This window comes from Vigna umbellata, chromosome 3, assembly GCF_029865625.1.
Source record: "Vigna umbellata cultivar VRB3 chromosome 3, Vumbellata_1.0, whole genome shotgun sequence".
In the NCBI taxonomy this organism is placed as follows: Eukaryota; Viridiplantae; Streptophyta; class Magnoliopsida; order Fabales; family Fabaceae; genus Vigna; species Vigna umbellata.
In genome coordinates, this window is record NC_142167.1 from 53,330,661 (window position 1) to 53,474,839 (window position 144,179).

Consider the following 144,179-nt stretch of genomic DNA (forward strand, 5'->3'; position numbering starts at 1 on the left):
TTTATTAACTGTTTACCCTTTCAAATTTATCGCACTCTGTTAATATCTTTAGTAAAAATAATGATTTAAGGCATGTTATGTACATCAAAAGTACAATCTAAAAACATGAACACTAAATTTCAACTAAAAAATTATGAGATTAAAATGTCATAACGAGATGGAATGATATGTTTATATCTTTAAGAACTGTAAATAATTTTAATTATCCATAAGTATTTGTGTGTAGTCTTAAATTGTTTAATGCTATCTTTGTATTTTCTTTTTCAATTTATTCAATTGCTTTAAAATTATTGAAATGCTTTGCCAAGCATTACGCATGGTTAAAAGTTTTGTAACTATAGTAGAAATCTAATTGAAAGAAAAAACTTATTTTAGTGTTTATTCTAAAAGAACAACAGATAAATTTGATGCTTACTTATCTAGTCTAAGAGAATTAATTATTTTTACTTTTGTACAATTAAAAAAAAATCTTTTAAATTACTGAATAAATAAGGTACCTGTGTTTGCCAACATGAGTAGGTAAAAATCTATTATACATCAGGATTTAACACAAATGACAAGTTTTAAATCAACATTAACAATTTGTAGGTTGTGGCCTAGAAAACCATTATTGGATCTTGAACAAATGTCAAAATAGAGAGGTTATGAAAGTAAAGATAAGTATATCGATTGGAAAATAATCTAATTAAACGGAATAAAAAAAGCAAAGAAAATTTTAGAAGAAACTACTAAGAAAGACCTTGCTAAAAGTGGTTTTTTTTTTTGTGAAAAAATAGCTTTTCACAAAGTTTTGATAATAGTCAATTGATCCACAAAGCTGACCTCAACTAACAGGGAGAATTGGTCGTTGTATTTATAAGGCCTTCTGAATGCCATGGCAATGCAAACATAACAGTTGTCAGACAAAACATCCTAGTATCAGAAATCATTTGTTTTCTCAATCAGCACTTGTCACTATCGGTGCCTCTCCAAAATGAAAATAAAGGAATCTGTGTAAGCAAGGAGCCTATGAATCCAGAAGCAGATTGGTTTGGTTCATCCTTTCCAATATCAAAATCCCGCCAGAACTTGATGATATGGAGACTTTCTTCCTCTGTGGATCTTTGAACAACAATCTTTGAACTATATCCTTTCTTTCTCATTTGTTGGCATATCTCAGAAGGATTGTTTGCAGTGAGGGTCACCATGTATAGCCATCCCTTTTCTGACAAAAGGCGGTCTGCAACCGGCAAAATCTTATCGATAACACTTCGGCCGTTCTCCCCGCCGGCCCAAGATGAGGTAATACCTTCAACACCAACTTCGTCTTCAGGGGTAGGCACATAAGGAGGATTCACAACCATAACATCAACCAACCCTGCCAAACGCTCCTCTAGTCCAGCTGCAATATCTGTTACTACCAACTCAGCACCCACTCCATGTGCTTCCATAGTCTTTTGGGTCACCTCCACTGCATGAGGGTTGATATCGGTCGCAATATAGTTGACACCATAACCTTCCTGCCCCAGAATAAGAGCAAGGGAAGTGATGACATATCCACTTCCACAACCTATCTCCATGCACAATGATGGATGATTTTCCAGCAGGTTACAGCGATCAGCTAGAAGAGCATCAACCAGTGCAAAAGAATCATCACATGGCTCATAAACCTCCTGATGGGAACTTACAAGGCGAATTTGAGCAGTTCTTGGTAATTCTTTGTATGAAGCCTATCAATGAACAGATAACTATCAGTAAACCTGAAAGGTCAACCCAATTCACAGGTAAAAAGGGTCTGGGGAAGTAGCAGCAACAAAAGATTTGGCCCACCATACCATTTTACAGGTGTTCACTTTGGCATTGATAAACGGATGACCTTTATTGAATCCAGCTCTGACTGGCACTGCTCAATTTCAAGACAATTTACAATATCAATTTCTTCCTACTCCCTGAGCCAGAAACGGCAGAATAATTTAGTTGTTGATTTTAATATTAAAAAAAACAGTAACATGAAGCAGTAGAAAAAATAAACTAAAAAGTGAACAATGCAAGGAAGTAAACGTGAGTAGATACGTGTGAATCTTGTATGGAAGCATTATATGTGAACCCAAGAGGCAGAAATAGAGAGCGTCAGTAACTAGATTTGGACAAATGTTTTAAACAAATATTCTCTTTTTGTCTTGTTGATGCAGTATATTGATAAGATAAAATCATGCTTTCAAATGCAAGCATAATCGAATCCAATATACAAGAGCCAAGAGTTTTGGAGACGGATTCAGTGATTTTTTCCAAAAAAAAAAAAATAACCGTAAATTTAGTTAATTTTTGTGTGAATGACCGACTTCAATTTTCCAAAAAAACACTATAAAAGAAACCAATTAAAAATTAAGGAAAGTTAACTAAAGTTACTTCACTGAAACCGTCCCCAAGAGTTTTATATATAAGTATTCAGAATTTCTTTAAATTGACCTTTTCATCCAGTAGAGTCTAGAAGTAGAACTATCGCATGAAGTCATTTAAGGTAGGAGTCCAACACCCCAATTTTTGCTAGCATTCTCCAAAATCTACATGACATCATTCGAATTAATGTTCTAACTAATGATTACGATAGTTGGTTCTGGTTCTGTACCATACGATTGTTTCTTTGGCACGGAGAATCATAAAATTTAGTCTTGAACAATCTTATAATAGAAATCATATCACTAGATCAATCATTGATCAAGTTAAATATTTGAAACAATAACAGATCACAACCAAGCCATGAGTTGCATCCGAGAGTTGACCATCATATCGAGGAAACTTTAAGCAAGGACAATAACTGGGGGAAAACAAGTAAAAATAATATGATAATCCAACATATTAAAATCAATTTCCACAGTTTTTAATCTCCAAGACACAACAATGGAGCTTGGACATTTCACACTTTTCTTTTGTGATAGTGTCTTCATCAAAGTAGAATGCTGAATGAAAAGTACAAGAAAAGGGAACTCATGCAACTTCCAACAATGGGAGAGAGTGAAGTGAATCCAATGCATTCATAAACACATTCTTGTTTAGAAATGTGTAATATTTGACACAGTTTAGTACAAGGACTGGTGTCTTTAACATGATGCCATCAGATTGAATCAATTCTAATTGTTGAATATATAGTAAAAAATATATATGTAATTAATCTCCCTTGTATTGAATGTACAAATAAGATACTTTATTTATAATAAAAGAAATTTTTGGCAAAATTCAAAATACAAATAAAAGATAATAACAAACTAATTAAAGATAAAAGATAAAGATAAGATATCAATCTAAGATATCTAATAATCTACTATATTTAATATTCCTCTTTAGGTGCATACAAATCGTATGTACCAAACTTGTTACTAATATAATCAATAAAGACTTAACGGAAATATATGTTTCTACACTCTAGTGAAACCAAATTATTAATGATTTACAAAAACGACATAGAAGACAAAATACCTACCCAGGAGATTTTCTTGAGCAATAAATCTGAGAGGTTACTTCATATAAAATCTCTTCTTGCAAATCGCTATTGAAGAATGCATAATTGACATTTAGTGGATAAAGAAACCATTGTTAAAGAGCCACCATAGTTATAAATAAACTAACAAAAACTATCTTTGTCAAAGGAGAAAAACATACATGGACGGGTCAAACGCACTCGTAACAAAAGAGACAACATAAGATATCTAATAATCTAATATATCTAATACTAATTAAATCAATAAGTGAAGAGAATACAGTGAACATGTGGATGGTTAACAAAGAATATTTGATGATGTAGATAACAAGTCTTCAAGTTTTCCAATTATGACACTGAAGTAGAGCCACACACAATAGTCAAAAACCCATTCTGTAATATCACTCCATAATAAACTTACAAGTTATATAGAGAGGCATAAGAAGATTGAAAAACCCAGTGAAAAGACGCGTGACAGTGACAGGAGAAATATGTCTTCATATTATTTACATGTATTTTCTAAGGTGGGATACCCTTGATAAAACGAACAATAGGTACAAGCTATCTAGGGAAGAGTGTAACTAAATGGGCAAATCAAATAGAGAAAACAAACTGGCAAGTTAAGGAAAAAAAATTATCTTCATAAGCAGGAATGTCACATGTAAATACAAGACACTCCAGTTGCGTGGTGTGGTCAGTGAAACCAGAAATTCATAAATCTGTTCAGACTGTGGATGTAACACATTCTTCACCACAAACTCATGCCTAATGCTATTGATTTCGATTGAGCTGCAACCAGGAGTCTTTTGATGGCAAACAATGAATACTCAAATAGGGTAAGAAGAGAATAACATGGACATGTGGATAAAGTAGACGTAACAAACTCACCGGCGGTCGCCACCTTCGCACCCGCCTTCCTCGAGACTCTCTGCGATCGCAGCCCTCGTTGATGCCGGTGCTCTCCACCTCGCTGCCCTCGCTCGTCGCCCTTGCTGCTGCCTTTTTCCTTCCACTCCTTATTCTAGTCGTGTCTGTTTTTTATGTTTTACTATTGTGCTTTCTATCTAGGATATATTTAGAATTTGAAGAATCTATTTAGGGTTTATTTAGAATTTGAAAAAAAAAATGGGATGACCATTTTTTATAAATTTATTAGTTGTTTCATATATGAGTATTTTATGAATTATCATTTTTCTTTTACAATTGAATTATGAACCCATTTTATAAATCATATATAAGTTACTTTTTCAGAAAAAGACAGCATGAAGGGTGTCCAAAAAATTCAAAATCAAAAAAAGAAGAAATGAAAATACAAAGTATGTTGAATCTTTTGTTGCTGAAATCATCGAGTGAATAACTTTTCAAAAAAATGTTGTAAGTGTTTGACAAATGTGGAAGTTCTAAGTGTTTCCACAATTCAATGTTTTCATTGCATATAATGAGCATATGTCTCCTTTTGACATATCTCGTGTATCACCAAAATTTATCATCTTTTTGGATGAAAAATAAATTGTCCTAATAGACGTCAATCGTTGTCCAAGATGGTAAATGAGAATACTACAGTGGGATAGTTGGTTTTCAAAACAGTTCTCTTAGGTTGATGGAATGATCACGAACATCAAAAGGCAAAAAAAGTGAATGAAAAAAAAGAATGGTAAAAAAAAATGATAAAGAAAAAACATAAGAGCGGCATGGGTTGGATACCATCAATTTTTGTGTAGGAGTTAATCTTTATGAAAAATAAGGGAATCAGGATTCAAAATGATGTATGACCATCTTTTTTTCTAAATAATAATAATAATAATTTGAATTACCCATTGCACCTTCTTTAAGCTAAAAGCAATATTTCTTTCAAATTGTCCCCGCTCCAGGATTAACAACATGATATGTTCACCTCAAGTCATAATGATCTAAATGCAAAGAGAAGTCAATCGAAGATGAAAATGATTCAAGATTTCAAATCAAATTGGGTCAAGATCAAGGAGATGTAAGAAAAATGAAATGTGGAAAAGAATTATGAAGCGATAGCAATATGAAGGAAAAATTATGAAAAGTTGAAAAATGAGAAAAATGATCAAAGATTTCGAGGACAATCAAGACAACATCATACTAATAATCCTAATGTCAAAAGTAAACTCATCAACATTTCATTTGGGCCTTCATACCCTTTTTTTCAAAACCCTTTCGACCCTTGACCATGTTACAAGCCTAATAAAGTCCATATGCTGAAAGTTTTCTTAACTCTATTCAATATAAGTACAAACCTCATTTTAAGAAGAGCATATTAGCATATAAATAAGTAAAAACCTCAATTTATAAATTATTTTTATAATTTTAAATTAGATATAAAGTTCATTTCTTGATACATATAAACTAATCGAGTATTAAAGTAACATCAACAAATATATTATGTCTTTTAAAAAGAATGGTGAATCCACATTCCTACATCAAGTGATCCTAGTTGTGAATATGCAGCAAAGCATTTAACCATTGAATCCATATTAAATAGAGATGAGAAAATTTTCACTTAATGAATGCAAAATTCACCTTATAAGTCACTTAATTAAGCATAAAGTCCATTTCTTGATACATGTCAACTAAAGCAGTACTAAAGTAACATCAACAAAAATACTGTCTTTTAAAAAGAATGGTGAATCCACAATACTACATCCTACGTCAAGTGATCCTAGTTGTGAACATGCAGACAAGCATTTAACCTTAGTAACTTTGTCAAGTTTGATATTCTTAATTTGCATTTCATGGAACAGAGACTATGCCTAATTACTATTCTTAGCTTGGACAACCACTAATGATTGCATTCCAAGGCACAACACCCTTCTCTGGAATTTTATACAAAAGTTCCAGGGCGACATCCAAAAAACCAAATCTGGCATATCCCAAAACCATTGTAGTCCATTAAACAACGGTCTTATGTGCCATGTTATCAAATAGACTTCGTGCAGCCAAGTGGTCTCCACACTTGACATGCATCTCCATAAGTGAATTACTGAGTGGGATTGCCAATTGAAGGCCATGCACTTTATCATAAAGATGAAATTTTCAGCCAAGATTCAAATCCTGCAGTTGAGAACAAGAAGAAATTATCCCAATCATTCTAATCTCATTTGGTTTCACTTTATCTGCCACCATATTTCCCTGTAGAGATTTTTAGCCTTATTAGCCAGCCCTCTTCTAACAGATCTCGCAATCATATTCAATGTTACTAGAACACAACCATGATTGAACACATCATACGCTGCCTTCAACTCTCCATACGAGAGTAGCACAGTTATTGATGCATGGTGCACAAATATATCAAATTGAAAACCAAACCTCCACACATGCCCAAGTACAGTATAGCCAACAATTCATAGATGTGAAAGAAAAAGCCTTGATCAAGAGAGGATAAGCATGATTGTGGTTTTATAATACCACATTGAAACATTCTCTTGTGCACCAAACCAAAATAGGTCCTTCTAAGTCCCGCTTTACACAAATCCCCTAATTGTCACATTCCAAGAAAATACATTTGGTTTTCGGATCCAATACAGTACAATACTCAAGGGCCTGTAATTTACATAAAGCACAGAACGTAACAAGGCGACAGATCGTCAATCAAGCCTTTCCAAGGTCTGGATTTGCTTCAACTAGAGAAAGGATTGGCACCTTTCCAAGAGAGAAAGGAGAGGGTTGTTTTGAACGAAGCTGTGGAAGGTGTTCCAATCAAGGGTTTCCCACAAGGAGAGAAGGGAGGAGTGCAAAAAGAGCAAATGAGGCTTAAAAGTGGGATTTTGAAAGGGGTATATGAATCTGAGTTTGTTGACAAATAGGATAAACATGGCTTAACAATCTATGAAAGTAAGTTCCGGTGCTTGTTTTCTTACAGGAACCAGGTACTACTCTTTTTCGAGGCCAAAAAGTGGTGTTGCTGAGGGGTATCAGAATCTGAATTAGTAGACAAGCAGAATAAACATGGCTTCAAAATGATCCATGAAAGTAAGTTCGAGTGCTGGTTCACTCATATGAACATGGTACCATTCATTATGCAAAAGTAACATAAATTATCAACAATTGAATGCTTTTAATCTGAAGTTATTGAAAGGCAATAATATTCTGTGTCGTTTCTCCTAAGTCCTATATATACATACATACATACATATATATATATATATATATATATATACACACACATATAGAAACATATGGATGGATATAGAAATAACAAGTGCGAAGAAACAAAATTATATTTGTACATACAGAAGGATTGAGATGAGTTAGGGTGGATAAAGAGAGAGAAGAAGAAGAAGGGGCTTACCGTTACCGCTAGTGAAGAAGATGAAGTGTGGTTTTGGTTTGGGAAGGTTTGGAGTTTTCGCGTAATGGCAAGAATGGATTGGGGTGAAATTGTGTTGTCTGCTTTTGCAGGTTGGGTTTTCTTCTTTATCACAGCGAGTAAATAAAATATAACTTTTGTTTCTTTATGAACTAAAATAAACTTTTATAATCTTCAGAATTAATTTCGTGAATTGGATTAAAAAATTTGACTTTTGTAAATTTTAGTAAAAAACTCTAAAATTGCAAACTATATTATTGGTTAACGTATTAACTATCACATTAAAATATAAATGTAAGTTAAACTTAAATTAAAATTAAGTTTAATTAAATTTTAAATTCATAATAAGTTTGAATATTTTTTAATTTAATTTTTATTAATTTTTTCTGTATGAGATACTCGAAAATTTTATATTTTTTAATTAAGATTATTTTGTTTATTTTTTTCATTAATTAGATTATATGATTATTCTCTAACTTTATCATATCTTACTTATGTTAAAAGAAGTGAGAGTTTTAAATTAATATAAAAAATATTAAACAACAAAAGTCAAATCTATTTATATTAATCATAATATTATTTTATAATACTTAGAAAATTCTCACATTTTATTTTTTGATATGCATATATATAAAAATAAAATGACAATTAAATCATAAAAAATTAATTTAAAAATATAAAACTTATGAATATTCAAATAAATAGAAAATTTTAATTTGACTAAAAATATTAAAATTATTTTGACTTAAAGATAATTACTTTGATATAATTACATAAATTTTATAAAAGTTATAAAAATTATCAAAAAGATATGAGAGCTAACTAGAGGTGCAAGATGAGAATTGACAACTCAGCAATAGATGAAGAGATCGGTGTAATTGAATGCAACAATATGTGGGAGTGGTTTGATCTCAAAAAGAGTTAGTCTATTGATAGAAATCTAATGAGTAATAAGTCAACCAAAGAGAAGAACAAGTATATCATCAAGATTACAAAAAACAAGTCGCCTACTAAGAAAGCAAAGAAGAAGTTAACCACAATGAAAGCGAAGTACAAGTTGGACACGAACAAAGTGAAAGCAAAGTCAGTCATAAAGAAAGCAAAGAATCCAACTATTCATGAAAAGAACAAACACGATGTGAGAGGAATTACTACACATGAAAAAAAGCATGGTGTGAGAAGAATTATTGCACATAAGAAGTCAAGATGAAGAATGAAAGAATCGAGATGAAGAATAAAAAAAATATTTAAAGATTAATCATTAGAGACTTATGGATAGTTTGTCAATTGGTCTTTTATAGTCGTTTTTATCTATTTTTGAGTGCAATGGTCAAGAAATGTGACACTATAAAATATATTGTTCATTGTATAAAAACAACTACAAGAAGTAGTGAATGAATGTTTTTCACTAGTTTGTTCTACAATTCCAAGGGACCATTCGTTTAGCATAAAGATCTATGAAAAGAATCTTGAAATGCTTTCATAATTGGAGCTTTAATTTATGATTAATTTGGTGTTCTCTTAAGAAGACATAATTGATTTTATGTTTGATATACGATCAGTGAAATAGTCTTTAACACGTTGTTTTAGTAAACAATCAGTATTTTGAGATTATGACGACTTTTGTAATACATAGTTCTATGATTTCAAGGGACGGATTGTCACAAATCCTTTTATTTGATACGACAAAGCAAACACTATGCTTGATAGAACAGTTTGAGACCCCAGTGCTTGCAAATAATCTTCTCATTGAAGCATAGCCATGCATATTCTTTGTTTGCGATTTCGGAAGGGTGGTATTGATCAAAGAAAAGATGAGTGTTTCTGTTAGGACAAGGTACAGAGCTGGGTTGGCATTTGAGATCACCATAAATGGTATTGGGGCAACAAGGTTTCCATGTTTCCACTATCCCTGCAAATAAAAGTAATATTAGCTATTCAAGTGTGCTTATGAAGTTGACTTTAAGATTGAATATAAAACTAAATATTAATGGTTAATCGTAGAACAATATAAAATAACAAATTTTAATGAGATAGATTATTTTAATATTATGTTAAAAAATAGATTTTAAATCTAATTTAACCTTACACAATCAACTTGTAAAATGAAATTTACAGTTATATCGTAAATTAGTTTTATCTCTCGTTATCTGATTATTTCTAATTGAGTAGAGACTTCCAATATATTAAACTAGATCCTTCATATTAACTATTCACAAGTTAGTTTTAATATTTTTTTAAATTGTTTCTTTTAAAACTTTTGCATATTGAAAATGTTTGTAAAGATTTTCTCCAACAAACTTCTGTTGATGATGAATGCATTTTGGTTTCTTCTTACCATAATAACTTCCAATTTTCCGCATTTTCTTAAGGAACCCATAGAGATCTGCATGTATAAAGGTGAAGCCAGGAAGGTTTGATTGGAGCTCATGGAGTACTTCACGCAACTTCTTATTGTAAAAGGTGATCGCTTTGTTTATTTTCTCATCACATTTTCCCATTGGTCTTGTGTGGATAGCTTTTGATGGAAAGCAACCTGCTGGGGGAATGTTGTTCAAGATAAATTTTCTTGCTCCTAGGCCATACATTGTCTGCAAGAAAACAAAGACATGAAATATAAAGAAATAGTCGAAGATTGCATGCTTATTCAAATATGACTAAATCATAATATTTATTTCGATCTTATCTTATAAATGAATATTGTGAAATTGAGTTAGACATTAGGATCTCTCCAAATCAAGTTCATTGAGGCTATTATCTGTGTTCTCTTATCCCACTTAAAATCTAACGCTATATTCAACATGTTCATTCTTGCCGGAAAAGTTCTTATGAAAAAATGCAATCAGAAATATTTTTAGTAACTTTGTTGTCAATTCTGTCACATGAAATATTTACCTTGACGCGCAGGGTTATTTCACTAAGAAGGAAAAAAGCAAAGCTCTTGTTGCCGCGGAAGGTTCCGTTGTGGAAATAATCATTCACCCCAGTAGAGACGAAAAACAAGGATTCAGAAATATGCTTCTCTAATTCTTCATTCTCAGTGAACATCTTTGGCAAATTATGCGTAATAGTCCTATGGAAGAACTTAATTTGTTTGTCTAGTGTCAAAGACGTATCCTGCAACCAAAAGGGTACATCATGTTAAAGACAAAAAGTACCTGAGTACTGATGAACATCAAAAACAGGTGCGACATTAACTTACGTTGTTGGTATCTGGAAGAACACCAGACCCAGCAGATGCATAATTAATGCCTGTGCTTACTCTGTTCCTTTGATGATTCGAAAGACCCAAGTAGGGAGGGGTTAAGGGTAGTCCTAGATGTATAGCTGCATAAAGAGAAATGACTTAGAAATATTAAAATTGGTAAACGTAATAAATTCAGAAGCAAGTCCTCCTTTACTAATTCTTATAAAATTCAGTTTAAAAATAAGTTGAATTGAAAATCAAACAAGTGGTTCTTATTATGTTATCATACCTTCAGATATTCAAGTAATGTACTTAACTTTGTGGGAAATGAAAAGGTTGTAACAATGAAGAGCAATTTATGAAACAAAGATATATTAGTTGAATCATAAGTACCCAAATGGCAGAGTAATGTTACCAAGGAAATCAGCCACAGTTTTTCCATTTGTTGCTCGTCCGGTAGGCTTGCCGTGCATGAAGTCTATACCATAAGGAAGAAAAGAGGGTCCACCACTAGGAAGATGGTTGTTGTTTCCGCAATCAACAAGAGAGTCACCAAAAACATACAAAGCAGGAATGTGTTTTGTGGGATAGGCTGCTGCTGCTGATGATAAAGGTAAGACCAAAGCTAACACAAACCAAAGGGTGAGATAGCACGTATTCATCTTGAGGCTGTATTTGGTGTAAGTGAAGGCAGAGGTGCTGGAAATGTGGTAAACTCACGAGTTAACTCGTTAACTTCATGAGATCGGATGTGAAATCTGTGGAATCGCGAGTTTGAAAGAAGAAAATGTGAAGCCAAATGGAAGTCCTTTGGAGGGAAAACTCACCTAATTAGGACTCCAATCTTTTGATATTAGGCACCTTCTTCGTTCTCCTGAGCTACATCACCCTTTCGCCATCGCGTCATTCTCTCTGGCTATCGCGCTTGCCGTCGACCATAATCTCGTAGCCGTCCTTGGCCGCGTCACTCTTTGTGCGGAGCTCCCAAACGGAGCCAGCTTCTTCTCCTTTCCAGAAAGGTCGTCGCACCACCGTGAAGCTGTGTTTCCCACCCAACAGTGAGAAGGTGTGAGGAGGCGCAGGAAATGGGATGAAAAATACAGATATCTTTTTATTTGGTACAGAATGAATATTAAAAATATATATATTAACACACTTTTATATTTATTTAATACAAAACATAAGAATTTTTATATTTATTTAACACAATATAAGAGGAAAATATCATAAAAATATAAACTAAAAAAATATTAAAAATAAATAAATAATATTAAATAAAGGTAAAAGAATTAAGTTGGCAGTCTCGTAAAAAATTTGTTATTACAATAATAGTTTGTATACATAGGTTGAATCGTTAAATAATGTAATAATCCAAGAAAACTTTAAATAATTACATTAATTAAATTAATTAATATCCATGAATTAATATTAATGAACTTTTAATAAAGTCTGATAAAGAAAAGTAACGTGGGAAAAAAATTATGCAACGTCATTAATTACGGTGTAATTGTTTTATAAATATAAAAATGAATTTCGTATTCAAATAAGCAATCTAGAAATTGTTTATAATGTATAGTAATAAAAGTTAAATTCCTGGACTTACTTAGGTGTTAGTATGTAAGAAACGGAACTTGTTATTGTTTCAAGGTACAAATTCGATTTGCTGGAATCTGAATCATAAATCACATCCAAAATTTTGCTATGATTTTCTGATGTTTGCTATTTATATGCGGGTTATTTTTTTGTTTTACAAATAATTTTTTTAATTTAAATTTATTTATTTAATAAGTGAATATTTTCAATTATTCAAAAATATATATATAATATTTATTTATGGAAATTAACAATATTAAAATAATTTAAAAATTTTATGTTAATATAAAATTAATATAAGTATTTAATATATTTCAAGTTATATATAACGATTATGAAAATTTCATCTAAACTTTTTTAGTACTTAAATTTGTGTAATTTATAATTTTGAGTAATAATAATAAGTAGTAGTAATTTTAATATTTTTCTAATAAAAAATAATAATATAAATTAACATTGTAATTAATGTGAATATAAATTGATTTCAACATAAATATTAATATTAAATTAAAATGTAAGGAATTAATCATTTTATTAATAGTGTATATTAAAAATAATAATTTAATAATTCAATAATTGAAAATGTTTGTAAATGACAAATATTATTAACTTAAATTTACAATTTTTAATAAATTTGGTATTAACTAGGAGTGTATTATTAAAAATATATTACAAGTATAATCATTTATGATAAAAAAATTTAAATATTGGAATATAATGAGAAATATTACACTTCTTGTATATTTTTAAAAAAAATTGTGCATGGTTTTCCTGAAAATATATAGTATGTATTTTTTATTTAAAAAATTACCAAAATAGGTAAAAAAAAATTAAAAATATATATCAAAATGAATCAAATATGGTGGAAAACACAAGTATACATCTGAATACATTATTTCTTGAAATTTAGTGAAAAAGCCATATATGAAAACAGGAAATTTTTTATTTATTTTTTTAAATCATGCATGATTTCTCAGCGCTGATTCAACTAATAGTACCATAATTGCTCTGAATCTTATAAACTGTTCATATTTTTCTCTAGTTTTATTTATTTAGTTTTGGTTGTGTCTCTATTAAATTTCACGCAGAACAGTTTGAAAGTGTGATTTTTTTAACCATGAAGTTAAAACAAAGAAAATAAAAAGCAAAAGGAAAGATGTGAAAGTAAGCTTGAGTCCTATAAAAAATATTAAAAGACTAAGTCATACTACTGAGATGTGCAATTACGACTTTTTTATTAAATTTAAAAAGTAAATAATTGAAGCAAAACAGCTTGTCTATTTTAGTAATTTTAAAACAAATTACCGTTTTTATAAAAAGAACCTAAGGAATGAGCCAGTGATGGCTAACAATATTTGTGAATACAAGAAGATTATGTTTTCTCTTGGTTTTAATAACAAATATGCAATTTTGCTCTTAATACGACAACAAAAAGATTTAGAGATGTTGGCACTTAAGTAGCTTGATGAAACCACTCTGATAATGACTTTACTTAAGGGAATAATTAATTTTTCACGCCATATGCAAATTCTAGTGTATAGGCTTGTTGGACTTTTCAAAAATATGAGTACTGTACTTAGTTTTACGTGTTTATTGATTCATATCCATTTTGATGAATCTGATTACCCAGACAAAAACAATTACACTGTGTAGAATTCTTTTTCTATCATTAAATTTGTTTTCAAATGTTATTTGTGGCCGAAATGTAAATCATTAATATCATATTTAACCTAAAATTTGTGTTTCTTTTTTGGTTACGGTATAAGCAATTATCATGACAAACCATCAATTCAATTTTGTTATCACTTTTTCATTGAGAGGCAGTTCATTAGACACTTATTGAGAGATTATATATATATATATATATATATAACATTTAATCTTATTATATATTGACATATTTTTAATCTAAAATAGTAAGATATTAAGTTTATGAATTTTTATTTTATATGGTGTATAATTTTGTCATTATTATATGAGACTTAAATTTACATTTGGATTTTTTCCAACAACCTTGCTCCTTCTTATATCTCTCCTTCAAATTTCCAATGTCTCCAATCACTCAATTCATCTAGTTAATCCTTGGTTGAGAATAGACAATAAATGTTATAATGATTGGATCATATGTCATATCTAGTCAATAATCTCTATTTAAAACATTTACATGTATTTTTATTGTTCATAATTTTCGTAAGTGTGTATCCTGATTTAGAGTTTCCTAAGTAGCCATTTGTTACCTTAATCCTTTCTTAGTCATCATTGATCTGTTTTACTAGAACAATATTGCCTATGTGTGAATCCGATTTTATACTATATATCCTATGTTGATTTTAGAGTCGAAGTCATCTCGCGTCCTCGGTCTCCTGTACGTGACCAATATTAATCAGCATAAACTCTATTAATTAGTTTAGATATTTGGATGTTAGATGTCAAGGATAAATTCGTTCACTTTTTTTTTCTTTGTATTTTTTGTTCGTATTAATAAGTTTCACTCTCTTATTTTTTTTCATGTTTTATTCAAAATTTTGTATCTTTAACTAAATTTTAATTGTTTGAGAAATAAATTAAAATATAGGAAGTTTCAAATTTATGTTAACCTTTTAAAGTTTCTATTATAATATTAAATTTCTCATTTTAACATAAGGTACAAAAAGTATGTTAGAACCTAAGGGTAAAAGTACACGTTCTGAGTAAATGTTATGTGTAGAAGAGACAAAGTAAACGTTTAGGTGTAAATGATTTGTATAAATAAGTTAGAATAGACTATCTAAGTGGATTTCATTATTTTATTATTGAAACCCTTGAGTTATAAAAAGAAAAAAACAAGTGATCGAGCTCCATTTTACAAATATTACCTTTGTAAACATATTTATGTTTTCTTCTTCTCGATTCTCTCTAGATTTCTGACCAAGTTGTTCATTCATTTGAAAACCTGAGAGCATCATAGGAGTTTTGGTGTAGATGGCTATCATCCAAACCAATAAGAGACTAAATTAAAGTAAGTTTTTTGAATAATTCAATTCTGTTTAGAAATTGAATGAATGATAATTATTTGATAATTGATGAAAAAAATTAACTATTAATGAACTGGAGAATCAATATTCTTCTTTAATTCGTTTACTCTCATTCTTTGTAGCATTATGTACAACAACCCTCCTTTTAATTTACTAATTTTTTTAAGTTATGCTTCTGCACTCACCTTCCAAATCTGGTTTATTGAGATTGTAATTAAATTCGTTGTCAGACAACTTTGGATTGACTAACTTGTTGACATTGTCTGTCTTTTGAAACTCTATTATAAGGACTGACGAGGTTGTTCAAGATATTTGTGACCTTTGATGAGATGATTTTGGAACATCTTCTTGGAAGGTAACGAAGGAGGTAAGTATTATAGGTTGAGACTCTCTGCGCTATGTATAAATAACAATCTATTAATTTTCCCTTTGAATGAATTAGTTAGGTTCTGACATCATGTTATATTGATGAAACTAGTCTGTTTTAGTAATATAGAAGTCATATATAAAAAGATTTAGAGATAATGAAAATCAGACTAAAAACAATTAAAACAAGATCATTTTCATTTACTAATTGGTTCGATTCACTTACCAAACCAAACATGTAATGTACAACAACCAAGGCTTCAACACTCACTCTCATCATCACTCAAATTCAATGACAAGCAAGCAACCCTTTTCAATTTATTGACAATGGCAAAGATTGACTTCATCACTATGGAAAGAAGAGAAGGAAAACTGACCCCAAAACCCAAAGAAGAAAAAGAAAGGGACTGCAAAGCTTGCATTTTCTTGTTTTTTCTTGCTAGAGTATGCATGTATGGAAAACTGTTGATACAGAAAAGAAAGAGTACAAATTGTGCAAGTAAACTGCTGAATGTTACAAAGAGAAACACCAAAACACATTGTTTAACACACTCTTATAAATACATTCCTTATTATTGATAGGATTCTTTTGCAAAATCACAAAATTGTAAGTCTCACTTTATATATAACGAGTCTTGGAGATTTGTATTTTTGAGTAACATTTAACCAATAATAGAAAATGTTTTATAAAGAGTATGTTAAAAAGTGTGTTGTTAACACTCCTCGAATATGTTACAAATGTCTCCAAGGCCTTTGTGCAAGCCTTACACATTCACTGTGCCTATGACAATCCACAAGATGATCGATTGTCAATCCTGCAGCTTGCATAAAAGAATAAACAATCACAGGACCCAAAAATTGGAAGCCACGCTTTATTAAGTCCTTACTGATCGTATCTGCTTTTGAAGTCCTTAAAGGGACATCTCTTGGATATTTGAATCTGTTAATCACTGGTTTGTGGTTTACATAACCCCATATATAGCAGCTGAATGATCCACATTCCCTCACAATCTGTGGGGTAAAATATGATTAAGTCAAAAGTTTACATAGTCATGTTGATCAAGTCACAGAAAAAACCCAATCACAAAAAAATTTATCTACATCAGATTAGTGATTTTGCTCTTACCGTCATTATGCATTTCGCATTGTCTACTATGCACCTTACTCTGCAATCGGGTAACAGAATTTCTTTGTTTGATGCTATTGCCACGATTTCTTTCTCCTCCATTTTGGCCACAGTAGTAGGATCAAATCCAGCAAAAACTTGTCTGTGTCATCATGCATAACATTTTATAGATATATTAATGAATCACAGACCAAGCAACATGAATACAAATGGAAATTTTCCTCACACAATATTACCTAAGAATTTTCTTTCTTTTTAGAATTTCTGTCCAGTTGTAATCTATCAGCAATCCTGACAATGTAAGAAGCTCGAACAATTTTCTGTTTCATGAATCAAACCGGAGTTAGATCGTGCTTATGATCGTTGTTTCAATACTAGAGCTTATTTTAATGGTAAAGAAAACGATGTACACCGTACGGAAATGTTACTTACTTGTCATCATAGGCTGGGACCCCCCAACACTCATCGTGAAATTCTATGTAAGCCTTATCTGTGCAAGTATTATATATCAATTCTGAGTCTGATTTTTCTTAGTGAAAAATATTATCAAAAGTCAAACCGTATACTGCTGGAAATAGAAATGTGACACTTTTCTTTGGTTTTATATTGAATGTTTGTATGGAGTAACCTCTGTTTGCAATGCAAAAGAAATTGATCATACCACAGTTTTTTGTGATCCAATTGCATCTTCTCAATTGACCAGGTTCAGCAGCATGTGAACTTTGTTGTTGGTGAGGAGTATTAGTAACTGCTGGTTCTCTTCTTCGATCACGAGGTGAAATCAAATTCAATGCAAATTGAAAATTGTCATCTGCTAGATTCAAAGAATCCGATAGGGAAGAGTCATCTGAGTTTTGTGACAATGATGATGATAAGGAGGATATGGAAGAAGTTGAAGAGCTTCTCTGTAGTCTAATGGGGTAGACTTTGTTGAGTTGCTTGGGGAAAAAGATTTGGCTCAATTTTCGTGACTCTTGAGAACTAGTTTTTTTCTCCATAGCATGCCTTCTTACATAGGCATACTTACTGGGAAAGACGAGGAAAAGTCTATAGTTATAAATGGGAATGATGTCAAAACGGGTTGGTACTCATAATAACACTGAGAGATTCAAAAGGAGATGGATGGCAAGTAGGAACAATTCTTAAGTTGGTTGGTGAAATGTGAGTTTCAAGTTTTTGAAATGTTTGGGCTTCTTAGATTTTAAGAAATATCTAAGCCTGTAGCAAAACCCATGTATTAGGACTCCAAGTGTAAGTATAAGTCTCACCGTTGAGAAAATAAAACATCGTATAAGATTGAAGATCCAGTAATCCATTGTCTTGAGGTTTTAGTAAAGAGTAGTGTCAATTCTTTATATGATTAAACTTATTTCTTATTGTGTTTATATCTCTAAAGTGAATCTCCTCATTCTCCATAGACTCAATACCATGTAGCTTACTTCTCTTATGACAAATCTTGATACACATGTGATTAATTTATTGGCAAGTGTGATAAATAATATCACATATTATTGAATAACATCATAACCACTAACGCATTGTATCTCAAAGATATTAATATTTTCAAAAGGGTTTTCTTTGTTTACTCCAAATGATACCAAAGAGAGGTTAACTAGTTGAAAGGTAATGAGTCTCATAATCAAAAGACAGAGCAGTCACAGTAGTTGTGGAGTTTGTCTCAGAGCAATTCATTCTTAACTCTTACTCATAATAGGCCTTTTAAGTCTGATACATACTTGTTGCCAATAAAGACAGAGATATGTCATCCTTTTTCTAATTTTACTTAAAACAAATATAGGGTTCTTAAAACAAATTGGCGCAAGAGACGAAGCGACTGCGTTTGACATGTTGCTCGCTTGAATGGTTGGTAACCTTGGATCCTTGACCAGAATGTGTGTTGTACTAACTCGTTTTAGCAACATATCATTCACATTTTATCACGGCATTTTCAAGTAGTTTATATTTTGTCATTTGCGTGCCTTGAGTTATTTATGAATTAATTCAATATATTGTTAATACTTGAAGTTTCACATTCAGAATCTTGAGAATATACATTGCATATTATATATATATATATATATATATATATATATATATATATATATATATATATATAATTATAGTAAGTATTAAATAATTGTTTTATGTTAGTGGGTTTTCAAATTATCATTATTTATTTATTCAAATGAATTATGTTATATAATCAATGCATGTTTAGTTCTTAAATCACTTTATTTTTAATTAATATAATAAAACAAATTAAAACTGTATAACTAACATATTTTGATTTATTTATACTTTAGATTTAATTTATATTATTATTGTTATTATTATGAATAATATATGTAAAATATAGTTTTACAATAATATAAATAAAAATACTTATTATATAAATATTATACTGTGCAAATAAATATAAACTAAGTATTGATAGCGCACTTCTTTCTTGGTTCCTTATTTTTTTAAAATAATAATAATAGATGATAATAATAATAATAATTGTACTATTAGGCTGAGGAGGAAGATATCTCGATTTACATTTCAAAGACATCTTGGCTAACACTGTAGCATGAGATGAAATATTAAAAATGTTCACATAATCACATGATAAATCATAATAAAGTATGTTAAGAAACCCTTATGATAAACTTCTAAATTGTACGTCCAACAAAAAAGACTTACAAAGATTATATATAGTTATTTTATAGTTATTGTTTACTAGGTACGTAAGTGAAATCATTTATTATATTTTCATTAATAATACATCTCTAATATAAGCATCAAAGTGTCTTTGTAAGCTCTCTCACAGAGAACATCAAGATATATCGAAAAAAGACTTATCAACATAGTTGGTAGAAGATATCTCGACCAGAAGAATAAAGGCAAGTGTACACATGTGCTTCTAGGTATTTCGGTCTAGAAAGAACATTTGATACCCATCGTGAGACTGAGTTGTTTCTTTTAAACATTGTGTCCACTCGAAACAGGATGAATAACGGACATGAACTACCATGATGGCTTATCCTCCCTTAGCCATGTGCCTGGACTCTCTCTTTTTAAAAATATTATTTTTGGAATTTAAAAATACAGGAAAAAAATGCGAAAGATAAAAAAAAACTGAACATGCAATCCAATAAAACGGGACCACGACCCAATAATTGAGTTGAACTACCACTTGACAACAAAGTTGATCTTTTGTTGTCAAACTCTTTGTTGCCAATTGGAATTGAGAGTTGCTTCCTCCACCATGAAACAGAGCTTCCTACACCTCTCTAATTTTTTTATTCCAAAATTATCCTATTTACTTTTAACATTTATCCTTTTTTACTTTTATGTCAAAACCCTAATTACCTTACACTTCCCTCTCATTTTCACTAACAGACAATCGCAGCCCCACCCCGTCCACTCTCACTTTTTCTCTTTCTCTCCATATTTGTTTCTTCCCCTACCATTCTCCATTTTCCATTTCAAATTCCTTCCCTTTCTTCTCCATTTTGGTGCCTTGGTGGTGTGTTGGTGGTGCGGTATTCGTAGGGAGCGTCGTTCATGTTGTGGTGGTTCGCTCTTTTCGTTTGGTCTATGACAGGTTGGGTTTCTTTCCCATGCTTTGTATGAATGATAGATAGTTTCATTTTAATGTATTTGAATTTATATTTTGTGTGTTGTGGTATGTGATGTTTTGTGTCTGTGCTTGCGTTTTGTGTTTGTGCAAAGGAAGAAGATAATTGCGAACAACTCAACGGATATAGGACATACGTTTGGCCTTCAACAGATGTGGATATTCGTCGATCGATATTCATATTCGTTCAAGGCCAAATGGATGTGCCATATCCATTGAGCCGTTCACGATTTTTTCTATTTTTTTAGTTTATTAATTAATTTTTTAAAATTAATTTATAGATAGTATTTAAATTAAATGTTTTAATTGATTTAGTTCTGAATTGTTTTATTCTTAATTAATTGTGTAATTTGTAATTAATTATGTAATTACAGTTAATTAATTTTTTGTTTTATTTTAATTAATTGTGTAAATTTTTTTATTTAATTTATTTATAGTTATTGAATTATTATTTATTTGATTATTTAGTTGTGTTTTTATTTAATTTTTTAATAACAATAAACTAATATAATAAAACAAAAGTTAAAATATGGTAACCCTTCAATGGATGTGAAAATCCGTCAACGGATATCAACATCCATTGAAGGGAAAACGGATATCAACGTATGTTTCCCCTTCAACGGATGTTGATATCCGTTGAAGGATTTTCACATTCGTTGAAGAGTTACTCTCTTCTTTTCGCATCTGAAACGAACCTCCTTTACTGCTGATACCACCATCATTGCACCTTCAAGCACCATCACCAAAAACGAGTTCTGCTACCACTGGATTAGTTCCTTGCACCACCACTAATCTTTGCAACCTCCCACCAAACACAACAAACTTAGAGAGACACACTCACAATACCACCACACTCACGACACAACGAAACACGTAGAAGGTAAGAAGAAAATGAGAGCTGATTTTCGTATGGGAATGGTGACTGTGTGGAGGTGCATTCATATATGGAACCATTAATATTTTATTAATAAATCGGTGGATGTTGGTAAAAATTAATTCAAATAATTAAATATGACTGAAGGAGAAAAAAAATAAAAAAGCATAAGAAGTAGAATGTGGTGGTGTAAGGAGCAACTCGACGTCTGGGATAATAATCGGACTCTTGCCATGCTCACGTATTTTTTTTGGGTTTAATCCGACCAGTCTTTGAGCAATAAAAAAAAGATTCAATTTGTAAGAAATAAAATTGTATGTTGTGTTCGATGAAAACGAATTCCGTTTATTTGTACATTTCTTGTAGAATTCATGTGCACGGGACATGACTTCCGCTGGTGAAGTTGTGCTCTCATACAATACTTAGCTAAATTTCATAATAATTTTCAAATTTATTCAAAAGAAAATTCCCCTTGCATCAAATTATGCTCTCCAAGGATGAGTTCTAGGAGCCATTCATTTTATTAGTGTATGAAAATTCAGTTAAAAATAATTTAAAGGTAAAATATTTTATAAAAAATACATAGTAAAAAGGAAACAAAATTAAACTAGAATTTTTATATATAATACATAATAATTTCAAGCTATTATAACTTAAAGGATAAAATATTCTCAATAATATATTATTTAAATTTGATTCATAATTAATTTATAAGAATTTCCAAGATAAATATACTTTATGATATGAAATAAAAGTTGTGCTTGAAGAGACATGGGTCAAGTCAACAAGTGAATAAGAGGGGCTTGGCGTCCACATTAAAAAGAAAGACCACTAATAGATTTTTCCTGAATTATTTAGAAGTAGGTGAAGTAAAAAAGCTTTATCCCCCGTTACTCTTCTTCCACACATCTTCTCCTTCCAGTCTTGAAATCTAAGATCATGTCGAAACCTCACATCCTTGTATTTCCATACCCAGCGCAGGGTCATATTCTTGCACTCCTCGACCTCACTCATCACCTGGCCCTCGCAGGCATAACAATCACCATCGTTATCACTCCCAAAAACCTTCCCATTCTCAACCCTCTCCTATCTTCCCATCCAAACAACATCCAAACCCTCGTCCTCCCATTCCCGCCGCACCCCGAAATCCCCGCCGGTGCAGAACACATTCGTGAGGTTGGCAACACCGGAAACTACCCCTTCATCAATGCCCTCTCCAAACTCCAACCCCAAATAATCCACTGGTTCACCACACACCCAAAGCCCCCTGCTGCCCTCATCCACGATTTCTTCCTCGGCTGGACTCACCAACTCGCCGCCCAACTCAACATCCCCAGGATCGCGTTTTACGGCGTCGCTGCCTTCTTCACCACCGTCTTCAGGCGCTGCTGGCACAATCCAAACATACTGACTAATAATAGCGACATTCTCTTTCATGGAATTCCCGGACAGCCGTCGTTTAAGCGGGGCCACCTTCCTTCAGTGTTCCTCCGCTACAGGGAATCAGAGCCGGACTCTGAGTTCGTTAAGGAGAGTTTTCTTTCCAACGATGGTGCATGGGCCTGCGTCTTCAACACGTTCCGCAGGCTGGAGAGTCCCTATTTGGACCACATCCGGGCCGAGCTCGGCCATTCGCGGGTCTACGCGGTTGGGCCCCTGGGCTCTAACCGGTCCGAAAATTCAAGCACGGGATCCGAGGTTCTAAATTGGCTCGATGCGTTTGAGGAAGAGGGTTCGGTGCTGTACGTGTGTTTCGGGAGTCAGAAGTTGTTAAAGAAGAAACAAATGGAAGCGTTAGCGATGGGGTTGGAGAGATCCCAAACGCGATTCGTTTGGGTTGCACCGACGCCAAACAAGGAACAACTGGAACAGGGTTACGGGTTGGTTCCGGATGGATTTGTCGATCGGGTTTCGGGTCGAGGAATGGTGGTTACGGGTTGGGCCCCACAGGTGGCGATACTGAGGCACCGGGTTGTGGGGGGATTTGTGAGCCACTGCGGGTGGAACTCGGTAATGGAGGCGATGGTGAGTGGGGTTGTTATTATGGGGTGGCCGATGGAGGCGGATCAGTTTTTGAACGCGGGGCTGTTGGTGGAGGAAATAGGGGTGGCGGTTCGAGTGTGTGAGGGGGCGGATTCTGTGCCCGATCCAAATGAGTTGGGTCGGGTTGTGAAGAGGGTTATGAGTGGGGAGAGTCCTGAAAAGCGAAGAGCGAAGTTAATGAGAGAGGAAAGTGTTAGGGCTGTGAGTGAAGGTGGGGATTCTTCCATGGAAGTGGATCAGCTCGTTCAAGCGCTGCTACAGCTTGGGGAAAACAAATTGTAATGTGTTACACGAGTGACTGAAAACATTTAAACAGCTTTTGTAGTTTAAGAAATTGAATAAGAAGAATGCATATGCCGTGCTTTAATTTTGGAGTTCAATTATCCAGCAATTTAATATTCTAGCTTCTTCTCGTTACCAGTTCAAGTTTTATAAAATTGTTTTGAAGAATAATATTGTTTAAAACAGATGAATTACATAATTTGTTCTTACTGGGCTTGCTTTTGCATATGCTCGTGCCAAGTTTCTATTCCTATAATAGTTTTGTTGGTCATATTGGATATGACAAGAAAAATCTATCTTCAGAAAATTTCCTGAAGTTTAAAAATTTATGTATGTATAAAAAAGTACGAGAATAGGAATTTGTGTATTAATAAGAGAGTAACATAGTTAAAACTAGATAAATATTTCTTGGAATATATTTTTTATTGTAGAAAATTTTCTGATTTGTTTACGTATAAGAGAGTAGAAGATACTTAAAAAGTGAGTAGATACTTTTTAGAATACATATTTTATTGTAGAAAATATTATGATATCCAAGTAGAAATGTACCAATGTATAAGAGAGCATGAGATAGTTAAGAAGTGAATAAATGTTTCTTTGAATACATCTTTTATAGTCATAATATATGACTGTTGTACCAAATTGTTATGAAGTAATGATAAATATACTAATACAAAAATGATTTTTGATGTTCGTTACTTTTGAATTTTGATTTAAGTGAAATCTTTGATTTACGAAAACTTGTATAGGGAGTTACAACATGAGCCATGACTAAGAGAATGGAGGAAGAAGAAAGACTTCAAAGAACTCTTCTTTCCTCGAAGATAGTGTATTAATTTGTCTTTTCATTTTCTTAGCATTTTAAAAATGTAAATAAGTCTTTTCTTTAGGCCTTATATTTGGGTTAAGCTTACATTTTATTTAGGAGTGTATTTTGTCTATTTTTATTGAAAAGTCTCTGATTTAATCAATTATGTAAATCACTTAATGGATTAAAACAAACAACATCCTACGAAGAGTGTAGTTTTCTAATTTAATTGATTATGCAAGTGCCATAATCGATTAAAATAGACAACTTTCTGCAGAAATTGCAGTTTTGACTTTCCAATGTAACTCTTGAGTGATTAGGGAAGCTAAGTGATTTTTTGGACTACCTTAGGCCTCAAGTAATATTAAAACATTGCTTGTGGGTCTAGGCATCTTCTAAAGGTGTATGCATTTGAAACTAACTAAGAACATTTTTTATTTAATTATTTAGTTTCAAAGGTACATGTAATAGTCACTCTTAAGGAAAGATCTAGAGCTTTTCTATTTTAGATTCATTATCTCTTTCTTTCTTCTTTCTTAAGAGTTGGGTCCACTCTCCCCGTCTATAAATAGGAGAGCTTAAGCATTATAAATTCAACTTGGAAATAATAGAGAAATTATGCCAAGTTTGCATTTCTCTCTTTTTGTAAGTTCACTAGGATAATCGTCTTATCGACTTTTGCCAAACATTTTCCTTGAGGATTGACCTAATCTTCTTCAAGACACACATTTAAACCACTCTCCAAACACATTCTCATTCATTATTTCAAGCTTCTTGATGGGAGGTCACACCCCATACAAATTTGATGTGCAATAAAAATGCAGTATAGATTAGGAAGTGAGTCCTAGGTCGTCTCTCGAGGACCAAATGTGGTTCGAGACTTAGGTCAAACATGCAGTGGGGGGGGGGGGGTTGAAAGTGTTTTTGAATGCAATTGGACTTGAACTTAAAGCATGAAATTAAATATAACTAAACAGAATTGAAAGCATTAAATTAAATTTGGAAAACATGAAGACCGTACGGTTCTTCACAAGGCCGAACAGTTCTATTAACAAGGCTGATCGGCTCTAACAACAAGCGTGTTGGAGACCGATCGGTATTAAAGCAGTAAAATGGAAATGCAGACTAAAGTCGAATGGTAAAAGTAAAATTGAACAACACAAATAAAACCCGAACAGTCATAAAGATGGACCGAACGGTAAACATAAGCAAGGACGAAAGAGTCGTTCGGTCATGACAGACCTAATGGTAGCAATGAAAAACCGAACAATATGCAGTAAAGGCAGAAATAGTAAATGTGCAGAATTGAAATGTGAACATAATTAAATGCAACTGAATTGGAAAACGAGCATAAAAGCAACATAACATCCAGAAACGAAAATCACACCAGAACATAAACCAAAAGAGGAAAATGGAACGAGAACATTAAACAGAAACGTGAATGTAAGTGCTGAAACGAAAAAGGAATAGTAAAAACTGGATTGCAGTAGTGAACAACAAAGAGGATGAAGATGAACAGTAAAATGCAGAAAATGTAGCACAACTATTGAAAACGAGAATGGACCGTAAAATTAAACGAACTGCAACGATTTCAATTCTTAAATTGCAAAGTAAACAAGATTCAATACATGAGAATGGAAATGAAAGCAAAACCTAACCTCCCCAAAGGGGTGGAAGAAGAAGACGCTCCCCAAGAATAGAAATTAAGTGGCGGCTGGGAGCTTAATGAAATATGCTTTTAGGGTTTTATACAACCCAAAAGACCAAAAGGCCCTTCTAATGGGCTTGTCCTACAAAATAACCTACAATTGGGCCCAAAGTCCTAAGGTTTGACCCAATGACTTTCTAAAATGAAATTAACTACACTATTGATGTAGGCATCCTCTTGAAGTCCTAGAATGTGCTTCCAACACTACTTTCTCAGGTTACTGCATCTGACCGTTCGGTCATTAAGGGCTCAGGCTGTTTGGTGCAAGGATTAACAGATATTGTTTGGTTCAACAGTTGAGCTCGGCTTACACCGACCATTCGTATATGCTTCCACAGATCGTTCAGTGTAGGCGTTTACAGGCCGCTCAACATATGCATTCTCATGCAATGAACGTTTTGCCGCTCGGTGAAACAGTGCTCCGCAGGTTAGCTCACTGGTGTGCGGTGCAGACTTCAACAAACCGTTTGGTTCAGGGAAACTCATGCACTAAGGCTATGTCGTACGGTTCAATCAGTTGAGCTCGGGTTCCACAGACCGTTCGACCAATCCTTCAGCAGACCGTTCGGTACAAGTATTCTCATGCACTAAGTCTTTGTCGTTCGGTTCTGTGATGCTTGGTCATTTGGTGCAGGCTCTAGCTGACCGTTCGGTAGTGACATGGGCAGACCGTTCAATTTTGTAGTGCTCGGCCATTCAATGGAGCTTCTTAGCAGTTGTTTGGTCAATCTTTGACAGGCCGTTCGGTTAGGCCTTTGATAGACCGTTCGGTCAAGAGCAATACGTTCAAACCTTTTTTCAACCTTTCAAACAATGAGTTTCCTGCAAATAGTAATTGAAATAATTAAGCCCAAATAATTCAAATTAATGAAAATAAGAATTATTCTTGAAATTAAGCCCAAATAGTAAAAATGAGACAATAATGGAGAATTAAGCACAATTCATTAATACAATTGGGTGAAAAAAGCTAAGTGAATAGTAGAAAATAATGACTCATCACTCCTACATCCAAATGCATCATATCCATGGAGTCTCCTTCAACTTTGTGAAGTGAGTTTCCATCATTTGGCACCAAAGCTTGTTCCTTCATATGGGTCTTGTACCATCTTTTGGGTCATGTTCCATCATTGGTGTCAATTTTGTAGTTCAGTGACGAGTTTCGTGGTCCATTTCCATCATTTGGTTTTTGAGCAAGCTATTTTCCCTCATTTGGTATCAGTAGCAAATGTTGCATCCTTTGTGGATCAAGAACATGACTTTCATTCATGGTTCAAGATATAAGTGTCCTTTATCTAAGTCTGTTTTGTTTCATGATTTCCTTACATGTCCATACGTGTTTGTGTTGAGTAATATATGTGTTTCATTTTGTCCTTAAAATAATGAGAATGAAATTGGAAATAAAATTAATTGGGCTTAAAAAGGAAATAATGGAGTTACAAGAGTAATTGAATTAATAAATGATTTGGCTTTTGTCTTGATGTTGAGTGATATATTTTGTGACATATTGTTTGAGTGGAATTCATAAGGGGTCCATATTAGACTCACATGGGATATGGATGAAACTTTATATGTTAAATGATGAAAAAAGGGTGTAGATAGTATTTAGTTTTCCTACAGATTGTTGTTTGGTTGACTTTATATGAATGTGAAACTTAAAACCAATAGGTGAAGATGCATAGATAAGTTACGAATTTTAATACCTTAAGGGTGAAGTTGAGGTCTTGTTAATGGTATACACTTGAAGAGAAGGACGTGCATATCCTATAACTATAAATCTTGAGTTTGGACTATCTATCGTGTGATACAAGATAAGAGTTCTCTTTGGCCTTGTGTGCTAAAAGAGAGTGATGTTCGAGTGTTGTACCTTCTTTGTATGCGAGGAAAGATATTTTGCCTAATCTCCGACTCGTTGTTAAGTATAGTACTCGGTGCACGATGTGTCGACATTTTTACTCGTAAGTCCTTGCGGAACAAGGAAACAAGTCCTTTGGCCATGAGGACGGGACGACTCGAACGAACCTGTATGGAAAAGCTATAGGTGGTATGGTACAAGCCTGTATGGGGAAGCTACAAGTGATATGGTTCGATTCTGTGTGGGGAGGCTACAAATGTTATGTTAGGTACAGGAGATAGACCAAGGTCCTTCATGATGAGGTTTGGGATTCGTGATGATGATGTGTTTGGAGACGGTGTTGATAAGGATAACATTGATAGTATCGTTATGATATGATTGATAAGGATGTTGGCAATGATCATGGTTTATAAATGTTTATGTTAGTAAAGATAACACTTAAATGACGATTTGTTATTAAGTTGTGCTTACTTGCTGTGTATATATTATGGTTATTGGTTATGTTAATGGTAGTTTACCCATATTTTTTTGTGTTTGTCTTGCGATGATCGTATGACATTGGTTATACGGGAGCAGGGGATGTTGCAAATGCTCCAGATGCATGATAGAGACGTGAGAGTAGACAACATTCATGGTTTATCTAAAGTTTTGTGCTTTAAATTTTAGAAAAATTGTAACTAGGTTTACTTTATTTCGTGGTTTATTTTATTAATTCAATATTATATAACTGGATTTTCACAATAATATTATGATTTTAAGAATTTTAAATTTTACTCTAAAATTATTCGAGTTAATATTAGGCCAATATTTTAAAAGAAGAGTTGAATAAATTTTAGTAACAAACATGAATTATTATTTCTAAGTTTAAATAAATTACATCCTCTTAAAAGTCATCAAATAACTTAATAACCTTAAGAGATGGTAAAACTTCCTATGTTTGAATTTTACAAGAAGAAATAATATAAGGAATTCTTGACACAAGTAAGAGATATTTCTAAAATCAGTTTAATATTAAACCAATATTTTAAAAGAAGCGTTAAATAAATTTTAGTGACAAACATGAATTAATATTTTATAAGTTTGAATAAATTATACTTTTTTTTAACATTGAGATATGATTCACTTATTTGTTTTACTTTATTAAGACATAAAAAATTCACTCATGATTGATGACAAGAAAAAAATACAATTTTGTTTATTGATATACAAATAAATTAACTTACATGTTTATACAATCAAATCCATTCCAACCAAACAATTTAGTATGTTTCTAGATGCATAGAAAACTTAAGGCAACAAATACACACATATCTTTAGACACAAAGAGCATACAACTCATAAGAAGCATTAAACACAAGCTCTTAAAACCATATGAGTCTCAAGAAGCTCAAAATGTTAGTGTCAAGACTAGGGCAACCATGTAGTTAGAAGATGCATTCAAAAGCTATACACATTACTGGTTAGGATTATAGGGTTGGGAGTTACTCCTTCACACTTTATGTTATCTTACTATGTTCTAATGGTAGCTCTTCTTGCAATGTTTTTTCTATTCTTTGCATTTTCAAAGTCCAAACTGAGCGGATGTGTATCTGTCAAAGGTACTCTGACACTCAAGTTAGTTAATTACATCATTCGATTATTACAGTTAAATCTTAAATGTCTAATAAATGCAATCACCTACGTTCTTACCTTTCTTTTGTATTTATAGGTTTTAAAATGAGCTTTTGATTAGAATTGACTCAATTGCGACCCAATGACTCATAAATATGCTTTATTTTGTTAATCATATTGAGCTTGTGTTTCTACCTGTAATCAGTTTATGACCGAACGGTCGTCTGTAGGAATGAGACTAAACGATCAACATTGCTTTTAAGGTTCCAAAAAAACATTTTGTTGAGGGTTGACTGACCGATCATGTGCCGAGCATGTTGACCGGACGATTTATATGATAAAATTACAATATTTTTTTCTTAGTCAGCACTAAACTTGTCCCTGAGTATATAATTGTTGCTTAAACGTAAAAAAAGGCAATATTATAGGTCACGATTAATAAAGCGTTAATGTTTAGGTCTCGTTTTTTTTAAGTGTTGCTTTAAAAATATGAGTAAACTATCTAAAATAAGTGTTGTCAAAATTAAAACAATGTGGGCTAAATGAATAACTTCAAATTAAGTAGTGAAAGCACCAAATGGATGGGTTACATAGCATAAACATAATATGAGGATTGTTTCACCCTACATCTCCAAATATTTCATCCTATATTTTTTTATCGGATTTCGAAATTCGATAAATGATTTTTTCTTTATTGGATTTTAAAATCCGATGAAGAATTTTTCTTTCATCATATTTTGAAATCTGATAAAGAAAATGAAAAATCCTACATAAAATTTCGAAATTCGATAAAGAAAAAAATTCTTTATAAAATTTTGAAATTCGATAAAGTATAAAAAGTGGGGTATATGATTTTTTGAATTGCAAAAGATAATTTGGAATTTTCAAAAATTTTGGAGATGTAATGATAAATTATTAGACATGCGGAATGAAATAGCCTAATATGAGATCTCATATGTGGATCTCTTGGAAAAAACTAATGCATGGGGAAATAAAGGACTATTGAACTTCAAGGGCTTGATCATTGCTCTTTGAGTGTTACTTCCTGCACCTCCCCACTTTTCTTTCTACACCCTCACATTCTAAAAATATCCTTCTTTAACAAATTTCGAAATTCGTTGAAGCATTCAAAAAATTCTTCAACAAATATCGAAATTTGTTTTAAAAAAAAATTTTAACGGATGTCAAAATTCGTTGAAAAAAAAATTCTTCAACAGATTTTGAAATTCGTTGAAGAATTTTCCGAAAACTTCAACAGACTTTGAAATTCGTTGAAGGCTTAGAAAATCCTTCAACGAATCTCAAAATTTTTTGAAAGAATTTATTTTTAATGAATTTTGAAATTTGTTGAAGAAAAAAAAAGGAGGTGTAAGTTTTTTTAAAATATAGGAACAATTTTGAAATTTTAAAAAAATGTGGGATATGTCGAATGATCTCTTGAGCTTGATCAAATAAGGGGCTTCAATTCTTTTTCTAATAAGATTTCAAAAGGGTAAAGAGTATTTTAAAAGTTAAGGGTCCAGGAAGACAAAATGGGTGCAGGAAAGTATTAAATTTTAAGTATTTAAAAAATAAACTTATAAAAAAAAATTCGATGAGTCTAAATAAATAAAATGTATGTATAATTAAATTTTAAATGATGTTCAAATAATTACTATTTATGTCAAATTCAATAATTTTGGATTGAATACTATAATGTCCATATCCTTTCAATATTCCCTATTAAAATATTTGTATTAATGACGTCAAGGTATCGATTAAAATATCATTAGGGATTTTTATTTCCCACGTATATGTGGGTACAGAAATTTTTTGTCATACATGGTTATTGGCAAGTTAGTGAGATTGATGCTGAATCAGAATCACTGAACCAGTGACACGCTAATAGCGTACAAATGACAGTCCATCCAAACCCTGAAGCTTCCACATAAAACCAGATTTCACACGCCATTTGAACTTTCACTATGACATGTAACTTGATTATAGTTCTACGTCTAATGAAGGAGATGACCAATTGTTAAATTCCTTTGCAATATACAAGGTGGAAACTCCATCTTAAATATTATCATGTACAATGAAGCATCATAAGAAAAGGACAAGAAATCGAGTTAACACTGACTTGCATAAATAAAAGACCAAGACCAACAAAGAACAAATATTCAACATTTGGAGTTCGCCTTGTCGTTTTGGATCGTGCTGTCTGACTCCAAAAATTTGCTCCAGATGGGGTGTTTCTGCCAAATCGTACTCATTTCCTCGAGTGGGATACCCTTTGTCTCTGGAAATAACTTGTAGATGAATATGGTCATGATCACCACAAAGAACCCGAAGAAGATGAACAAACCGAATTTCATGTGACACAGCATTAATGTGAAGAATTGGGCTATGAAGAAAGTGCTAATCATGTTGACAGCAACTGTGATGCTCTGTGCAGCAGGTCTAATTTCAAGAGGAAAGATTTCACTTGGTACCAACCAGCCTAGAGGACCCCATGACCAAGCATAACCTGAAACATAGACGCATATGATCCCCACAACCACAATTGCATACCACTTTGGCAATGTTCCTGGGTTTCCATGTGTTCCAAATGCAACCGCAATTGCAATTGTCATGACGATCTGTGGTCAAAACATACTAATTAAAAACTAACCAAATCAATGAAATGAAAAATGTTTAGTTTGGGTGAGTGTTTAACAGATACATTTTTAATGAAATTGATAATTTCTAAGTGAAAAGATTTATGTTTTGATGTTTTTCTTCTAAAATCAAGTTAGTAAAAAAAGTTATTCAAGACAAACTATTAAAATTGCTATAACTCAAAATTAATCAACCTTAGATCAAACATGCGAACATATATCTTAAATTAGGTTAAGCTAGCATCCTAGTTGAGTTTGAAACATGTAATGTAAATCCAAAATTTCACTTTGAGTTTGAAACAGGTACCTGGCAAAGCAACATTTGAACACCACCTTCAAGGAAAAGGGTGCGTCTTCCAAATTTGTCTACCACAAGAATTGAAACCAAAGTTGAAACAGGTTTAAAGCTACCAATGATCACTGCAGACATAAGAGAAGCAGTGCTTCCAAAACCAATTGTTCTGAACAAAATAGGAGCATAGAATGTGATCACATTCAGGCCGGTGAACTGTTGGAAGAAGGGAATGCATATGGCAAACACAAGCTGTGGTCTATACTTTCTCTCCATCAAGGTTCTCCAAGGATGTTTCACACTTTGTGAGGCTTCACTAGCAGCAAGTATGTCCTTGAATTCTGCATCAATTTCTGTTGTACCGCGAATTTTCACAAGCTCCCTTTTGGCCTCTTCAAGACAGCCACGTTCCACAAGGGAGTTTGGTGAATCAGGAAGGCAAAATGAGCCTATAACAAAAATGATAGCTGGAACTGCACCAAGCCCTAAGCTTAGGCGCCATCCCTGACCATTCATTATCTTAGCAAAGTAGTAGTTGAACAAATTTGCCACAAATATGCCTATAGTGATTGACAACTGGAAGCACATATTTAGAGCTCCACGGTACTTAAAAGGGGCCATCTCTGATACATAGATTGGAACTGACTGAAAATACAAATGATTATTGGTTAGCAAGAAAGAAGTATAATCAAAGCCAATAAGAAAACATACATCAAGAGTAATTAGAAAACATACAGCAAGAGTCTTTTGTAAACCAATAAGAAATTATTATTTTATGATAATTTTATAATAAGCATCTTAAAAGTCATCAATTGGCAGTGACAGAGCAAACCAACCCAGTATTATTTCCAATTGATGGATTACTGTACTTTCATGTGTAAAGGGATTTTGGGTTTTTACTCTCAACCAATCAAATTTTAACATAATTGTCTTAAAATTTACTCCTAGCATGATCTCCTGTGAAATCATTTTACAAGCATAAAATTAAATTTGAAAGAAAAGGGTATACCTGATTGGCACATCCAATGCCAAAACCAAGCAGCAACCTGCCAAAAATAAGCATCCAAATGTTCACAGCAAATCCATTAAGTAATGCACCTGCCACGAAGAATATTCCACCCGTAATCATAGTTGAACGCCTACCGAACATTCTGGTTATGAAGGATGCCCCAAGACCCGCTATAAGGGCACTCACATAAAGGGAAGATGTGAACAGTGTCAGTATCTGACTGTTGAACTTGCAGTACTGATTTGAAGAAGGCTTCAGATTCGACTCTTTTTCATATACAGATGGGAAGAATTTCATCAGGAAAGAATCCATGGAGGTCACTCCACCTTTGAAACAAACACAACAAAAATCCCACATCACGAATTTTATCAATCACAAAATATGCATCAGCTATGTTGTTTTCAATATTGAAACAGAACACGACGGTTAATACTCTTCAATAGTAAATATCATCAACATTAAGTTAAAAACTCTCTCGATCACACACCAATCTCAGGATAATAATGCATTGAAATCCCAGATATGAAACCTCATTTCAGATTGAAACAGGGACAAAATGGGTAATCAAAATTTGCATCAAAGGAAGAATTTTTAAACGAATGTGAAGTACAGGATTTACCTGAAACGCCATGGTCATAACCAAAAATCAAGCCACCAGTAGCCGCCATGATGCAAGTGAGAACCACCCTAAGGGTGAGCTTGCCTGGATATTTGATTGGAACATCCATGATATTTTGCTGAGTAACTTCGTTAGCTATAAGTTTGGGAGAAGTGAAGAATACATTAGCATTACAGAGAGGAGATCAAAGTAGAGAACAAAAACTATTCATATAATTTTGTTTGAGTTTTCTCTCCCTCCAGTGATTCTACCACTATAAATGGAAAGTAGACACAGCAAGCAGTTGTAAGGTAAAATCATCACTCATATTCACTCGCACCAGAGAACAACAGAAAATTATTCAATACCAACATTTATCAATTCTTTGGATAAAGGTGCAGGTTAAAAAGAGGAAATTACAAACATATTTTAATTTAATTTTAATAAAATTAGGTATGAATTAAAATTCAAAGATTAATTAATCAATTCACAAAATTAAAAACAATATTGAAATTCATTTATTAATAACATTCCATAAAAGTGCATAGATTTAAAAAATTATTAAATGTCATATATAATTTTATATTTTTATATAACTTTAATTTACCTTTTTAATATTTATTTATAAGAAAGAAAAACATTATTAATATAAAACTACATCAATAATATAAACATTAACGTTTTTTTTTATATATATATAATTACAAATACTAAAATGTTTTTATCAGAACTATTTTTCATAATAATTTTATGATTTTTCTTCTGTTTAGATTAATAAAATATTGAAGTGGACTTTTATCAAGAAGGATGGTGTTAGAAAGGTATAATCCATTAAGACTTTAGGCATATACATAATTAATTATACACCTCATTTTGTATTTACCTAATGTACGTTTTTATGGAGTACAATAAATTATGGAATCTAATAAATTTTCAATAATAACAGTCACATCAAAACTTTCAAATTTCAAATTAAATTCAAATATATTCACATTAAATTAGCAATAAAAAATGATTCATAGTTGCAACAGACAGGAAATGAAAATAATTCAAAAATAAAAAAGAGTCGTTATCATAATTTATGTAGAAAAATCAATGAAACATGTTCTAATAGATAATGTTTATCATAGGACAACACAAAACATCTTGTAGATAAAAAGAAGCTGACCTGTGGTTTTGTAATTCTCTCTTCTTTCTCTTAATTCTTGTTCTTTTTTCTCTGTCATTTCTTTCTTCTGCTTCTCCCTTTTATACACAAGAGAAGAAACTACTACAATAGAGATTAACTGTGCATAGGTGGATTTGTTACAACAGGAAAGTGACAAGATCTTACCAGCCAAAAAAATTAGGAAGAATTAGGGAAGAGTGGGTAGTTTATTTATCTGGAAAAGGTTAAAGTTAAATAAATAGTTATGGACAAATCGATAATACAATTATTTTACTTTAAAAATAGTAAAATTTAAGTAAACTATTATAGGATAAAATAATTATTTTAGTTTTAAAAAATTATTTAAAGAATAAATCTTAAAAACATAGACACATTAATACAGATAAATCTAGTATAGATTTATAGAACAAAATAAATTAAAAAAAATTATTTAACATTTCTTAAAATAAAATACATTTTTATATGAAAAAGATTCTTTTTTTAATATTTAAATATAATTTAAATTTTACTAATTTGACTGGGAAGTTGTTTTTAATGATGTTGTAATTTGACTGTGTTGACGATGTGTCGTTGATGAGCATAATTTAAAAGTCTTTTATGATTTTGACAATTTTAATTAATATAATTGTTGTTTAATCACGTACAGTAGACCTTCTTGTTTTTTCTGTGTGTTGGATTATATTGAGTGTCTAACATTCTAAATTCAGTATCCGTGAACCATCTTCTTAACGAAATTAAAACTTTTACATAAAAACAAGTAGAGTAACAAAAACCTAAAACACAGAAACAAGAAATTAAAAAAGTAAATTGAAAACAAGTGGTGTTATGGATGAAATGGACATACTTGGGACATGGAACATGAAACATCAAAGAGATTCTACTTTATACGCTACGTACTAATCCTATAGTCTCCTAAAAATATATTAAACATACTTTTAGTCTCTAATCTTAATATAAAATTAGAATTTATCATTAATTTAAAATTTTGATATATTTTAATTTTTAAATTGAAATAAACATAATTTCTTAATTCATACTTTCTACTTGTTAAATACTGTTTGAAATTTATGTTTAAGTTAAAATATGTTAATGATATAAAGAGTTTAAACCTTAATTTAAAACATCAATCAAAACGTTAAAAAGTTTTATAAAATTAAATTAAATATTTATTTTTATAATTTAAGAATCATTGTATCAAATTTTCATACAGAATTTCAATTTTATATTCAAATAATTTGAGACTCAAAATATATTCAATTAAAAATATAATTGTAAGTTCTGTATATTTTTCTCTTTAGTCTGAAATATAACATTTTTCTTTTTTAAAGAGGGTTAAAACATTTTCTGCATAAAACATTATCAAAACCACTCAAAAGACTAAAAGTAATACATTTTAAAATTAGAGAAACTATAAAACAGACAAAAAAATATATAGAAAACTAAAATTGAACTTGGAAAAATTCAAAGGGTATAAAGAAATTACCGTGGATAATCACAAAATCTACAAAAAATTATCTTTCAGAAATTGTAGTATTGTGGTAATCGGAAACTCTAGATAGACACCAATTAAAATATAAAGAATGAAACAAGTGTTGGAATGTTGGAGTGCGATTGTGTGAAGTGTGAACAGATGACTAAATTGGTGACCGCTTCAATGTCAGAAAGGGATGCTTGTGCTGTGTAATCAATCTCTTTCTTGCTTCTTTCATTGGGTATTGGAAGCAATTTAAAGCTTATGGCCAAATCCAAAATCATTATACTATGAATAAATTGTAGAGGGTTATGGAAATCATTATCATAAAATCATGGTGGTTTGAAATGAATGAAAGAAAGAAAAGATAAGTGTTTTTTTCTTTTCCAATGTAGTTGATGTAATTTGTTAGCAATAATATATAATACTTTGAAATAGTTTTAGTTTTTAACATTCAATTCATTTAACACACGTTAAGAAACTTATTTTTATTGAATTTTTAGATTATCGAAATATATAATTTAAAATTAAAAAATATCTTTTAACACACTTAAATTTTTTATATTTATTTAATATTTTTTTTTAGAAATACAAAAATGTATACTTTTATAATTATTTTATTCTTATACTTTGTGTGAAATAAATATAAAATTATGGTATAGTATTATTAGTTTATACAATTTTAAAATTTGATAATATCATATGCATCAAATGAATGTATTTATGTGTTTAAGGTACCGCTACTTGTGAATAATACCAGGTTCTTCTATCTAACTTTCTCTCTCCCTGTATATATTTAATAGAAAAACTTTATGTGATTTTTTTAATAGAAAGAGAATTTTTGAACCTACTTGAACTTTATTAGGTCAATTTGATAAGAAGAGAATTGCATTTCTAACACTAATAGATTGCTTAATAATTAGTCAAATAAGCACCGAGTTTCGTAAGTCACGGGCGAGGATTGGGTATATATATTCACCTATATTTGACTTTTCTTACATGATTATATTCACGGGTTATATATTTATAATAATTTTTTTAACAACCCACTTTGGCTAATCTTAACATTATACTAGCATTAGAAAATTACTTCAAATTGATTTTTATTTTGTAATTCATTTTTCATGAAAAATTTGTTTTATAGCTAAAAGCTTTAGCTAATGTGAAAAGAAACTCTTTTTTCAACCATAAAATTGAAATAGGAACACGACCGCAAAAGTTCAGCTTTTAATGAGTGTGTTTAGTGTGATGTTTAGTTTTATATTCACATTTTGGTGTGAAAAATAGAAAGTGTTCTAAAAGGACTTTAGTTTGACGTAAATTAAAACTACGTTTAGTTTTATTTGACTCAACAGTAAACATGACACTAAAATAAATTTAATTAAATTCTTTTAATTATTTGTTCAAGTATTTATACCTTTCCCACTTATAATAAATTAATAACGAAGATGATAGATTATTACAATATATATTATTACAAACTTAAAAAGTATTCTATAAAGATTTCAATTCCTCAAATGTCTTCAATATTCGTTCTTCAAAAAGTGCTTGTCTGTCACAAGGTGAATGAAGGTTATGTTTACAGAAGATATTCTAATGCTCAATTTAGCTTCAACATCAATAGAGTATTAATTGTAATTAATGAGAATGTAATTTATTTATCATCAATTTTCTTCTTCAATTCTTAGGAATTAGCTCACTGTTAAGATTATCACACTTTCTTCCATCAACTTGTCTTTTAAAGTTCTTCACATCTTCTTTTGTGGAAAACAATAATTTCAACCTAGAAATTATAGGCAAATACCACATTATCTTAGCAGGTGGACCATCATTGTCTTCATCATCATTATTTCCATCAACATTCTTTTTAAACCACAATAAACCACCTGTTGGACACACTTTCAGTGAAGCATACTCGACACAATCATTAGGGCATGCATGTATCTTTAGGTATTCCAAACCCACTCAATATAAAATTTTCTTCGTCTCGTAATTACAGATAGGTACTGTGTTATTTTTAGAAAGTATCTCCTTCAACAATTCACAGAATTCTATGCAACTTTTATCAGTCCATCCATTATTTGCTTTTAAACAATTTCAATGTTATTGATAGTCATGCAAATTTGGAGCATCCTGGATACTACTCTTCCTCTGAATCGTTCTTAAGAGAATCATATAAATGAACTCTTCTAAAATTTGCTTCACCAACATCACATACCATGTTCTCTAAATGATCATTCATCCATTCATTCACATAATATATTCCTCATGACGTTGTAGGATTGTCTAGTACTTCTCCATGCCAAGAATAGATTATGTAATTTCTCATTATACCATAGATGAATAGATGATCACACATGTTGCACAAGTCCTAACATATTTGATTAAGACAACGAATATAAGGACAAAAATATAGAGTTTGTGTGTTCTTCAACATATTGCAAGAACTTATAAACTCCCTTTTCATACTCTTCACTGACGTGACATTCATTCATTTAGCTTTGATCCATACTATGTCCGTAACAAACTCCATTTGTTTGAAATTCTTAATTCTCACAAGGTTAGGCCTCTACCTATTCAAAAAATATTTTTCATAATTACTAACACATACAAAGAAGTTATAACATGATAAATTTGATAAAATTTTGACAGCATTTTGCATTGGCCTTTGAAATATACGAACTGAAAGTGATCACGGATTACCACAATCAAATATGCCTTTAAAGAACAATACAAATTGATCTCAAAACGATTTTTTTATCAAATTTATCCACGAACTCCAACGTACATGTTATAGCAAATTATGAAAAATATTTTTTTTTCAAACTATCTGATAGATAATTTGAGATTTAATACAAACAAATAAAAGTTTAATAATTCGTGTTAAATTTTAAACAGAAACTAAGTTTCACCCAATATTTAATTAAAATTTATAAAATCACACTAGACAAAATATAACCAATGCCAGATACAACAAACAAGTTTCCCATGGGCAATATATATCAAAAGAACGAAAGTGCAACAACCAATTTATAAACAAATCGTTAAGACTGATCTATACCGACTAAATTTTATCGACAGATATATATCTATCGGTAAATTTTCATTATCGACGGATTTATCGACGAATTTTGAGGTTTTTTTTAATGACGGAAAAATTTGTCAATAATGCATAGTTAGTTACCAGCGAAAACATCTGTCAGTAATGCGTAAGTCAGTTATCAACGAAAAAATTCATCAATAAATCCATTAGTGTATGTCACTTATCGACGAAACAATCCATCGATAAAATTCGTTAGTAATGAAATGACAAAATAGCAGAAATTTTCCTGCTCATTTTTTATTTATCGACGACATTTTTGGATGGAAGAATCCGTCGATAAGTGAAATATGCGTTACCGATAGAAGGATCTGTTAGTAAAATCCGTTAGTAATGCCTACTTCACTTATCGACGAAAAATTTGTCGATAAAAAGAGTGGAAATTTTCCTGTCCATTTTTTCCCTCTGTCCACAAGAAGCATTATTTATTTCGCCCTCTTTCTTGCAAGTTTCATTTTCGCTGCATGTCCTCAGGTCATGGTAGCTTTGACGTACTTCCATCTTCGTTTAGCCAAGTCGTCGTCTCCATCCTCACCGACGTCATTGAGGTCTTTGACTTCATCTTTTTCTTCTCTACAACCACTCCCAACACCGTCCAATGCCTTTTTTCTTCTCCTTTCACACTTCAGTCGCTGCTGCCACTGTGCAACGCTGCTTTTGTTCTTCCCTTTTCACTCTTCAAGCACTGCCACCACCGTGCAACACCACTTTTATCCATGTAACGATTCTTGAAAAAAAGGCTTCAAGATGAAAGAAAGAAGAAGAAGGATTGGTAAAAATGCTTTTGTCCACTATAATGACCAAAGCCAACGTTTTTCCTCACCGTGTAAAGATTCTAGATTGGTAAATGTGAAAGAAAAAAGGAGAGGGAGAGGGAAAGCGGAGAAGAAGATGAACTAAATCGGGATATTTATTGACGAATTTTTTTTCGTCGATAATTACCGACAAATTTTTTCTTCGATAATTACCGACGAAATAAAGAATTCGTCATAAAATTTACCGACAGATTTTTTACTGTCGGTAAGTCGTTGATAATTTTGTTTTATCGGTGAATTTTATGCATTATCGATAGATTTTTACCATCGGTAATATCAATTTTTCACGTAGTATGGTTTAATTAAAATGCCAAAAGTCACACTAGACAAAATATAACCAATGCAAAATACAACATACAAGTTTCCTAAGGGTAATATATATATATATATAATATCGAAAGTGCAACAGCCAATTTGTTAACAAAGTTCATTGTACACATCAAAAATAAAAACAAAATTAACCTTCAAGGTGGCTGCCAGAATAAAGTGTTGTCGCTAGTGAGGGAAAAAGAAAAACACGTCAATGCTTCAAAGATGGTCTATGCACGGAACTAATCAGTCAAAACTAATAAAAGTTATATCTAAATTCTTCAATAAACGTGTATTTGTGTTAAATGAAAAAATATTTCCTTTTGTTTTGGGCAATTGTTCATCACATATATATAACTTATGGTTTTTTCGCATCATTTCTTAGACTATGAATCTAAATTTGTCTCTTCTCATAAACATTAAACTAGAGAACGTTGTTTTTCAAAAAAGTTCTTCAATATTTCTATACACACAGATTAACGTACTTATATCTAACGTATCCTCGCGTACTATTCAAATAATTATAGAAGCACAAAAAAAATTGCAGAAAATAAATTAAAATAATCTTTTATAACGAAAAGTTGTAAAAATAAATTTAAAAGTTACTTTTCAATTTCCTTTTTACTTTTACCTTTCATTTTTTTCTTTATTTCATATTCTAAAATCTAAAATCATACTATTTAAAAGATTATAATTTACTAGTAATTCTGAAGTTTAAAACTTAAACAATTGTCAAAAACTAGCATTTAATGTTAGATTATTATTTTTTGACTATAATTTTAAATATTTTTATTACTTTAGTCTCATCAAAACTAAATTTACATGTATTTTCACAATCTCTTATTAAAAAATTTAATAAAATATATCATATTTCCATAGACAACTATATAACCTTAACAACAAAATTCTACTTTAAAGGAGAATGATATATATATCTGAGTTATTCGTCAATACTTCTTTAACTTAACTGGTTCATCATGTTTGTTTACAGTACATTGAGACCATAAGCAATTCTATAAGTTCATATATGTAGTAATTAAATTAAGAAATACCAAAGGATGATATATATAAAGAAATTAAAAAACAGCCAAATATCTTCCATTAAGAGGATGAACTTAAGAGTTCATTTGTTATTCTTAGGTGGATGGTGTGCTGGTCGATGATAATCAGCAGTAAAAGCCAAGGGACCTCCATTAACCTCATAAGGCAAACGTCTTCTACCATTTCTTTTTGCACATGCTTTGCTCAACTTCCCTTCATCAATTGTCGCGAAGCTTTTCACTGTAGTACTTTTCGTAACCCTAGTTGCAACACTTGCCTGTTAAATTCCAAATATATGGTACAAAATAAAGCTTTTTAGTCTGTGAAATGCTAAGTTATCCTTTATGAAATGGTTTTGCATTCCTAGACTAAACATTCATTTACTGCAGTTCCACTGCATGAGCCACATTTTCTTTTATAATTTAATAACATGTGACAAATATACTATCATATATAGACTTAAATAGTTTGGTTCAAATGCTGTCAAACATTCCCTTGTAATATATCATCCCATATTTCAAATGTTCATTCATTTACCTTTATATCCGGAATTTCATCAACTGCAGCACCTGCATTTTCCACCATGTTTTTGGTCAATACAATTCTGCCAACGATGTTAATTTTATCATCTATAGAAAGTAATTAAGGACTTGGTGGAAGGAGCTTCTCAATAAGAATTTTTATAATAAGAAGAATTTACTTTGGCATACATTAAAATTAATTTGTGTAAATTAAAAATAAAAAATTGAAGAAGTTAAATGCGAATTAAAGGCTTTTTTTATGAACTTCTAAGTGTTTTTTTAATAAAAGATTGATTTAGTACAATAAACATATTTCACTTTTAATATACTAAGAAAAAATATTACAATCTTACTACTAAATCTGTAGTTTTATCAATTTTATACGAATTAATTAATGATCAAGTTAATAGAACATAATTCAGTTTTTAGTAATTATCATGCGTGTAAATTGAAATAAACTAATCATTCTATATCAAATGAAGTTAAAACAAAACTACCATTTAAAATTATTGTATAAAAGTTGTAGTTTGCTTTTATTGTAGTGAAAACTAAATATATCCCAATACTTGTAAGACTATATATCCTAAAACGTTTTATTAAAAGAACATAAAAATAATAAAAAGAAATTTAACTTATTTATAAATAAATTAATCATAACTCAAGAAATTAATTTTACTTTCCTTTACTTCACTACAATTTTTTTCACTAAACTAAAAATGGAATATATTATGCCAATATTTACTATACGATTATTTGTCTTAACATATTTTATTAGCAAAATATAAAATAAAATAAAACTAAATTGACTTATTTATAAATACATTAATCATATCAAGAAATCAATTTCATTTTCCTTTTAGAAATCATTGTGAAGAAATTTGTGCCATAAATAACAAATAGAAACATATACATACACCAAATGAAAGAAATACCTTTAGGGTTCATCCGTGCAGTGGAGAACCAGGCAGCACAAAGAAACACAAACACAACACAAGCTGCAGTGTTCTTGATTAGCACCATCACAGTCTCTGATATAACTTGTATGAGTAGTCTTATTCCTTTGGGAAGGTAAAGTTTTACCTTAAAATGAAATTGCCTAAAAGAGAAATCAGTTCCAAAGGGTAAGTTTTCATTTATAGGAAGTGAAGGAAAACCCAAGTCAAAATTAACCAACAATTCCGTAATCCAATCAAATTTAAATTATTCATATACCTATAAAATCTGAGGGCAACTTTTAGAAGCTATCGTTGCAAAAACTAGTCCTTGAACGTTCAAACACTAGCTGTAATGTATATAGTATTTCAAATGCTTGGGAACTAAAACTATTTCTCAATCCCAACAATTACAACTTCAATGAATCCCCATTACAAGTATCGATCGATGTATATTTTTGTAGTCTTTATATTTGTTCTTTCTGTTGGTCTAGCAATAAAGAAATCATTAAATTTCGTTCTATCATTTCTAAAATTTATTTTTGTCATTATTTAATATTGATTTATGAGCATCTTGAAAATTAATGGAATATTTTTTGGGTGCCTAAATTGAAAAACTAATACCATATTTATAAAAATGGAAACACATTTAAGTATAAAAGGTTTGAGAATTTCTACGTGAATCTGTGGTCCAAAGAATGTAAAGAACAGTGGCATTAGAGTTTCAGACGTAGTGCCACCATTCTTGGGATAGGAGAGAGTTCACAAAGGGTTGACAACAAAGATGGTGTTACTCGTGATAACGTGGAATTGAAGCTTTCTGTGTTTTGCGTCTGTCTACCACCATGCATTCAACGAGAAAAGACTATGTGCTTTTAATTTCCCGAGGCAGGCACACTACGTTAAACAATGTGATTCACGAATATTAAAATTAAGTTACTAGATTTCCCATGTAATAGAACATGACCATTTTGCAGTTCAAGGTTATTGTGGACAAAACAAGTTATTTAGTACTAACTACCCCCATGTTTTATAAAAAGAAAATATAAATGAGAGCGAAAGAAGTCATTTTAAGAGTATTTATATTTCATAAAATTAAAATGGCTTGAAATCATTGCAATGTTTTTTAAAATTTTAGATACATTTATATTGTTAACATTTGAAAAGTAATTCGTAGGTATATAATCAGAAACAGTAAGAAAAGTATATAGACATTTGGTTATTACCAGATATTATTTTTATTTGTGCGCATTATAGTTTGTAATTTGTATTATATGATTATACGGTTAATTAAAATCATATGTTCTTCTATGTAAGAATTCGGTTAGTTGGGAAGCATGAACCAACCAAGAGGTCTCACCAGTCAGATCTTAAACATGATTTAGAATTAAAGATGATTATATTAAACCAAATCATGATTATTACATGTTGAGTCGTAATTAGGTGGGTGTTAATTCGAAATCCACTCCAAAATTTGTAAAAACAAGTTTAAGGTATTGTTGTAGGTTTACATAAGTTTAAGATATTGTTGTAGGTTTACATAAGTTTAAGGTATTGTTATAGGTTTACATAAGTTTAAGGTATTGTTGTAGGTTTACATTTAATACATATCTATTGCGAACTGTCGAATGTATATTGATTTTGACTAGAGTACCTTCTGTAGGTAGTCTTCAAGTTTTGTTAAACAACAAAAGTGAAGTGAATGACGAACGATGACTTATACAAAAATGTCATACGAGCGAAATAAGGAGAACAATTGACCTCAACCTCACAAATCGAAACATAAATCATTCTTGAAACGTAAAATAGATAACTATAACTATTCACGATTATCCTTTCAAAACCTGTAAAATAGATTTTATATATACAACAAAAATATGTTTACTTATTGTTACTTTTTAGAGATAAGATTAAAGAGTTATTCAAATATAATTATCTTATCGACACTTTGTAAAATTTCTTACATATATATAAAATAGAAAGTATTTTTAAAATTGTGAATATTGTGAAGTCTTACAAAATTTATATAATTGATTAAAAATGAAAACAAGTTTTATAAAAGGCACTCAATATTTTTCTTATTATTAAAAATTCAAAACTATAAATAGAACTTCTTTAAAATGAATTTAATTTTATAAAAAAGTTTACCTTTCTAGAAACCTATTTTTTTTGCGGGTAACAGGTACCCGCGGGTCAAGTAGTATATTAACCGTACTTGACCTGTTTAGAACCGGGTATTAAAATACTTGTTACCCGTTACTCGCGGGTAGTAAATACCCGCGGATAGTAACTACCGCCGCAGATTTTTTGTCATCCCTAGATGAAGTGTTTTGGATTCTTTAAGAGAGGTTGGACTAAGTCTTGGAGGAAGGTGTAGAGGAGACCACTTAGATTGCTCTAGCCCAGGGTGACCTTAGAAGAGGTTGTGTGCACAAAATGACAACATAACTTTACTCTATTTCCAAAGGTGATTACATGATGGAGAGACATCTTTATTTATAGGCTAAGGTGTCTCAAAATTGACACAAACTTAGATCTAAAAGAGCCACCTTGGTTGACTTGGAGAGCAAGGACAAATCCTCTCCAATAGGAAGGAAACAAGAGACAAAAATTCTCTCAAATGAGAGTGACATGTGACCATTATCTATGGAAAAACTATTCTACATGACCACTAACTAGGAGAAAATGTTCCCTTGTTCTCCAAGCTTAGCCAAAATGTTGACCCATTACTCAACCCCCCAATTTAGACGTCCAAACATGGTCAAGATTGGGCTTTGGCCCTTTGTTGACTTGGTTGGTTAAAATCATATTTTACTTGACCCAAAATACAAAGCACAAATTGAAATCCTACACTACTAGGCTCATAACGAGGTTTCACCATGCACCTTCAAATTCCAGATTTGCCCTCTAATTAATGAGGTTTTGTAAATATTATCATAGTTATTATTGATTATCATTATTACTCATGTACCACCTTATTATCATATATAAAGTTAGCATTTGTGTTGTATTTATTATTTTGATTTGTATTATAAAATTAAAAAATTTAATCACAAATGAAACTAATAAAACGTGTGTTTAATGTTCATAAATGAAAGACATAATTATCAAAAACATTGTATCGGACATGAAAATCCAAAAAGAAAAACAAATTATATTTCGAGATCTTATGTTTTTCCTTTCGAATTTTCATATTCGATACAATGTTTTTGATAGTTTTTCTTTAATTATATTATTTGTAAATATTTATTAGATTATTTTAAATTTTTTTATTATATTATTTCTAAATGTTTAATTAGGTAATTTGTATGAATTTGAATTAATTTCATTTATGAAAAAAAATAAATTTATTTAAAATTGATAAAATTTATTTAAAAGTGATATGAAAAATTTAAAATATTTTTTAGTAGTGTTAAGTATTATTAATTCATTAAAATATTTTAAAATAAATATGAAATATTTATAAAAAAAATTATTTAGTTCATAATTAATTTATTAATGCAAGTATTTATATATTTATTAAATCTTATTCTTTTATTAAAAAATAATTATATATCTTAAATTATAAAACCAAGATATTTTAATGGAGATTGAGAATCTGAGTCAAAGAATCTAGTCAAAAGTTTCTTTTGCTTTTATTAAAAATTAATAACATCTTAATAAAGGACATTGCAGGTATTTCAGAAAATTTTGAAGGTTTAGGATGAAACCTTTGGAAGTGCAGGATGAAACACCTCTCAAATAAAATCTAGACTATTTGGCTCATAATACAAAACTTAAATAAAATCTAGATTATTCGACTCAAAATATAATATCCAAAATTATTCTTATTTTGTTACATCTATATAATATTATATCTTTATGATAGTTTAAAATGGTTCAAGAGAAAGAGTATAGGCTGATCTTTCATTAATCACTTTAACTCTTCATTAGTATACATCTGACTTCATTCATTTGATTTCTTTTATATTTCTTTATAACTTTTCAAATGAATATCATTATTATTAGGCCAGCATGAATGACTTGTGCAAGGTCCTCTGTACGCAAAAAGACCTCTAAATTGTGAGGATTTTCAGATTTTTAAAGGTCCATAAATATACATTATTCTTTTCATGTTTTTATTTTTATATTAATGGTCGAGGAGTCGAATTTTGATGATAAGAGTAGAATCTCCAAAGGCATTCCTGATCACTGTCCAGTCACCACAAATACACGACGCAACGACTTTGATTAGTATGATTTGGTTTCTTTAGCAAGAAAATTTTTGTCTCCCTTGTTAGAAAAGGAATAGTATAATCACCTGCTCTGTAGAAAACATCCGTATAGCTTTCATTTCTATTGGTTGAACCCGTGTTGCCGTTGCACATATATTACTTTCAGTAAGTATTTCTTAATTAACTACATTGAAAAGTCAATTAGCTTAACCTGCTTATTTTGTTGTCTTTATCGATATCAAGAATTATTTACCTAGATAATTATATAGCACCTTTTAGATAAAAGAATTAATAATATTCTACTTTCAGGTTTCAAATAATTTTCAATTTTTAGTCACGAATACAACGTTCAAATAAAATAAAATATTATATATAAATTAAATTGAAGAGGGTAGAGTGTTAATATGATAAGCTCGAAACCCTTTTTACAACTTAAGTTAAACAATCGAAGGAAGAGGTGTAGTTGAGAATTCTATCTACTGGGTTCCTCTCCCATAATTGGAAATCGTCGATACTAAAAGATGAAAGAAAATGAATTTCCTAATAACTTTTCTCAGCAGTTGTTATTCAACTACATGAAGTAAATGATTAACTCATAGAAAACTTAGCAGATGCGAATGTAGATTTGAATCGTGATAAAAATATAAAAAGAGAGTATGCATGTACTCGTATAAACGAATTTTGTATACAAACAAACACACATCGACATAAAATTTTATGACTATAGCACTTAAAATTAGCACTATATTCCAGTCTGCAACATTACACGGAGTAATCTCAAACTAGGAAATCATTTTGAAGAAAGGGTCCTCTAGCAGGATCTCTGGCCAAATGGTGCAATTGTCGTCCACATTAGTCAATGAAACCTCTGACGTGACCGGTGGAACAACATGGGCAGAAGGAGAAGAAGGGGTAGTGCTTGAACACGAGAAAAGCCACGGAGAACAAGAAGATGGTGTTTTCAATTCAGGCATGTGAGAGAAAGGGGTGGAATCATTAGCCAATTGGACAGTGCCAATTCCATTAGATGGTGACACACTGGTATCATTTGAAACATTGACGATGTCGTTGTTCATCATGAAGGTACTGTTTGTCATACTACTAACTGTGTTAAGATCTGCCTCAGTGAATTGTGGCTGCACGAGGTGTTGTTGTAAGCTTTGGAGGTTGGTCAATTGGATGGCCTCTTCTTGAAGCCTTGCAAGGCTTTGTTCCCATGATTGATGGTGCTGATCCAAAAGTTCTTTCAGGTTAGCCAGTACTATGAGATGAGACAAGCCTGTGAGAATATCATCAGTTCGAGGCTGGTGTGTCATTGGATCATAACCCATTTGAATCAGCTTCTTCTTCAGATGAGTGTTCCAAAAATTCTTGATTTCATTATCTGTCCTACCAGGTATGTGACTTGCTATTGCGGACCATCTAGTGTGGAATGGAGAAAAAAAAATTGAATTACAAAATCAAGAATTGTGAATATAAATGCCATAAGAGTTATGAATATAATTACTTGTTTCCAAGGATGGCATGGAGATCAAGAATTGTTTGTTCTTCTTCTTTGGAAAATTTTCCTCTTTTAATGTTAGGTCTCAAGTAGTTAGTCCACCTTAACCTGCAACTTTTGCCACACCTGTTGAGTCCTGTTACCAGATAGAAATGATCACCTCTCATTAACTATGTTAGAGAACTTGAAAAAGAGAAAGTATTCATCATGAGTCTCATGACACTGTGATCAATGCATTCAAAATCATTATAGTATTATTAATTACCTGCAAGTTTTGGAAGTGCCCTCCAGCTTGCATGACCATATTTTTGAATGTGGTTAACAAGCTTCTGATCTTCCTCAGGTGTCCAAGGACCCTTCTTCAAACCACTTTCATCACAGCATGGAGATCTTCCCATGTCTATTATTTTATGGTATGTCTCTCTTCTTTGTCCTATCCTTCCAATAAGGGAAACTTAGTCACTTCTTTCAAATTCTAATGTGGGATATGGGGTAGATGCTTCCTATTTATAGGGCGAATATATGGCGTGTTTGTGACCCACAAGGTTGTTTGAAACTCATCATTTACCTAAAACAACTGTTCATTTTCTTAGCTAAAATTACATATAAAACCTTCGTCAACCCATTAGTGGTTGGATACTGCAGAAGTAAACTACTTTTAAACCAACATGTAACATTATTAGTTTGAATTGATCTTTTTGAAACCTTAAAGATTTTTCTTAGTTACTACCTCCAAAGTTTAAAACAACCATTGTATACGTGCAGTTTCTGTGGCTTCATCACAATGCGTCAGCAACAAAACGAATCCAGTGATGTCATGTACGAAAATCTTGATGATTTTGCTATAAGAAAAGAAAAGAAAAAGAGGGATTATAGCCTTCAGTGGATCTAGTTAGACGAGAAGTTGGTGCGGCAATCTCTCTAATTTTCTTACCCTCTCTATAACTCACTTTGGTTTCATATACTTTATAGGCCATTAATGGGTTCTTTAATGCATTTTTTGGTCGTTTCTTCTCTGTCTCTGTCTTGTATTTTTACCAGTAAGAGCTATAACTTCATCGTTTCTTCCTATGAAACTGAAAGATAGCGTGTTTTCTTTGTTGGTTGCGATAATAACTTACACACGAATCCGCGTAAAAGGACTAGTTACGTAACTTTTCTACAATAAATGCTATGTGGTGCAAAATCTGGAATGGTGTTGTTTTTCACTAAGATTATAAATTTTGAAAAACACATGACAATAAAAACTCTCTTTAGCATTCCCATAAAACCGACGAAAATAAAGAAAAGTTAATGGTAATCCTTGAGTAGTGTCCTCCTTAAATAGGCCAAAAAATTCACAATCCCACCGTAAGAAAACGGAATATTACTAAGCGATATAATTCGTCAATAATAAAAAAAATATGTCAGTAATTTAAATCAAAAAATTATTAACGTTAAAAATTTGTTTTTAAAGTGTTCATCGATCAATTTTACCAATGTAACATGAAATTCATCAATATTTTTTAGATTTCGGTGTAGCAATTGCAATTGGGTTCTTATCTCTCTTTTTTTTGTTCTTTTTTCTATTTTTCTTCTTATTCTTTCTCCTTTTATTTTTCATTTTTATCGGCGTCTTCCTCACTACTATCACGATTATCGTCATCAATCCTTTTCTTCTCTTTCTTCTCCTTTTCCTCTTCCTACCCTCCTTTTCCTCTTCTCGCCCTCCTTAAACTCTGGTTAGCATTGTTATTGCGTCTTCGCGTCATTGTCACTACCACTCGCTTCAAATTCTCCTCCTTCTCCTTGTCATTCATTTCTTCGTCTCTTATTTTTCTCACACATCTTCTCTTAACATATAAAACATATCATCAGATTGGCAGAAAACTTGCCATTTAATTTATCGATAAGATAGTTTGTCAGTAATATAATGAGTTTATGACTCACCATGAAGCCACAGAGAACGTTTCAAGGAGAGTGACTAGAAGCATGACTAGAAGGAGACCTCAAACCCAACTTCTTTGTCTTTATTTTTCAATTCCTTATGTTTACTTTTCCTAAGTTGATTTTTGTTGACTTGACTTTGGTTGTCTTGTTTATCAAAGTTGACTTAACTTAAGTTGGAATGTTGACTCTTTTATTTATTTATTTTATAGGGTAAAATTATGTTAAATGAGAGGAAGATATCATTACTTAGAATGGAGGAGAGCCTTAATCTTGGAACCAACTAGGAGAGGTGAATGTTTGGAGAGATGGAGAGCTTGAAGTTGACCTTTTAGAACGGAGGTCAATATGCATGCTTTTGGATAAGCTTGGTGGCCAAGCTAGGGTTGTCTTCTTTTTAAGACACCTCCTTACATGCTAGATGTTCAATTTTTCACTAACAACAAAGACCAAGTTATAAGATACACATATGTTTGCCAAAGATTTGACTCATCTTAGAGTAGTTTTAGGTGATGATTCTTCTTGATATTAAATTGACGTTGGAGTTTCAAGAGATTCTAGAGCATGTACATCGTAATCTTCTTGGCTTGTAGTGGGTTGAATGATGGGCATGTATATTTTCTTCCTCTCAATTCGCTCTACTTCCCAATTCTTAGTAACACTTTCATTTACTTTATTGTCCCTACTAATAGTTAACTTCTTTATTTGAAGATTGTAGACTCTGTAGCCTTTTGATTATGTAGCATATCCCCATAAGATGCCTTGAATAGTTTTGTCTTCTAGTTTATGTCTCTTTTGGTTTATTTAGCAACCATATCCAAATACTCTTAGATGTTAGGTTAATGGTTTCTTCACCCTCGAAGCTTTGATTGGAGTTTGAAAACATAGGAAAGCACTAGGGAGTGAATAGTGTTTTTAAAACATTTCAAAAATGACGTTTGATAGGTTTTCAAAAGATTGATAGACAAAATATATGTTTAGCCAAAGGTATTTCAAAAGGGCATTATGAAAATGATTGAAGAAGCAAAGCAATAAAGAACACATTTTATACTGGTTCACTCAATCTAAGCTATGTTAATTTCTCCCTTAAGAATTCTTAAAGGGTTCTACTAATCTTCAAGAAGATTACACGAATTTTACCTCTTCAGTTTAACAACCAGTATTCTAACCACTATTGGTACACCTAGTCAACACGACTAGTCCGAGTTTAACCACTCATGGTATACAAGTACTCTAACCACTTCTCGTCCAACCTTAGATAACATGTCTAGACTATTTAACTCGACTAAGATAAACACCAAGTATTTTAATTCTCTTAAGAATGTACAACACAATCAGTGTTATGAGCAATTATAAATTGATAACTCTAAAGAGAGGATAACAACTACAAAGAAATGTGAGACTTTTCTAAGTTCCATTAGTACAAAAACAGCGTATAACGTCACACGTTTAACGTCCAACGTCCAACCACTGAAGAACCAACGTTAAAAATGAGTGGTGGCATTTTTGTAAATATATGCAATTATTAAATGTCGTTTAGAATTGTAATTCGACGTAAAAGAATATAAAACATCAAATGACTTTTAAATTCGTCGTCAAAAGGTTAGTGCATTCAATAAAAATTTGAGCAGGGAGATTGAAACTTTTCTCAACCGAAGTTTGACGAGCATCACATGTAATCTTTATTTCATTTGATACTAATGTGTAAGACCCGTATAAATAAAATGATTCCTTACCTTAAGCATATTATTTTGTGGTATTAAATAATAAATTGTGATGAGAATCAATGTTGAGAAATATTTAAGGAAGGGAAGAAAATTAAATTAATATTGGTTTCATATTAATTTTGGAAAAAAGTTTGAAAGAGTGTTTAAGTATAATTGTTTGCGCTATTATAGTAGCTGATGGAGCCTGGTCTAGTGGTTGATGAGAGTGTGCATGGAGGGTGTGTGTGCTTGGTCTCAAGTTCAAACCCTCCTAAGTCTAAAAAGGCTCCTAACTCTTTTTAATAGGTAAGGGGTTTAACTTGGGATATAACATAGTGTATGATGCGTAGAAGGTAAGGGGAGCTAGTGTCTTGTTGAAAATTTGTTGTATGATCTGTATGTCTGTTAAATTCTGAGCTGGTAAAGCTTCTGTTTGTTCAAATATTATCCTTGTCTTTGTTTATGTTTTGGATTGAAACAAATTACTATAATTCGTCCTCGTCTTCGAATCAATCGACATTTTTCACAAATTTTACGAACCGAGGCGTTGATTTTCATATTTGACATTCCTTAATTAGTTAATCCCCAATTGTGGAAGAAAATAAAGGTTCCTTACATCTTGAACGTCTATTAGTGGCTTTCTCAATAAAATAAAGTTGAGATTCAAAAACATCCTAATTCAATTGTTAAATTCTGAGCTGGTATGTTGTTGATATAAAACTGTGTTATTATTGATAGTTGGAAGAATTGAGGGTTTTAAAGGATAGAAATGAAATTGGGCAACTTGTAGAAGTGAATTTGGATTTTAAAGTGTCAAAAGTGGTTTGATACACCTAGTCTTGGATCTAGTGATCAAATGGATGTTTGTTTCAACTTATAAACGTGTTTCCCATCAATACTAATGTGTAAAGAACCCCTTTAGCCATTAAAACAGGTTCCAAGTGCATCAAAAGTAAAATTTCATGGTTGTTGTCAACTGAATGCGAGGTGGTTCGCGCCCAGCGCCCCCGAGCGACCCTAAATGCGAGGCGGTTCGCGCCCAACGCCCCCCGAGCGCCCCTGGGCGTATCAGCATGCTGTTGTCTTTGTTTTTATAGTTTTTGGGGTTTCAGATGTCCGTTTTGGACGTTCCTTAGGTCGTTTTGGGGGTTTTAAACCTGTCTGGAACTGTTGGTGATGGTTTCAAAGCCATTTTCTTTGTCTAAGTATGAGTTATGGGGTTTTGTGTTGTTTAGTGGTTCTCTTGGGACTGTTATTGTCTGGTAATGTGTATTGGATTGATTAATGTTGTTTGCTTAACAGATTGTCATGTACGGTTATGTATGTCTTGAGTGGAAGAAGAACATGAAGAAAGAATTATGAAAGTGGAAGGTGGAGATGGGCACATTACAATAGAGGCAAGGAGAAGTAATGAGAGTCTTGGGGTAGGAGTTGAGAAAGAAAGGAATGGAGTAGAGTCTTGGAGTTGACTTGAAATGTTATGGAAATGAAGAAAAAAAGAATAGTAAAATGAAAATTGTAGTGTTTAGGTGTGTGGAGAAGGAGTTACATGGATGGAACGTAAACGAGGTGAGGAATGAGTGTGAAGTTAGGATTGAAAAGTCAAGAAGAGATTAAACAAATTAGAAATAAGTGTTGAGGGATTTAATGAAATGAAGAGAGGAAAACAAGGAGAAAGTGGTATATAATATGGTGGGGTCTTGAGTTTTGGTGGATTTAATTTAAGAAAAAAAAGGGTAAGGTGGTTGGCTGAAGGAGAGTGGTTACGTAACTTTGGTGTGAGGAAGAAATTATTTGGTTTGAAAAGTCAATATTCCCTATATGTTGCCAGGACGTTACATAATGCATGTTAATTATGATTTTTGTTTGTTTTAACCGATTATTTTCGTGTTCTTGTCCTTCATAGGCGCATTCTGCTTTCTCTCTCACTGTGACGAAACTTTATTCTGACAAACCCACCTTTTGAAGGTTAGTTTTCGTTTTCATTTTCGTTTTGAAGAACTTGTTTATTGTTTTTTTGTTAAACTTGTTTGTTGTTGTTTAGTTGAACTTGTTTGTTGTTGGTTATTATTGTTTGTTGTTGATACTACACTACACGTTCATATTCATGCTTTATAAAATACCGAAAACTGAAATTTGTTATTTTTTTGTTTTGTAGATCTCGTAGAGTTATAAAAAAGGATCACAATTAATTAAAAAAACAAAAATAAAATTGATTAACATCATTCGACATTAAATTAATATTCATTAGTAATTAGAGAACTATTACCGTAATTGGCCAATGTCTATTTGAGATTCTGAACGAAATTAGGAAATTATTGAGACATTAAACCTAATAATAATAATAATAATAATAATAATAATAATAATAATAATAATAATTTATTATTTATATATACAGTACATGGGTCTCCTAGTGTCCGATCATGGTCATCGAAAGAGTAAGCAGCTCCTAGGCTACAACATCACACTCAGACAGGGGTGGTGAGCTCAATTTGATTCCCATCTGAACTGGTATCCCCTTTGTCATGAACCTGAATTGGTTTGTAAGTGTACAATTTGGCACAAACCAAGTAGTAAATAAGATTGAAAAACTGCAGTAATGTGATGATCCAGTAAAAGTACTCTAATTTTCCCTTGTTGAGGTTATCAGGGAGCCAATTTGACCCATTAGGTCCAGCACTGAATTTGTGGACCAAAGTAACCAAAAGGGTACTCACATAGTTGCCAGCAGAAATTGCAGTCCAAAATAGTGCCATTGCAGTGCTCCTCATGCTCTCAGGGGCCTGGTCATAGAAAAACTCCAAGTGCCCAATTGACATAAAGGCCTCAGCCATTCCATGAAGACTGTACTGTGGCACAAGCCAAAACACAGAGATTGGGATTGTGGTATCTGGATGGTCATAAAGACCATGTGCCAAAGCTGCCTTCTTTCTCTTTGTTTCAACAAAACCAGCCACCAATGTAGCCAAGGTTGAGATCACAAACCCAATACCCATTCTGTGAAGGAAGCTTATGCCACGGTCCAACCCAGTGAATCTTCGGGCAACTTTGATGAAGACTCGGTCATAGAAAGCAGTGGTGATAAGCATGGTGAGAATTGTGAACACAGACATGGAGCCTGCTGGAATTTGAAAGCTTTTGGTTAGGTGTCTGTTCATGGTTTTAGCTTGCTGGAGAGAGAATGTGTTTTGTTGGGCATATGCTGTGATGAGAAGAATGCCTGAGGCCCATATCGGTCCCATTCTGATTATGGATTTCAATTCTTCCACTCTGTGCACTGTGCTTAGCCTCCATAAGTTGGGTGTTTTGCTGTCATCTTCTTCTGTCACAATTGCTGCCTTGTCCAAAAATCTGTATCAATTTTCAACATGGAAAATTCCTGTCAACTTCACTTCAGTCATAAAAAATTAGATGAGAGAATACAAATTATTTTAATATAATCATACAAAATAATGAAAGCAATTAAGTTAATTGGGCGTTTTAAAAACATTATAAATATGCCAAATTATTCAATATTATTAACTTTAAAATTTTGTTCTCAGTATTCTTTAATACAAAATACATGTACTCCTAACATTTAATAACAATGAATAAATATAAAGTCGTAAAAAATTTATAAAACATATAATATAAAGCTCACTAATTCTGTTTTTGTTTTTCTAAAATGTACCACATAATAAGGAAAGTGCTGTGAGCTAAACTTATGTTCTTAACTTTGATGACACAGAGACACAAAAATTAATGACACTAATAACTTCTTCTTTAATTAACTGTTGTAATGTCGTTGACTTTGTTGACACAGACAGAGAAATTAGAGACACTAATAATTTCTTTGAAGATGAGCCCGCACGAACTTATGCTTTTTCTAAGGAATTGTGTTTGCATATATTTATTTTTATTTTGTAACATTTACCTATTTTAATGTAGTAATTACTCTATCAAAAATATAGTAATCACAATTTTGTTGAGAAGTAATATTGATCATTCATTAGTCAAGTACATTATAATTCGCAAACCAAAAGGATAGATTTTTTATGGACCTAACATTAAGGTTATCATTATCTTTGAATTTTATTTGGTACTCGGTGGGACTAGAAAGGCATCTTTTCGAAAGTCGAATTGCTAGAGATATACATCAAACGAACATTGTGGTCGCGAAGAAAACTAAAAACAACCATATGATTGATTTCATGTATGGACAAGACATCCCTGTTGTGTTCTGTGCACCATCTAAATTTAGATTGACATGATTGTGTACTTCGTGGTTATCTACCTAATATGAAATGAACCTCTCTCTCTCTCTATATATATATATATATATATATATCTCTATCTCCCTCCCTCTGACATGAGGCATAAATCTTTTCTTTGAAAACACATAATATATTTTTTTTCTATTTTTTCTTGTTATCAAATTATTTATATTGGATAAATATTTCACGTTATTTCATTTTATCTTCTTAATGTAAATTATGTGTAAATCAGCATGATCAAACTTTTCCAGAACATTTTATGACCCCACGAAGAAAAGAACGTGGTCCATGACTTTCGGCCACTGACGAGAAAATCTAGTAAAAGTTTACTAATTATATTTTTTTCAGAAAGCTAAAAGAAAAAAGAAAAAAAAACAAGTGGATACATTATTAACATTAATTTTTTGTGGATTTTAAAAGAAGAAATATTTGAAGCACTTACTTCATTTGTCCACTATGGAGAAGCTTCCCTCCCAACGAAATAGAGGCATCCAGTTCATCGTTTTGGTAGAGTAAACTAGCTTCAGACACATTTGGCACCTTTCTCTTCCGAATTGCCGCCACAGCCACTTGTACCAATCGGGTAAACGGGCTCCCAGCCGGGTTCAGGTTTCGGTAAAGCGGGTACCCGACAATGAAGGCAATAATTGAGATGAACATTGCGACGGTGGGGATCCCGAGGCCCACTCCCCATCCAATGTTATCTTGAATGTAAACCAAAACAGTCACAGCGACAAGAATCGCTGCACCCATCACAAAATAGTACCAGTTGAAGTAAGTCCACGTCCTTGTTGTCTGCTTGGGATCCGACTCGTCGAACTGGTCCGCCCCGAATGCCACAATGCAGGGTCGGATACCACCCGATCCGAGAGCCCCAAGAAGGAGTGAGACATATAGAACTGCCAGCTGTCCTGCACTTGCTTGTTGGCATACCTCTTCACCTTTGCAAGGAGGTGGCCTAAACTGTGGAAGCACCGCTGAGAGGGTCAAACTAATCATTCCCTGATTAGTTAGACAAAAAGTGACTAGTTAGGAAAAGGTTCCCTTACTAACCATGTGTGTTTATAAAGCAGACAAAGAAAAGTTATTCTGATATAGACATCTTTGTTTATCAACAAAAATCAATGAATCTTCTCTCATTATAAAACAAAAAATAAATATATAATTAGACTTGTAAGTATATAGAAAATACCCTTCTTCTTCATATCTTTGACATAACATGATCTTTCATTAAACATAAACATACTTAAAACTTTACCCACTTTCATGTTTTTATTCCATCTAACCATTTGAATCAGCCTAAGAGGCATCTGTCATAATTTGTAATTACCATTGTAACTTGCTAGTGACCAGTGTGGCCTTTTGCCAAATCGTAACACCTCTGCAGATATCCTCACGTGAAAAAAGTTAACAGCTAACCAAGATAACATTGACAGGACAAAGTCCTATCTATTCTTGTGAATATGTGAATGTTTCTTTTACCAATATTGAAGAGCTTCTATTAATATGACTCCAGAATTTAAACAAATAATAGAAAATTAAGTTTTAATGCAACATCAAGAAGTTGATGGTTGAATCCTTCACAAACAAATAATTAACATCTACCATTAAAAAAAATTATAATCTAATTTGAACACAATGAAAAGTTAGGAAAAGGTGGTGTTTACTATCTGATATATGATGGAAGCAGCAGTAACAGTCCAGAACTTTCCGGCAAAAGAATCCGCAATGAAAGCACCAAGCAAAGGTGTCAAGCTTGCAGTTCCACTAAAGTTAGTGAGAGTGTTAGCGGCTTTGGTTAATGGCAAATGCAGCTGTGTGGTCAAGTAGCTAATCATGTTTGTATTGAATCCCACTACGGCCAGCTTCTCACAAACCTCATTTGCTGCACCAAAACAAATCAATCCAAAACCATTTATTTAGACTCTTCTGTTTTGAGGAGCTACGTAGCAGAATTATAATCACACTACAGAAAGTACTACCAAATTACTTTGTAATGGAGGCAAAATTTTAATATAATTTGAGGCTTACCAAAGATGAAGGGCATTGTGATAAGCCCTCCCTTTTTCCTTCTATCATGGTTTTCCTTCGGCTCCATCTTCTAAAACCCCTTTATCTATTCGTATTCTAGTATAAAATATGGCCTCAAAGTTTTGTATATATATAGCCTAAAAGTTTTGGAAGGATCTGATAGTTTGTCACAGCAACTATTTTGTGAAGCGTTCACACCACGTTGTGGAGTTATGGCCACGAATATGATATAAAATTTTTCTACTAAAAATAATTTGGCTCTAGGTAAAAAAACGGAGTTATCTTAATCAAATTATAAATTTGATACATTATGATTGGCGGGTGTGGGACAAGAAACTTTTGTCATACGCACATTTTTTTCCTCCCAACTTGTAATGTATAAATTGTATTTATTTATATATATTATTAGAATTAGAAGATATTATTTTGTTTTTGGTGAGTTGGCCTCTTTAACTTTTTCATTGTTGGTACAATCATGGTTGCTGAATACATGTATATGCCCACCTCCCTTTTTCTCTTTCTTGTTCAGGCACCACAGCTAAATATGTACACAGTAAAACTGTAGGTTGGGCATACCGTAATATTTTTATTTTCCCTACTATGCACGTGACTAATCAATTTGAAGTTTATGTTCTTTTTACGAAACCTAATTAACCAATCTTTCACTATTAAGTGTCAGAGCTTTTGCGAAGGAAATAAAATAATAATACACATATTTTCTTGTTTTTTTGTTGTTTTATTGTTGAAGTTCATTAAAATAAAGCTAAATATGTCTTCCATGTGTTGTTTCAATTAACATTTAGTTACCGCTTTTGAATAATATGTATCATTCGTACATATAACTTGTTAGTACATATGACCTAAACTCATGTATTAAGTATAAACACATGTGTTTCAGCCCAATGGCACAAGTTCACTCTACCTTAAAGAAAGTGCGGGGGATCCATTGTAAATGACACAAAAACGGGAAAAAAAAAAGGAGACGAACCATCACAAGCTTAAAGGGGCATGAATTCCAGTCTTCTTATTTCAGCTAAGGAGTTCAAAAAGGTAGCTAATTCCGGGAGGTTTTCCTAGATTTGGAAAGGTTTTACCCCTATGAGAAATATTGAAAATCAAATCGATTTTATTTCAGGTTCTTCTCTTTCAAATAGACAAGCATATAGAATAAATCAAGAGGAAACTCAAGAGATCCAAAAACAAGTTAAGAATCTATGACTGGTTCATTTAATGTAGTTGGAAACAACATGCAAAAGACTCTATTGTCTTGTGTACGGGGGCTTACCTAGATCAGATAAGCTTTTAGGTGTGTGGCGAAGTCATTCATCCCAACATTCTTCAGAACGTTGATGACAACTCCACTGGAGATACAAGTCTTAGTTTCTTTTGTTATAAAAGGATGAAAATTATAGATGTGGTCGGACCTAACTTGAAAGTCTTGGTCGTTTTTCTGGGGAGTCTTACACTATTCTCGACCTATCCTCCTATTGGGATATATATCTTGTAGAATTCTGGGACTCCACTGATTCTATGTCCTAGTACGAGTTGTGATTTCTACACCGACTATGCTCTTGTCACAGTGGCGAGATCGTTGTGAGTTTCTCCCGTTCTATGTTGGACTAACTTATTGCATTCTCTCCGAGTCCAATGTTTAAAAGATCATTCTCGATTGGAATGACAAGATCTTTCACGAATCTCTCATGTTCAATGTTGAGGAGACTGGTCACGACTTCTACTAAAAACTCATTGATCTGGAAGGCTATGCTATGTCTTGATGTTACGGGGATATTCTTCCAAAGAGATGGGCTGTGGTTGGAGAGATGATTTCCATTCTTCAGGCCATCAACTTATTCTAAAGTTCTTGAAGCTCATGGAGGTCGAGTTGTCACTGGCCATGAATGCCTTAAAGCTCGACATGACAATTTCGAAGCTCACGGAGGTTCATTGTCGTTGAGTGCTAAAGGCTTCGAGCTCGACATCGTAATGTTTGTGTTGCTTGTTGTGTTGTTATATTAACATCTCCATTTGATGTTGTATGGTCATCTCTAAGTTGGATTCCATCTCGTGAGAGAGTTATGCTTAGGTTCTGGTGGTGACTATGGGAAAGTGAGGTCAGAGAATAGTTTTATTAAGGCCCAACAATGGGTGTCAAATGATCTTACTAGGATCTTGAGCTTGGATTCACAAACAAGTGGCAATATCGTAAAGGTGACCTCATCATTCACGATCGTTGGTAATCGAATCCCTTGTTGTTAAAAAGGAGGAGATCTAGCTACAAAAGACACTTCAACGTTCAAGTCAGTAAGAGAATTATGAGCTTTATGTATAAGGTAAATATAAGTGTTTATGAAGTTGGTATTCTTGGGAAGCTGTATTTATATGATCAATAAAGTTATGAGCTTATCTTCTTATTGAAATAATACTTACCTAAAGAACATAATAAGATGATAATAAATAATTACAAAATGATAAATAATAACTAACATATTATACTGCCGAGATTTAATTATAATATGTGAATATGACCTAAACAAACGTAGGTTGGAACAACTCCATATAATAAAACTTAAAGAATCTTAAAAACTTTAAAGAATCTTATTGAACTATGTTATATTCATCTAGATAGAAGGAGTATCTATTACCGTCATCAATATTTAACATCTTTCGTGATCCATACACATGTCTTCCAACCATAACATCTACACCTTTCATCTATTCATCATCATATATATATATATATATATATATATATATATATATATATATATATATATATATATATATATATATATATATATATATATATATAACATTTTCTAAGTCTTATTCTTCACAACAAGATTCCGTCCTCTAAAAGACACACCTAAAATGACAACATAATGTGCTTAACGTGTTACCTAAAAACTCTTAGTGGCCATCTCTCATCTTCACAAAACATTAGGTTGTCTGAATAAATAATATACTTTGACATGCATATCAGAACCAAAGCATGTATTCGTAGGCTATTAGGGGTCAGAATTAACTCATTCTAAAAAAATCAATTTTCAATCAATATGTTTTTTTGAAAGGATGGGCATGATTGTGGTTTTGCCTTTAATCTCAAGAATGCCATTGCATTTGGACACTCTTGGTCCCAAAGCCAAATCCTTTACAGAGATGACTAACATGCCAACAAGACAAGGACACAAATATCAAAATCAAAGCGTGAAGGTGCTTGTACATGGTGGGTTGGGCAATTCCAAGGAACATTTCATCCTTCACTTCGCTTTCTCAAGGCCTTCTCAATCAACCCACTTAGATTAAGTTGGTCAAGATACAACTCAAAATCAAGAATAGAACGCAAATAACATGTTATTCTTTTTTCAAATTGCATTTAGTACTTAACTATCTTTTTAATTTCTTAAATCTTGATTACAATTTTTTTTAATTATCGTTTTTTAAATACTACCAAGATGAATATTTTGAAAGAAAACTGAATATGTAATTTCATAATTTTTAAATATAACAATACAACATTGTTGTTCGCAAGTCTAATAGTAATGGGTATAAAAGTATAAATAAATTTGAATAGGATAAAGTTTCGATATCATTTTACTAAGCGAGTTTATCTCTAATTCAATATTATAAAAATGACATGTAAGTAGGAAAGATCTATTCTTCTTCTGTATAATAATTTGACCATATCTAGTTAATATGAAATCTTTTACCAACACTATCAAAATAAAAATTTTGAAAACAAAAAGTACATATGCAATTTAATAATTTTTTAAGATAGCAATATAATCTTGAAATAAGTTATTATGTATAGTTTTCTTCAATTAATAGGTTGAATGAACATAATTTGTAATAGTATCTTAGATAAAAAGATTAAAAAAAAGTTTTTTTTTCTAAATTTTAGGATGTAGAAAAATAAATTTGAATTTAGAAGACCATAAAATTTAGAAAGGAAATATATTTAAGATTTTAATTATTCTTTAAACATGCTTTCATGTCTATGAACGGTAAATTATATAATTATAGTTCAACTAGTTGAGTAGAGTGTATGAATTGTGGTAAAGTCGTATTATATCAGTACTAAAATTGTTCTAATGGGGAGGAAATGTTGTAGCGAGATGGGGTGCATAGAATCGGATAAGCCAAACACGTTCATCCGTTTTCAACAAATAAATTTTATATTAATAAGAATTTTGTTTTCTTTATATATATATATATATATATATATATATATATATATATATATATATATATATATATATATATATATATATATATATATTATCGACCTTAGCCATGGTCGAACCAAAGTTTCCTTTTTTTTTATATATCGATCCTTTATTAGATAATGGTCCAATCCATTTTTTTTTCTCTTTAAACCGAATGAAATTAAATTAATGTTTTTATCTTTATTTATATTTTTTATTATGATAATATGTAAATTTAAAAGTTTATGTTATCTAATAAAATCTAAATAAAAGAATTGCAATAAAATCCAATTTGGATCGGATAAGCTATAATAATAAAGAAAAAAATAATAAAAAGATAAAGAAATAAAGAATAATAATAAAATATGCTAATGGTGGATAGGAAAAAAGAATAATAATAATAATAAATAAAATAAATTTTCTTTATTTTTAAACTTTAAATTAGCGTAAAAAACAAAAATATAATAAAATAAAACAAGTCCAATTTGTTTAGTTAGTACAATTCATATCCTTAACTTCAATTTATTTTTCATACTTTTTATATGGCATCTTAATTATAATCAATATCTCAAATATTATTTTGTTGGATTGTTTTTGAAAAATATTACTATCAAGAATATTTTTTTAATATTGTTCATTTTCAATTAATTCATAATTAAAATAAAATTAAAAAAACATTATAATGTATGTATAAATATCCATTCTATCGAAAAAATGAGACCAGAAAAAAAAAAAGAAATACAAATAAACACATAAAGAGGTCAGAGAAAATATAGAAGGGGTTTTGCTAAAAGTAATAAGCAAAGAAGAAGTAATTGGAGAAACTAAGGTTTTGAATGATAAGTTCTACGTCCTAAAGGTTATGTCGCAATGTTTGCATGCCATTGGTTGTCTGCAGTAATTATTATTAAAAACATATTGTCTACACTAATTATTATTAAAAGTTAGCTTCGTTCCCTTCAACCTATTGCATTCTTTCGATTAATCTCCACCGTATCGCAAAACCAAACTACCACCTTATAGGCCAAAATTACGGTTACTTTTCACCCTCCATAAGCCACGCGTTGCCTCTCAACCAAACCACCACCATCGTCATTATCAGATTTCAGCCCCTGAAGCACCCAAGGTCACGAACAGAGAGCACTAAAACAGATTCACCATCCCAGCCTCATCCTACCCTCAACCATCTCCACCCACACCTTCATCACCACCTTATCATTTCAGCCTTGCTTCAAAACCACATATCTTCTTATAGAATTTCAATCACGAAGATCATTAGTATGCGTATCAACTCAATCAAATCAAACCAAAGAAACAGAGAAAGAGGAGAAGCAGCTGTCGACAACACGCGTCCCACTCTCTGGTGGTGGCTGGTGCCACCAGCGGCGTCATGGGCTTGCGGAGTAGTGGCAGTGACCCTCGTGTTAGGGTTTAGTCCGCGAAATAAGATCAAGAGGCTGAATCGCCGTGAAGGGTAGCGGTGCCTCCAGCGGAACGACATCGTGGACGAAAGCTCAGAGAAGCGGTGCTTCTCTCTTGCACACGAAATGAGACAGGAACGTGTGGCGCAATGGTCGGCGAAGACTTCGACAATGATCGGTGTTGCCGGGGACGCCTTTGGCCAGGCGGAAGGACCTTCGCGGCGGCTGGTTCGGTGGTGGCAGGGTGCACGCGTACAAGAGGGTTTTCTGATTTGAAGAAAAAGATGGGCTCAACACTTTCATTTTACTTCCTGCACCCCGTTTTTATCTACCAATACATAGTTTTTTTAGGCCCTTTAATTACTTGCAGCTTTTTTATTTTCGCTCGGGCTTTCTAGCCTTAATTCCTACACCACGTTTTCTCTGCTTGCACCCTTTCTATTTTATTTTAATTAGTCCCTTTATTACCTGCAACCCCTTTTTAATATTTACATCCCTCTTAGGTTTTGGTTTGGGTTTTAGGGTTTTCTACCTGCACTCCTTTTCCTCTGTCTGCACATCCATTTTATAAGTCCTTTTATTGCTTGCACCTTTTTAATATTTGCATCCATTTTTTTTATTAAAATAATAAATTATAAAATAAAAGATAAAAAGGTTTTTCATGTTCATAAATGTATGAGTATTGGTGAAATTGTTCGTATAGTTGTCATAGTGCTTAATAACCTTTCATTTTCTAAATAATTTAAAGGTACGAGCATTGTTTTAATGCTTAATAATCTTCCTTTTTCTAAATAATTAATTATTGTTTTAAAAGTATAAATACTTGTGACGGTATGCGTCAGCTTAATACTTGTTGCTTACCCTTTTTCTCATTATTTTTAAAATATCAAAAACATACAAAATCTTCAAAAAAAAACAAGCTTAAAAAACTTAGTAATCATAATTTTTCATTCTGAATGAGAACAAAGTCAATCCTTATCAAGCCCTTAAAACAAAAAAACATATATTTTTGTTTCTTATAGTGTTATTTTTGGGAAAATTTAAAAATTTTGAAAACCACATTAACTTTGTATAGTTAATTAAAGCTATTATTTTTAGACATGTGCGGTAGAGTGATAATACCTTCCCTACATGTAACCAATTCTCGAAAACCAAAATCCAGTTTTCTTTCTTAAACTCGTTTTTTCGGTTTGTCGTCCCGTCGCGATCCTAGTTGCGACACACAAATAATATCATCACTAGCCTAAGAGAAACATGCCAACATCATATCGAGGGAAAGAATATGCAATTGAAGAAACCAAACATAATTAACAAAATCACATTACACAAAATGAATAATAAGAATAACTCCTACACCCCCCTTCTACACTACCCTCGAGCTCTCATTTAATTGATCAAACTCTAAGTATCATGGAACACTCAAAGTTTATGACTCTTTTACTTATGGCTAGGGTTTCTACCTTATCATACTATAAATAAGAGGCATATCTATCCATATTAGGTCTATTTTCTGAAATATTTGTAAAAGCGCAATATTTTCATAATATATTACAATAAAATTATATTTATCTTAATAATAAGTCCCTAAATAATATATTCTATTTTAATTATTCCTAAACTATTTTATTTAACACGTTAATTTCACTCTCCCGTACTTTAATGAATTTTATCAAAGCACACAAAATAACAAAAGATATAAAGAAGTAAATTTATAAAAAGATTTAAAAAGATAAAAACAATGATAAAGAAAATAGGTTGGTTTCATTGCTTTTTCAAAATAGGATTCATCATTGGTTATATAAAGATTTTTGTTCAATTAATTATTGTCTTAGATATTCAAATTAGTCAATGTAAATTCTCAATTAATTTGTTGGCATTCTCAGTCTTAACCAAAGTACATTCTCAACTAAAAGCAATAATTTGTAGAATAATCATAGCAAATTTAACCAAAGTACATTCTCAACTAAATATTATTATGCCTAATCATGTTTATTCTTTTACCTCTTATATCAAGTACAAAGGTAATTAACCAAAGTACATTCTTGATTAATTTTTGTAAAAGTTTTTACCACTAATCAAAGTACATCCTCAATTATTAGCAAAAGTTCATTCAATCAAATGAAAGTTTCTAACTTTAATCAAAGTAAATTCTCAATTAAAAATAAAAATCCTTGGACTCATATGATTGATATGTTATGTAGATTTAACACCATGCTAACTTGCTATAATGTAAAAATCATTACTTTTACTTGATTACAAAGCAAGAGCGGTAGATTAAAATAAATCACAACAAGAATCAAAAGAAAAAAAAAACAAATTTATTCATCTAACCTAAGAAACCGATTAAGAACACCACTGCAAAAAAGGCCTTTGACGTTTATTATTTTAGACATTCACGTCCAACCTCGCCTCGACGTCTTATTGGGAGACGTCTAATTGACATTGGATTCCACATGAGACGTTAATTGACGTCGACAACCACGTGGACAGACATCAAAATTGACGTCAGACTATCGCTAAACCGACGTGGAATGACGCTTAGCGTGTTGTTGCCTTGTTAAGCGAGAAAATCCTAGGGTGAGTCATTAGAACGAATAAGACGTCAGACTGTGCATTACCAGACATCAATTGATGTCGATTTTGACACTAACCGACGTCGAATTTGTGTTTTTTAAAAAATAAATAAATTTGTTTTTACAATAATACCACACCTAAAATACAGAAAATCCTCTCAGTAAATCACAAAATTATATATGCTATGCGTTTAAGGTGATTATAATACTAACAAATTCTAAAAAGAAATCCAAAACTTAAATTATCAAAACCAAGTTAATTAATGTATCCAACAACAATAAAATTATTCCTAAAGGGATGACCATAGGTCCTAAGTCCATCTCTATAGAAGATATGTTGTTTACTCTTGTCGTATCTTCTTAATTGTGTCATCTGATATAGGTGATGTATTCTTGAAGGGCTACAAAATTAAGTCAAATTCGTTATGTTTGCATACGAATGTTCAAAGCTGATAAGTAAGTACCACATCACCTTAGCAGGTGCACCATTATTGCCTCCATCACCATTTTTTCTGTCAATGTTCTTTTTAAACCGTGATAAACCACATGTAAAAAGACACAAATTTAGTGAAGCAAACTCCTTTATGTACAAAACACAATCATTAGGACAAGCATGTATCTTTTGATATTCCATATCCATTGGACATAAAATTTTCTTCGTCTTGTAATTATGGATAGGTAGAGTGTTATTTTCTGGAAGCATCTCCTTTAAAAACTCCAACAACTCTGTGAAACTTTTATCGGTCATCCATTCCTTGCTTTTAAACCAAACAACTTCAAAGTTGCAGACAGACGTGTAAAGTTGGAGCATCCATAATACAAATCTTGCTCTGAATCATTCTTAAGAGAATCATACAAATTAGCTCTTCCAAAAATTTTTTCACCAACATCACATATCATGTCCTCTAAATGAATACTCAAACATTCTTTCACATAATCTATTCCTCATGACATTGTAGGCTTGTCTAGTACTTCTCCATGCCAAGTCCAAACGGTATAAGTTCTCATTATACCGAACATGAATAGATGGTCACGCATATTGCCTAAGTCTTGAAGTATTTGATTAAGATAACAAATATAAGGACAAAAATATGTCTCGTTCACAGAGTTTGCGTTTTGTTGAACTTATTGCAAGAACTCCGAAACTCCTTTTTCATATTCTTGACTGATGTGACATTCATTCATTCACCTTCAATCCATACTTCGTAACAAACTTCATCAGTCTCAAATTTTTAACTCTCACAAGGTTTGGCCCTACCCATTCGGAAAAATTATTTTTCATAATTTGCTAATACACATACAAAGAAGTCTAACATGATAAATTTGATAAGATTTCGGCAGCATTTCTCATTGGTATCTGAAATACACGAATTAAAAGTGGTCACGGATGACCACAATCAAATATGCATATGGAGAACAATACAAATAATCTCAACCGAAATTTTATCAAACTTATCCATAAACTCCAACGTACTTGTTATAGTAAATTATGAAAAATAATTTTTCCAAACTGTCCGGTCGGACAATTCAAAATTTAATACAAACGATTAAAAGTTTAATCGGTTGTGTTAAATCTCAAACATAAACTAAGTTTCACTCAATGATTTCATACTACAATATCATAATTAACACATCAAACTTAATTAATCATTCATGCATACTCAAGAGACAATATGTAACAGAAAAACTAAAAATCACATCACCAATAACCAATATCCAATATCCAATCACTAAAAATCATATCTTCAATAACTAATCACATCTCAAAACTAAAATTCACATATCAAATAACTAATAACCGATATCTAATAACTAATAACAATCAACCAAAATACTAACCTTCTTTGAAGGATTGAAAACGGAAATCACCGAAAGAGAATGGGCACAAGTAATGGAGAGGGAAAATGCCACCGCCGAGGTCCAAGAACTCGCGCACAAGAAATTGCACCAAAAGCCAACAAAAATGAATTTTAATTGGTGCAAAATGATTTTAAATGGTGCAAAGTGGAAGAAAACGTACATGAACAATGATGGTGAACGAGAAAGGAAAAGGAAGAAGATGAAGCAGTGAGAGAGAAATCGCGTAATTGATGCTTGCATTCTGGAGTTAGTGAAAAAAAATAGGGCATTTGATGTCGGCTCCCCTCCTAGTCGACTTCTAATTGCTATAAGCCTTCGGCCTCCTCCCAAGCCGTCGTCTTATTCGTAAAAAAAATTAATATTGACACCTAAAATGAGGTATTTTCGCACTTTTTTTTATGTACGTGGTGGTGGAAGTCGATGTCTAATATGAAATAGACGTTAAAGCCCTGTAGCCGACGTTTAAAGTTCACAGAACATTGACTTTTCAATTCTGTTGGCAGACCATTTAACGTCTGACCTGAGGGGGCCAACATCTAATACATATGTGACGTCGGGGACGCCTTAGTCGACGTCTAAAATGGTGTTTTATTTACAAAACTGTCACCGATCATTTTTTATATTGGTTTTCCATTTGTTAGACGTTAAACGTGTGACGTTAAAACTATTTTTGCCTCTTATATCACGTATTACTATGTCTAATCATGTTTATTCTTTTACCTCTTATATCAAGTAAAAAACTAATTTAACCAAAATATATTCTTGATTAACTCTTGTTAAAAAGTTTACCACTAATCAAAGTACATTCTCAGTTATTAGCAAAAATTCATTTAATCAAATGAAATTTTCTAACGTTAATCATAATAAATTCTTAATTAATTATAAAAACCTTTGGACTCATGATTGATATGTTATGTAGGTTTAAAACCATGCTAACTTGCTATAATGTGAAAATCATTACTTTTATTTGATTAAGAAGAAAAAAACGTAGATAAAAGTAAATCACAATAAAAATCAAAAGAACAAACAAATTTATTCATCTAACTTCAAAAGAAAAAACAAATTTATACATCTTATTTTGTATTTGTCATATTTTTTTATATTAATCTTAATATTTATATAATTTAATTATTTGTAATAGCAAGTGTAACTTTAGTTTAAATCTTAAAATTATAAAACAAACATTTTAATAAATAGTTCGTAACTTACTCCTCTCATAACTTATAGTCCTCACATTTGATATTGTACATCGGTCCTAATCATTTAGTATTTGAGCATAAGATTTACATACTAACTTTAATTTTTATATTATCTTCGTAAAAGAAAAAAACATGATAATTGATGAAAAAAAATACATATTACTTGTTTGGTTAGAGTTTATTGAATTTACAAACCATGAATATAAGAATTTAATTAATCATTATTTAATTATATCGGTTTGTTTTAAATTAAATTAAATTAACCTAAGATTATGAATGGATTTAATTGTTTAGGTGGAATTCTCACACTGATACAAATACACATTCATTCAAGTAAAAGAAAAATAGTTTTTGGGTCTAAAATCCAACAAGGAATTCCTTATCCGATTTTCAATTGGTGGAGCTCATATACTTGATCCAAATTTCTGCCATCTTATAGGTTAGATTTCTTATCAAAGAGATTTCACATGATAGTGTGAATATGAGCTTTCTTTGATGGGATCACAAAGTTTTCCTCTGCACTTTTTGTTTTCTAATAATAGAAATTTGAACAAGACATTACCTTATCTGAATTTTATACAAAGTGGTCCCAAAACCTTTTGGTTCTATCTATTCCTTTTTCTCTTCACAATATTGTTTCAGCTTCAACTTTGTATGTTACCGTCACCGACAACCTTGTCAGCTAAAATCAATCCTCACTTCCTCGGTTTGTTTCATCTCTTTGTCAGCTACTTAAAAGAAAATACCTAAAATGAAAATAAAATACAATTTTTATCATTATATTTCATCTTATTCACTATTTTACTTCCTGGTTTTAAAATAGAGACGTTTTATGTTTTTATTTTAAAGATTCATGATTTTATTATAATTATGAAGTCTGTACATATATTTTTTATATTAATTAATTGAATAACGGTTTATGATACCTTAATAAACTTACTAGATCTATCACTCAAATGAACCAAAAATAAAAGAAATGCAGCATACGTAAATTTCATACTGGGACCAAAATGTTTGTTAGAAATATAAATTTATAAATATATAATTTAGTTTCAACCTTGTATGTACAAGTATAATTAAATTAAAAAACCAGTATATATTATATACAATCTATATTACATCTTGTTATTACATTTAATATTCTTATATAAGACAAAATTGAGATATATTATGGTAGAGTTAAATTAAATTTGATTTTGTTTTTATAATACATAATTAGTATATCTACCGTGAAATATGAGTTTATAAATAATTTTAAATAATATAGTATATAATAATATTATATTTTATTTAATTTTTATATTTTGAGAAACATATAAAAGAAGAAAAGTGATTTTAGTTTTTATCTTTAAGAGAATTTGATAATCAAAATTAGTTTTTCTTAGGAAAAGTAACGTTGATCACATGAAAACTGTAGATATTTGAACGTGAATATTTTACATATAATATGCTATTTTTACTATTTATTTATAATTTATTCTAATTTTTATCAGTTATAATTTAATTTTTTTATTAATATACTATTACCTAGTATTCATGGCAGACCTTTTAAGGGACAGGAGTTGTCATGGCTCCCCAATTTTTTGAAAATTTGAAATGTATATATTAGAAATTTTGAAAGTTTTTAAAAAATTCTAAATTATATATAGTATATATTAAAAATAATGTTGATTAAACTATTTTTTTCTTTTCTATTTTCTTTTGAGTTTTTAATACATTTTACTCATCTTTTAATCTCAATTATTTTCTTGTTGTTTACGAAGAAAAATAAAAATAAAAGTTCAGATAATCTCATTATTTTTTATCTTATAATCTCATTAATTAATACTAGTTAGTTGAAAGAAAAACTTGCTTATAATGTAAAAAATATATATAACAATCAAATTCAAAATTCAATTATATTGAGTAACATTGGATCATTAAAAAAAATCAAAAATTATATAAAGGACATAAACAGTAGAAAACGACCAAATGACGATCAATATTTATCAGTAATTTCACTGTTGGTAATCATTATCCATGGATATTGGCCATTGGTATGAAAGAATGAATCCACCAATAATTATTAAAGAATATATCCTTCGATAAATCCGTCAGTAAGTGTTTGGCAGAGACTAATGCAATTTGTATTGTTAGTATAACCCTACATTGAGACAATCAGACCTGCACAAAAGAACAAAGAAGAGTATTTGTTATTACAAAAGAAGCATAGAGAACTATATCTCCTATTATAAAATAAACTTTTAAACATATGTCTTGATTGTACTAAATAGCTTCAACAACATTTCTTTCATCATGTTTGTTAATATATGTTAAACTTCTAGATCATATTGACAATAGTGTTCTTTAGTATAAATTTGAATATCCTTAACTAGAGTATTTGACTTCCCACTACACTACTCAATACAGACTAATCCACTCCATTCATTTCAACTTGTAGATGTAGTCAAGGTATAGCCTGTTGCAAGCCACTTTTTAGGTCCACTTTGCGTAGATGTAAAAAATCAAATACAAGATGATATCCATTTAACTCGATCTCCACAACTACCTTCTTAACTTCAAGATCCTTCTTAACCACGTCAACAACATCCTTAGGAAGGTTACATCATTTACCATTCCTATAGAACATCAAATGCTTCAGTCTCCCACTCTTTTTATAATTTGAAAATGCTTAACTAAGTTATGCACAATATGAGGACCAACATTTGTCAATTACATCCACTAAATCTCATCTGTTTGAGAACCGTGCTCATTGGTGATACATACGATGGACAATAGAGTAAAATTGGTTATGAAGCTCTACTAAAATGTGCAGCATATCGGATCGCCCGCTTGCGCTTCAGATTGAGTGCAACCCTATCCAATGCCTTTGTGGTTTTTGCTTCCTTTTCTATCTACTAGCCCAATATCTATAAACACGCTTAAATATACAAAGCTCAAGTACGATAGTTAAATACAAACCTAGACCTTAAGTACTAGGATAACTGTGGTGCCAATGGTGACGGTTGTGAACAACTCGTACTAGGATAACTACATTCGCATGAGGTGTAGTTCAAATCTAAACCTCTGATTACTCAACATACTAACAATAACTATAGCTTCATGAATGACTTGTATAGACCATTATACTTATACTAATTAATCTAAATACAAAGAACAAAGAAACAAACACAAATACAAAGAATAAAGCAAAAAATACATTGATACAAAAACAAATTATATACAAACAAAGAAGGACTCAAAACTTACCTCGATGGTTTGTGAGGCAGCTAACAGTTTAGGGTCTCTCGACAACCATGCACTCTCTATCGATGAAGATACAACAAGCAAGGACCTTCGACAACAACAATCCCTCTAATTACGACAACAACAATCCCTTAATGAAGGATGCCACAACCATGCACTCTCCCTTAACAGAAATAATCCCTTGACAACAATAAAAATTCTTGAGAACTCCCAATTCCAAACATATAACACCCAATTACGAAGAACAAGGGCTCAATTTTTAGGTTCATTGTAAAAAACAGAACATACCTCGACTAGGAACCCTCAAACAAGCTCCCAAACATGCACGAACAACCCTCAACCAAGAACCCTCCACCAACAAGCTTCAAACCATCGAGCAACACCCTTGGAACTAAAACCCTAACGTCATAGCATCAGGCTCCCAATGGCAGCGTCAACGAAGGACAAACCCTCCACCAAAATCATTGAAACCTCCAACTAGAACGAAGCTCTGTCTCTAAGATCAACGAATGAGGGAGACAATCCTTGAGGGAGACGACCTCTGCCACTTCGAATCCGGGAAGAATACAATGAATGACCAATATAGAAAAGCAAGAATAAGGTTGGAACGAGCTTCGTAGAGGAGAAGAAGAGCGAAAATGAAATTGAGAGAAAACTGATTTCTCAAATCCATAATTAACTTAATTCTGGTACTTACCGATGAATCTTTACTCTGGTACTTAACTAAAATAAGATGACATAAATTATCAGTAATTTTTATCAATAAATATAGGTTACTAACAAATTTATAATTGTCGGTAAAGATTGGTTGATAACTTTAGTAATTCTTAGATGTAAGTTGATATATTTAAAAAAAAATTAAATAAAAAGGAATTAAGTGAAATATTTTACCAAATGACTACGTATAAAAGTCATGATTACAATAACAACTTTGTTTTTCAAGAAATTTGAATATAAAATGCTCCCACAGTAATAAGAAGATTTGAAATCATAGGTATTCTTCTTTTCATGTTCAGTTTAAGATTTTCAGCTTGGGTTGATTTCTTCTCTAATTTTCATATTTTTTTTTTCATAATTTTCTTTCTAAAACAAAAATATAATTAAATATTAAACAATAGTTAATAAGAGGAAACGTGTTTGTTATTTATTAATTGGTAATCAAATAATAGTATGTTTGAATATATTATTTTAAATTTTTTATTTAAATAAAAGTTATACATGATCTCAAATTAAAATGAAAATATATTGTTAGCCGTTACTTTTAAAATTCATATTATACATAAAATAACTTTTAAAATAGTACTCAATTAGTATATTGAATTAAGAAATTTGGCATGAGTACTTAACTTAACTGATAAGATAAAATTATTTTAGATTATTATAGAAAAAGTAATGATTACTAATCACACTGTAATCCAAATTATTGGAGAAATTATGATTTTGAATATGTTAAATTAAGATAAGATGAGTTTAGTGAAATTATTTATAAAGAAAATTATTAAAATATAAAAATTTAATCTAATTAAAAAACATTACCAGAAAGAGTTTTGCTTTATTTAACATAGCATGAAACAGCTTAAAAAAAATCTACATTTACGAATTTAGAAACCGCAGAGATCTTCCACTGTTATAAAGAAAAAAAGAAAGAAAAAACAAGAGGGTCCATCCCCTACAGGAAAAGTGCTGCTTGTACGACTCGCTGACACACGCGCCCCTTCTCCCTCACTTGTCATTCATCCTACACGATCATCATGATTATTACATAATAATTGTGTTCCACGGTCTTCATATTTTCTTGAACAACCTTTCCCCCATAAGCAGCATTCAGAAACTTCCCAGAAATTCCGATATATAGTCCAATCAAACCCAATGATGTTTTGCTCGGAAACCAACTCAACATCATTTCTCACCGGATTCAACTCTCAGTCGTTGTAGGCTCCGATCACCCTCTCAGAATTTTTTTTCTGTAAGCAAGTATGTCTTCCAACAAGAACATGGGAAAAACTGTCGGCGCAAAAACGGCAAGAGCATGTGATGGCTGCATAAGAAATCGAGCGCGTTGGTACTGTGCGGCCGACGACGCGTTCCTATGCCAAGCTTGTGACTCTTCCGTTCACTCAGCGAACCCATTAGCGCGTAGACACCACCGCGTTCGCTTGAAAATCATTTCGCACATTAACTCCGGCAATGACTTATCTTCTGGAATGAGTAATAGTCGTGTTCCATCGTGGCACAAAGGGTTCACCAAGAAACCCCGAACACCACGTCACGGGAGGCACACTAATAAGGGTGTCAAGAGCCCCTTCAATGTGGTACCGGAAGCGTGTCCCCAAGAAACAATTTGGAATTCACATGAAGAGAGCACAGATCAGCTTCTTTACAGAGTACCCGCAACTCCTTCATCTGAACAAGGGGTATCCATGACCGATGAGAGGAAAGTTGTTTTTTTAGGATGTGAAAGCGCTATTGAGATTGCGGAGTTTAGTGCCGATGTTGAGAGTTTGTTGGGGAAGGGACTAGAGAGTGAGTTTGTGGGAATGGAAGAGTTGGGGCTGGTGGGTGCCAAGGAGGTGGAGGAGCATGTGAAGGTGGAGGAGGAGGCGCTTGAATTGGATAAGAACCAGCAAGTACTCAAAGAAAATTATCAGCTGAAGAAGAAGATACTATTGTTGCAGTTGGATTACGAGGCTGTAATCAGTGCTTGGACGACCCAAAAATCACCATGGACAACTGGTGCTAAACCAAACTTGGGCACTCAGCAGTTTTGGCCTCATTTCATGGTATGACTACAATCTATGGCTTTAATTACCCTTTATGGTTGCTTTTTCTTACGTTGGTTTAATTTATTATTCATTTTCTTCCACGATGAACTTGGACAACATACATACATAGCTAGAGTATGGGGCATTTATTGGGGATTTTTTTATGACAATAGGTGATTTGAAAAATTTTATAGTGAGATTGTATTATTAATCCTAATCTATTAACAGGGAACATGTGGAGTCGAGTTTTGCCATCTTCGTGGGGAATTGGGTGAATTATCTGGGTGTCATTCAACAATGGGAGACGATGGAAGAGAAGCAAGAGTATTGAGATATAGAGAAAAGCGACGTAAAAGGTTGTTCTCGAAAAAAGTAAGGTATGAGGTTCGAAAGATGAATGCGGAGAAAAGACCCAGAATGAAAGGGAGGTTTGTAAAGAGATCTTGCATAGCGACACCACCCACTGTTCCCTTGTTAAACAGAAAATAAGAGAGTATGAAAAAAGGGTGCATGGACCGTGCCACCTTTACATTTTTGTTTGAAATTAATGTCTTAGTTTCATCTCTGAATTCGAATGTATATACAAATTGAATAGCATAAAGTAATAAAAGGTTAAAATTACCATGTTTCGGTAATCAGAAATGTTACTTTATGGAACATGATATTTTGACCATTTTGACATGGATTTTTAATTTTTTTTAAAGCTATTAGAGCTGGAAAACGTAGCACTGAAAAATGAAAATTGCTGAATACACGTTTTCTTCCTTCCTTCTTTTGGTTGTTTTTCTAGCTTCTGTCGTTTTTCTTGTGTTTCTTATTTTTGCTTCTTCGCTTGCTTTATTGAAATTCATCATTATTTTGTTTCTCCATTGTTTTGTTGTGTTTGCAATTGAACATAAAAACCAAAAATCCCTTTGCGAGCAAAAATGATAAAGGAGACCTCCTTATTTTTTTTTGTCTACCATCATTCACTCGTAATAAAAAAAACTTTCTATGATTATTTGTTCTGTATATATTTAAATCCTTACTTTCTTAACTGATAAAAATATAGGTTAAACATTGTTTAAAATTTCATTTCAACAAAGAAAATTTGAACCATGAATGGTATGTGATTCTTTTCCATGACGTAGGTTACCACAGTTAAAAAAATAATTAAGTGCTTTCATTGAATCATTCCTTTGCAAAAAATTTAAACCAGACTAGGTATGATAGATAAGTCGAGTGCAACAAACAAATAAATGGGAGGAGCAACTTTTTGTACATGTTTAACAAAATTTCATCTGATGATGCTTTTAACCAATGGGATTCATATCTACCATTGATAACTCAATTTCTATACTCCCACATTCAAACTTATTACACTCCTTTAGCTTCTTTGTCTCATTTACTTTTTAGTTTTAGCCTAGATTTGTGAATCTTAGAAAGTTTTCACTAATAAAAAATCGTATTTTTAACTTGCATATTACGCTTCGATTTCAGCAAAACCGAAGCGTATCAAAACGTGGTGGCAGTTTCGTAATATTTAGAACACCATATGCCTCAGTTGTCAAGCAACCAATGTCTAAAGAGAATACTGCCTCGGTTGGAAGGGTTAACCGAGGCATAAACCCCACAGATATTATATTAATTAGACCTTTCACCTGGTACGTTTGTGGTGGCAACGATACTGCCTCGGTTGACAGGAAGGACCAAGGCATATAAGCCTTTATTGCCTTGGGGGCAAGAAGGACTGAGGCATATAAGCCTTTCTAATATTGGAAAGATGAAATTTTTCCCCAAATGCCTCATTCAAGCAAGGAAAACCTAGTGCAGCCGAGTGCCTTCTTTCTCGCGTCGTCTGCTCCGAGTGCGGCCTCGTCCCCGACCACTCCATCGACGAGACCTCCGACGGGCGACAACGACCCCAATCGTGTCGGCGGTCCCTTTAACATGAACGAACTCTAGTGCTTCCAACTGGAACAGAAAGTTGATCGGAGTCAGGTTCTTTGCCAAGGGTTGCGAGGCCATGTTAGGTCCTATTAACGAGACTAAGGAGTCTAGATCCCCTCGCGACGATGACAGTCACGACATCCACACAGCCAGCATAGTCGCAGGATTGATGGTTTTCGACGCAAGTCTTTTTGGTTCGGCACCCGGAACGACGCAAGGGATGGCGACGCATGCGAGAGTCGCTGCTTACAAGGTTTGCTGGAAGGGAGGGTGGAATGGCTGATTATTACACAGGAGCTGGTGGCTGATACTCATTTGTTGCTAGCGTCGGGTGGGGAAGAAATTGATTTTTTGGGATGACAACTCCGCAATGCTCATTGCATCAAAACCCATAAGCCTTTGATTCTTACAAAAGCTAAAAAAGTACTTTTTTCTGATTTTCAAGACATTGCTGGTATTTCCACTTCTTTTATTTACTTTATACGTTATTCTGAATGATTTTTTATGGCAAAGTTATGCTGCTGAATTGATTAAAGGAAAAAGAGTCACAATAATAGGCTCACATAAATATGCTATTGATCTTGTAGCTGAATGTGCAAATGCAAATGGTGAGAAATTATTTTGGTTGCAAAATGTTATATTCAACCTGCAGAAGAATTTATTTCAGTTTTATCCTACATTACTGGCTAGTTTAGTACTTCTAAATTTTTCCATTCTGATGTTTTACTCCACAAATCACTTTTGCAGGAGTCATGCATCCTTGCACAATTATCCAAAGGACTACATACTGGTTTTTTCCAGATTTCCAGACTTGTGGCCATTGAAGAAGTATGGATTGATACCTAGTCACAACTTTATATGTGTAATGGAACCACCAAATGCATCTATTAATACAAACTAATATCCAGCTACACAAGAATGTATTCTTTCGTAAAATATAAAAAAACCTTTCTATTGCCTCGGTTCAACTCCAAACCGAGGCATAAGACCCCATGTACTGACTCGGTTCACCAGTAACCGAGGCAAAAGCATACACCTTTTTGCCTCGGTTCAGAACCGAGACAAAAAGTGGTAGACTTTTTACCTCGTCTGTATATACCTCGGTTGCGGAATCACTGCGGATAGGCAAAAATAACTGTTGTCGTTTCTCTTTATTACACTAGTGTTTGCAATTTACAAGTAGGTTGTTGTCGGATTTCTGGATACCAACCTACTAGATGTCAAGATTGGGTTGTTGTGTTTTTGAGTGACGAGCTTCTACTATGTCGAGTTGCTACTATATTAACCTGTTGAATTGTCATGATTCTAAGCTACCGAGATCGGATTGTCGTGCTTTTATGCTATATATTGAGTTATCGGGTTGACCTGAAGCTGTTAAAGAACGTCGGCCCTAAGAGCTGCATTGTTGTGATAATAATCATGCACTAATGCAAAATTCACGTACAATGTCTACTATTCAACGTCCGACCACCAAGCAACCAACGTTAAAAATGACCGATGACATTCCGATAAATAAAATCATGAAATAGACAATTGTTGGTCAAGGAACAAACATTAATTACCTTTTTTATGTTTGTTGATCGAGGAACAGACTGTCAAGACAATATCGTCTAGAGAGACTAGATTGTCTAGAGCATCTCTAGTTTTAAGTTTAACAAACAATATTAAGTGAAATAGTATTAAGTAATCAAATGTCTAAAAGAAAGGAAAGAACATAGATACATCACAGAAGAACAAAAAAGTAAAATCAAATCATATAATGATCATAAGAGAAAAAGCGTCTGAACACTAGAAAATCGACATCATAGAATCATCTAGGCACAAAACATCTAGATGCCCACTTAGCTTGAAAAAGAAGTCAGAAAGAAAAACATTTAAAGATTAGAAGCATCTAAGCGTCAAGTCAAATCAGAGTAAAAGTTAAGGTTATGTCTAAATCTACATGAGATGTTAAACAATGTAAAAGATAAGTTAAAATGATATAAAAGTGTCTGATCAGTAGAAGAAGTCTACATATAGTGTGCCTAAAAATATACAATTGCAAAGTAATAAGCATAAGAAGTGTCCTATTAAATCTGATAAACATTGAGTGCAAGAATCAATCAAGTACCACATTCCTTATAATGAGTATTGTCTAAAGAACATATATGCAAAATAAAAGAATATATGTTTAGCTTGAAAGACAACACTGCACTTCTGAAAAGAGATATAATACAAAATGTTAGTTTCGCACAACTAATCAATACTGCAAAAAGAAAGGAAGTCTATTAAGAAAAAGATCAAGATCGTTTAGTATCTTCACATGGTTTAAGGACTAACTAACAAGCTATGAGCAAAACATATGATTAACAAAGTATAACCTTTGTGAAACCCATATCGCTAGACTACCTATAAAAGATATGTGTTTTATTTAAAAACTTTATAAAATCTAAATTTTTTAAGAAAAGTTTTATCAAACACACTAATACATGAGTAGACGCTCTATTAAATGATTTCCTCACAAAATGCATCAATGTAATATATGAGAGACTTGTTAAACGCACTTGTGTTATACTTTGCTAAACAATGCAAGACGAGTTCTCACTATAAGGTACAAAATAATTTTTTTGGTAAACACGCTAAAACATACAAACCTTGTTTAAAAAAAAAGAAGTTTAACCAAATAACATTAAATGAAATAAGAATCTGAAAACACCATAGGATGAAACATAAGACTTAGGCTCAAAAATCCCCAACATAGAAAAATCTTAAGAAAACTCTTAGGATTGTAGAAAACATAAAAACACCTAAATCAAAACACCTAGACACAATGTTAAACAACCGATAAGTTAAAGCATCTAAGAGAGTTGTGCTAAACGTGTAATCTTACTATACCCAAGGGGTATTCGGTTGAACTATCGGGAAAATGAAAAAATGTCAAGACAGTGTCTTTGATAAAAACAATCTAAAAGCTTAAACCTAAAATGCAAAAAAAAAAAACAAAAAACATAACATGATAAACATTATGGCTCTAAAAAGGCAAAACTACAAAAAGCGTTTACATCAGTCTAGACGATACCATGAGATAAAACTGTTACTTCGTCCAGCGATGAAGTTCTTACTCAACGCTTGGTATCTTTAGAAGAAAAACTTAATTGCTAAATACTACCTCGACGGTAGAAAATGAAAAGCACTTTGTTGTTCTTAGCAAGCATTAAATGACATTAAATGGTTAACGTTCAAAAATAACAAAAGTGATAAGAGATAAGACATATCTTTTGTACACACAATCTACTCTATTCTTTGCATATAACCTACTCTACACACATCTGCATGATTCATTTAAAAATCATAATTGGACGTTAGAGTCAAAAGAGATATTCACAAATGTTCTTCACTTGAGAAGCGGTGTCTAAAAGGAAGTACAACATAGTACAAGCAAAGTACTAAAAAAGAAAGCCTACTCTGACAAGTTGACTTTAACCAATGGTTACTATACACAAAGAAATAGAAGACACAAGAATCAAGGCCAAGAACTTAGTGTAACGAACATTTCTCTAAGAGCCTTTAAATAGAAGATCATTAAGATGAAGAATCAAAAAAGGATAGCATACAATAGAAATATTCATCCTAAGAAAAACGTTCAAAAGAAAAGCACGGAAAAGCTCAAGAAAAGAAAACATAAGAGTAGAAGAAAAGAAAAGAAATCAAACAATACTCTCGAGCTTCATTGTAATATTTACTAACACTGCAAGAAAGAGAGAAAGAGAAGAGAGAGAAACATCTGCGAGTGTTTAGACTGCTTTGTATTGTACTCACATCCTCTCTACGAGAATAATAGTCTAAACGACTTGTAAGCAATTGTTGATTGCAATTATGAAGAGAAATAAAACACTTGTTGAACTTTATGGAGTTAAGGAAATCTAGGCAAGGTTGTCCAGTACCAGGAGTGGTGAAAATAATCATCCAGATCTAGGGTAGCAGGAGGTTATTCACTATCTGAGAAGACCAAGAGTGGTGCGAATACTCATCCAGTATATGGTAACAGGAGGTTACTTGTTGACTGAGAAGATCAGAAGTGGTGCAAATACTCAGTTGTAATCTTGTTGAAGATTATAGTGGAACCCTCTACGGAGGAGACTGGACATAGCTTAGATGGAGTGAACCAGTATAAAATATATGTAAGATTGTTGTTTACCTTTTGTTTAAACACTTTTTTTTTATAAAACCTGCACCTGCATCTTTATTTCTACATACATGAAACTTCCGCACTAAACGATTCTTATTCAACTAAGGAAGTTCTTATAAACATTGTAGTGTACGTTCAGAATAACACGTCAAAAGAAATTATCATTCAAAATCATTTACAAGGTCGAGCGTTTAAGTATTCATTTGATAAATCCAAAACTCAACAAACATGTTATATCAAAAGGGTTGCGAATTTATTTTTCCATTAACACTATTCAACCCCTTCTAATGTTTTTCAAATACTTCAACCTAATCAAGTAAATTTTTCAAAAATTGGGTCTCAATTGAACAAAAAACCAAGTGGGGACTGATTTAAAACATTCCAACCAAACTAGGACCAAGCGAGTAATTAAGTCTAAATTTTTCTTTCTCATGAAATTTTATTTGGTACTCTAATTTAAATGTAAACAATTATAATTTTTTTTCTTTATATTTCATATTGAAGAAACAATAATATATCCTCTTGATATTGAATATTTGATAAAATCATGTTTCCTTTGTTATGATCTTTTATTTACAAAAATTAATTAATCGATATTGAAACAAAAAGTAAACGAGTACAAGCACAAGTACATGTGTACATATTATCTGATGGGGATGAGGATGACAAAAATATTTTACTCATTTATATGGGTATTGGGATAGGAATGGATTTCTCCTTTGGGAATGAGTTTAGCATAATGAAACCTGCCTCACCCTCTCTTGTTACCATCCCTACGAACAATAGTAGATCCCAAAATTTGATCATGAACATGGGAATAATTTAAATTCAAGGCACAACACAAAACATTCAAGAAGTTTTAGGCTTTTTTTTAATATGATGGAAAATAAGATAAAATAGGATATTCAAATTAGAACCTTGCTATAGATACTAGATGATATAATCCTATCCAGGAAAGAGTATGATCTTTTCTAAATTTAAATCAATGGTAGAGGATTATCCCTTAATCCTATATAAGAAGAACTTGAAGAAGAGATTGCAATTCAAAGGACCTATGACTAGGTCAAGGAGCAAACAGTTGAAAGAACAAATTTTTTCAAGACTCATGATGCTCCATGAAGATTAGAATTCAAAGTGACATGAAGATCATGGTTTGGAGCATAATTATTCAATAGTTTAGGCAATTAAAAATATTTGCAATTTTCTTTAATTGTAAACAATATGTTTATGCTTTTAAATTTTCAAAGTTATTTTTGGGCCTGATATATCTTTAAACTTTCTTTTATGGTTTCTTAGGCTGCTTAAACATTTGTGCCTATATATAGGAGAACCAAATACATATGTAAAGACTTTTAAGTCATACTACATGCATTTGCTATCTTTAAGAGATGATTATCTTGGTATCAAAGATTAACATCTTTCTGAAAAAGTTTCACTTGACTTATTAATATGCTAAATTGTGGCATCCTCATCTTGTCTTTTCCACATTCTTCTCTGATTTATTTTTGTTGTATTTCTGGAGGATTTAAATTCAGAAAATATCATACTCTTTCTTAGACAGGGTCAGCAAAATTTCTTCAATTTTTTATGCTTTTCTTGTCTTCTTCATGTAATGTTTGACTTGACTTCTTCTAGTTTTCATTATTTGTTATTTGTTGAATTTATCTTTAAGGTATCATAAAACTTTAACCAATTTATTTTCACATTTTCATAAACTCAACTTAAGAGCATCTACATTAATACACATCTAAATATTAAAAAAAACATTTATGCAACTAAAAGGTTGTTAAATTTTTTGTATCTCATACTCAATAAACCCAATTATAATAAATCTTAATTAAAATATTTTTTTAAAATACAAATCTAATTAAAAACTAAATAAAAACATAAATATATACATATATTAAAAATAACATAAAAAAATAATTGGTTTACTTCTAAAAGAACTCGTGACAAAGCAATAGAGAGCATTTACTATCTTAAATAAATCATTAAAATATGCCTATACCATTCAGTGATAGAAATATTTTATTATACGACTTTTAAGATCATAAATAATTTTAATTGATAAAAAAAGAAATTTATTAAATTTAAGTATATCCTCCATTAACCAATATACGCTTAACTAAAGCCCCCACCAACATTTACATTTGACAATTTCCAATGCTCCTATTTCTACATTTCTTTTAAAAAATGAAAAACAAAACAAATAACTCCAACGATCCATTTCTACATTTCTTTTCAAAAAACCAAAACCAAAAACAAATAATAAGATAAAAATATAAAAAACATCCTATATTTTATTACTTTTTATTGGTTCGGTGGCAGCACTTCATTAACAAGAGAAGCCTAGTCTAGCCAAGAGTTAGCTCCAAATCAATATTGGCTCCACCATTTATTCTTGGCTTGTCTTGGCTCACCAACACAGCCTTCATTATTTCCCCATTACCACCCTCTAACCGTCTTGGCTCATGATGACTTAAAATTGGATTCCATAATGTAGCTGAGTTGACTAAACCCACATGTGACATTGGCATCATAACATCCTTGTGCTTCTTAGATTTTCCTCTCACCTTGTCCATGTTGGCATCTTTAGACACATGTCGTATGTCAAGGAGTTTCGAACCATGGTCGCTTTGCGAATGAGATGTTGGCATGACATTGATCTGTGACCCAGCTAGCACAGCATCAACAGCAGCTTGACATTGGGCCCACTCACCACTCCAAAATAACCCAACTGATCCAAATGTTGGGTTTATGATTCTCCCACAGGCCTCATACATTAGTGACTTGAAAACATCTGAAATTTACAAATATTGTCATTTTCTTCAAGATGTAAATAATTAATATATATTTTTTATCTCAAAATCTTTCCAAAATCACACCGAAAAATTGATAGAGAATAACTTTTTTCATCAAACTATATAGACAACATTCTTTCCCATCCTATTATCCATTGTAAAAAAGGATATACTGTCATTGTTCTGTTAACTAGAAACAAATGACAACAAAATGGTGATTATTATTCTCTTAGAGGGTACTGAATTTATTTATTTTTAATCACAGATAGATTTACAAAAAAGTAAATATGTTGAAATACGTAAGTTTAATTTAAGGTAAGGGTATAATTGTGAGGGAAAATCACCAGTCCGATGTTGTTGTGGGGCAGCATTGATGAGGTTGAGCAAGCCGGCACGACCATAGAACTTAGAAAGGAAAAGGGTGGCATTAGCTTGTGCCTCGGAGGAGTTTATCCATTCAAGACATGGCCTAATGACACAGTCCTCGGTACAACCTTTGCGAAGAATGCGACAACCATTACAACTAATCTTCATGGTGGTTTTTCCGAGTACTTAGAATAACAGTGTAAAGGAGTGTATATATATATATTAACACCAACCAAGCCACCAAGTGAAACTGGTCAGGTCCCTAATGAAATTTTCCTGGTATTGTGGTTTTTTTTTTTCTCGTGGTATTCTTTTTCCTTTTAATAATTTCATGTGGGGACTTATTACCTTGGCAGTATATGAGGCTTTACGAGAGCACTGCATGAAGAGAAATTTGTAATTGATTGTGAAAGCAAAGGGTATAGAGGTAATCCTACAAGGTAATTTAAATCATGAGACATTTCAATTTGTAACACGAGGTATTGGAGGAGGAAAAGCGTGGGTAAATTGACGGATAAGGACACAAGCTTATGTTGACAATTTTTCATAAAGTATATTGGAGCTCCCTTAAATAGGGAGAAAAATTCTGTGGGGCCATGGGCGAGGGCGGAATATATATATTCGCCCATGGTTTTCTTTCATCAACGACTTCATTAATATGCAATGTTGTTCTTTTTCCTGTTGTGGAAGCCAAGTGTTTTTTGTGAAAGTAATTGTCTAACACAACATCATTGATTAGATAGTATCCTGCTTAGTTGGATAACTTGTACATTAATTATTTGATTATATCATCTATTGTCCTTTTCTTTCTAACTAGTTAATGTATTTTCTCTTTCCTTTTCCATAAAATCAAAGTTTTGTGAAAAATATTTTGGACATCTTTTCAATATAAGAATTATGTTTTAGACATATTTGCTATAAGTTCGGATATTTTGGTACCATGCTAGTTTTTCTTTGACATTTTTTTTATCATACATGCTTTGAAATCGTATTTTATGATTATAGTTCTATTTTTACTTATTTCATGGTGTATGAACAATGTGATCATGCAAGGTTAAAGTTTGTTTTTCTCTCTAAAAAAGTCTTCCCAACAAGCTCTCTTTAAAATACTGGTCAAAGTGTATTCAATACTATTTAATAAGTGTTTTCAACTATATTAAGATAAACGATAAATTCTTTATATTTTCATAAATACTTTCATTCATGAATTTTATTTATTAACTTGCATTAAGGAAAATGGTCAAAATACTTTTTGGAAGAAAAATTATTTGTTTTTTTATAATTAATATATTATTCATGATCTCTTCTTTTTATTAGAAATAATGTAAAGTGAAATAAATAAAGGTTGATAAACAAGTGATGAAGAATAAATATATGTAAAAAAAATATGAAAAAATTTATTATTTTTAAGTAATGAGTGAAAATACTATTGAGAAGAACAAACCAAAAACGTGTAAACTCAAATGACAATATGCGAATTAAGAAAAAAATAGGAAGATTATAAACTTAAGAAAAAAGGTACTGACAAGGATATTAAGATTAATTCAAATAATAAGAATATATATATCACTAACATGTGTGAAGTGTAACATCTTTAATTTTAATTTTATAATAATTATTTTCCCATATATTATTGTTTCTCTAAATGTATCAAATTTTAATTCATGCTATTATGTTCAAAGTTCTGATATCTAATTCATTATAAAGTTTGATAATTTTAGGACTGTAGCTAAATAAATCATAAAATTTACAACCTTATTTTCAATTTAATGTTTAATACAAATATAAAATAGTGCAAAAAGGTACATAAATTTCTTTTTACATTCAAAAATTGGTCTGTACTACCATCAAAATTGGTGCTCCAAATTTTTGTTAGTGTTTTTAATACTTTACGTTTAAAAGTGTTTTAATTTAGTCCACACATTAACTTTTGTAACTGTTGAGAATATATTTCACGTATATAATTTAATCTTAGAAATATATTCGAAGTATATACTTACTAAATACCTACCTATAGAGTAACAAGAGGAAAAATAGCATTAGTGACAGGGATATTCATAAAAATCTAAATAAATATTTAAAATGTTAAATCACAATAAATACATTCATTTCCTCACTTAGCTTATAAAAATGACTGCATCTCAATTCTCATTATGTCTCTCATATTTTTTTACTTTCCACTTCTCATAATGTTTTTGAAATGAGATAATCAATGTAAGAAAAGTTCAACAGAACGAGTAAATAAATATTACGATCAAATCACTACTAACGTCAATGTCAATGTCAATCTCTAATTAGATGATGCATTATAAAAAAAATTTGGAGGGTGTTTCAATTGTTTGTTGTTATAAATTGATTGTCTCATTATAAATTACGTGAGTATAATCAAAATTAATTTGTCTTTCGTTGTTAGACTTATAAGTAGAAAAAATAATACCTGACAATTATCAGTTATAATTCTTGATTAAGTAGAAAGTGATCTAGTAAATTTAACTAGATTGGTCAAAAAATATTAGTTGTGAATTTTGTGGTGCTAAATTATTTATTAAAAAAATTAGACATCACAAAATATTTAAGGAGTTATTTTCTCCATCTTAAAAACAGACTATGTTTATACTCAATTGGTCCAATGTACAACGATTTAAGAATATAAGCAACTCTTCACTTTAAGAGCTTTAATAATAAATAGGACTAAGTATGAGTTTACTATCTAAATTTTATCACAAAATTAGAATTTATTATTATTTTAAATTTAAACACAATTTAGTTCTCAAATTTTAAAAATAAATTAATATAATCCTTATAACTTAATTGTATTAAAGTCTTTTAACATGTCAAGTAACATTGATATTTGAGTTTATACTATGTGACACATTTTTTATCAAATATAAATTTGGAATGTAATTTAATACATAAAAGAAATTAACTTCATTGTATTAAGAAAACTATATATTTTTTTTTTAAGTTTGAACATCAAATTATATAAAGGTTTGAGACATATACGGATAAATTATAATTTCATGTTAAATTAAAACATATTTATTTTACTCAAATAAATATAACTAAATAAGGATATTGCTTATATATTACCACATGCTGATGTGTATTTCTTTTAATAGAATGTTAATCCAAATGTGCATGATAATTAAACTTTATATTGGTCAAAGTGTATTCAATATAATTAATAAATGTTTTCAACTATATTCAAATATAAACTATAAATTCTTTATATTTTCATAAATACTTCCATTGATGAATATTATTTATTAAATTGCACTATAAAGAAAATTATCAAATTACTCGTATAAGAAAAGTATGTGTTTTCTATAATTAATATATAATTCATGGTCTCTTGTTTTTATTAAAAATAATGTAAAGTGAAATAAATAAAGGTTGATAAACAAACGGTGGAGAATAAATCCATGTAACAAAAATATGAAAGTATTTATTATTTTTAAATAAGGAGTGAAAATACTATTTACAAGAGCAAAACAAAAACGTGGAAATTCAAATACAATATGCTAATTAATAAAGAAAAGTAGAAAAATTGTCAACTCAAGAAGAAAAAAATTGACAAGGATATTAAGATTAATTTAGATAAGAAGAATATACATAATATAGAAGATCGAGAACATATCGAATAATATAGTGTAACACTATTGGTCAAGACACTATAGAATTACTACCGACAAATATTTATTGACATATGTTTTTCCATCCGTAATACTCATTTATTGACAAATTGTGGCAGATATCTTATCAATAGATATAACTGTCAGTAATTGCATCGATAAAGCACATGTATAATACATTCGTGGACAATGTTGTCGAAAAAGACATGAGTCATTATCGATGGATACCTTCAATGAGGACATTAGTAAATTCGATTAAAAAATTTTGGAGGTCAATTTTCCTTTATGCAAACCCTCTCTTTGATTTAGCCAACCTTGTGTGTGAAAGAGTGAATCAACCCTAGGTGAGTCTCCTTGCCTTGTCAACCTCCTCGTAATTCATAGTGAAGCAACTATGTGTCACCGTAGCCTTTTTTGCAGATCCTCCTTCATCCCTGTATTTGAATCATCATCTCCTTCGTAGAGCCTCTTTCACAGATCATCCTCTACAGCCTCCTTGCTTCAATTCATGAGGCTTCAATTCATGGTGCATCGAAGCTCTAACGAGACGCCATTGAGAGACCAGGTGTGTCCATTGTTCCCTTTCTTTGTTGTGTCCTAAATTATATGTTTTTGTGTTTGGTTGGGTTGGATTTGTGTTTGGTTCTATTCAATGATTTTAATCTATTTTTTTATTGAGCAATTGTTTTGATTAAACCAGTACCATGTTTTAATTCTAGTACTGTTTGTGTTAGTTTGTCTTTGGAAACCAATTTTTGTCCAGACTTTATGTATTGGTAACTTGGTGTTGAAAATTGTTCATAAGTTCTGTTTTGTGGCTCGGAATGAAATCACATGATTTAAAAGAATATATAAGTATTAAGAATAACTAGTTTTACATAAAATTAAACAGTTGTTAACTGGATTTTTAGTGTTTGGCAAGATGTGTTTGGAATTTAGTTTCACTAGTAAAAAATTGGGTTTTTACAGCGCACATTATGCCACGGTTCAACGAAAACCGCAGCATAATGGTGCGCGGTGGCAGTTTTGTAAATAAATCGAAAATATATGCCGCGGTTCTGCTCCAAACCGCGGCATATACTCCAGTCAACCATTGCCTTTGACGCCACGTATGAATAAAAAATTAAATAACAGAGTATATGCCGCGATTCTCTGGGCAACCGCGGCATATACCCCTGCGAATTTATTGCATTTGCTGCCAGTCAGAGAATTTCAGAAGTTACAGGGGGTATATGCCGCGGTTCTCTGGGCAACCGCGGCATATACCCCCTGTAACGTCTCAACTTCTCTGCCAGTCAGAGAATTTCAGAAGTTACAGGGGGTATATGCCGCGGTTGCCCAGAGAACCGCGACATATACCCCCTGTAACTTCTGAAATTCCCCAGAAGGCAGTTGGGGGGCAGTTGTGTTGAGCACGTTACAAGGGTATATGCCGCGGTTCTACGAGCAACCGCGGCATATTCTCCCATCTGAAATTAATTTAATATTAATTTGAAATATTTCGAGGTATATACCGCGGTTGCCCGCTGAACCGCGGCATATAGTTTGAAAATAATTTCAAAAATGCCATTTAGGATAATTTTTTTAATCAGTATATGCCGCGGTTGGGGGTTAAACCGCGGCATATACCCCTATTATACCGCGGTTAAGTAGGGAACCGCGGTAGATTCCCCCGTTCAGAGTTAAAAAACAAAACTTGGAACAGTGTCGTCGTCTTCGCGCAAGCTCTCTGGAACGCGTTTTCTTCTTCCTCCGAGTCATCTCAGGTACGCGTTTCTGCACCGTTTAATCTCAAAATTATTGTTTCCTTTCTCATTTGTGACGCGTTTGAAACATTTCAGCCGATCAAAATCGTTTGAAAACGAGACATTTCATCTCTGCTGCGTTTTGGTTTTTGTTGCACCAAGCGTTTTCGCCGTTCCTCTTCCAGGTATTTATGCCCTTTTGCATCTTTAACGTGATTTCTTCATTAGTTTTTGCATAATGCTATAGTTTTGGTAATGTATGAAGTTTCTATAGTTTTGGTAATGTATGGTATAATTTTTGCTTTAATTTTGATAATGCATGAAATTGTTAGTTTTGGTAATGTATGGTATGGTTTTTGCTATAGTTTTGGTAATGTGTGTTGTAGTTCTTGTATGTAATTGGAAGTTTGATTTTTAGTAGCTTATCTTTTTATGTAATATTTAGGAATATGGATCGAAATTGGATTAATTTACCACGTATCAACATGAGAATGATTTTGATCATATCAACATGAGAATGATAAGCAGTTTTCGAAGGGGCAAGAAAATATACTTTTTGCCTTATATATCCGGGTAAGTGAACTTTGTTAACATAATAATGTTCCATATGTGATTTTAATATTTAATAGTTACGTTATTATGAATTTCAGGCGCCATTGGCAACTTCTTGTTATGTCTGTGCAAGACAACTATGCTTTGTGGTTCTGCTCATTGCACAGGCCTCCTCCCACACAACTCAGACAAGCAATTGATTGGTAAAAACCTCAATGTTTGGACTTTCTTTGTTATATAACTGAATGCTAAAACATTTTTTTATATACAGTTCTATTCCAGCAAGTATGATGATGGACGGGAGATCAATTGTTAAGAGTAGAAAGATTGCTTGGATTTCTCTCCAGGTTTGACATATGCTAAAGTCATACTTTGTTATAATTGTTTTATAACAAATGTTATTCACTAACTATTATCAACTGTGATGATATATTGTAGTGTAACAGACAAAATGGGTCATATGAGTGTGGATACTATGTAATGTATTTGATGACCCATATTGTTCGTTCTCACATCACAAGAAGCTGGGAAACGGTAATATTTAACTTTAACAAATTTTGATTTTTTAACAAATGTTGAATTCATATACACTAATTAAAATGAATTGTCTTTTGCAGAGATTCAAGACTACTACACCAGTTCCTGAGAAGTCACTACTATTCATTAGTTAGATTATACAATAGCTCTTAGATTTAGATTTAAACAATGCATTTGATTAGATAGAATTTTCTTAGACTCTCTACTTTATTTGATGTTGAAATACATTTGAACATGTGTTTGTTATGTTGAAATTGAATTTCTGTAAATGTTTTTATATGCAGGTCTGTTTTTGTGGTAGTGGATATCACAAAAACAGACCTGCAATTTTAAAAAACTGCAGGGGAATATGCCGCGGTTCTAACCACAACCGCGGCATATAGTGCTTCGTTTTTTTTTTTAAAAACGAGACATATGGCCGCGGTTTTGACACTAACCGCGGCATACTCGTCGGCCTATATGCCGCGGTTCAACCGCGGCATATAGTGCATTTTTAATTTTTTTTTTTAAAAAAAATGAATTTAGGCAGCGGTTCCCTAGACAACCGCGGCATATTCCGCAGCCTATATACCGCGGTTCGAACCGCGGCATAAAGTGTCTGACTTACTACCGCGGCTGAATATGCCGCGGTTCAAGAACCGCGACGTATAGTGAAAATCAACCGCGGTAAAAGCCCCTCGCTGCACTAGTGTTTACTTCAATTGTACACTAGTTCTATATCTGGTTTTTCTTCTCTTTTTGTTGTATTGGACAATATATAAAACTTTATCTTATAATACAATATATATTATATGTTTTATCATTTTATATGAAAAAAGAATAGTAAAACACATTTGATATCTTATGAATATAATGAGTAAATTTTAAAATATAAAAATGTATTCCATTATTTTTTATTTCTCTTTGAAAATAAAATCATTGTGGCCATATATTAAAAACAATTCTTTAAATTATACAATTTAAATCTTATAATATTTTACGATAAAAATAAACATACAAAGAATTACTTAAAAGTACATAACACAGATAAAATTTATTGAGTTTCTTTCTAAACCTTGCCTTTCAATAACCAAATCACAAATTATTATTTCTACCAGTGGTACGAAGAACCGACCAAAATTACCTTCTATGGCTCTAAAACGTGTGCCAATTGACGGAAATTATGAAACCACATATGGTTAATTAGCAACATAGCATTAACAACTTCCAATGTTTCGTTCCCCTCAATTAGACGTAACTTCCAATATATACACACACGATATTCAAACACATGAGAAAATAGCAAAACCATCACCTCCCCGTAATTAACAATCAATGGCTGTTCCTTACGGTGGTGGAAAAGCACTTTTCATCGTCTTGCTTTTGATGTTCGCTTTTGCAGCCTCTTCCCAAGCCTCGAATTCCATGTGGGGTGAATTTCTTCATCCGAAACTTACAGTGAATATTACGTCGAAAATAGCAGGAGAGGTTGTGAACATCAAATGCATATCGAGCGAGAATGACATTACGAGAGGGCTATTGGATTCCTCTAGCACAAAGCCATTCACGTTCGACGTTCAACTCAAGCTTCTCACCACCATAAGATACAACTGTTTGTTGACTCAAGGGAGGACAGAAATTGGTCAGTTTTTAGGGTTTCGAAGTGGTTCCTATTGCGAGAAAGGATGCATTTGGGAGCTTCATAGAAATTATGCCCTTCGCATGTCTGCACGCGATGGTTACGTAAACCAAACGTACAAGCCAATAGGAAGCCCTGATGACTACGATTACGATTACTCTCAATAAATCAATCTGCCACGGTAGGTTTTGTTAATTTCAAAAGGAAAACGAAAGTTTTAATTTGAATTATTCTTGAGATTTTTTTTCTATTATTTTTTATTATCTTATGAAAATTTCATTTTTTTTTTCAGTTTTTACGAGGTTTACAGAAACAAGAAACGGGGGAGATTTTTTAGGGTAAATTATCGTTATGCTGTCGCAGGTTGTATTCTGCGTTTTAAGGTTATGCTATTTTTTTCTCTGTTTAATTTAGAAAAAATATGACCAATTTTTCGTTTGAACCCTGGTCCACAAATATTGATTCTAGTGGTGTTTATTGAGGATTCTAGTTGTACAAGAAATTACATTGTGCTTGCAATGGACACCCATTTCCATAGGTATCTTCATTTCACCTCAAACGAAAACAAAAATATGAAAAGTAGTAACATTTTTCTGGACAAGAAATAATAGCTTTTGGTATGCATTAATAATATCAAATGTTGTGCTTGGGTGAGATAATATAAAAGGGTAATTCTTTCGAGAATTTAAAATTATTTACCTTAAAATAACTTGTTTGGATAAAAAATAGAAAGAAATTCAAAAAAATTGAAAATTTTTGAAAAGTATTTTAAATTAATAAAATAGAAGAATTTCAAATATCTTTAAAAGTATAAAAAATTTGGAATTTTAGTACTTTTTACTATGCTATCACTCAATTCATGAAGAACGAGTCACCTCATGGACAACTTGAGTCTGTTTAAGATGAAGGTCGAGACATGTCAGTTCAGGTTCAAGGTCGAGACAGGTCAGTTCAGGTTCAAGGTCGAGCTGAGTAGGTTTGGACTAAAAGATGAGCTGAGTTGGTCTAGGTTGATGGTCAATTCGAGTTGGCCTGGGCTAATGGTTGGTCAGAGTAAGTCTGAACCTATAGTCGAGCTAAGTCGGTTTGGGTCAAAGTTTTGCTAAGTTAGCCTAGACTGAAGGTCGAGCTAAGCAAGCCCGAGTTGAAGTTAGAGCCTAGTCATCTTGGGTCAAAGGTCGAGCCAAGTGGGCTGAGCCAAAGGTTGAGCCCTAGTCGACCCAGACCAAAGGTTGCATCCAGTCGGTCATAATCAAAGGTCAAGTTGAGTCGGCCTAGGCCAATGGCTGAGTTGAGTCGATCCGGGCCAATGCTCGAGCTAAGTTGGTCAAGGTTAATGCTTAAGCTAAGTCGGCAGGTTGTCAATGTTCATGTCGAGTCAGCCTGGGTTGATGGTCGAGAAGAATTGGTCTAGGCTAAAGGTCGAGCTTAATCAGTTTGTGTCGATGATTGAGCCAAGTTGGCCTAGGCTGAAAGTCATTCCACGTCAGCCTAAATTGAAGATCGAGTCGAGGTGATTATGTTGAAGGTTAAGCTAAGTCGGCCTCGACCAATTGTCAAGTTTATTAAAATTTTCGATTTAGAATTCTAACTTTACACTAGAGTTGTCAATTTAATCCATGACCCATGGGTTAGTCTTAACCCATTTTCAAAAAACCCCATTTTAGGAAGTTGCTCAAGTGAGGGTCAGAAACAAGCTCCAACCCCTAGAGTCCCCTCTCAAGTAGGTTAAGGTTAGGGCTAAAATGGGTTTAGTCCTACTACAAAACTTTAATTAACTTTTAGAAATAATATCATCTATATACATATATAAAATTATATATTTTAATAAGTAAATTAATACGTTGTGATTTTATAATATGATAGTTTATAAATAGATTTAAAATTTTATCTTTATTAGTTAAATATATTATTATTAGTTAATCGCAAATGAAAGTAGGAGACAATCAACACCAATTTTTACTCAATACGAGGAAGAAACAAAATGTTTAAATTTCAAAATTTGAATTTTCTATCACGAACTTAAGTTGAAAACTTAAATATATTCTTTCATAATTCTTTTTACAATTTAAAATAAAAACACATTTTTTTCAAAATATGAAGTGTTTTCTTAGACTAAATCACTTAGAAAATTCTTCTTTTCTGTTTGACAACTCACTTGTATCAACTTTCTCCCATGAACATTCACACATAGACATTCTATATTCTTAATTTTTTTTTGGGTTAAATATGTTTTTAATCTTTAAACTATCAAGCGATCTTTTGGTTTTCGTCCCTCTTCGAAATGTTTGTTCATTTTATTCCTCTTAGTTTTGAAACTTTTATGTTTAGTCCTTAAAAAGTAACGGTGTTAAGTTTTTTTGATGTGACAAATGACGAGCGCACGTGTGATGCCAGCGTGTGCCACGTTTTTTTTTCTTTTCCCTTTTACTCTTCAACAGAGTAGCGTCGCCTCTGACACCGCGCCACAATTGTGTCGCCACCACCCTCACAGTCAATGTCGCAAAGCCTTAACGAACTGTCAGCTGTCATCACACGCGTAACCATCATGGTCCCTACAAAGTCATCGCGAATGCGCAATAGCCACCATCTCCAGCAAGCTTCAACCTCCAGAAACCTGCAGAAGAAGAACTCTGATCGTGAACAATGTCGTTTCTCACGTGCAACTTCAAGCTTCCATCAACAACAGCAAGTTCAACGTAGAAACCTAAACAGAGAAACCAAGAATCCCAATTCAAGTACCCTAATTGTGAATCCATCTTCTCACGCAACCTCCATCTCATTCGCGGCGCAAAAGCTTTCCCTTCACGCACATAGCCAACACAAACCTGCAAGGAAACCAAAGAAGCAAAAACAAAAACCAGATCAAGAATTCCTCCCTAAACTAAGTGAAGCCGCCGTGAAGGAGAGGGAGAAACCCTGTTCTCCCACCATAAGCAGCAGCAGCATTCCCCCAAAATTAGAAACCCTATTTTTTTGGGTAGTGATCTTTAAGATTAAAATTGTGTGTGTTGGTTAAAGACTATGAATGTGAATATTTGTGGGATAGTTCTTTTATTTGTTTGATCTAAATGGTTTATTTCCTTTTACCTCCATAATAGCATCACGATACTTTTCTTTGCAAAAGAAGGGGAAGGTTGCATCCTAACCCCAATGAAGGTAAATGTTCTTCCAGCTGTGACTGTAAATTTCCAACAAGGTCTTGGCTAGAGGTTTAAACAACCAGCTAGAACTGGTATTGATTTTTTGATATTTGAGGAGTCTGAGTTAGTTATTGAATGTGGGGGATGACTATATCTATCCTATTGCAATTAAAGCAGATGCATCCACTAGTGACCCTGATGAATCAAAATCAAATGAAACTCCATCATATGGTAACACAAACTCTCAGATAACTCAAGCAGTGTTTGAGAAGGAGAAAGGAGAGTTTCAAGTGATTGACACTGACACCGACATTACCAACTTCGAACAGAGCACGAAGCTCCGAGACAACAACGTTTTTTGACCAGATGGATTTCTTATACTGACAGGAGGCTACTTCAGGCAACGGTAGTGATAGCCGATGTGATGGTGGCTGTTGGAGGCGGTGGACGCTGCTCCGTTGAAGAGTAACAGAGAAGAAAAAAGAGAAACGTGGCATCACACGTGGGCTCACTGTTTGTCATATCAAAGAAAACTTAACACCGTTACTTTTTAAGAACTAAACATAAAAGTTTCAAAATTAAAAGGACTAAAATGAACAAATCTTTCGAAGAAGGACAAAAACCAAAATCGCTTGATATCTTAAGGACTAAAAACATATTTATCTTTTTTTTTCTACATTGAACTTATTTTCGTTTGAGCTTATTTTCTACGTATCATTCTCAATAACGCATTGTGATGTCTTAATATAATATAAGAACATGATGATATTTTTTTTCAGAAAAATTTATAGAAAAAAATTAGTTAAGTACTTCACAAATATAAAACTAAATTTTAATATTTAATAAAATGATTAATTATTTAGTTTGTAGTGAGTTTACAAATCAGATGAATAAAACTTGTGCATTTTGTTTAAACGCAACTCAGTATCGAAGTTAACTTTAACTCATTTTATTAATAAACTAAACTCTAAAAAGGTTTAATATAATTTTTATTCTCTATATTTGCAATAATAATTAAATGTTTTTTTCTATGTTATTTATATGTTTTTTTAAAAGTATTTAATGATCTCTTTTTGTTATTGTTTAGAGAATGAACCGTCATTTGCTATTACAATTTAATGTGTTCATTATCTAATCTTAGGAAAAATAGAAATACAATCATTCCTTCTTTTTACGTGCTTATTGTTTAATTTTAAAAACAAAATTGGAAAAATGATAACAAGGATTATCTAATGAAAGGAAATTTTTTTAAAAAATATAGCTTCACATTAAATAAAAATTATAATGTAAAATGAAGAAACCTTGATATGGTACAAACTTCGTAAACCAAAAAGTTAAATAATAATAAGACATAAAGTAAGCCTTTATATAACCAAGAAAGGATCAGTTTGACATGGTTATTATTTGACATCCACTTCTTTTTTTACTTTCATTTTACATTCTATTTTAACAATAATACTATATTTACCTAATAAAGAAAAAAAATAAATAAAATTTTAAATCTATTTATAAACTGATAAATATATAGTTTAATATGTTATAATTTTATAATAGGATGATAATTTAATATGTTGTAATTTAATTTATTTAATAGTTTAATATGTTGTAATTTCTTATATTCAAAATGAATAATATTTAAAAAAAATCATGGATGAGCCTAATTCATGGAATTTTTATAAATATTTTGACCTTATTAATTTTTTTATAAGAGATTTTTTAGTCTTTTTTTGTCTCCAATCCATGTGGGTCAGGACTAAATCATGTAAGGAAGGCAAATTGACAGAACTACTTTAGACTATAGCAATATTATTATAATTTTTAAAAGTTACAATTTTATCTAAATCTTTAAAATTAAATTATTTAGAGCTAATTATAGAATTTTATTATTATTATTATTATTGTTATTATTATTATTATTATTATTATTATTATTATTTAATTATTGGGTTAAATATGTTTTTAGTCCCTAAACTATTGGCCGTTTCTGGTTTTCGTCCCTTTTTCAAAGTAAGGTACAATTTGGTCATCATTCTTTTCGAAACGTTCGTTTTAGTCCTCGAAAACTAAACACTGCTTACAAAATTTGGTCTTCATTTAGCAACAAATGAGGACTAAAACCAAAATTTTGAGGACTAAAACGAACGTTTCGAAAAGAATGAGGACCAAATTGTACCTTACTTTGAAAAGGGACGAAAACCAAAAACGGCTAATAGTTTAGGGACTAAAAACATATTTAATCCTTAATTATTAGATGCTTAAGAAAGAAAACGGACAAGTTTAGAGTTTAAATGAAACTCTGAGAAATTCAGAAGCATAAATTTTACTTATTTTCGACTACTAATCTAAATAAGAGCATATTAGATTCCAAAAGCTAAGTTAACTATTTTACTCCCGTTAATAATAGTAAAGGATCTTTCAAACTTATTCGTTAGGTATATAGTTGCCATCAATACTGTTTCTTGAAACCAATCAATATTTTTTTTATCGGTGACAAAACAATTTGTATAAATTGAAGGGTTGAAAAAGTGAATTTTAACTTATCTTTTGCCTTGTCTCTACCTTTTTAACCAGAAAAGGCATATAAATTCAATTTTTTTTTCTTTCAGATCATGCTGTCGCAATTGGCAGAGAAGTAAATGGAGTATTCTGTTGATGAGTATGGGCAAATGAACATGCAACGGATGAAATTTTCTGATATCAATAATTCCATATTAGCATCAGAATCCAAATATAATGTTAGGAATTAAGGAGAGTAAAAGAACAGTTTCCTAAGTACGAGAGTTTTCAAGATTTATAAATCACATCAAATAACTCGTTATTTGTATGTTGTTAGATTTCATTTTATTATGATCTCTGATATTTTTTTCTTCTAAGTAACTTTACTTATCTATCATTACTCAAATTATAAACAAATATTTTTGGAGTATGATTCTTAACAGAAACATTAATTGTCAAGAGTTTAGGGAAAATGAAACATATATGAGAACCAAACAATAAAGCTAAAAGAGTTACCAAATTGAATAACAAGGTTCATCACCTAGACTGCAATGCAGGCTGTGTGCACTGAAAAGGATGATTATCTTTTACCACTTTTGATCTGCCATCAAACTGTTGTCATTGACAGAGAGAGAAGCATAGTACTGCTAATATCGTTTTCTGAATTTTCGTAAAGAAGAAAGTAGTAATTAAAAACACATAGAAACACAATTATTTAAAGAAGAAAGAAAAGTTGGAAGCAGGAATGGTACTGTTAATTGTGGAGAGGATCTGGGCAAGTGGGCACCCTTCTCTTGTTTTCAAGGAATCTCTTGTTTAAAAGGCCAAAAGTAGTTCCACTGAAGTGCTTATGCAACAGATCCTCCTTGACCTTCTCATCCTCCTCAATGCCATGGCTGAATTTCACTTTGGCCAATATTGCATTCGATGGGAACAGACGAATGGCTCCAACTTGGCATGAGTGGCAACACACCCACATTTGCAACACTGTGACACACAAAAGCACCACTAAAGAGAGGTGAAGGAGTCTCTTCCCACCGGAAAAAACCACATAAAATTTCAACTTTTTCATTTTCCATGTTCCTCCCATTCACGCAAGCTTGTTGAAGTTGTTGGCACTGGGAAAAAAGTGGTTCCTCCAGTGAAGGAAGTCAAGCTTGACTATATTAACAACTGTCGTTTGGTTGGAATTACAGTGGTTAGGGTAAAAGTGAGTAAATAGATGCCATAAAATACAAGTAATTTTCTTTCGAATCATGCCATAAAATTAAAATTACTAATTTTTATTTTATTTTTAGCAAAATCAAACTAATATTACTTGATCCAAACTAATAGAATCAAAATTATCGCGACATATAAGATAAAATAAAATAAAATTCAAACAAAATTACTAATTAACTTTCAAAATTTATAAGTTTATTTCCAAAAAAATTCTTTCATACACTTAAATTTTCCATTCTTCATCTTTGCACTCTAACTTTTCATGTGCATCATTTCACATCGAGTTTGCTTCTTTCAATCAGATACAGATTCTTCTTTTCTTTATGGTTGATTTTTCTATGACTTTGATCGACTTATTTTTAACATTTGTTGTTTTGTTCTTTGTTTTGGTAGTCTTCCCAATAACGTTACTATCACCACGATCTACTACAATTTATACTCTTTTATGATTTTCTTCGGGACTATTCCCTCCCTTGTTATTCATTATTCTTTCTTCAATATCACTGCTGCCAAAATTTAATTTGCTATGCTTCGCCACGACGGTGGTTCTCCTTGATAATATAGGCAAGCCATCTTTCAGATTATCTTTTGCCAACTCTCTGTATATTTGGTTATCTGCGTTGAGATTCTTCACTCTTTCTTGAAGCATCCAATTGAACTTCCTTAAACACTGTATCTCTTCATATTTATCTTTGAGTTTTTCTCCACAACCTCTTATATCAATTTAACCAACATCTTTGACGGCCTTATTTGTTGATCCTTGAGCTCCAATATTTTATCCTGCTTTATCCTCAAAATTTTAATCTCCAAGTTTGTCACTCTCATCATTATTATCTCCAACATCTTTGTCAAGATACACGTCCTCAACCATCTTTGTCAAACTCTTCATGTCCCTTGTTGGGCTATCCACACTTTCTACTAAGCTTTCTAGGCCATCAAGCTAACCATGATGTCCTTGCATTCAACCGAGCTACTAATCAAGTTGGTTGAGCTTGCTTACTACTCTACTGAGTTGTTTAATCACTAAACTAGACAAAACAGGCTCTCTAATGGCTTGTCATCTGAGCTCTTCACCGTAGTCTCTTCTTCTTCTAAGACCTCCATTAAGCTCTATGCTTCACTTTCCACTAAGTTGTTCTCCACTGAGTTGTTAAGGCACCTCCATTGGTTGTTTGAGCTCTTCATGCGCAACGTCGAGCTCTCCATCCATAATGTCGGGATTTCCACGCTACTCGTCTGTGTAGCCAACCTCTCCTTGTTATTTGACGAGCTTGCCAAGTTCTCCTCATGTTTGGCTTTTGGTCTCCTGCTCAAATTCAACTCAGCATCAATCAACTTGACATCAAACAGCTCGGCACAACTCAACATCTTGTCTTCTTGTTAACAAATAACACGGACGCAACTTGGCGTTTGATCTCTAGCTCAACAGTTTGCCTTTGAGCTCCTTGACATCAATAAAAATATTTCTTCGTCATCTTCCTCTGTAACAATATTCTTCTTCTTCTTCTTAACCCATCAGAACTTCACAATGCGGCCAACCCTACCAGAAAAGTGATCCTGGGAATGCATAAAAAAAATGGTCTTTATAATGAGTCATATTTTGTAACTTGTTGGGACCAGGAAGCTTAATACGAGTAACGAGACAAATCACAGAAAATTAACAATAATATTAGAAAGAAAATAGATACAGTACAACTTATTTAAGGCAAACAATGATTGAAAAAACTTTAACTGAAGGGTAGTAGAGGTAAATGCAGCAACAACTATGTCTAGACTTTCCATTATGCAAGTGTGGCAGAGCTTTCTAGGGTGATAAATTCACCATGACTCTGAATTACAGAGCTGGATATGCTTTACAAAAGTGTTATTTTATAGTTTAACAAGAACTGCGGCAAGCGTTTAAAAAGTGAGTTGTTTTCCAGGATCAGTTGCACTGATTATGGGGATTAGGAAGAGGTCCTTCCCAAAATTAAGAGAAAAAAAAGAAGCAGCAGGTCACTAGAATCAAATACCAAGAAGAACAAGCAAGATTGACAAACAAAATTCTTCCATGACAAAAAAGGCTCTATGTATGATAGGGATGATAAGCAATTTTCTCATCAATTATATGCAATCCAACTCAAACTCAGGCTCAAGCTCAATCACACAAATAAGCTCCTTAAGAAAATCTTGAGAACAGACAATATAAAAAGTTTATGTCATATCATTCCCAACAGAATTATTTTGGCGTTGTACCACTTGCCAAGAGGCAGAGAAAAAGCAAATGAACCCTTTACGTGTTGTGGTTGTAACTGGGCAAAGATAATTCTTATCAGAAGAATATTTGAATCACATATGAACAATAGGACAAGCTGAAGAATTCCCAATCATCTTATTATTGAATACACAACTATAAGTAGGCTTAAATCCAGTATTGTGACATAATGAATGAAGTAACTAGAACATTTGTTTGTATTCTTGTTAAACTGAATCATACTAACAGTAAAATATATCCAGAGGTTGTACGAACCGAAAGCTACTTACTTAAGATTTTGGGCATTATTAATGGTTGAAGAAACAATGCTGATTCTCCCATCAAAATACATCCAATCATGCATTAGAGAAACACATAAATTTAGTTCTGTTTTGACTAGTACATAAGCACTTAGGAAACCTACGCTTAAGAAAGTGAAAATTAAACCTCACTCAACATCACAAAATCGGTTTAATAAAATCGGTTTAATAGAATGAAGTTTGTACTAACCTATAATTTGATCATAGCTCTAGTTAATAGGAATCTTTAACACAGCCTTTTGGTGTAGGATATACGTTAGTGTAAGTTATAACTGAACTACTATATATATTGCAGTTACAGCCTTAGTTTTTGGCATTGAACATTTTATTGTAACATTCACTTTGTACATTCTCAGTCAATCGGTATCCATTCAATTGTTGGATTCCCTACTTCCTTTGGTTGTTCTTCGAGGATCCTTTCCCTTCCTAGAACATCCGGATCAGGTGGTATCAGAAGGTAACCTTCCACACAATTCCGCAATGGCTAACAATACCCGCAATCAAACCCTTTTTCGCGAACTGGAAGACCGTCTCACTACGCGAATGGAAGAAAGATTTATGGAGATTGGTACTTCATTACAATGAACGATAGAGGACATGTTTCAACGCCAAGAACATTCTTCTTCCTCGGGTTCTAGTTGCCCTTATTCTTGTAACACCTAACTTGCCCGTTTGGATTTTCCCTGCTTCAATGGTGATGTCGTCAAGAATTGGATCATTCAATACGGCACATTCTTTTCGACTGATCAAACCCCTAAGGAATACAAAGTTCGATTGGTTGTAGTTCATTTTGAAGGAAAAGCTCTCCAATGACACAGTGCATATGTGAAAAATGTGGGTCTTGGTCTTGACAACTTGCCTTCTTGGAATGCCTACACGCAAATCTTGATTGAAAGATTTGGAGAAGTTTGCGACGACCCAATGGCAGAACTGATGCGACTGTGATAGAAAAGCAATGTTACTGATTACCATACTGAATTTGATGCTATTGTTTCAAGACTTGACTTATCTGAAACCCATCAATTGAGTTGTTTACTTGGTGGTCTACAAACGAAAATTCAAATGATGATGAGAATGTTCCAGCCCACCTCTGTTATGAAAGCTTTTTCCTTGGCTAAGATGTATGGAAATGTCAATGGCATGCATGCCAAACCATTGTCCAAAATCCTCAAACTCCACCCCGTTGCAAAGCCGTTCTTGTCAACCCCTTCCACATCCTTAGAACCCACAAAACCTAAGACATAATTCACTAAATAGCTAACCCCTGCCTATATGAGTGAAAGGAGGGCTAAAGGTCTCAGTTATTTTTGTGATGAACCCTTTACCCTTGCCCATAGCCAAACCCAGAAGAAACTACAAATCCATGTCATGGAAATAGCTGACAATTTTGACTCTGATCAAGGCCCCAATCTGGTGCAACCCCACTTGATTCACCTTCGGAACCATTGATTTATGTCAATGCTTTGACAGGGGTAACCAAGTTTCAGACCATGCGGTTACAATCATATAAGGAAGAAGCTGTTGCACATTCTCATTGATAGTCGGAGTACCCATAATTTCTTATATATAAATGTAGTCAAGAAATTAGGGTGCAAGATTGACAAAATGGATCCTGTTAGTATCACTGTGGCTGATGAGGCAAGAGTATATAGATTAATACTATAATCAAAAGGTTTTCTGGGCTTATATAGAACGCTACCTTCACTTCGAATATCATGTTGTTACCCTTAGGCTGATGAGGCAAGAGTACATATTAATACTATAATCAAAGGGTTTTCTGGACTTACATACAACACTACCTTCACTTCGAATATCCAATTTAAAGAGATCTAAATGTGTGATACAATTATCTAAATGAGGTAATCGATTATACATTTAATGAATTAATGAATGTACAACGATAAAAAACTTGTTTAAAAATTCTCATAATTGTTCGTGATAATCGATTGTGGTAAGTCATAATCGATTATTGAGAATTGATTATTATTAGTTGATAATTGATTATCCTGAGTAAAAATAAGGTTTTCTGATACAAAACTAATTTTAACGCAACGTAAGACAAACAATACATGGGATCAAAGATAAACCACATCTTATACATGATTCTACTAAATTAGAAAAACTTTAACATAAAAACAAGTCTTCACGAAGATCTTCATGCAACAAAAGCACTTGAGACTTGACTTTGAGACATCATCAAAACTTTTAAGATTCATCTTTATAACAGATGATGATGGAGAAGCTTAAAGTAAGGAGGCCTGCATTTGTTGGGAGGTCTTAAAATGTAATTGGAATAATGTTGTTTTAAATTGTAATTTAAGTTTGAATTCAAATAAAGTTTTTTTCTAATAGGTTTTAAGATTTCTTACGTTAAATAAATAAAGTTTTTTTTTCTAAGTTCAATGTTTAGTGATGGTATCATAGCTCGCAAGTCTTTAAAATAATGAATGTTTTATAAATTACAAATGACATCCTAAAAGGGGTGTTACATCAATAATCTAAACTATGGGAATCTTACACAAAAAATTGCTCTCCCAACAGATTTCTAATGAAAGATCCCAACAGTCAAAATTAAGAATCATATGTCTAGGACTTGCTATAAATATTTCAACTCGATCTGACGATTAACAAAGCGGGAATCTCATTTTTTTCAAGTAATTCAGACTATGAAAATAGGGTTGCACCCAACACTAACTAAGTATCGCCTAACGACATGATAGTAGTGCTCAACACTATTAGAAAATTCAAACTTCCATTTTGGTCTTTGATTGAGTAATTTGACACTTATTTAGTTAACCCCTACTTAACAAACCTCATAATATTTTCAAAATTCAGATTTTTAATTTAGGAAGTGTTAAATTATTTCAATTCAAGAGGTATTCCTAACCAAAATCAAACCAAGATTTTCATACACTACTGTAAAAAAGACTTTTAACGTCTGTTATTTTGGGCTATTGGCATCTAATCCCTTCCCGACGTTTTATTGGGTGAGGTCAATGGGACGCCGACTCCTGCAAGGGACGTCAATAGACGTCGGATGTAACCCATCAAACGTCATATTAGACGTTAGATCTATGTACAACAGACGCCATATGAGACATCAGATATAATGGATCTAACGTCTACGGGCGTTGAGCGTCGTTGGCTCGCGCTGAGGGCAAAAAACACTGGAGTTGTCACTAGAAGCCATTTTACGTCTGTCAGTACAGTGACAGACATCAATAAACATCGGATATACCATAACTGACATTTATTGGGTGTTTTTTTTAAATTAGTTTATTTTTACAATAAAACCACACTTGAAAAACAGAAATTTGTCCCACCACATCATAATATAATATATTCTATGCGTTTCAAGTTAACAAGATAATAAACAATCTAAAAAACAATCCTAAACTTAAACAATCAAAACTTAAACTAAAGTTAATTAATGTTCAACAACAATAAAAGTCTTCCTAAAGGCATGAGCAAGGGTTATAATTCCATCTCTACAGAAGATAAGTTGTCCACTATTGTCTTATTTTTTTAATTGTGTCCTCTGGTACAGGAGATGTATTCTTGAAGCGTTGCAAAATGAATAAAATTTCATTATTATGTTTGAATATGTTCAAAGATGAATTTGATTTGTAATGTATTAAAGGTAAGCATAATTACCTCAATCCAGTCATCTGTATTGTCAGCTCGAATGATGGTTTTAATCCAAGACATGATGACATAGTAGGCACATTCCCATGAATCTAGCTGCTTTTTACACTAAAACAACAAACTAAATAGTCAATTATTTAGATCATTCAATAACATACAAAATGAATAAGAACTATAAATGACTTACAACCTTTGGATACAGGATTTGAACTAGCTAACCTTGAGGTTTACCCATAACTATATTTACATTGAAAACACAAGGTAATATTAATATAACTTAACATGTCAATCATAATAACAAAACAAACTTTATCAAATAATGCAAAATCACATGAAATAATCATATCTCCCAAAACTAAAATTCATATATGTTATAACTAACAACCCAATCACATGCATACCCAAAACCTAATCATGCATACACAAAAACTAACCTTCTTAATGGATCAAAAATGCAGTGGAGGGAAATGGAGGAGTGAGAAAGCGTTTAGAGATTGCACCACTGTTCAAAAATGCCCAAAAAATTGGCCTAAATGAGTCGCCCAAGAACACAGCAAGAACTACACCAAAACGCAACGAAAATGCATTTTAATCGATTCAAATAGATAATTCATCAAAGAGTAATGTAATCGGAGTAAAAATGATTTTAAACAGTGTAAATGGAAGAAATCAAACTTGAAATGCAATATGGAGGAGGGAAAACGTGAGGAAGACGATGAACAGTTAATGCGCGTAACTGTTGCCTCGCGTTTGCGGGTTGGTAATAGTATATCTTTAAACGACAACCCCCTCCCAACCGACGTCTAAAAGCATTTACACATTGCCCCCTCCCTAGCCGACGTGTAAGGGGTTTAAAATATTAATTTTGCAGACTCATTTGGCGTCTAGGTGATAATGCTAATTCTTACCATTATCTAAGCATCATTTTAGTAGCAAAATCAACTCCTTTCTAACTTGTAACTTGTTTAATCCTCTTCTTTTGTCTTGTTTTCTAAATAAATGTGTTTTAGGCTACATTGATGTAACTTCATCACTAATCCCATTATTTTGTAGCTAAAACTATGCTTGGAAGAATCTCCAACAACGTGGAGAACCGAATCAACCACAAAAGCAAGCAAATCTGCAGAAAAAACCAGAAAAAGAAGCAGTGCAGCAGAGTCAGGATCGGGCCCCCTTTTTCCATGGGCGCTTGAGCTCTAGTGCACCAGTTGCTGAGTTTGACTGACGCACGCCTAGGCCCCCACTCTTTAGGGGCGCTTGAGTGCCATTTTTGGTGACATGGCATATTTGCTCTATTTAACTCAGAAACGCGAAGAGCTTCAGGTTTTTGGTTTTTTGGAGGCGCGATTTCACTACTGGAGCTCATGGAGGCCGTGAGAAGCTTGTGGGAACATCTCCTCCTCTTCCTTTTTATCTCCTTCTTCTTCCATCTTCCATTTTGTAAGCTATATGGTTCTCCATGGAAGTAGAGAACCAGATTCATCTTGTTAGGGATTGTTGTAGCCTATGAATTCTTATGTAATGGATGATTGATTTGATTATATATGTGCATTTTCTATCAATTTTTAGTATTCTTGTTTCCAATCTTAAAGCTTGCATGTAATAGGAATGTTCATGACTTGATTTTGGGGTTTCATGGATTATGGGGACGTAAGATGGAACCTAGAACTGAAACAAGAGTCCTTGTTGTCATTGATTCTACGAATGGAAGATGATTCACATGTTGTCTTAAGATCCTAGCTCTTTAATGCGGGTTTGCTTGTTAGATTTTCCAAGGGATTGGAGTTTAATAGGGAAAACCTAGGCTCTTTCATCTAAGGGATTAGGGCTAGAGTGTTTCTGTGGATTGACTTTAGTAAATTGATGGAGAGGAGATGAAATTGGGTAAGCACAAGAGTGAAATAGGTGAAACTAACCTTAGCAATGTCATTTCATACCATTTATATTCTTGTCCATATCTAAGTGTCTTTAATGGCCAAAGTCCAACCATTGTATATTTGTGAATTTATCTTATTACACATATATGTAAATGAACGTTGTTCTATTGAGTCTATATGAGTTATTAATTGCACAATTCTCTAGTATTACGAGTCTCTTGGAAAAACGATACCTGGTCTTACCACAGTTTATTACTTGAAACGATTCAGTGCATTTGCCGAACCACCCAACACTGGGTTGGGGGGACCGACGTTTAAAGCCTATTTAGACGTCGGGACTGATTGACGGACAACTAAGGGCAATGGAACAGTCACTTTTGGGCTGACTTTTAAATAGTCTTTAGACGTCGGGGTGGCGGGATCGGACGTCTAAATGAAGTCAAAAAGTGAATTTTAGGTTTCTGCAGCAAACCATTTTGGTGTTCAATGTTGGAGGCCGGCGTCTAAATAGGCTTTAGACGTCGGGTCCTCCTTACCCCGGACGTCTAAAGCCGATAAAAAATATGTTTTTTTTTTTTTTTTCTCGCATATCTTTGGCGTCCATTTGAGGGGGCCGACGTGTATACGTATTTAGACGTCGGGGCCCTCCATAGCCAACGTCTAAGTAATTTTTTTATTTACAAAACTACCATCGAACATTTTTAACATTGGATTTTCAGTGGTCAGACGTTATACGCGTGACGTTAAAGGCCTTTTCTGCACTAGGATATTTCATACAATTTTACAACTAAAAAAAAATATGTCAACATATCCACCTTAAATTATGCAATTAGATTCACCAATTCAAAGCTCAATATGTAAACCAACACAACTTATTTTTTTCATATATCAACTTATAACAAATTCAACAAAATACCACACAGACCAAAGAAAGTAATAATTCAAAATCGAATGTTATCACATTAAAATTTTATTCAACAATTTAAATACACAACCATATGAAAAAGCAATAAAAATTGGTTTTCCTCATCTCTTAAATCGTTCAAACAGTTATGAAAACACTACGACTCCTTTAACTCCACAAGATGTTCTATTTACACAGAAATATTATCAAAACGATCAAGTCATACCATTATGATTATTTATCAACAGATACTCATATTGATGACTTAATGACACATGCAACCAAAAGAGAAATGCTTTCAAGAACAAAACATATTGGACCAAAAGAAAATGGACAAAAAAAACTAGCTTACTCGAACGAAAAAACCAATCAATCCAAATTGAAGAATTTATTACGATGATCACTCCTGTGATCTTAAATAAGATGAATAGGAAGTGAAAAAGAAAATAGAATTTTCCTTTTATAAAGACTTTTTATTCATAATTGATAGTTTAATGTTAAAATAATAAATCTCATCATTTTACCACCACTTAAATACCAAATTTCTTTATCTAAGGTGAATAAAGTTGTATTTAAGTGAATTCAAATCAATAATCTAATTTAATATAAAACTTTTATATATATAATGTAATTGTTTATTATAAAGGTTTAGTTCGTTTTATAGTTAATATTGTTGCTAAACTCTTAATTAAAAGAAGTCTTACTCACTTTACAATATTTTATATAACATGTATGTTCTACCAACATAAATATATTTAATTATTAACAAAAACATTGAATATAATATTTTTAAAATAATTTTAATGTAATAACTTTACTTTTTCTATAAATACATTATTTATATATATAAAGGCAACTATCTGTTTTATATTCACATTTGTTTTCCAAATTTACACTTTAGATAAAAAAAATTATAATTATAATAATTATTTTATTAATTTTATCATTTTTTAAAAGTTAAAATTTTTTTAACTTAACTTTTTTAATTATAAAACTATCTATAAAATAAATGCAATTTATTTACAATAAATTTATAAAAAATATTTATATTTAATTTCTTGACAATAATAATAATAATATTTCTTTATTATTATGCACATGTATTTTCACTAGTTTTTAATAAAAAATAATAAAAGAATATTTTAAAACATTTTAACAGAAAAATAAAGTGAAAACATAAATCACAATGAGACTTTTTATTATACTATTGAAATTACAACTTTGGAAAATAATAATTAAATTTTATTTCACATCACCTCTCTTATATGTTTAACAAATATTTTATTTTAAAACGAAGAAAATCTTACGATATTTGGTTCCAAATTAAAGCTTAAAGGCTAATAGGAATATAAACTAAAAAATTTCAATATATACATTTATAATTAAAGTAATTTAACAATATATTTTGTAATCACGATTATTAATTCAAATTCAATTTTCAAACCCAATACCATCAATATTTGAAGATAACATACATTTAGTTAGAAAAAAATTAACGTTTGAAACTTAATTAAGTAACTTATGTATACTTATTTCTCTAATTGATTACATAGAAGTGCATTTAAAATAATAATAAAAGTACATTCTTGAAAAATAAATCTCTTCTTTAAGTGCATGTCTGGATACTCAATAAAGAAATAAATAGCATGCGTTCATCTTAATACAATGTATTACCTTTTTCAAGAATAACGCCAATTTTCATTATCATATAACGCTCAATCAAACATATTAAAACAAATTACTCATTTTACAAGACAAAATAATAACTAAAACGCGTTTTTCTTAACACATCTTACAAATATCGAGGTGAAATACAACCCGTTCAACGAAATTAATATGCTTAAAAATAATAAATTTATATTAAGAAAATAAAACAAATTATATTAATTACTGAGAGAAATGTTAGGAATAATGTCTTCCAAACACCTCTTTTCTTTCTTAATAACTAAAACTTATTAAAAATAACAATTTTTTATACTTACCCTAAATCAAAGTATCGCTAAATAAGAAATAAAACTTCAACGTTGACCATTTTTAATAAATTATAACTCTTAATAAAGGAAATGGAGGAAGACTGAGTTAAAAATGTAACTTACGCAAAAATTATTTTATTGAATAAATTTGAAATAAAAAATTTATTTTATAATTCATAATTAGATTTATATGTTATTTTTCATATTATATATGTGTGTGTATGCATATATAAATTACATATATATAATTTTGAAAATATACTAAAATATGAATGATGTAAATTATGACTATTTTAAAATTTAATTCAGTAGGTAAGATAATATATGTTTAATTCAAGAGTTGGGTAAGTTAAAATTATGTTATCTATAAAGGTATTAAATGTGAAATATTTAGTAGAAGTAAATTGAACAGCTGTCATTTAATATTTTCTTTAAATTGACAATATGTTAGTTGCTTTATTTTATTATTTTAGGAGACAAAAATGCTAAATGAAAAATCAATACCATACATGCATGTCTTAGAAATAGAACAGTTAGAAAAGGAACATATTTAATTTTGTAATAAATAGTTGGCAAATATATCTTCCAAAAAAACATAAAAATCTACAGAAGAGGTTTAGAGAGAGCACACATTCATCATTCACACAAAGGAATGATGAAAAAAAAATGAAAAGGGTGGTATAAGAGATAGTAGAAAAAACAGAGGAGAGAGAATAAGCAGAGTGAAGAGAGAGTGAGAAACCTCAGGGAGAAAGCGACAGGGCAGAGAAAAAAAGGGTTGGGTGCCAGCCACCACAACAGTGAATTCTGAATAATACACACAAACATACAATTACAAACAAAACCAGGTAAATTTACCCTCAGAAAAGTCTTAAAGATTCTCGTGGCATAAACAAGGTAGTGATACTTTTCAATATGCAACTGGGTTGTCTAATGTTTTATAGAGATCTGCGTCTGTGTCTGTTTTAATCCGTGTGCCAAGGTCGCCGCTTTTTTTTCTTTTGTTTTTTCTGTTAACTCAGACATAGGTGAGTAAAAAATGTATTTTGGGACAGAAAAATCTTGGCCATAGATTTATAATCTTTTCATCTAATAATACTGTCCTGTGTTGTGTTTCTATATATACTGTGTAACTCTATCGCTAAAAGTTTCTCTCTTTTTGGTCAGAGGGGAGAGTGGTGTTTTTTTCCTGGGATTTCTGTGAGGAATCCACTGAAGGAGGAAGAGCAGGAGATTTATGTCTTCTTGGTTTTATTTGGAAGTAGTGATTGGAGCTCTGTTGCAGCTCGGGTTTGGTTATGCTTGTGTTTGCTGCATGCTACTCTGGCTAGTGTTCAATACCGCTGTTTCGATGAGTTTGAGGCCAAAACGGTATGTGGGTTTTGTGCTTTTTGTTGTTGATGCTTTGGATTTGATGTTGTGTTGGAGTTTGAGGTTTTTCTTGTGGTTGTGTTTTTGGTTGTTTTATTTTGCAGGACATGTCATGGAGTTGTGTTTTGTTATGGAGGCTTTCAGATAAAAAAGTTCTCTAGTTTCTTCCTCCTTCTGAGAGTGGATCTCACCTGATATTCTTGAAATTTTGAGGTTTTCTTTTTGTTTTATTTAATTAAAATTTTGTTTTTGTTTTGGTAAGCAATTTTCTGGGTGTTTGAGGGGTTTTAGGGGTTTTGACCCAAATTTTCACCATGCTGGAGGCTCTTAATCAATCGGCTAAAACGATGAAGAAATTGAAGCAGAAGCGAAATCCATTTCATGACTCCAAAATGACAAGGAAACTGCGCATCATTTGCGATGATCCTGATGCCACCGACTCATCATCGGATGAAGAGGAGCATTTTGGGAACGGTAGGAAGGTGAAGAGAACTATGGTTGAGATTGCTCTTCCACCAGTTCCAGTTAACTCTCTCGTTGCAGCTGAAACTAGCACCGAGAGTTCCAACAATGAGGAACTGAACAAGAAGAGGGTTTTGGCCAAAAATCCCTCTGTGAAGAGACAAACTTGTGGCAAATACAAAGGTGTTCGGATGAGGAAATGGGGCAAATGGGCTGCAGAAATTCGCGATCCTTTCAAGGGTGCGCGTGTCTGGTTGGGCACTTACAACACTGCAGAAGAGGCTTCTCAGGCCTATGAGACCAAAAGGCTTGAATTTGAAGCCATGGCCAAGGCTTTGTCCGATGGGAGGAGCAACAACAACAACAACACTGGCACCAACAACAACAATAACCACGTTGTTGCATCTGTTGTAACTGTGGGAGCCTCAGAAAAGAAGAACTCCAACTACTGTGTTTCTTCTGCTGCAGAATCTGCAACAGACTCCAAGTCTGCTACTATCGACTACTCAGAGAGTAGTATCCTGTCACACACATCTCCATATTCCGTGCTTGAGTTGGATACCTCTGCTTCCAATTTGACTGTGAGTGGTAAGGTTTCAGGCAATGAAGTTGTTGAGACTAAAGGTTTGGAGACTGAAGCTGCTGAGATTGAGACTGAAGGTTTAAAAGCTGAAAGTTTTGAAGCTGAATTTGCTGAGCTAGATATTCCTGATTTGAGTATGCTGAGTGTGCCACACCCATCTGCTGTTGCTTCCAATGCTGCCAATGTTGGTGCTCCATCTCAGTTTGAATTTGATTGGTTTGCATTAGACAGTCTGGAGCATGGATTTGATGAAGAGCTTGGGTTTGATGATGATCTTGCTGCCTTGGAAGACATTCAGATATATGGCTTTGATGACGGTCAGCCTAGTGAGCTTCCTGATTACGATTTTGATGACATTGGTGCTGATGAGTTTGCTGGTTGGATTGAAGAACCCCTCAATATACCTTGCGTATAAGTTTTGCAGCTATAGAGGAACGAGCTATGTCCGATAGAGTAGTAGTATTACATTTCAAGTTTTGTGGTATTTGGTTACAATTGTTGTAGTTTTGTGAGATCTGAGGATTAAATCTGGTCCCGGGTAGTGTTTTGTCAGTTGAGTTTTAATTTATTTGTTTCTTTAGAGAGATAGAAGATGTATGAGAGGCAAAGGGAGAATTGCCTTGGGTTTTCTTGTGCTATTAGAGCCGTCCAAGGGGGTTCTCCATAGACTGTAATCATGAGTTCTTTGAGTGTGTAGAAGACATTTCCGTTGTTCACAAATTTATTATCTCCGCCCATCAAACACAAATTCTATGGTATCCTCACAAATTTTAAGGTTTTTGTAATCAACCTTTCTATGTTGTACCAGATTTGGATACCATAGCAACTCTACTTTTAGTGCAAACGCCTCATTGTCTTTGGTTGAAATGAAGAAGTAGATGAGAGAAAATGAATAAAAAGTCAAATTTGATTAAAAATTTAGTGTATGATTGATTTGATTGACCGGTGAGGGTTGAAATGCTCTTTGTTCGGAGAAATGTCAAAACTGCTTTTAGATGTATTCTTTTATATACGTTTTTGTTAAAAGTAATTAGTTGAAAAATAAAAATAAATTATTTCTCAAATAAAAAGAAAAATCTAATAAATATAATTATTTTAAAAAAATCAAATATTAGATATAATAGTAAATCAAAAGTTTGACAAATAAGTATTACAAAGTTCTTCTCTTTTTGCCTCGTTTTACATTTTTTTTTCTTCACTATGTTTTACAAATTATGACTGATCACGTGTAAAAAGTACACAGCAATCTTGTAAATCATTCAAGTAAATTTTCTCGTAAAAAGTATCATTGAATCACATTAAACATTCGGTTAATATCGATGCTATACTCTTCATCCAATATCCAATGCTTATAATTTTTTTATTATTTAAAAGTGTGAAAGCTTATAATTCATTGGTTTAATAGCCAATTTAGTCCTCACTTTGGTTGAAAAATCTCAATTTAGTCCCTCGTTATAAAAGTGTTTTACATTAGTCCTAACTTTTAAAATAGTGGGTCAGATTGGTCCCTTTCGTTAAATATAAGTTAACGAAATTAATGGATGATGATGTGACACAGCTTAAAGCTGATGTGTTAGATTGATCCCTCGTTAGCTTTAAGTTGTGTCACATCATCATCCATTAATTTTGTTAACTTATATTTAACAGAAAGGACCAATCTGACCCACTATTTTAAAAGTTAGGACTAATTCAAAACACTTTTATAACGAGGGACTAAATTGAGATTTTTCAACCAAAGTGGGGACTAAATTGGCTATTAAACCTAATTCATTAATAGTCCGCATGAGTGAAATGTTTGACCACACCTAATCTGGTTCTAGTGTTTCTTTATATCAACACATTTCCTTATTTTAAAATATGAGTATTTTTTTTTTAAAGTGGAAGATTTTCTAAATTCTTCAATAGAACTTTTATTTTTATTTTTTTTCTACTCATCAATTTCTTTTCATTATCAATGAAGCTAAATTGGAGTTTATTTATTTTTACCTTTTTTATATGAATTTCTCAATTGAAAATTATAAAAAAAAAATACTACTGGAAGTTAGTTTTGTATCATTTGAAAAACATATTTTGAGAAACATTTATTTAGGCATATTGACAATTCTTTTCTTGCATCTTGAAGAGAAAAATAAATAAGATGAGGTTTTTTTAAAACGTTATGGTTTAATGAGTATAATCTCTTTATATAATATTTAATTTTTAATATTTTAGTTTTTCTCTTCTTTCCTAAGTTCCGTTAACTACAAGACGAGGCATATTCTGAGTGTTCCAGTCAAATAAGAGTTTTTTTTATTTGGAATAGAGGCCAGTTAAAGTAACGTTTATTCTTCATTTTTTTTTCTTGTAAATCAATAAATTAAATTATAAATTTTAGTTAATTTTTTTTTCTTCCTTAACACTTTGAGGTCACTCAATTAATGTTTAAGTATTAGAGCATAAAATTTTATCCAATTACAAACATCACATAACCTTGAATTGAAACATATCCCATATCCTATAAACATACATAAAGATTACAAATGTTTAAATTCAAATATATCTAAATATCAAAATGTCTAACATGACGAAAAGATACAAGTATCAAAATGTTTGAAAGTGAAAGAAATTAAAATATATCTTAATACCAAAGCGACTAAAAGCTCTAAGGATTAAATTATGTATGAATACGAAAGTTTATGAAAGCATTAAAGATTGAAAGATATTCAAAGATTAAAAAAATACAAATACTAAAGCGTCTAAAAACGTTAAGAATTGAAAGATATTCAATGATTGAAATATCAAAAGTGTCTAAAAATCCTAAGGATTGAAATATCTATGAATACCAAAGTGTCTAAAAGCATTAAGAATTGAAAGATATCTTAATAGCAATGTGTCTAAAATTACTAAGGATTAAAAGACATTTGAATACCAAAGCATCTAAAAGTGTTAAAGATTTAAATATATTCAAGGATGGAAAGATATTTGAGTATTAAAGCTTCAAAATACGCTAAGGATTGAAATATTTTCGAGAACTACATAAGAATGTCTAAAAGCGTCACATAATCTCGATGAAAAATTGTCCAAGAAATAATTAAAAAGTATTTACCCATAATACATCATTACTAAGCTCAAATGACTACACATCCACGAGTTACATATTTGGTAGTTGGTTATCTTAAAAGAGTATGTACTCATTTTCCTTAGTTTAATTTTTTTTTTTCACCTAAGATGAGTTTTATGTCAAACAAAGTTTTAATTGAGACAATGTTTGGTGTTTACTCAAAACACATCCACTTGCTCCTTATTTCTAGCTTCCAAACCTTGAGCCTATATGCATAATCCCAATATATTGTGAAATATCTCCAAGATATTTACAGATGATATTTTATGATTATGATATAATAATTGATTATATAATATTTTTAATATATAACTCTTGATTATCTTTGAATAAAAAAATTTGTTTAATTTATTTGCTTACTCATGGCCTAGGAAGCATATAAATATAACATCATATGAGAAAGAGTACTCATTTAATACTCAACTATGAAACTCAACTCTCGTACTCAAATCTCTCATTTACTATTATTCTAATACATATTCTAAAATTTTTATTGACTTGAGAATCACATAGTGTTTTACATATTTTCTCAAGATTTCTTTACTAATATTAGATCAGAAGAAATTTGAATATTAAAAGCATTATAATTCACCTCGAAACTATTTTGATCAAAGAATAAAAGAGAATAATTTTATTTGAGAATGTATTAGACAAAATAGTAATTTTTGGAAGGTAAGAATATATTTTTGAACTTTTTTATATGACTAAATCTATATTCACATAAAATGAGAAAATATGTTTTATGAAATTCAAGATATAAATTTCAATTCTTAGTACATATGCCAAAAACTTTAAATTTCAAGTCTTTATTATTTTTTATATAATAATATTTACAACTTTTATAATTAATTCTTAACCGTTGCATGTTTTATATAAATTTTTGTGTTAACTAGGTAATATGGATTTAAGCTTATTTGCCTTCTTTGATTAGAAAGGTAAAGTTTTGTGATTAATATAAAGATATATTATCGTTAATGTAGACAATAACAAATAACTTTTTATTATTTTCATTGAGAATATGTTAGATAAAAGAGGATGAGAACACACACACATTTGAACTCTCTAAGAAAAGTGGACTCTAATATAATATGCGAAAATATAGTCAAATACTTTAAACATTTAGAGAGAGAGAAATATATAAAGAGAAAATAATGTAGAGAGATGATAATTAGTTTCAAATAAATTTTGAATAATTAACTTTTTGAATTTGTAAGTTTTATACTTAAATAATAAATTACTCTACTTCTTCTCGTATATATCATTGATGCTCTTAAATAATTTACTAGATTCTTATAAAACATGACTATCTTGTTATCTAATGTGTTTTTAATGAAAAATAATAAAAACCACTTGTTGTTTTACATTAACAACAATTTATTAATAACTAAATTTCATATTTCTTTAATATATAAAAACAAATAAACAAGATAACAAAATATGATAATAGACATCTCACTCAATTTAAGGAAAAATTAAATATGACTAATTAAAAAATAGAAAAATTTAACTAATCAATAAAAAAAATAATAGGAATCTAATTGAGAATTCTCAAATTTATTATAAACTTAAAACTTATAAATGAGATATCTAAATAAAAAAATGACACATTTTATTTATTTATTTTCTCTTTAGACTATTTATTCTTGAATGAAAAGTGTATTACTAATGGGATACTTTTTCCGTTATGGAACTAGTTTTAATTTATTGTACACCTATAAATAAATTAGTTGAACTTTAAAATTATATTATCGATGTATTAAATTAAGTTTCATTATTAATAATTTTTAATTATTTATTTATACAAAATATAAATAACACTATTTAATAAAGTAAATAAAAAAAATTAAAACTCTTAATTATAAAATAGCTTAAAAAACCAACAATTTCTTCTCAAATTTGTAATAACGTAACTTTTGTGCAAAATTGAATGCTTTAATAACTATAAATAAAGATATATCTAGAAAAAAATGTTACAATATTATCTTATAATTTTAAAACAAGTGGAAGAAAACATTTTTTTTATTTTTGGTGTAAGAAATTTTATTGAATAAAATAATAGAAGTGTATAAATAGGTTAGGGATGATAATGCAAGGCTGGCCAAGCGGATAGGCTCATAGACCCACAATGAGAAAACATGAGACATATTGGAATTTTGAGTCCGTTGACCGGTACGAGTTCAACGTGCATAAGTTCGACTCACATAACATAACTTGTAGCCTATTAGGCCTAAAATGAGATGAGACAGGACATATGCTTCCCTAAAATAGGTTATAAATGTTTATTCTTTTATTTTATAAAAATTATATTTTATTAAACTTTATTTTATTTTTAAATTTAGGGAATAATTAAAATATGTTTGTATAGTCAAATTACATATTTGAGGAGGTAACAAGGCAAACATCAAATCTAGTTAATCAAGTTATTGATTGAAGTCAATAGATCATTCATGATAAAGAGTTTCATTTTTATTTTTTTTTTCTTTAAGTATTTTGTAAAAGGATTTTTTTTTCCACATGTCAGGTATGTGTTATGTCATGTGACACTGTTAGTGACACGTGGCAATGGTAGTGATAGTGATAGTATCACGTGTCAATGTCAACGTCACATGTCATTTCAACAAAAAAATATTATTGTCTTGTATTCAATTTCAATCTTTATATTTATTTTTTGATTTAATTTAGTCTTATTTCTTTTAAATGAAATGAAGAAATGTTGTGCTCCTCAAAAAATATAGTTGAATTTAATTTACTTACCAATAAAATTATATAAATTACAAAAGTTACTTCATTATTATAAATATTAATTAATCTATAAAATTGATTAAAACACTTTCACAACTACGTGACATTGAAAATACTTTCAATATAAAATAATATAAGATTGGAAAAATTAAAACAAATGTCAATGATAAGTTTTCAACTTTAAGTCAAAATACTATATTAATATATATAGCAGTAAAATTTGTAATTTACATATACCATGAAAATAAAAAAATATTTTATATTTATTAATATTTTCAAATAGTATTATATATTTATGAAATAAACATTAAATATAAATAAATTCAATAAATATACAATAATCTTAGAGTGGAATATTAGAAAATTACAAAAAAACCTCTAAAATAGATAATTTTGACCACCAAATCAAAATATTATATTAGTATAACATTCATATAAAAAATAAATTTGGTCTCAATTTAGAAAGGAACAATGTTTCTCTAATTTAAAAAAAATATGACTAAACATACACATATCAACATTGTATTACACATGCAAGACCGAACAACCCCATACACACACAAACATATATCAACATTGTATTATATATGCAGGATCCGACAACCTCATACCACATAAAATCATGTCTCATGTTCATGCAACACGTAAAAATCCTAAAACCTTTCATAATAATTTACGAATACAAAGATGAACATAACTCAACAAAACACATGCAACACAATGACATTTGGTTAAAATAATTAACATGACTCACATGATACATACCATCACCTTCACAACACATACACCAAACAAAAGGGCCATGCACTTCCACATAATTTCTCAAACATAGACATTGAAGGCTAACTCCCTTTACCTCTATTCCAAGCAAACCTTTATCCGTATTCAACCTTAATCCTTTCAACTTCTAGACCTTGCGTGACAAACTTGGAAGTCTTATCTCTTTTTCTGAAAAGTCCCTCAAGGTGGCAAGATTTTAATTATGAAGATAACTCTCATTAAACTAGTATTTATAACCCATAAACTAGTGGTAAACTACCACACCTCTTGCCCATGACCGAAATAAAGCAAAAATATTATCCAACTCATTATTTTGGACCTATTTTTGAAAAACAAATCATTAATCTAGCCTCCTGGACAAATGGGTCAAGCACAACCCTACAACAACTCAGCCTCTCCAAAGCTTAGTTTTGAGTGCACGCTGGAAGGAGCTCGACAACCTTTCCCTAGAACTACTCAACACTCAAAAGGAATTAAATTCCCCCAAGTGCAACAACCAAGATTCAAAGTTAGTCCCTCACGTGTGGACCAGTGCTTGGACCACCAAGCTAGCCTTCTTCAAACTAATAAGTGATGCATAAACTAATATATAACCCATTTTTAACTCCTTTGGTAGCTCTCCAACATCATAAAAATTAACAATCATTTATACCATATTACATGCATTCACCTAACACATTTAAATTATGGTAAATTCATATGAATATCATTTATAAATATTTCTAATTTTCCTAGGTCTTACAAATAACTCATAACCATGACCAAACACACTAAAGAAGAGTTGGCTTCATATATGGAAGGTGGGCCCAAACTCTTTTCATCTTGGGCCATCAATGAGGTTTTGTTTCATTTGGATTGTATTTTGGACCTTGTAGTATAACATTTTGGGCTTGGAAGATGATCTAATGGAGGAAACATTTTGTAGTTGACTTTATAGTCAACTTGTGCCTAAAACCACCTTGAGGAGCAAAGAAGAACGGGCATCCAAGTCATCTTACCTTTAAGAGAGTAAGGGTCATGTGTCCTTCTCCTAATGGAGAGAATTTTATCTTCGTAGTGGCCATGTGTTTTTCTCCTAATGAAGAGGATTTCACCTTAATAGTGGTCGCGTGTTATTAATAGAGAGGATATTTTGTGTAGGTCTTCAAGTTAGAGAGTTAGGGTTTTGCTTCTCCATTTTGGAGACACCTCTAGGGTTACTTTTCTTATAAATAGAGGTGTCTCTTCCATGTAAAAATTAACTATGAATTGAGTATTGTTATGGTGCCAAAATTGTGTAATACTACTCTTTTAGACCACCAAAGGCTAGAACACCCCTTCTAGGATTTCTCTAGTCACATTTCCTTTTGAGTTAGCCTAACCTCTCTAGATAACACTCAAACACCACCATTCCACCATCTAAAGCTCACAAAAACTGACCCATATTAGCCACCTTTCAATAGCTTCTATGCACCAACTTGCACCCTTAAACTCATATTCTTTCTTGAAGTTACCTAGCTTAAAAAAGAGGCAATCAATGAGTGTGACACTTTATGGGTGCATGTAGTGAGAATACCTGAGATAATGGGTTCTAAAGGTTGTAGTATTAAACATGAAATTCATTTCTCTATCACTAATGATATAGGGAAATAAATAAGCACATGTACCCACCTTAACAAGAAACTAACGTTGTTTTCTTTTTACTAATAGTATTTTCGATGGGTCATATGTTAATATATGGTAGAACATACTTAATACAAGTCTTTCAAAGGCGATAATGATGAGAAATTGCTCTATTTCATTGAAATGTGATTGATATTTTCTGCATATTGATTGAAAGTGATTCAATTATAATTTGTCATGTGTGTCCTATGTTGATAGTGTGATACAATTAATATGTATATTATATAAATATTGTTGTATATAGTTTATTCTTGTATATATTTGTATAAATTTGTATAAATTTCTATGTTTATAGTTGATATTTAAATAAATCATATTACATGTGATAACGAAACTATACTAATAGTCATAATATTTTTTTTCAACCTTTTAGACGTTTTGTAAGAACAAAATTATAATAAATTTCTTAGTTTTAAAATGAAAACTTCCTCACAAAAAATATATACTTATTTTTTTGTATTTAATTTACCATCATTCTATTAGTAAAATATATACTTATTTCATATAAGTTTGTATATTAGTAAATATTATTGTTGTTTTCTTCACTAGTATAGTTAAAGGAATAGACATCGGTTTGGGAACCGAGACATATGTAGGCGAGGTAAAAGGTCAATAGGATTCGCCTCGGTTCTCTTTAACCGAAGCAGTATCTAGGATTCGACTCGGTTCTCTTAAAACCGAGGCAGTATCAGTTCTTCCACCATGGACCTTCCCTTCACGAGCCTTCCATCGAACAGGTTCTGCGCAGGGTGCCCATCCCGCTGGGAGAGAACGGGATGAGGAGAAAGGGCAGCAAAGAAAAGCACCAGTCGCCGACCACGTAAGGCCTCAAGTTGTGGCCACGAAAGCTAATGAACTTGTCCCAGACGATGTCGTCGGAGGTGAGGTGGTGGTAGAGATTGGAGAGGGCGATGTGAGGCTGTCGTTGAGGATCCTTTTGAGTAAGGGGATGTCTGAGGTGGTGACAACAACCAGAAAGCTCTTCCAGTTCAATACATCAGCGAACAACCCAGATGTTGTTCATCGAAAATCCGAAAACAGGGAGCCTTACCGTGTGTTCATCGAACAACCGAGATGCTTTTTCATTTCACCAAAGGACAAAATCCCCCTTCAATCCCTTCATCGCCGACAAACAGCCCCAAGAAAAAAAGAACCTTCTTTTCACAATCTAGCTCCAAACCACTTCAATTCTTCAGTAGAGCCTCACTCGGTACCTTACAGAGGTGAATCCCCCAAGACCAACCAAGAGTTGTAGCAAAAAACAAAACTTCAAGATCAAACAAAAAAATCGAAAGCTAACACCAAAAATACTTCCCCTCTCCAAAGCTTCAAACTTTTATCGATTCAGATCAAGTCCAGCCAAACCCCACCACATGCATCAATCAGAAAATAAAGGAGGGGGGCGATGGAGGAGGAGTGGAGGAGGGAGAAGGGAGGAGAGGTTGGCGGTGGTTGATGAGAAGAACATACCGGACCAACAACAACAACAACACCAATGGCGGATGAACATCAACAACACCAGTGACGAAGATGACGGCGGCAGTGATGCACTTGGAAGTGGCGACGGCGGGGAGTCAAGGACCAGTGGTGACGATGAAGAACAGTTGAAACAACGACGTCCAGAGGTTGAGCCAGCAACGGTAGTGGGGCACCTAGTAGTGGGAACTGAGACGACGGGGGCGGTGGTGCAGTGGCGTGGCGGCGAAGCAAAGAGCAATGGTGAACGGCGAGGTAGAGAGGTTTTGCGCAGAGACTTGGGAAGAAGAACAGTGAAAGTGAATAAAGTTTTGATCTTTAACCCTCGAACCCAACTATAGCCATCGGTTATAAGAAAAAACGAGGCATAAACCCTAATATAGGCATCGGTTACAATAAAACCGAAGCATAAATGTGATACGACTTTGTTTAATCTGCAACCGGTGCAGTATCTCTCTTCGAAAAAGCAAATGTCTGATTTACAGTTTAAAATATTATTTTTTTTAAGTGGTCACCACAGTTTTCTGCCTCGATCTTTTAATCAACCGAGGCAGTATACTCTTTTGGACAACGGGTTTAGAAGAACCGAAGCATATAGTGTCTCTAAAATTACATTTCTGCCACCGCTTTTTTATACGTCTCGGGTTTTTAAAAACCGAGGCGTAATAGGCGATTTAAAAATCCTATTTTTTATTAGTGCTTTTATGGCTATATGACTTTTTTATAATAGAATGGTGATATATAAATTAAACACTCTAAAAATTAAAAAATCTAATAATCTCACACGTGTGCTTTTGTTGTTATTATTATTATTGAAAACTTAGAGAAAAAAAATACTAGAGGGGAAGAATAGTATTTTTGAAATTCTTTTTTTAAAGCAGTGTCTAATAGTTTGTAAAAAGAATGTATAACAATTATAGGATGCCTAGATGTTGGGTTTTATAAGATGAATAAATGAAAAACATTTTGAATAGGAAAACAATAAGCCAAAATTTTTTATAGGAGTTCATTTAAACTTAGCTATGTCTAGTTCTCCCTTAATAACTCTTAAGAAATTCCACTAATATTTTTATATTACACGAGTTTTGCCTCTTCAGGATCTCATATAGTATTCTCACCACTCATGATTTACAAGTATTACTACCACTCCTGGTTCCCTAGTCAACACGACTAGACTGAATTTAGCCACTTTTGGATGTAACCCTAGACAACACGTCTAGACAAGTGTTTTAATTCTCTTCCGAATTTACAACACACAAGCAATGTTAAGATCACGAATACAGATGATAACTCTCAAGGAGAAGATATAGACAATATAAGTATTCTGTGTTTGCTAAGATTTTTTCCCCATAAGATATTGAGTTTTAGATGCTATATGAACAAGATATTCTTTCTATTCTCTTTTTTCGTTGCTATTCTTCTTGTGTTATCTTTCTTGCACTAGCATCAACAACATCTTCTCTTCAAGTTTTCTTCTATTTCTCTTCAAGTTTTCTTCTATATATAGCTTCTCTTGAAAAATGATCATTAGACAAAAAATTGACTGTTGGTAGTTTATAAGAAAGCACAATCCTTTTAATAGAGAACAAAAATGAACTGAAACGAACGAAAAAATATATTGAAGGAGAACAATGAAAACTTACAAAAAACTTATTATTGTTATCAATATCAATTACTTAAGCATTTACTTATACAAGATATCATCCTAATCAATATTTTAAAGAATTAATTAAGAAATTTAAAATAGAAATTAAAAATATATTGAAAATTATATTGTAAAGATACCATTATTGACATCTTTCATTAAAACAATTCTACTCCAATGTTTTTAAATTAATTTTTTATTATCATTTGTCATACTTTTTTAAACCTTGTTAATTAATGGTTAACTAATGGATTTAATATAGTAATATTGACTCTTTTTCCTTTTTAGTTACAAGAAAAAAAAAATCATTCTAACATAAATTTTTTAATTTTATCAATTTTATTTAAATTCCGTTATGATTGAAATAGTAAATGATTGAGATATATTAATTGTCAAATGTATTATATATATATATATATATATATATATATATATATATATATATTACTAAGAAGAAAAAATATATTGACATTCAAAGAAACACTTATGATTTAAATTTACCAAACAAAATCTAAAAGATAAAAAGCTCCCTGCAAAATGATTTACATACAAATATTATTTTTCAATTAATAAGCACACATAATAATTAAAGACCAATTATATGTTTAATTAGCTTAACTACTAACATATTTCAAATAAAACTAACAATTAAGATATTTGTATTAATTTTTTAACAATAAAAACAAGTCAGTGGTAACCTAATCTACTATTTAACCTTAATTACTTTTAAACAATTTTAAAAAATGTGAGGTGGTAGAATGAGAAAGAGTAGGGACAAAGCATGGGTGTTTTTATAAATGAAAATATATCCTCAACCAACCACAGGCAGCCAAAGACGTTGTATCCCGATAAGGGACTTGTTTGGCAGTTGTGCTAGCTGTACACCATTTCACACTCTGTATTCGTCCTACTCACTCGTTTCGTTTGGTACCAACCAAACAGTACTACTGGCCAATCAAAATTTAATGTATGAAAAAACAAAAGAGTGTAAAAAGGAGAGAAGAAAAAGTGATGAGAGAAGAGTGTCGGGACTCCTCAAAAGATAGACACAGTAAGATCCGTCTTTTGAGCCGACAGCAACCTCTCTCCGTTAGATATCATATTATTTTATTTAATAATAAATTATAATAATTTAAAACCTATACATAGTACACTAGTTACGCTTTTTCGTACAAGGGTAGTTGCTTTAATAGTCTGAGATAATGTCTACTATTTTTTCAAGAAAAAAAAATCTAATTTTTAATGTGTAAGAAATTTAAATCGGGTTTTTGATAGTTTAATGGTGTAGCAAAATATATTACTATATAATTAATCATGTTTATTATAATTTGTTATGTTTTTTTTTTAACTTTTGCATCTTTTGCATTTTTTTTTTCTGACATAGTTTATTATTATACGTGTACGTGTCTATTTTGTTATAGATGAATGATTATTTTTTCTCTTACATATACATGCTTCACTTCTTTTGTAATGATTATCATCAAATCATTGGAACATTTATTATGAGAAAATACTTTCAGATTATTCTTTAAAAACATTATATTTAGAACTATATACAGATATCCATCTATCCATAAATTTGAATAGATGATGGGAAACTCTGTACGTTAGTTACTAGTAACAATTAATGAGTATTAGTGTAATTAAATATTTTTCATTATTTAGTCTTTAGTTAGAGATTAAAAAATATATAATATATAAATATATAATAGTCTTATATTTAATACTCGTTTAACTTTTTTTTTTTCACAAGTACATTGATACACTTGTTATGTTATGACAATTACTGATTTAAACTTGAATACTGTGAAAACAAGTAAAATGAACAAAAAGTTGAATTGTATATTAAATTTTTGTGACAGTTTTTAAGAGTATTTTGTACGATGATATGCAGTATACACAATTTTTAACATGATAAATGATCGATAAAAGACTTCTAAAAAATTTAGCTTATAAAAACTCTCCTTTTATTAGTTTAAATTTAGTAACATGTAATGTAACCAAACTTAAGGAAAAGAAAGATTTACATTTGATGTAAGTTTCTCTAACTAAACTAACATTGTCAAGATACAAGTATGTTTTGAAATCCAGCTACTTGATTAAATAACGTGAGTATTATTTGGACATTCAACTATTCCAAATTAAGAATCTTGAGTATTGTTTGAAACATAATTATTCCTAGATAAACTTCTACGCATAATTTGAAATAACAATCAAATGATATTCAATGTCATTTTTTATGTAATGTTACGTCTACACATCCACACACTACTTATTTTTCTTTGGGTTAAATACTTACTTCATCCTCATGTTAAGAGGTGAATTTCTGTTTAGTATCCGGTTTTAAAAATGAAGACATTGGGTCCCTATGTTTTGAAAAGTGTATGAATAAGGTCATGTCCGTTAAGTTGATAGCAACGACGTTAAGTCCATGCTGATGTGGCCTACTTTTTCTCTTCTTTCTTCTGCTGTCTAGCTGTTTTTCTCTCTTGTTCAGCTTTTTCTTTGATGATTTGTTGAACTTGTTCTTTCTTTGTGGACCCAATGTCTTCATTTTTAAAACCGGGTACTAAATAGAAATTCATCTCTTAACATGTGAACGAAGTAAGCATTTAAGCGTTTTTCTTTCTTCATCTTTCTCTCAATAAAAATTCTCTCACCCTTTCTTCTCTCACATTAGTGCAATGAAGGGCTTTGACATCGGTTTCTTTTTGTCATTATATTTCAATTTTATAATCAAAGCATATCTAGACGAGGTTAAAAAACTGGAGTTTAGACTTTGGTTTTCAACATAAGCCTATTTAAAAATAGGATTTGGTTGGAAAGACAAGCAAAGTATAAAATAATTAAAAAAAAAAAAATAACATAAAAGTAATAGGTTTCTATCAAACGTGACCAAGAACAAGAGCAAGTGTAAGAGCAAGAACAAAAGTAAGAATGAGAAAGATCAAGACAAACCGCTCAAACACGAACCAACAACTAAGACAACAACAATGATGTGGCATTCCAAACTCAACAGATCAAGACCAAGACAAGCCTGCAATGTTGCGTCATTCCAACGCAAAAATGTGACAATGACTACTAAAATGCAATGGTGGCACCAAAGCACGAAGAAAAACAATAAGAGAAGGAAGAGGAAAACAAGAATGAAAGAAAGAGATAAACGTGAAACGAGAAGGAAGATAAACAATAATGAAGACAAAAATGAACCTCAACGAAACTATAATGGAGAAAAACGTGAAATTGCAGCGACGAAAGAGAATAATACAACAATGTTGTGCAGCAGAACCTTTCGTGAAATTGAAGCTTATTTTTGACTGCATGAGTGTAGCCTTTCAAAACGTATATAGTGATATTTATAAACAAATTTGCATTACTATAGGATTCGATTTTAAAAGACTAAAACCTATATTTGTGCAAATATTTTCCAAAAGACAATCACATGATAGGCTTCAATTCTAGATTATTTAGAACCAAAGCCTATGTTAATATATGCTTCAATTATTTTAGAACTGAAGCATATAATTATACAAATAATTTCAAAAATTGTCACCTCATTTTGAAAAACTTCATTTTTCTTGAAACTAAAGCCTATTAGGCGATTGTTAAATCATCTTTTTGCACTAGTGTCAATTTCTTCCTCACTTCTCATCCTTTTCAAAATCTAACTACACCATAGTATTTGGACCAATCAGATTTCAAAAGAGGATAAGTTTCTACTTACTCTATAGGACCATTTTTTTCTAATTTTCGGTTTATTTTAGTCATCAATCTTAATAAGGAAAATTGAGAGAACAGACCCTCTCTGCTTAATCTACAATATACTGAATTTTTGTTTTTTTTGGATACTTTGTATAGGTCCCTTGTTGGAAGTAGCTCATTCTATTAAGTGTTGGAAGTTTACATCGACTAGAGATAAGACCAATTTATAATATATAAGTAGGTGCAAACCTCACCTTACAAGTTGGTTTTGTGAAATTGAGCTAGGTTTAAAGTTCACTTCTTAACTTTGAGTTGTTGAATTTTAACTTTAGGAAAAACTATTTCAAGGTAAGGAAAACTTAATATTTTTATTTGTTTAATTCTTGATATTTATGATCTCTTAATTAGTTGAATTTAATTATTTCTTAGTAGTTTTATGTTCTTTCAATGCAAATGATTTGTTCTTCTTATTTTTGTGTGTGAAATCCTGGTAATTGAAAAGATACTGATGATGAGGGCGTGCAAATACATACGTGATATTAAATTATGATGATAAAAGAAATTGGTTATGTTGGTTGATGAATGAATATCTTTTGAAATTCTAATGCTTATGTGAAATAAGAATGAGTTGGATATTTTGATGAATTATGGTGAATGAATGAGTATTTTTGCAGGCATATATCATTCTGTGTAGTGGCGTTGGGCATCAATCGAAACAAAACTCTTTGTTTTGTTTCTGTTGGGAGCACCTAGATTTTTAAATCCAGGAAATTCCAGTGGCATGTGCGTAACCGTCAACAGAGTCAACAGTATTGTTGGAAAAATATTCTATTATAAAAAATTCAGGAATTAACAAAATATAAGGGAAATCGATTTTCTAATACTTGAAAACTTTTGCTTAACGCTTGAACGAAAACAAATACAAAAAAGTGTGTGGCCCGTTTATAAATTATTTTTCACAATTCAATGGTTGGAACATTAAAAAATGATAGAGAGTCAATGGCTTAATGTTGAAACGTGCTTTTGTAAATAAAAGTATTAAGTTCTCTTACTATAATCTAAACATGTATAAACTTGATACACATTTAAAAAAAAGGTTTAATCATTTAGAACATCCTTATTTATTTATTTATGTAGGGTTTTCTCAATTAGGTCCTCGTATTGTAAAATCTCTCAATTAGGTCCCTGAATGTGAAAAATTGGATCAATTTAGGGCTTGTTGTTAATTTGGGTGGACGGCGTTAAAAAATGTTATGTGTGGCAGAGTGACATTACCAAGTTTTATTGATGTGCCACACATTGGTCGCTGAGCTGACTTTCTTTTATTTACATATTTAAAAAACTTCAATGAAAATCAAAACGCAACGTTATTGCGTTCTGTTCGTCTTACAGAGGGAGGCAATGTTTTCCTTTCTCTCCTCTACTCTAGTTCGTCTTGTAAGGAGAAGAGGGCTTTTCCGTTTCATGCTGGGACAAATGGCGGTGACGATGACAGCGTGGAGAGAACGCGACTCGACAGCGTCTTCGTATTCTTCGGGTAGATCGTGATGGCGCGTTGTTCGTTCCTTTCTTTCTCCTTTCCCCGTCCTGGGTTCTGTTTGGGGTTTTCTCACAGGGAAGGAGAGACGAGTTTCAAGGGGCTCAAGCATGACGTTTCGCGACGCGAGGATCTTGCCCTCCAGCGTCTTCGCGGCGAAGGGAGAACGTGTGTTGGGCTCGCGATCTGGGGGTTGCTTTTGCTTTCTTTTCTGTAGATTGGAACGAAAATTGTAGTTCTTCTTTTGCAACATTAGGGCTAGGGTTTCTGAAATTGTGAATTTGGGGTTTTGGATCCTGCAATTTAGGGTTTTGTCTGTTCTATGATTTTGGGGGTTTCAAATTGGAATCTGAGTTGGAGTTATGGGAATTTCTTGTGTTCTTGATGTTTCGTTTTGGGTTCTTCCTTTCTCGCTGTTCTGGGTTCCCGTGGTGGTTGAGGATGGTTGTTCTGGGTTCCCGCGGTGGTTGATGATGGTTGTGCGAGTGGCGCTAATGGGTGCGGCCATACCACGAGTGTTGCGTTTGTTTTGCAAAGTTGCGTTTTGATTTCATTCTAACGGCAAGTCCTAAATTGATCCAATTTTTCACATTCAGGGACCTAACTGAGAGATTTTACAATACGAGGACATAATTGAGAAAACCCTACAAAAATAAAGATGTTCTAAATGATTAAACCTTAAAAAAAATAAAAAATAAAAAACTTTTTTTTATTAAAATTAATATATGTATAAAGTTAAGAAAATATTTTTTAAGGAAATTAATATGAAAAAATTAATTAATATACACACTAACTTTAGTTTATAAGCAAGGATGCCTTGTATTTATTATTATTCTTTCCCTAGAAGGGGTTTTAGTTTGCAATCCCCCTATTAAACTTCTCAAGCCAATGGCCTGGATAGGGATCCTTACAGTTTAAAAATAAATAACTTGCAGGATTTAGTTCAATCTCACTTCATATATTTTTATTATAATTTATTTTTCCATTAAAAATAAGTTCAAAATAAAATATATATAGTCAATGATTAAAATTAAAACAGTTCAAAAATTAAGTATAGGTGACCTTGACTAAAAAATGTTAATAAGTTTAACTTAGTTAAATGATCACGAAACATAAGTTGTAAATGTTTTTAACATGTATTTAATTCCTATGGGTAAAAGATTTTCTCGAACCTCCAAGTTTTATATATGTAGAAGCTACTGTCGACGTAATATTGTGTAATAATATCTTTAATTAAATCCTTCAACCAACTAACTACCTGTTTGTCAAAATAGATGTCCCAAGTAATTACAAACTCAACGAAATATGTGTACTGGTGGTGGCTATTTATAAGGTTTCTGACTGCATCTAATGATGTTCAGTCATTGGTAGACAAATTTCTGCAGGGATTTTCAAGCAGGAAAACCGTTCTTGTGAATCTTTATGACAACTAATGTACGTAAATAGCTACACGTTGCTCATACTCAACTACCTCACGTAAGTTGTTAGGAGTTTTTATCAAACAGAATAATAAACTATTTATTGTGATCATGATATGCTCAATAGGTTTTGTAATCCTGTACAATTTACTCTCACATTGAAGTTGTGTTATGTGATAAGAATTGAAATTAAATATTTTCAAATTTCTTCATTTTTTCTTTGGAAAGTAGTCTCTAGTTTCATTATCTTGGAAAGAAATTAATTTCATTTTTTATTTATGCCTTATTAATATATTTTTTAGTTAGTTAAGATTTTTTATTTATTGTTATGTAATTATATCTACACTTGCTGTTAGTTTATATAGACTTGAGCTTATTGTATAGTTGGGTTGATATGTGCTAGAGTAATTTGTATTGGTCCATTTTTGTAATTCGCTTTTTTATGATTGAGACTTTTTTATGATTGAGACTGTGCATTGTGTAAACTCACTAAAACCAATGTGTTCTGTTTTTATGTGTTCATCAAGAATGAATTTGTATAGTATACCATTCTTTCTCTTTACATAATGTTTTTAATATTCCTTAAGAATTTTTGTGTTTTCATTCATTAGCGTATCTACTGTTATTCGCATGTAAACTTTTTCATAAGATATCCAACAACAATGGTTATAGACTTTTGGTTCTAATTTGTTTTTCATGAAGTAATATAAGATAGGTTTATTATGTTATGCTGTTATTTTTTTTGTCATAATAACTTTTTAGATCAAGATTAGGACAATTCATGATGTCTCCCTAATTCCTTTTGAGTAAGTTTAATCTCTATTTGAGCTACCAAACATCATATCATCACCATTTATTCACCTAAGGTCGTGAGCCTTCTTCCTTGTTCACCATAGCTTGCACAACCCTTGGATCTTATTTCACCATTTTTCGCACCATATATTTTTAAGAGACCATCTCCATTGCATCTTTCTAGCTTTGGCCCAACCCAGCCAAGAAGGATGCTATCAAGTACACTTGATCACTCCAAAGATTTTTTCCTTGTTGTAGATCCAATCATATGCCTCATCAGGAGTAGCCTTTCCATTGAACTTTGATGAATTATGGCGTAGATAGTAATTCAACTAGCACTGTGCCTTAGGACAAGTCCTGCATGATGTCCCCGTAGTGCGTACACCATCTGCTCGAGAGCACGAGCAATGTCCTTAGAGGTGTTGGTAAGGGATCGTGGTATACAAGACATCTTCATACATACACACCAATAACAGTTATTTAAACATAATCATCCAAACAATTATTCATATAAGCATCCATTATAGTGTCATAACAAAAGCTAGATGAGCTCACTTCCCAAGATCCTAAAGTTTTTTTGAAAACTAGGCTCTAATACCAAAATTTAATGCTCCAAATTTCGAGTGTCACGAGTTATTACAAAATATGAATATTTCAAAACATTCTTCTAGTGTGGAAACATATTTTTCAAAAACCTCATTATTCAAACATGCAAAAACAAATATAATCGTAATAGTTTAAAAAACAATGTCCAATTAACATTATTAAAAAGTAATTCAAATAACCAAGTAAATAAAAATAACTCCAAATTACATTATCTCAAATCACTAAATCAAAGAACTTTAACAAAATCCCAAATATTTTCCATCATCTCGTTAATCTATCATACTTCAGGAACATCTGCAATATCATCTACTCATGTATAATCCATTATATGGTCATCTTCGATAAGATCAACCACAAACACAAACAAGTATGGGTAAGCTACCAATAACACCAATCATAAGAATACAAGATATGATTAACAAATAACAATACGTAACATCACAAGCAACCCCATATGTAAAATTAACTACACAAAGAATCATTAAGTTTCATCGTCAAATGCAAATCTGCAGCGATCCCTCGATCTTGGATTCCATCACGAACATAACACACATAGACCATCAGTCTATCCACTCATCAACACTTATGCTAACAACACTACGTTTATGGCCTAATCACTAACTATGTAGCATCCTCTAAGCATCATCGTCATCACGATCAACACATGTACCTCTATCATGAATATCTTCATCATGAATATCCCCATCATGAACATCACCATGAGCATCCACAATACTATGGATTCCACAATAAAAGACTCAGTCACACTTTAGTCGTCTACCTCACACACTTGTAACTTCCCCATACAGGCCACCTATAGCTTCTTCATACAGGCTCGCTTGAGTCGTCCCGCCTTCACGGCTAAAGTACTCGTTTCCCTATCACACAAAGATTAGGCAAAACATCATTCCCCCATACAAAGAAGGTTCAACACTCGAGCAACACTCCTTTTTCGTACACAAGGCCAAAGAGAGTCGTTATCCCGTATCATAGGTAAATAGTCTTAAGATTTACTAGGTACAACAATAAGACACATGTCCTTCACCTCTCATGCTTAATGATCAAACACATATTTCGATACACTCCAACACTTAACCATTCTACAACATTACAAAAAAGTCAAATCTAACCCAAACTATAGCAAAGAACTTTATTTCTTGCTCAACATCATGTTCTGCAGACCTTGAAGCTTGTCTCTCCTCCATTCTGCTTCAAAACGCAGTTTTCCAGCAAAAATGCACTAAGATAATTGGATGTCACCTGATGGTAATCAATTATTCCAAAGAGGTTTTCACAACAATTTTCCAGTTATAAAACTTATGAAAAGATAATCGATTATCACCCTAGATAATTGATTATCACAACCATCTGATAGTGAGCGTTTGGTGGTAAGCATCTAGTAGTGAGTGTCTAGTGATAAGCGTCTAGTGGAGAGCGTCTAGTAGTAAGCATCTGGTGGTAAACGTCTAATGGTAAGCGTCTAGTGGTGAGCGTCTGATGGAGAGCGTCTGGTGACGAGCGTATGGTGACGAGCGTCTGGTGACGAGCGTCTGGTGACGAGTGTCTTGTAATGAGTTTTTAGTGGTAAACATCTCGTGGTAAGCGTCTAGTGGTGAGCATCTAGTGGTAAGCATATGGTGAAGAGCGTCTGGTGGAGAACGTTTGGTGGTAAGCGCCTAGTGAATTTGGGTTGTATGACAATAACTATGTGGTTTGGGATCTCAAATTTGGGGTTTTAGACATCAGGTTTAGACGTTCTTTAGGTCGTTTTTGGGGTTTTGGACCATTCCCGAGTTGTTGGTGAGTGTTTCTAAGTTGTTTTCCCTGTCTAGTGTGTGTAGTGAGTTGTTGTGAAGAAAATTTTGTTATTGTGTGATTGGTTTACAGTGAATATGTTTTGATAATTGTTGATGCTTTTGAAATGGTATGAGTATGTTGTGAGAATGAAAGATGTGTGTTGTGAGACAAATCTCAAGGAGAGATTTTATGTTCAAGTAAGTTGTGGTGAATGCTTGAAAGTGAGACTTTAGAGGAAATGTATCTTGATATTCTACCAACCATTCAACTCATGTCGAGATGAATGGGGTGGCGAAGAGAATGAGAGGAGGTCTACCTTAGCCATTTTGGGTCTGAAGAGGGGAAGATTAACCTCATGGGAAAGTAGATTAAGTTACCCTTGTTTATGATTATGCAGAGTATAAATACTACCATGAGTGTATGCCTTCAGTGAAGTCTATGTTAGCATCGGATCTGGATAAATGAGTATAGATGTCAAATTGTGATATGATCATGTGTTTGATGAGTTGTTGTGAATGCTGATCTATGATTTGTTATATTAAACTATGATATGTTAATTTCTTTGTCTATTAGTTTACCTTTGTTTTTTTGTTGACTGTTTGTGCGTGCAATAATTTCTTTGACAATTTTCACCATTCGGTGTGAGTAGAAGATACTGTAGTTGAGATATATGGATGTTTTGTATAACAGTTTAACTCTTTTGAGATACTCTGCGTTTAGAAGATTCTTTAAATATGTTTTTTATTTATATAATTATTACTTTGGATAATTGTAACGGTTAATTACGTATTTTCTTATCTATATGTTATATAATATCAAAACATATAATATTTTATTTAGTAAATTATTCTATTAAATGATGATGTTATATCATCTAAATTGATTAAGATAATAAATAAGAAAAAACAATAAGAATAATAAGAAATAACTAATAGTTGGTGATAGAAACTATTAATATAATGAGTAAACAAAATAGAGAAAGTAAAAGATAAACAGAATTTAAGAAAAATAGTTAACAATTATATATTTTAAAAAAAAGTCAATTAATAATTATATTATAAAAGGTAAAGTAAAAATAAAAATGGATTGATTCGACTTATTTCTTTTATATCCATTTTACTAAATATTATTATAAAAATAATAATTAAAAATTAAATGTCAACTACATAATTAGTTTTTTTTTATTAAATTCAATCTAAATAATTAGAAATATTAAATAATTACAAATATTAAATAATTATGATAAAAAAAACTATAGCAAAAACAGATTATTACTGATGAATTACAAGTTAATTTACTATCAACTTGTCTCCAATCTATTTAATCGTAGGTTAAAAAAGTCTGATCCAGTTTTGACTCACTTAAAAAATTAACTTTTTTCTAATTCAATCTTTTTCGTGGTAAAACCGATTTGAGTCACAAATTTAAATCCAGTTTAATATCTATAAACAAGAAATTAAAAAATTGCATTAAGTTTAGTAATATTTTGAAAAATTAATGAAGGGGATAAGTAATTGACCAAATTATCTATTTATCTCACATTTTATTTACGTAATAATTGACCAAATTATCTATTTATCTCATATTTTGCTTTAATGACTAGATTGTTCTAAAATATCTATCGAAATACAAATGTATCTTTCATGTGTTACTTTTAAGGAACGTTTGACCGCATGATGTCATGTTATCCCGGTACACATTTAGTATGGAATTGGCTTTATTTTAGATCGTTATGGTTTTATACAATTGATTGTAGTTAAATATGAGGGTGAATGAGAGAAATGAGTACTGACAACAAAGCTTAAATGAGTAGTTCATATTAAATTTATATTCACTTAAGCGTCATATAATCTACATACAATATACGTAGCAAAATTCGTAAGGTTCATGTTTGCTCCAAGGTACTAATTTCTTATACACATTAGATACCATGAAACCTTACTATATTATATGCTCCCTCAAACAATCTAAAAAAAGATTAAAGATGGGGGAAAATGCAATATATATGATGACCCTTCAGGCATTGGCTTCTTCCTTAAAGAATCTTGCACGGGCGCATCAAGTGGTCATTCAAAACTTTGAGGTAAGTATAGCATGCAGAATGGCTATATTACATGAAACACCAAAGCATTCACCACTGTATTCTCTCTTTTTCTATAGCAGGAAACCTAATCCTAGATTAATATCAAACTACATTTTGATCTCCAAAAAACTGTATCTAGTCATGCTCATAGATTTCACCAGAACTAAAATCTCCAGGGTACCTTTTCGAATTTTATGCTACCTTTATGGGTCTTTCTCTTTCCTACAGAATCAATTTCTTCTTTAGACCCAGGCTCCCTGTGTTTTCTTGTATCTGAAGGAATATCAGTGGCATCATGCAATTTAACTTTGCAGTGTGCATGTCGATTTTGCAACACAACACCATTCTTTGAAGTAGAAAGTCTTTCATCTCTAGTCTTGTTTCGATTTCCAATCATTATGTCATTATCTAAATACAAAAAGTATTGCAGGGTTAGCTCTGTAAGAAATCACGTACGAAACTGAGAACTAGCCAGCACCCAGATATCTCGTATCTCCATATATAAAAAACTAGAATCAGTATTCAACATAAATACATAATAAACGATGCTCTCCACAAGTATAACTACCCAACATTCCTTGCTAAAAATTTTACTCTTGCATCAAGAGACAAATAATTGGTTTTTCTTTTCTTCTCGAACAGCCAGGGAGGGGAGTAAAAGTTACTTCGAAGTATCTGAAGTTTCCAATGAAAGTTCAGAACTGTGTGATGGGTTTTTTGAGACTTAGCACTCACTCTGTGCTCAATTGATTTGGAACAGGAAAACTAACCTAAACAGAAGGGTAGAAAACCAACCTAAATTCGCACTATTCAGGTTTAGAACAGGAAATTGGAGACTACGAAATACCAAGAAAACACTGGCCCCATTGCACAATGCAACAATGTAAAACTAAAATCACTCTATGCTAAATTGAAAAATCTAGTAAAACATTGTTTTACCCTTGTTTTCTGAAGATTTCATTTTTAACTGAAGAAATCTTCTGCAATCCTAATAACTACAGCGCAGCATGCAATCCCCGATAAAACATTACTAGTGAGATTCAAAAGGGAGTTTTATTTGCATATATTTTTACTTTAAAATACGTCTATTAGCTTTCTCCTAACTATATCGCGATTGTACAAGGTGCATCATAACAATTGTTTAGAATTATTGATTATAGGGAAAATTTAAGTAGAGTGTGAAAGGGAACACAAATTAGGCAAACTAAGTTACGCAGGATGGTTGTTGCCGGTTGCACCCATTAATACAGAATTTACAAAATTACACCGACACCTTTTACATAGGTCATACTGCAAAAACAACTTCCTATTAACATAAAGACTGCTCTGTATTCCTTGAAGGTCTAAATGTCACTATCACACTCACAAATTCAGTTTCTCTAAAAAATTCTTTTAAGTAGTCCAAGGTTTCTTTGCATGCAAGGTTGAGTTATGAGTTTCAGTTCCCATTGAAGTACATAAAAGTAGGTTTGGGCTTTTATCTGAAAACCCCATTTTGACAACATGTGTATTGCATCCTTTTGGAAGAAATTTTAACGGATAATTAAGAAGAAAAATTACTCTCATATCTTCTAATAGGATATCTACAAACAAGTACTTCACTCAGCTTTAGTGGCCAATGAAAAGAAACCCGAGATACTGGTATGCATATTATAAATCATGATAGTTCTTATGATCTCATTGTCAATTTCAGATTCAGAAAAAAATTCAGATATTCAAATTGCGAAAGGCATCTGATACACAAACAAATTTAGCTAACAAAATCCGATGAAAAGCATGAGAATTTACCAGGACTAGAAATGACAGCACGAGGTGGAGGAATTGAACTGACTCTAATATTTACTTTATTTTCATCAGTACTGCCAGCCTTCTCAGATCCTGTAGTTACCGAAGAATCAGATTCCACACTGAAGTCTCCATAATCTTCAGTTAGGGGAACTCTTGGAATAGCTACATGCGGAACATAACACTCTGGTACTCTGACAACAGAGGGCATGGCAACAACTTTGTTGTCTGTCACTGTAAAATCAGACAATAGCGATTCCTTTCTATATTTAGTAAAATGAATATGATAGATAATAATGACCAACCACAATTTTGACTAACTAGACGAATGAAAATGTTTAGCGTAATAATGCCACTCTCACTCCAAATTTAGGCCAAAACTACAGTGAAAAACCAATCATAAACTAAAACTAACAAAATGGAAAAGGAAAGGAAAACACAATCACTCACTCAACTATTGCTTCAAAAATCTTTAAGCATGAAGAGTAATGTATATAAAATCAGTATAATTCGTGCATTAAGGAACATAAAACATGCAATCACATAAACGTTTTATATGTAACAGTTTAGTTGCAAATTAAAACCAGCAATATAAAACACATAATAGAGTTCAAATACAATTTTAATCAAATTTTTAAAATAGAGATATTTGGTCTCTTGTTTTAGAAATTAGTCTATTTCGCTTTTAATCTTTAATTTTATATATAATCTTTTTCATTTATTTAGTTCAATTGAAACTAAAGACTCATTCAAGTTAATATAAAAATAATTTAAAAAAATATGTAGACAAATTAAACAATGGATCAAAATTGGGAGCTTTCTAATAATAGAATCTAAACAGGGGCACCCAATTTGCAAACTGAATAAAAAAAAGATTAAAATTGTATTTAAACGCAAACAAATTAGAAATACCTGGAGAAGATGGCTGCAAATACAGAGACAGGAAAGCTTTGAGACCAAGTTCACCGTCGTCATCGTGTCTTACCTTCACCTTCGGATACACTGAAAGTTGCAAACACACGTATAAACAAAAGCAGCATACTCTGATGGTAAAAACAAAAACTAGAAAAAGGAGAAAAAAAAAACAGGATTGAAATTACGAACTTGTTTGAATTGGGTGGAAAGTAAAGTATGGAAAATCGGAGAAGAGAAAATGTGAAGAGAAAGAGAGAATAAGAAGGCGTGTGATTGGTGTGAGGAAAAGGAATGATTAGGATGATTCAAAGGAGTGATCGATTCCTTTCCTTCCGTTCCCGCGTTGCGTTGCGTTGCATCATTGCACTGCACCATTTCATTGCACCTGGGTAATGGCGGGGTCCACAAATACGCCACCTAAGTTGATTCCTTATTCAATTCAACCACGTTTTTCAACGCTTCTTTTCTCCTTTCACTCCTCCTTTTTGTTTTTCGATTCCCATTTCCTATTTAATAGCTTTTAATTACTTTTGTTTGCTTTCAATGTCTACACATATATTGCCTTTTGAGTTATTAGGTTGTTGTAAAAGGTTGCTAAATTTCTTTTTTTTTTTACAAAAATGGTTCTTCCATGATATTCAGAATTTCACTTGAATCATAATATTTCAGGAAATCTTATACGTTATATAAATTATCGAAATTAAACAATAATTTTAACGTGAATACATTTATAGCACTGAATTAGGTTGAGTATTTCCATGAATTAAAAATAAAATTTATTTTCAATAGATGAATGTATATAATGTTTTCGCTAATGCAACTTTGTATTTTATTTAAGAAAACAAAAAAGGGAATTCAAAATATGTTTAGTTACTTTTATAAAAGTATATGTTTTCAACAACCAAAGCAAAATTTAAAAGATATAAAATTTACTTTTTAGTTTCTTTTCCATTCATGTTCCCATTACTGGTACTAAGCTTGGTAAGCCATTACTCGCTCCTGAATCAGTGACTTTTCTTTTCATTGAATTTGAAATGGTGAGCCGCAATGTTGGGTATAAGAGAACATTTAATATCTCTCTCTCTCTCTCTCTCTCTCTCTCTCTCTATATATATATATATATATATATCCTAACAGATAGTACTAATTTTTTAATAGACTAATAATTTTATTTAAATATATGATTAGAATGAAAGATGACTTATGATATTTATATTTTAAGATGTGAATTCCTTTAAAGTAAAAGTTGATTGGCATGATAATGAAAATAATCTTGTGTAGGTTAAAATTGGATATGATAGAATAATAAGACATCATAAAGAAAATTGATTTATGGCACACCGGTTGGGTGTAATATGATGAGTGTAATCCTAAAAGTTACTAGCCATTTAAAAAGCTATCATACTACGATCAAATGATTAATACATATCTAATCAGGTCATTCTTTGAATGCTTATAAATACATTAATTTTTCCACAAAGAGAGAACTAAAAACATATTTTTTGTATGCAAAATTCGTACGTGACTTTATCTTATTAAACTATAATGATAAGAAAATTCTATTTATACATTTTTCATTTGTAAATGTACAAGCTTAACTCGGCCTAATGTTATTCATATATCTAAAAATAATAATATTGTTATAATTATTTCTCAAATATTAAAAAATAATGTTATTATTTAATATATATATATATATATATATATATATGCATATATATATATTTCAATTACTCTTTAATAAAATATCAATATAACAGTTAATATATTTGTAGTCTAAAAGTCTATAAATATGATCGTATACCTTCTAGCTATAGTTAAACATCTAAAACAAGAGTTGAAGTCATTCATGAAGATGATCTAAACTCTACCTTTTGGATTGCCTTTAGAGTCATCATGGAGCATAAATTAGAGTAGTATAGGTTTTTTTAGGCCATGTATTTTGGTGAAAGTACTGTAGGTTTCTTTAAGTCATGTATTTCAGCCAAGTAGATAGATTTGCTTAAAGCTTGTATTAAAGCCTAATTAGTATAGAATATTTTTCTTAAGCAAGACATCCAAATCATATGGAAAGTATGTGTCATGTGTCATGCTAACAATGGAGAGGATTTAGCTTTAGTAGTGGCTACATGACGCTCCAGGAATGGAGAGGATTTTGCTTTATGAGTAGTCACATGTCCTCCTCTCATTGGAGAGGATTTGTGTATACTTATCCACTCCTTAGAAGGCCTCATTTTTTACCACTAAGTGCAAAGGTAGAAGACCATGCTTTTAGAGTTTTTAGGAAATACCATTGCTTATATATATATGTGTCTCCTCTCTTGTAATCATCTTTAATGTAGAGTAATGTTATGTTACCCATTTTTGGTAATACTACTCATCTTAGATCAAGACTAGAGCAACTCATGAGGTCCATCTAGTCACATTCCTCTTAGAGTTAGTCTAACCTCTCTTAGAACTTTCAAACACCACACCACCACCATTTAACCACCATAGGGTCGTGAGCTTCTAGTCTCACAAACACCATAACTTTCGCATTTCTAACATATATCCTTGATGATCTACCACATTTTTGCACCATATATTTTCAACGGTCATCTCCATTTTAACTTTGGCCCAACCTAGCCAAAGAAATTGTTATCAAAAGTAGACATTTCATATTCATTTATCATACTCAATTCTCTCATCTTATATTATTTAGATTTTAAACTCTTAATAACTTTACTGTCAAATAATTTTTTCTATTTATTTTTGGTGCACAGTAGTTTTCTCACCAACTCTTAAAAGTCTCATACTTCAAATTTGATAAAAACAGTATTATTTAATAACTACTATTTTATTAATTTTTAGTTCTAAGGGATAATAAAGTCAACCACGATTAAAATTTTATAATATAGTATTTATAGAATTGTTCATGTTTAAAATAAATTAAAACTTTTATAGACAAAAATTAGAAAATCATGAGACTTAAATAATTAAAATAAGTCAAGTATTTTGCCGAGTGAAATTTCGTTGAGCAAAATATATCATTAAGTTTTCTACAATATGATTTTTATTGAAAAATTATTCTATTGAGTGTAATTTCACGATGTCGGAATGTGAAAATAAAAGAATCATATTTTTCCCCTTACTTTAGTAAGAAAGAAGAAAAAATGGATTGTCTTGTAAATAAGTGATGAATAAGTGTGTAAGTGATTACCTCACCCACAAAATAATAAAAATGACAAAAAGGAATGGAAAAAGTTAAAGTTTAGAGAGAGAAAAATTATAAAAAAAAGTAAAAATAAAAAATCTGTTTCAAAAAATAAAAAATCTCAACACCTTTACCTTGGCCTTATGGTAATTTAAAAAATTCTCATCATCATTAATTATCATCATTAATTACATGTTTTTTTTTAAAGTATGTGAATATGAGAGTCTTGCTAAATATCAAAGTTGTTTACTTATACAGGTATTTTGAGCGAAAACACATATCAAAAACACTTGAGAGAATTCGAGAAAGATAAATACATTTTGACTTCATTGAAGACTTTCATATTTTATTTTCTGAAAATTCAAAAGATCAACTCATGTATGAAAAATAAAATATTTTCATATGCATGTCCATGACAAATTGATTTTTAGATGATTATATGTATCTAGTGTTATTCATTCTTTTGATCTAGGTTTAGATATGGAATAAAATAACTCAAATTAAGTTTTGGAATTAATTAATCTTGCCATGGACATACAGATGCAAAAGGATATGTGTGGCAGTGACTTTGACTGATATTTAGCTAAATCAACCATTGCCGAATTTGGCTTAGTAGACCATGACCAAAATTTGGTAGAATTAACCCAAGTAAACTCTGATTGGAATTTGGCCGAATTCAGCCGAGTTGCCCCGTCTTAAATTTAGTTG

General features: G+C 31.7%; 12 protein-coding genes and 1 pseudogene across 17 annotated transcripts; 3 read left to right on the top strand and 10 right to left on the bottom strand.

Moving 5' to 3' along the window:
• Positions 1-828: 828 nt before the first annotated feature.
• Positions 829-3,478, bottom strand: LOC124842339 (uncharacterized). The gene is made up of 3 exons (XM_088111102.1): positions 3,461-3,478; positions 1,815-1,882; positions 829-1,709 (listed from the first exon to the last, which is right to left on the bottom strand). The coding sequence occupies exons 2-3, from the start codon at positions 1,815-1,817 to the stop codon at positions 942-944; spliced, it is 771 nt and encodes a 256-aa protein (XP_087967228.1). The 5' UTR covers positions 1,818-1,882; positions 3,461-3,478; the 3' UTR covers positions 829-941.
• Positions 3,479-5,373: 1,895 nt separating this feature from the next.
• LOC148202936 (pentatricopeptide repeat-containing protein At2g22410, mitochondrial pseudogene) lies at positions 5,374-7,766 on the bottom strand (annotated as a pseudogene).
• A 1,645-nt stretch (positions 7,767-9,411) lies between these two features.
• On the bottom strand, positions 9,412-12,081 carry LOC124847911 (GDSL esterase/lipase At2g03980-like). Of its 4 annotated transcripts, none has more exons than XM_088108830.1 (6): positions 11,805-12,081; positions 11,393-11,602; positions 10,993-11,117; positions 10,686-10,907; positions 10,129-10,381; positions 9,412-9,702 (listed from the first exon to the last, which is right to left on the bottom strand). In XM_088108830.1, the coding sequence occupies exons 2-6, from the start codon at positions 11,448-11,450 to the stop codon at positions 9,488-9,490; spliced, it is 873 nt and encodes a 290-aa protein (XP_087964956.1). In that variant the 5' UTR covers positions 11,451-11,602; positions 11,805-12,081; the 3' UTR covers positions 9,412-9,487. The 4 variants fall into 4 exon arrangements, with proteins under 4 accessions (XP_087964956.1, XP_087964955.1, XP_087964954.1 ...); XM_088108829.1 differs by having other exon boundaries at positions 11,393-11,676; XM_088108828.1 differs by having other exon boundaries at positions 11,393-11,712.
• Positions 12,082-16,160: 4,079 nt separating this feature from the next.
• LOC124847910 (uncharacterized) lies at positions 16,161-18,156 on the bottom strand. Its single transcript, XM_047325500.2, has 5 exons — positions 17,738-18,156; positions 17,509-17,566; positions 17,313-17,396; positions 17,077-17,218; positions 16,161-16,961 (listed from the first exon to the last, which is right to left on the bottom strand). Exons 1-5 carry the CDS (start codon positions 18,072-18,074, stop codon positions 16,683-16,685), a joined length of 900 nt encoding a protein of 299 aa, XP_047181456.2. The 5' UTR covers positions 18,075-18,156; the 3' UTR covers positions 16,161-16,682.
• A 4,162-nt stretch (positions 18,157-22,318) lies between these two features.
• Positions 22,319-23,992, top strand: LOC124849139 (UDP-glycosyltransferase 89A2-like). Its single transcript, XM_047327015.2, has one exon. It carries the CDS (start codon positions 22,509-22,511, stop codon positions 23,892-23,894), a length of 1,386 nt encoding a protein of 461 aa, XP_047182971.2. The 5' UTR covers positions 22,319-22,508; the 3' UTR covers positions 23,895-23,992.
• A 7,802-nt stretch (positions 23,993-31,794) lies between these two features.
• Positions 31,795-34,757, bottom strand: LOC124849136 (sugar transport protein 1-like). Its single transcript, XM_047327011.2, has 4 exons — positions 34,430-34,757; positions 33,811-34,136; positions 32,817-33,446; positions 31,795-32,491 (listed from the first exon to the last, which is right to left on the bottom strand). Exons 1-4 carry the CDS (start codon positions 34,536-34,538, stop codon positions 32,033-32,035), a joined length of 1,524 nt encoding a protein of 507 aa, XP_047182967.2. The 5' UTR covers positions 34,539-34,757; the 3' UTR covers positions 31,795-32,032.
• A 7,492-nt stretch (positions 34,758-42,249) lies between these two features.
• On the bottom strand, positions 42,250-43,920 carry LOC124849138 (uncharacterized). Its single transcript, XM_047327013.2, has 3 exons — positions 43,766-43,920; positions 42,850-42,881; positions 42,250-42,589 (listed from the first exon to the last, which is right to left on the bottom strand). The coding sequence occupies exons 1-3, from the start codon at positions 43,851-43,853 to the stop codon at positions 42,395-42,397; spliced, it is 315 nt and encodes a 104-aa protein (XP_047182969.1). The 5' UTR covers positions 43,854-43,920; the 3' UTR covers positions 42,250-42,394.
• A 4,663-nt stretch (positions 43,921-48,583) lies between these two features.
• LOC124849134 (transcription factor MYB92-like) lies at positions 48,584-49,932 on the bottom strand. The gene is made up of 3 exons (XM_047327010.2): positions 49,746-49,932; positions 49,487-49,616; positions 48,584-49,401 (listed from the first exon to the last, which is right to left on the bottom strand). Exons 1-3 carry the CDS (start codon positions 49,876-49,878, stop codon positions 48,762-48,764), a joined length of 903 nt encoding a protein of 300 aa, XP_047182966.1. The 5' UTR covers positions 49,879-49,932; the 3' UTR covers positions 48,584-48,761.
• Positions 49,933-55,472: 5,540 nt separating this feature from the next.
• On the bottom strand, positions 55,473-59,549 carry LOC124849137 (Major facilitator superfamily protein). Its single transcript, XM_047327012.2, has 4 exons — positions 59,400-59,549; positions 59,036-59,253; positions 57,811-58,370; positions 55,473-56,466 (listed from the first exon to the last, which is right to left on the bottom strand). Exons 1-4 carry the CDS (start codon positions 59,464-59,466, stop codon positions 55,584-55,586), a joined length of 1,728 nt encoding a protein of 575 aa, XP_047182968.1. The 5' UTR covers positions 59,467-59,549; the 3' UTR covers positions 55,473-55,583.
• A 15,934-nt stretch (positions 59,550-75,483) lies between these two features.
• LOC124830140 (zinc finger protein CONSTANS-LIKE 16-like) lies at positions 75,484-77,433 on the top strand. The gene is made up of 2 exons (XM_047303777.2): positions 75,484-76,680; positions 76,891-77,433. Exons 1-2 carry the CDS (start codon positions 75,877-75,879, stop codon positions 77,149-77,151), a joined length of 1,065 nt encoding a protein of 354 aa, XP_047159733.1. The 5' UTR covers positions 75,484-75,876; the 3' UTR covers positions 77,152-77,433.
• A 7,447-nt stretch (positions 77,434-84,880) lies between these two features.
• LOC124830139 (LOB domain-containing protein 42-like) lies at positions 84,881-86,371 on the bottom strand. The gene is made up of 2 exons (XM_047303776.2): positions 85,905-86,371; positions 84,881-85,559 (listed from the first exon to the last, which is right to left on the bottom strand). Exons 1-2 carry the CDS (start codon positions 86,092-86,094, stop codon positions 85,114-85,116), a joined length of 636 nt encoding a protein of 211 aa, XP_047159732.1. The 5' UTR covers positions 86,095-86,371; the 3' UTR covers positions 84,881-85,113.
• A 26,104-nt stretch (positions 86,372-112,475) lies between these two features.
• Positions 112,476-115,045, top strand: LOC124830144 (ethylene-responsive transcription factor ERF118-like). Of its 3 annotated transcripts, none has more exons than XM_047303782.2 (3): positions 112,476-112,719; positions 112,990-113,193; positions 113,298-115,045. In XM_047303782.2, the coding sequence occupies exon 3, from the start codon at positions 113,508-113,510 to the stop codon at positions 114,651-114,653; it is 1,146 nt and encodes a 381-aa protein (XP_047159738.2). In that variant the 5' UTR covers positions 112,476-112,719; positions 112,990-113,193; positions 113,298-113,507; the 3' UTR covers positions 114,654-115,045. The 3 variants fall into 3 exon arrangements, with proteins under 3 accessions (XP_047159738.2, XP_047159737.2, XP_087964356.1); XM_047303781.2 differs by having other exon boundaries at positions 112,476-112,670; XM_088108230.1 differs by lacking the exon at positions 112,476-112,719 and adding an exon at positions 112,765-112,850.
• Positions 115,046-137,292: 22,247 nt separating this feature from the next.
• Positions 137,293-140,653, bottom strand: LOC148202937 (uncharacterized). The gene is made up of 4 exons (XM_088108744.1): positions 140,468-140,653; positions 140,276-140,365; positions 139,367-139,597; positions 137,293-137,986 (listed from the first exon to the last, which is right to left on the bottom strand). Coding segments are annotated over exons 1-4 (567 nt in total). The 5' UTR covers positions 140,469-140,653; the 3' UTR covers positions 137,293-137,741.
• Between the last annotated feature and the right edge of the window lie 3,526 nt (positions 140,654-144,179).

Excerpts from the sequence above, each read along its gene's own strand:
- LOC124847911 (XM_088108829.1), bottom strand. The coding sequence starts at position 11,639 with ATGAATACGTGCTATCTCACCCTTTGGTTTGTGTTAGCTTTGGTCTTA. Across the intron at positions 10,908-10,992 it reads TTCTTCCAGATACCAACAAC|GATACGTCTTTGACACTAGA; the intron begins GTAAGTTAATGT and ends TTTTGGTTGCAG. Across the intron at positions 10,382-10,685 it reads AAATAACCCTGCGCGTCAAG|ACAATGTATGGCCTAGGAGC; the intron begins GTAAATATTTCA and ends GTTTTCTTGCAG.
- LOC124847910 (XM_047325500.2), bottom strand. The coding sequence starts at position 18,074 with ATGGAGAAAAAAACTAGTTCTCAAGAGTCACGAAAATTGAGCCAAATC. Across the intron at positions 17,567-17,737 it reads TTGGATCACAAAAAACTGTG|ATAAGGCTTACATAGAATTT; the intron begins GTATGATCAATT and ends ATACTTGCACAG. Across the intron at positions 17,219-17,312 it reads AAAAGAAAGAAAATTCTTAG|ACAAGTTTTTGCTGGATTTG; the intron begins GTAATATTGTGT and ends ATGATGACACAG.
- LOC124849139 (XM_047327015.2), top strand. The coding sequence starts at position 22,509 with ATGTCGAAACCTCACATCCTTGTATTTCCATACCCAGCGCAGGGTCAT.
- LOC124849136 (XM_047327011.2), bottom strand. The coding sequence starts at position 34,538 with ATGGATGTTCCAATCAAATATCCAGGCAAGCTCACCCTTAGGGTGGTT. Across the intron at positions 33,447-33,810 it reads GCATTGGATGTGCCAATCAG|TCAGTTCCAATCTATGTATC; the intron begins GTATACCCTTTT and ends TTGTATTTTCAG. Across the intron at positions 32,492-32,816 it reads TTCAAATGTTGCTTTGCCAG|ATCGTCATGACAATTGCAAT; the intron begins GTACCTGTTTCA and ends TTTTGACCACAG.
- LOC124849138 (XM_047327013.2), bottom strand. The coding sequence starts at position 43,853 with ATGGTGCTAATCAAGAACACTGCAGCTTGTGTTGTGTTTGTGTTTCTT. Across the intron at positions 42,882-43,765 it reads TGCACGGATGAACCCTAAAG|GTGCTGCAGTTGATGAAATT; the intron begins GTATTTCTTTCA and ends TGGAAAATGCAG. Across the intron at positions 42,590-42,849 it reads ATGAAATTCCGGATATAAAG|GCAAGTGTTGCAACTAGGGT; the intron begins GTAAATGAATGA and ends GGAATTTAACAG.
- LOC124849134 (XM_047327010.2), bottom strand. The coding sequence starts at position 49,878 with ATGGGAAGATCTCCATGCTGTGATGAAAGTGGTTTGAAGAAGGGTCCT. Across the intron at positions 49,617-49,745 it reads GGCACTTCCAAAACTTGCAG|GACTCAACAGGTGTGGCAAA; the intron begins GTAATTAATAAT and ends ATCTGGTAACAG. Across the intron at positions 49,402-49,486 it reads CATGCCATCCTTGGAAACAA|ATGGTCCGCAATAGCAAGTC; the intron begins GTAATTATATTC and ends ATTCCACACTAG.
- LOC124849137 (XM_047327012.2), bottom strand. The coding sequence starts at position 59,466 with ATGGAGCCGAAGGAAAACCATGATAGAAGGAAAAAGGGAGGGCTTATC. Across the intron at positions 59,254-59,399 it reads CACAATGCCCTTCATCTTTG|CAAATGAGGTTTGTGAGAAG; the intron begins GTAAGCCTCAAA and ends GTTTTGGTGCAG. Across the intron at positions 56,467-57,810 it reads CTCCATAGTGGACAAATGAA|ATTTTTGGACAAGGCAGCAA; the intron begins GTAAGTGCTTCA and ends AAATTGATACAG.
- LOC124830140 (XM_047303777.2), top strand. The coding sequence starts at position 75,877 with ATGTCTTCCAACAAGAACATGGGAAAAACTGTCGGCGCAAAAACGGCA. Across the intron at positions 76,681-76,890 it reads AGTTTTGGCCTCATTTCATG|GGAACATGTGGAGTCGAGTT; the intron begins GTATGACTACAA and ends ATCTATTAACAG.
- LOC124830139 (XM_047303776.2), bottom strand. The coding sequence starts at position 86,094 with ATGAAGATTAGTTGTAATGGTTGTCGCATTCTTCGCAAAGGTTGTACC. Across the intron at positions 85,560-85,904 it reads CCCACAACAACATCGGACTG|ATGTTTTCAAGTCACTAATG; the intron begins GTGATTTTCCCT and ends TGTAAATTTCAG.
- LOC124830144 (XM_047303782.2), top strand. The coding sequence starts at position 113,508 with ATGCTGGAGGCTCTTAATCAATCGGCTAAAACGATGAAGAAATTGAAG.
- LOC148202937 (XM_088108744.1), bottom strand. Across the intron at positions 139,598-140,275 it reads TTTGCAGCCATCTTCTCCAG|TGACAGACAACAAAGTTGTT; the intron begins GTATTTCTAATT and ends CTGATTTTACAG. Across the intron at positions 137,987-139,366 it reads TGCTGTCATTTCTAGTCCTG|ATAATGACATAATGATTGGA; the intron begins GTAAATTCTCAT and ends TTTTGTATTTAG.